This window comes from Myotis daubentonii, chromosome 5 (assembly GCF_963259705.1).
Source record: "Myotis daubentonii chromosome 5, mMyoDau2.1, whole genome shotgun sequence".
In the NCBI taxonomy this organism is placed as follows: Eukaryota; Metazoa; Chordata; class Mammalia; order Chiroptera; family Vespertilionidae; genus Myotis; species Myotis daubentonii.
The window spans coordinates 20,973,148-21,113,040 of NC_081844.1; the positions used below are offsets into that span (position 1 = coordinate 20,973,148).

General features: G+C 51.0%; 7 protein-coding genes and 1 long non-coding RNA gene across 13 annotated transcripts; 2 read left to right on the top strand and 6 right to left on the bottom strand.

Annotated features, from left to right (window-relative positions):
- Positions 1-906: 906 nt before the first annotated feature.
- Positions 907-33,026, bottom strand: AP1M1 (adaptor related protein complex 1 subunit mu 1). Its single transcript, XM_059696357.1, has 12 exons — positions 32,868-33,026; positions 24,306-24,462; positions 23,648-23,715; positions 21,729-21,859; positions 20,921-21,068; positions 13,235-13,361; positions 12,226-12,368; positions 11,704-11,775; positions 10,890-11,048; positions 2,459-2,584; positions 1,814-1,889; positions 907-1,681 (listed from the first exon to the last, which is right to left on the bottom strand). Exons 1-12 carry the CDS (start codon positions 32,907-32,909, stop codon positions 1,659-1,661), a joined length of 1,272 nt encoding a protein of 423 aa, XP_059552340.1. The 5' UTR covers positions 32,910-33,026; the 3' UTR covers positions 907-1,658.
- Positions 33,027-35,635: 2,609 nt separating this feature from the next.
- FAM32A (family with sequence similarity 32 member A) lies at positions 35,636-41,313 on the bottom strand. 2 transcript variants are annotated; one of them, XM_059696358.1, is made up of 4 exons: positions 41,160-41,313; positions 40,886-41,027; positions 37,042-37,095; positions 35,636-36,754 (listed from the first exon to the last, which is right to left on the bottom strand). In XM_059696358.1, exons 1-4 carry the CDS (start codon positions 41,231-41,233, stop codon positions 36,686-36,688), a joined length of 339 nt encoding a protein of 112 aa, XP_059552341.1. In that variant the 5' UTR covers positions 41,234-41,313; the 3' UTR covers positions 35,636-36,685. The 2 variants fall into 2 exon arrangements, with proteins under 2 accessions (XP_059552341.1, XP_059552342.1); XM_059696359.1 differs by lacking the exon at positions 37,042-37,095.
- A 2,454-nt stretch (positions 41,314-43,767) lies between these two features.
- Positions 43,768-49,817, top strand: CIB3 (calcium and integrin binding family member 3). Its single transcript, XM_059696360.1, has 6 exons — positions 43,768-43,884; positions 44,096-44,130; positions 46,239-46,350; positions 47,318-47,465; positions 48,349-48,544; positions 49,705-49,817. The coding sequence occupies exons 1-6, from the start codon at positions 43,834-43,836 to the stop codon at positions 49,724-49,726; spliced, it is 564 nt and encodes a 187-aa protein (XP_059552343.1). The 5' UTR covers positions 43,768-43,833; the 3' UTR covers positions 49,727-49,817.
- Positions 49,818-50,148: 331 nt separating this feature from the next.
- Positions 50,149-61,978, bottom strand: HSH2D (hematopoietic SH2 domain containing). The gene is made up of 6 exons (XM_059696361.1): positions 61,861-61,978; positions 58,414-58,563; positions 55,972-56,061; positions 54,836-55,001; positions 53,874-54,008; positions 50,149-52,196 (listed from the first exon to the last, which is right to left on the bottom strand). The coding sequence occupies exons 2-6, from the start codon at positions 58,536-58,538 to the stop codon at positions 51,633-51,635; spliced, it is 1,080 nt and encodes a 359-aa protein (XP_059552344.1). The 5' UTR covers positions 58,539-58,563; positions 61,861-61,978; the 3' UTR covers positions 50,149-51,632.
- A 3,833-nt stretch (positions 61,979-65,811) lies between these two features.
- Positions 65,812-85,276, bottom strand: RAB8A (RAB8A, member RAS oncogene family). Its single transcript, XM_059696362.1, has 8 exons — positions 85,083-85,276; positions 80,464-80,524; positions 78,654-78,714; positions 75,335-75,412; positions 73,826-73,915; positions 73,181-73,246; positions 71,454-71,504; positions 65,812-67,184 (listed from the first exon to the last, which is right to left on the bottom strand). Exons 1-8 carry the CDS (start codon positions 85,204-85,206, stop codon positions 67,092-67,094), a joined length of 624 nt encoding a protein of 207 aa, XP_059552345.1. The 5' UTR covers positions 85,207-85,276; the 3' UTR covers positions 65,812-67,091.
- A 3,566-nt stretch (positions 85,277-88,842) lies between these two features.
- On the bottom strand, positions 88,843-110,083 carry TPM4 (tropomyosin 4). 4 transcript variants are annotated; one of them, XM_059696392.1, is made up of 10 exons: positions 109,900-110,083; positions 104,429-104,554; positions 100,074-100,207; positions 97,694-97,811; positions 97,051-97,121; positions 96,076-96,151; positions 94,088-94,150; positions 93,936-94,005; positions 92,799-92,938; positions 88,843-90,114 (listed from the first exon to the last, which is right to left on the bottom strand). In XM_059696392.1, exons 1-9 carry the CDS (start codon positions 110,011-110,013, stop codon positions 92,856-92,858), a joined length of 855 nt encoding a protein of 284 aa, XP_059552375.1. In that variant the 5' UTR covers positions 110,014-110,083; the 3' UTR covers positions 88,843-90,114; positions 92,799-92,855. The 4 variants fall into 4 exon arrangements, with proteins under 4 accessions (XP_059552375.1, XP_059552374.1, XP_059552377.1 ...); XM_059696391.1 differs by lacking the exon at positions 92,799-92,938 and having other exon boundaries at positions 109,900-110,080; XM_059696394.1 differs by lacking the exons at positions 104,429-104,554; positions 109,900-110,083 and adding an exon at positions 103,924-104,304.
- Positions 110,084-113,459: 3,376 nt separating this feature from the next.
- On the top strand, positions 113,460-121,061 carry LOC132234102 (uncharacterized). Of its 2 annotated transcripts, XR_009452872.1 has the most exons (4): positions 113,460-113,533; positions 113,876-113,962; positions 116,406-116,578; positions 118,852-121,061. It is a non-coding gene; the product is annotated as an uncharacterized LOC132234102 (long non-coding RNA). The 2 variants fall into 2 exon arrangements; XR_009452871.1 differs by lacking the exon at positions 116,406-116,578.
- A 13,772-nt stretch (positions 121,062-134,833) lies between these two features.
- LOC132234491 (olfactory receptor 2Z1-like) lies at positions 134,834-135,796 on the bottom strand. The gene has a single exon (XM_059695444.1). It carries the CDS (start codon positions 135,794-135,796, stop codon positions 134,834-134,836), a length of 963 nt encoding a protein of 320 aa, XP_059551427.1.
- Between the last annotated feature and the right edge of the window lie 4,097 nt (positions 135,797-139,893).

Here is a 139,893-nt window from a genome sequence, read left to right on the forward strand (position 1 = left end):
TGTGGGCCACTCTGTCCCTCTGGGGGGCTAGAGGCTGGGGCTTGGCCTCCAGGAATGGCAGTGAGAATGGAAAATGGAATCAGACCAGGCCCTCTGGCTTGCTGTGGATGTGGGTATGGGCAGTGAAGGGCAGGCACCATGGTGCTCAGAGTGCTGTGGCCTGAGCCCTGGGCCGGAGCAGTGTTCTTTACTCCAAGTGGGTGGGATGCTACGTTTGCACTCGGGCCGATGTCCAGGAGACCTGCAAGGGGAGCTGGGTGGTATGGCAGGAGAAAGCACAGCCCTTGAAATCGGTGGGGGTGGGGGGGAGGCCATCAGTGTTAGAGCAGCAGTGAGCATGAGGGCAGGGGCCTGCGGTGGGAGGACGAGGCACTTGCTGCCCATGCACCTGCCACGGTTCCCTCTGTGGACCAGGCAGCCACAATCCTCTCTATGAACGGGCATTAGTTCTCAAACTCCAGTGCAAATACAAATCACCTGCAGTCTGTTCCTGTCTCCTGGGCCCTCTCCCAGATGCTACCTGGGCAGCTCAGGGTGGACCCATGAATCTGCATGTCTAGTGAGCTCCCAGGGGACACTGATGCTGCTGGGATAAGACGACACTGAGAAAGGGCATCAGGCCGAGGAGAGATGGGGGCAAGCTGTTGGCAGTCTGAGGGTTGGGGGTCATCACCACCACCTTGGATGAGAGGAAAGGATTTGCCTGTGTGCCCTCAGGTGGTCCAGGGCAATGGCTCTGCTGCCCACTGACCGCCCAGTCCCTCCTTCACTGGGGGCGGGGCGGAGGCGCCGGGAGCTGGTGACACACGCAAGGCCACACACAGGTTGACATGAACCCTGCACCTGCCCCTGAAGACCCGGGCGGCATCTGCACCACAGTGCATTTGAGGGAAGGCAGACACAGGGTTAATTAATGAAATTTAATCTAATTATGACACAAACACAGACGGGAGGGGTGACCAAGCACAGACATGATGACCTGTGCCCTGAGTCAGGGCCCTCACTGCACCACCTCCAGGTGGGACAAACACTGATGTGGCTGAGTGACGCCCTGTGTGGCACAGCTGGCCCTGGAGAGGCACCTCATCGAAGCCTGTGGGTCCAGGCCAGGAGCCCCAAGGGCCCAAAGTGCTGGGGTTCTGGCCCCAGTGGAGGATGCGCACTGAGGAAGGAGGCCGGGGAGGCTCCTGTCCCCACTAAGTGCTGCCTGAGTGCTTCAGGACGAGGAGCAGGAGCAGACAGCCAGAGTTACGTAAACAGCAACGAGGAAGAAGACAAAACCCCAGAGACACTCATCAAACACGGGCCAACAGAACGGCAAGAAGGCAGAACCGTGCCGCCAGGAGCCGGCGAGTTCCTCGTGTTCTCAGTGCCGGGACTCAGCCCCGAGGCTGCGCGTGGCCTCTGGGCGAAGACTGCTTCCCTCCCCAGGAAGGGCTCGGCAAAGAGACAGGACATCCGGAAGACGAGCCTCTTCTGGGAGAAGGGGCTTTGGAGACAAGTGTGGAGCCGGCAGAGCAGGTATGTCCGGAGAAGGAGGGGTCTCCCGGCAGAGCCGGGATGGTGGCCGGCGTCGGAGTGTCCTCCTTCCAGCGGGCTTGGCAGGCCTTCCAGCGCTTCCCCAGGAGCCCCTGCACCAGGGCTGGGGGAATGACCCCTCACTGGGTCCGGAGCTGGTAATCTAGGAGACGGGAGGGAGGTGTCCATGAGTGCCACCCTAGGGGCAGCCACCCTGGAGGCAGCTGCTCGGCCACTAGGGACCCTCTCAGCCGGCACCCCCACTCCCCGCCCCCCCACAGTGGGCTGCACATACCTCCATTCTGAGTGATATAACGGACCCACGGCAAGGCCTGGTAACCGCTCTTCTCAATGATCTTCAGGTAGCGCACCTGGGGCACAGGGAGGGCCCTGAGCGTGTCGTGCCGCCCTCTGCTGGTGACCCCTTAACCATCCCCCCCGGGCTGGGCGGGGGAGGTTGTGATGAGTGAGTGAACAGAGGTGAGAGGAGAGGTGAAGGGCACTGGTCTGTCTGCAACGCACTGAGGTTGTGCTTCTAGCAGACGCGGCAAAGAGCCCGGATGTGTGTGCACAAGAGAGGTTCTAGAGCTTCCTGGAGAGGGTCCAGGGTTCTCCTCCCCTCAAAGGTTTCCCATGGAGGTGCCCAGGAAGATGGGCCCCACGGGGACAAGTCTGGACACTAGAGGCTCAAACTCCAGCTCTGGGGACCAAATGCACCCCTGGACTTGGAGCAGAGCACAGGGCAGGGCCGAGGAGACAAGTACAGGCCTCTTTCTGTGGGGGCCGGGCTGCCCGTGGAGGAGCAGAGCTGTGGCAACCTGATGGGGACCCTTTCTAAGCTGCTGTGATGCTGTGTGCCACTTGCAGTCCTCTGGGCCTGAGTGGACTCTGGGTCTCTGTTGTCCCCGTCTGCTCTGGGCCTGGCAGCCCTGGCACGTACCTGGATGCCCGAGGTAGTGAAGTAGGGGATCTCGAACTTGACGCTGATCGGGGGCTTGCCCTCCTTGTCCTCAGCCTCCACACTGGGCAGGCCAAAGTGGGCCCGCATCAGGTACTCCTTGCCGCCCTGGGAAAGCAGACGGGTGGGGATGGTGAGGCTGAGGCCCCGCCTAGGTGGAGCACACAGGCTGCTGGCCTGGCCACCGGGCCCTCCCAGTGTGGCCAGCGGACACCTGACACCCCAGCTCCTCGAACACATGTACACTTGTCCTCCAGGACTGCCCCCAGCCCCACTGGGAAGACTGGAGGCCATGGTGGGCACGATGGTTGAATTCTAAGGATCAGGATGAAGTTTCACGGGCTCCCAGGGAGAGAAGACTAATTGCTTCACGGCAGATGAGACCAACGGGCGTGGGAAGGAGGAAGAGAGGAGAGTGCAGGCGCAGGCTACCGGGGACGAGAGTCCAGTGAACAGCCCCTGCCCAGGGTCAGGGGGATGCGTGGAGGAGGGGACTGTCAAAGGGAGGAACGCAGACAGGGAGGTGACAAACGTTAAGAGGCCGCGGCGGGGGCTGCCTGAGGAGCTGCTCCCCAAGGGTGGCGGCTCCGGCCTCAGGCTGAGCAGTGACACCAGGGGCAGGGCTCGGAGCAGGGCCAGGCATGACTGGACCTGAGTCCTGGCGAGAGGAGCAAGGGGTCTCGGTGAGAGGAGTATGGGCTGTCGAAGCTCCCCGTGCGTGTCAACCAGAGCAGTGGGGAGCAGGGAGGAGCACAGGTCTTGTCACATGTGGGTCACCACCTTGGGTCCCCAGGGCTCTGGCAGCAGGAGCGGCTGCCGACCAGGGCGGCTTCTGCCCCAGAGGAGGGGCTGCCCTTCCACCTCAGACAGAGCCAGGGCTCCCAGCGCCTGGCTCACGCCTCCCTCCCCGGGATGGAGTGGTCGCTCTCCAGTCATGGCCGTTAGGGCCAGCTGGAGAGCAGCGACTGTGCTCTGCCTGACTCGGTGTCGTGTGCTGATGACTCTGGGACACCGAGGGGAGAATAATGTGGGCTTGGCAACAGAGCAGCAGAAAATAAATAATAAAATCTGCTCCATCAGCCTGTGTGTGAAACAATAACCAGAGCAAAAATCTGAGACGTTCGGGGCAAGAATTTCAGGCCACAGTCCTGGAAGCTGCAGTCCTGTGAGCCACAGGGAAGACATAATACTGATGGGTGTCTACGAGCCAAGCGACAGGACGGCTCCTGCGAAGCAGATGCTGCAGGAAATGTGAGGGGAAGCAGAGCTTCCAGTGATGCTGTCACAGCACAATGCAGACCTCATGGGCGCCGAGGTCAAACTCTCCACCCCAACGACAGGCCTTACCTGCTTCTCAAGTGCACATGGGGTGGGCTATTTATAAATTCTGACCTTAACTGGCCCACAACAAACACTTCAATAAATTCTAAAAGTATAAACAGTACGAATAACATTCTCTGACCTCAATGTACCAAATGGAAATGGAGGAAATGGGAAACAAAAGGCCCTTCTAGCAGGCAATTAAAAACCAACCAACTGCCCTAGCTGGTTTGGCTCAGTGGATAGAGCATTGGACTGCAGACTGAAGGGTCCCAGGTTCGATTCCCGTCAAGGGCATGTACCTTGGTTGTGGGCACATCCCCAGTAGGGGGCGTGCAGGAGGCTGCTGATCGATATTTCTCTCTCATCGATGTTTCTCTCTATCCCTCTCCCTTCCTCTCTGTAACAAATCAATAAAATATATATATATATATATACATATATATATGTATATGTATATATATATGTGTATATATATATATATATATATATATTTAAAAAAAAAACACAAAACAAAAAAACCAACCAACCAAACAAGTAAACAAAAAACCACAACCCAACTCTACTTGATCACAGAATTTCTGGATAATGATGATATTAAATAAAAGAAGTCAGTTATACAGCTAAAGAGGAACAACTGTGTCTCAAATACTTATGTCAATGCAAATTTAAAAACAAAATAATCAAATTAAAATACCTAACTCAGAAAATTAGAATTAGAACAAAAAAGACTAAGGAATTAAAATGAAAGACTTATAAAATGGGAAAATACTAAAACAAATTGAAAAGCAAATCCGAAAAAAATAAACCACTAGGTAACCTTATCAAGGGAAAAGACGACACAAATATACAAAAATAAGAAATGTAACTGTCATAAGAGAAGAGGGGGGGGAGAACCACGTTCTATAACTTTGTGTAGACAAATCTGAAAAGCTGGTTAATTTTGTAGAAAAATATAATTTACCCGAACAGACTCCAACAGAAACTCTAAATGGCTCAAATTCCATTCCAAGAGATAAAGTAGCAGACACCCAGACAGGCACACAGCTAAACCCTACCAACGGTCTCAAGACCAATCTCCAGGCTAAACAGATTTGCAGCATAGAGAAGGGAGATGAAAAATGTATAAAATGAGTATAACTTTGACACCTGATAGAGACTATACCAAAAACAAAAGTCAATCTCAGGTATGAATACCAATGCAAAAATCCTAAATACAATGTTAACCAACAGAATTCAATGGCATATTAAAAAGAAAAGATACTACGCTCAGGTGGAGCTTATCAGGATGCACAAATACTATATCATTCCAGATCCACCCATGAACAGATCTGCACTGAAATGGACACTCACGAGGCAGCTGCTAAATGCGATGCCCACTTGTGCTAAAACCACAGCAACTCAGCCTGGGCTGAGTCTGCAGTCCCAGCTGCATTGAACTTGGAGGAGAAGCCCTGGTGGCTCCATAGAGGGCAAGAGGCCATTCTCTCCACCACCACTTAAGGGCCCCGGAGACAGAAGCAATGAGATGCCAGAAGCCATCGGATGGAAAAGAATAGGAGAGAAGAGAGAAAAACTACATCTAGGTGCGAAAGACCTGAAAGGAGATCTGAAAACCCATGAGAATCAAAAGAAAAGCTATCGCGCCCTGGCTGTTTGGTCTCAGTAGATAGAGCGTCAACCTGCGGACTGAAGGGTCCCGGGTTCAATTCCAGCCAAGGGCACATGGGCCCCATCCCCAGTAGTGGGTGTGCAGGAGGCAGCCAATCAAGGATTCTCTCTCATCATTTATGTTTCTCTCTCTCTCTCCCCCTCTCTCTGAAATTAATAAAAATATTTATTTTTTTAAAAAAAAAGCTACCACAAGTCAAAATCCAGTAAGGTCCCAGGACATAAAATTGCCATGCAAATATTAGTGACCTATTAAAGACAGAATGGAAGAGAAGACCCCATTTACCAAAACATTGGCTTCAAAATCATCTTAATGAGCCCTGGCTGGTGTGGCTCAGTTGGTTGAGCAATGGTCATCTTATGCGCCAAAAGGTCACAGGTTCAATTCCCAGTCAGAGTGTATGCAAGCAGCAGCCAATCAATGTCTCCCTCCCTCCCTTCCTCCCTCTCTCTCTCTAAAAAAACAAAAATCAATAAAAACATATTTTAAAAAATCATCTTAATAAGAAATGAGTGAGAGAGAACCAAGATGGCGGCATAGGTAAACACCGGAGATTGCTGCCTCGCACAACCACTTCAAAAATACAACTAAAAGATGGAACGGACATCACCCAGAACCACAGGAAGGCTGACTGAGGGGAAATTCTTCAACTAGAAGGAAAGAGAACAGCATACCGAGACTCAGAGAGGGCGCAGTGCGGAAAATACAAAGGTGCGGAGGTGCGCGCGGAGTGGGCTGGCAGCTGAGGGCGCGGTTGTCTCAGACTCTGAGCTCCAGTTCTGGGCGAGTCTCTAGGGACCCAGACTCAAACGGGAGAAGCAGGACTGTCTGGCATCGGTCGGAACTCGAGGGCAGCTTTCTCTCCGAGGTTTGCAGCGGTTGCTGGGACTCTGAGAGGCAGAGCCTCTGGGGACGGGACTGAGAGCAGCCATAACTGCTCGCTCTGCCCGCCGTGTTGATCCCCTGGGACACACCCCGCCCAAGCCCTGCACAGAAGCATTTGCCAGATAGCCTCAGGCAAAGGCTAGATTAGCACCTCCCCAGAGGACAGAAGTTTTCCCACTGCAGACACAGCTGATTCTCACAGCCAGTTGGCCTGGAGGTCAAATCCCCCCCAGTAATACCGACAATAATCAAGGCTTAACTACAACAAGACTGTGCACATAGACCACTGGGGGGTGCACCAAGAAAGCATAAAAAAAATGCGGAGACAAAGAAACAGGACAAAATTGTCAATGGAGGATATAGAGTTCAGAACCACACTTTTAAGGTCTCTCAAGAACTGTCTAGAAGCCGCCGATAAACTTAATGAGATCTACAAGAAATCTAATGAGACCCTCAATGTTGTGATAAAGAACCAACTAGAAATTAAGCATACACTGACTGAAATAAAGAATATTATACAGACTCCCAACAGCAGACCAGAGGAGCGCAAGAATCAAGTCAAAGATTTGAAATGTGAAGAAGCAAAAAACACCCAACCGGAAAAGCAAAATGAAAAAAGAATCCGAAAATACGAAGATAGTGTAAGGAGCCTCTGGGACAGCTTCAAGCGTACCAACATCAGAATTATAGGGTTGCCAGAAGATGAGAGAGACCAAGATATTGAAAACCTATTTGAAGTAATAATGACAGAAAACTTCCCCCACCTGGTGAAAGAAATAGACTTACAAGTCCAGGAAGAGCAGAGAACCCCAAACAAAAGGAATCCAAAGAGGACCACACCAAGACACATCATCATTAAAATGCCAAGAGCAAAAGACAAAGAGAGAATCTTAAAAGCAGCAAGAGAAAGAAACTCAGTTACCTACAAGGGAATACCCATACGACTGTCAGCTGATTTCTCAACAGAAACTTTGCAGGCCAGAAGGGAGTGGCAAGAAATATTCAAAGTGATGAATGCCAAGAACCTACAACCAAGATTACTTTATCCAGGAAAGCTATCATTCAGAATTGAAGGTCAGATAAAGAGCTTCACAGATAAGGAAAAGCTAAAGGAGTTCATCACCACCAAACCAGTATTATATGAAATGCTGAAAGGTATCCTTTAAGAAGAGGAAGAAGAAGAGAAAGGTAAAGATACAAATTATGAACAACAAATATGCATCTATCAACAAGTGAATCTAAGAATCAAGTGAATAAATAATCTGATGAACAGAATGAACTGGTGATTATAATAGAATCAGGGACATAGAAAGGGAGTGGACTATTCTTGGGGGGGAAAGGGGTGTGGGAGATGCGGGAAGAGACTGGACAGAAATCGTGCACCTATGGATGAGGACAGTGGGTGGGGAGGGAGGGCGGAGGGTGGGGTGTGAACTGGAATGAGGGGAGTTATGGGGGGAAAAAAGAGAGGAACAAATGTAATAATCTGAACAATAAAGATTTAAAAAAAAAAACAAGAAAAAAAAGAAATGAGCAAAACTGTCGGTGAGCCCCGGAGACTCGGAGGGCGTGGAGTGTCCTATGGCTTTTTCCTGGCTCCAGACACAGATCTAGTCACTGAGAAAACTCGTGGAGTTGTTCACAATTCATCTGTGTACCTTTCTGCAAGTTATACTTCGATAAAAGCGCTTTCTGACAACGAGGAGGTACACAAGGCAAATGCTAAAGCATTACTAAAAGACACAAAGGTGCCCGGGGGGCAAAGCTCCTGGAAAGGACAACACAGCCTCATAAAGGTGTTAATTACCCCCTTAACTTAGAAATTTAGTACAAACAGATTCCAAAATCTAAAAGGAAATGAAACCAGTAAGAGTTGCGGGGAAACAGACAATCAATAGGCGTGGGGGGGGGGGTGTGGTGGGTGTGGGGCTGGCCCCCCCAGATGTGAACACAGAATACAGCCCCAAGTTAAAATGTGGCCTCCGTGCAGGAGGGTGTTCAGAAGGAGACCTAATGCTGCCTGAAAATCTGACTTGTGATCAACATGGTGTTTCGAACCACTGCGAAATGGACTTGTAGTAAATGCTGGACAGCCATTTGGAAAAGATAACTGTCCCTCCTCCACTGACCAGACCTTGCCCGGAAAGATGCCACTGGACAGGCTCCAGAAGCAAATGAGTGGACTCCTCCTTTCATCCCGTGTAAGCGAGAAATGGCACAGAGGAGCACGTCTGCTCTCAGGTGGGCACATGTCTGAAAGCTCCACGGCAACTCTGCTGATGGCGCTTGGGAGTGGGTGCTGATGGGATGTGAACAGCACACAGGGAAGTGGAAATGGCCCAACAAAATCTTAGACCTATGTCCCCTTTGAGCCAGCAATTTCATTTCTGGCACCAACGCTGAAGCTAAACCAACAAATAAACAAAATGACATAAGCCCAAGGTCAAGCCTCAGAGCAGTCTCCCTAAAGCTAAAGGCTGAAACAGCTAAATGCCCTTCAGTGGGGAGGGGAAGGTGTCTGAATAAAGACAGAATAAATGCCACACAGTGGAATACTATGCAGCTAAAAAAAAAAAAGAACAAGGAGGATCTGCTTCTATAACCATTTCTCCTAAATGGTTAGGGGGAAGTAGGTAAGAGAGGAGGAGGAATAGGAATATACCCATTTATATCTGTTCCTTTGTACCAAAAGACACTTCAGAAGGTTAAATGCTTTTCCATAATGGGAAGAGAGATTTAGGGGAAAGGCATGAAAATGAGAATTCTGCACCTTTCTTCTCTCCCTTTTCATTTAAAAAAAAATAGTTTTGACTTTTTAACCACATGAAGATTTTCACATTTCAAAAACTGAATTTAAAAAGCAAACCCTCATCTGATTGGTGTGGTTCAATGGTTGAGCCAGGAACCAATAGGTTGCCGGTTTGATTCCTGGTCAGGGCACATGTCCAGGTTTCAGGCTCAAATCCCAGTGGGAAGCGTATAGGAGGCAGCTGATCATGATGATCCTCTCTCATCTATGTTTCTCTCCCTCTCTAACTTTCTCCCTTCCTCTTTCTCTAAAAATCATTAAAAAGATATTTAAAAAAAATAAAAATAAAAAAGCCAACCCTGAATCAAACTGTATATTGAATTGGTGATATGGAGAAATATAAGACAGGGGAAGGGTACATACACATGTGCTAGTATATATTTAAGATTGTTTTTTGCAGTTCTTTTCGTCCCTGGGGCACGCCACTTGAAGTAATCCATCTCTGTGTGGTTTTTTCAACTTGATACACTGGTAAGTTCATTTGGCTTTTGATTTTTAGGAATCACCTTTTATTTTTTTCCATCTTTCATTTAATTTTGTTTTATACTAATGAAAAACACTTTAATGGTTTCAACGTCAAGTGAAAATTTCAAAGATTAGATTAAAACAAACCACAGCCTACCAAACAAGGTACAGTCCACGATGATTGGCATCTAGCCCTTAGCCATGTCCTCTGCCTCCCCTAGAGCGAACCATGCGATTTATCTTCTGATTTATTCTCCCATTGTGTTTTTTAACATAAATGCTAAACAGTGGAAACAGTCGACCATCTAGGATGGTACGACTCCCTCCATGGAATATTCTATTGCTGACAAACTGACCGCCAAGAAGACAGTCAATGACCTGGACATGCTTCCGATACAAGGCTGAGAGAACCAAGGACAAAGAACACCAGATTGTCTCTGCTCTACAACGTCCAACAAAAACACACAGCAAGATAAGAATGAAACACACCAAAAACCTAACAGCAATTGCATTATGGTGGCAGGATTACAGTCTTTTTTCTCCTTTCCCTCTATTTTCTGTAAGGTAATTATATCATACATTTGAGGAAAACTGCGAACATAAAAAAACTCAAGGCACTAGCATTGACTGCATGCCCAACTTCTTTAACTCAGCTGGGACTGTCCTCAAGCCCCACCGAGGTTCAGACAGAGAACGTGGGAAAGCAGTGACTGGCAGGAGCACACACCCGCCTACCAGGCTCTCCAGGCGCTATCCCCGCAAACCCAGACTCTAGCGCTCAAAATCCTGAACACAAGCCAGGCAGCAGCGCCAGCAGGCAGAGCTGGCACAGGGCACAAAGTGCTGCCTGTTCCTGGAGCTGGATTTCCCAGACCCGTGCTGCTCTGGCCTCAAGGCAGTGCTGACCTGGTCCCACCACAGTGTCAGAGGGAGGGAGGGAGGGAAGGGTAGGGGAGGGGAGGAGGGAGGGGGGAGGGGGCATTTTACTGATGCTGGAGAGGAAGGTGGTGAGGGGCCCACAGGCTGAGCCAGCCTCTGCTTTCCCGGAGGCTCCAGTTTTCCCTCCTTGCCCGGCCAGCTCTTCAGCTCTCCCCTCCCTCCTGACCCTCCCAGAAGCTCCAGGTGGGGATCCTACCCTGTGGCCTGTCTCAAGGTTTGGGGGTATCCCACAGCTGCCGGGCCACAGCACTAGGCGGGGCACAGGGAGCACGTGGAATGTGGGTGAAGTCTGGAGGGGGCACCCCGCTGAGAACAGTGCTTACTGGGAAGGACTTGATGGACCACACGATCTCGCTGTTTTCAGGGACCCACTTGACGCTCCCCACCGTTGTCTTGAACTTGGGCGAGTCGGCATCATTGGGCACAGGGATGTGGATCTCCACGTTGTTGGCTGTTGACCGCCGCTTGAACTGGCTCTTGGCCTAAAGAGGAGGCCCACATGGTCAAGGCTGTAAAAGGTGAAAGGGAGACAGCCCAGCCCCCACGCACCTGGATCCCACAGGGCCATGTGCCCCTTGGCCTGGTCTGTGGGGCCCTCCACCAAGCTGACCCCCGCCCATTCTTAGGCACTACTCACACCCTCTCTTACCCCAAGAGTCCCCCTATGCTTGATTTTGAAAGTTCAGTTTCTGCCTTCCTGTTCCATTGGCCGTCCGGGCTCCCCATCCCCCCTCCCTGGCCCAGCCCTGGCCTCCTGGGACCAGGTCTGTGTCCGCACAGCTGGCCGGGGCTGGGCAGATTCACTGAGAAGCAGGAGTGCTCCGTCTGGCAGGCAGCAGCCTTCCTGGTTGCCTGACATGTGGCCACTGACATGATGGCCATGCCCAGCACCTGGGCAGTGTGTCTCCTCTCTGTGCCCCCGGCCCACTCCCGAACCTGAGCTCACAGGGAGGCAGCAAGGATGACAGCCACAGGCCTCATTCCCCAGGATGGGAGTCGCTGAGCCCCATGGCGGCCCCGCCTTGTGTCAGAACTTTGTGCCAAGGGCCCTGGACAGGCCAGAGACACAGAAGCACCCTCACCAGGAAGGACTGTCCCAGCCGCCAGGCTGACTCTGTCCACAGGACCAACACCCACCTTGATCATGTACTCGATGCGGCTGTGGGAATGCTTCTCAATCACTGACTCAATCCATATCAAGGGCTTGACCTGTCGGGAGAGTGGCTGTTTCATAGCCCGTTTCACAGAGGGGAGGCGGGGCCCAGGGCAAGGGATCGCCCACCCGGGTGTGAGCTCGACACACACCGCTGGGCTCAAGGAGGAGTCCCAGCCGCACGGGGCAAGCCCAGAACACAGAGAGCCCGGTCGCAGGGAGATGCCGAGGCCTCTGCGACAACGCAGGGACCATCACTGCTGGGCTCCCAGGAGGAGCAGTGATGCCAAAGCAGCCTGGCCCCTCCCACAGTTGGGTCTTCAAACACAGGGTCCCCGTGCCCGCACTGAGCGTCACCTCATGGACAGGAGACTCATCCTGGACAGGGACTGTCCCAACCACAGGAAGGAGACAGGACCCGCCCCCAACCCACCCCACCATGGAGCCCCCGCGCTGCTGCCCAGTGCTGAGAGCCGGCTCCGGGGAGAGGAGCCTGGCACACTCACGTGGGTGTTGAGACGGTAGGACATGAGCTCGAACTCGCCGTCGGGCGGGATGAAGGAGATGGTGCGGTCATTCTCGAAGCGGGAGAGCCGCACGCACTGGTGGAACTTCACGTCCTCCAGCTCCACCGACTTGCTTTTGCCGCCTGAGGGGAGGGGGGCGTAAGGACCCGAGGCCTCCGGGCCACTCTCAGCAACGCTCCCGCCGCCTGGGGCCCACCCCTGGGAGAGCAGAGCTGCCCCAAATCTGTGAGAGCATCTTGGGCCACGAAGACCAAAGGGACCTGGTTCTGAGACAACCCTCTCCACCCCACCCCCATCCTCCTCACCCACATGGAGGCCCCCCTTCATGTCCAGACATGGACTCATGCTGAGGGCAGGGCTGGTTGGCCTGGTTCACACCAATCACCAGGTAGGGTGGCGGCTTGGGACGTTTGTTGAATGACGAACAAACCCAGCTGCTGTGTTTGTGGTGATGGCTTGGGGCTTCTGAGGGCTCTGGCCCCACTGACCCATGGGTTCTGGAGTCCTGCCTTGGTTTCCCACCCCACAGAGACCTGTGTGGGTCAAATCCAGCCCCGGAGAGGAGCTGCCCTGATGGGCGAATGCCTGAGAGGCCCCAACTACTGCTGCTGTGGATGTAACTGACCAGGCGGGACACTGCTCCCGCTGCTGGGCCTGTGGCAGGCCGGGAGGTGGGTGATCCAGTTTGCAAACACAAAGCCCCAACAATCTGGACCCCCGAGGCTGCTCTGGCCCTGCCCCACCCCAGGAGTTCTACTTCTAGGCCAGGTCCCTCCTATTAATTTATTAAGAATTAATTGTAGGCTATCATTTCTAGGTATTTATTCATTAATTTTCATAGCTGTCTTGTAAACGATGTGAAAATATTTCCAGGTGCTTGGGATCAATGTGTTCCCTCACCCGGTGACCTTCCCTCAGCTCTAACTGAGCCCAGGACCCAGCTCCGGGTGAGCCTGCGCTGTGCACAGCCCGGGGCCCTGGTACTCACGGCCCGTGTTGTCGAAGAGGACCTTGTCGTTGAGGCCCAGGCGCAGCTCGGGCATGCCTGAGAGGAAGACCCGCATCTTGATGGAACCCACGATCTCGCTGCGCAGGACATTGCCGTTGGCACTGACCTGTGGGAACGGGTGGGTGTGAGGGGAGGTCCCAGCTCGCCAGCTGCTGTCCCCCCCCCCCCCCCCCATGCTGCAGGACTCTCCGGCCACCTCCACTCTCGATGCCCTTCTCACTGTCTCCTGAGCTGGGGGAGCCTCATCCGTCCCATCCAGCCTTCGTGTCAGGGTCAGTGAGGCAGACGCTTGTGGGCCTTACCCTCGAGGCCTTGGGCCACATGAGCTCCTCCCTCACGGACAAGCCTGGTGGCCTGGGCCTGGCACACCGTCTCAGGCTCTCCCCTGCACCATGCCCTCTCAGGAGCCCCGACGCCCCAGGGAGGCCACCAGGCTCACATCCCTGAGGGCTCGTTAGAGGAGGAGCATCCTAAGCCTTGAACCCTCCCTGCTCCCCCAGGCTGCCCCGAAGTCTGATAACCATGGATCCAAAATAACAGAGGGAATCGGTGTTCACACGGACAGAAAAGTGACCCTGCAGCAGGCCCCCTCTTGCACCCCTCAACAGTCTGTGGGGCTGGGCTATGGCATGAGCAACCCTATAACTCATGTGCCAACAGGGAGGTATCTGAGAGTGCGACGAGGCTACCGGAGCTACCCTCCTTCATCTATCTATTATCTATCTATCTATCTATCTATCTATCATCTATCTGTCTATCTATCTATTAATCATCTATCCATTTATCTATCTAGAGTGGAGGGAGGGAGGGGGAGAGAGAGAAACATCGATTTGAGAGAGACACAGCAATTGGTTGCCTCCCACATCGAATGGTTGCCTCCCGCACACACCCAGACCAGAGCCAGGGATTGAACCTACAACCCAGGTACATGCCCTTGACTGGGAATTGAACCTGCGACCCTTTGGTGTGCGGGGTGATGCTCTAACCACTGAGCAACCAAGCAGGGCTGGAGCTACTCTCCTTGAGTCCGTTTTAGAGAAAAGGACACTGAGAAAAACCGGGCGGGAGTCATGTACCAAAGGAACAGAGCAGCTGGCAGGTGCTGGGGCCACAGCCCTGACCACCACCCCAGTGTCCCTCTGCACAAGGCCACGTGCACACCAACAGCGAGTCTGGGGCCACCGGGGCCACTCCTCAGAGGCGCCGGCCACACTCACATGGCGGAGGCCCGAGCTGCCTATCTGCAGAGAAGCAGGAAATTCTGTCCGGTCTTTAACGAGGGTCCCAACAGCACCACATGCCCACCTGAAAGCCTTTGCCTCTGACGGGAGCAGAGACTTGAGGTGCCGAGTGGCTGCCGACCCTGAGAAAGGCACCAAACAGGACAGAAGGCCCGAGAGTTTCTCGCTCCATCACCCCCATCACTCGCTACACTCTGGCCACACCGCCTCTCCTGTCCTCGCCCCAGCAGGCAGCTCCCTGACCTCACAGGGCACAGCAGCTGCCGCTTCCCCTGCCTCTCACCAGCCTGTCTGCCTGTCTCATCCCCTCTCTAGGGAGGGGCTATGCCAAGCTGCTCGCTGCAGGGTCAGCAGGGAGACTGCGCCTGAGGACAGGAGGCACTCAGAAAGCGCGGTAGATGTGGGTCCTCTCTTTCCAGGCTGGCTGGGTGCTACTCCCACCTGCCTCAATCCATGGCCCTCCGTGCTGCCCATGACTGTGACTGCCCTAGGTCCCCTTCTCTGGGGGCTGTTTCCTCCTTGGGGAGTTGAGACTGCATGGCCTTCTGTAACTAAACACAGGAAGTCATGAATGCTGGGAAGGAGGGCCAGGAAGTGGAGACAAAAAGTCACAAAGCCAGAGGCTAATCTTGGCCCTCTGGGCAGCAATCACGACAAATTGCCCTTTCCAGCTGAGGTGTGACAGGTGGCCCAAAGCCAGCGCCTTCTCCAGGTGGGCACAGAGATGTTTGCTGAGGGATCAGCTGCTAAGTACTCCACTCCACCCAGATTTCCGGAATCTGGAGGCCAATATTGACTCGGCTGCCAGCTCTGCAAACACACTTAGGAATAAGGCATTCTCACGTGCCTAGGTGTCCATACCTGCCTCCGTGCATGGGGAGGAGCAGGGTTCTTTAGGCAAAGCCCCCCAAACATACCCCCGAAGCCTCTGAACTCTCCAGGTTTTCCCACGCAGATGGTTATAAAGTGCTCTAGGGATTTGCTTTTCCTTCCAAGAACCAGATGGACCATGTTTTGGTTTCAACAAAATGTCAGACCAAGGTCTTCAGGCAGGAGGAAACATAGTTATTAGCAAGGCTACCATCTTGCCCCTTGGCTTAAAAAGAAAGAAGGCAGCCTGGCTGGTGTGGCTCAGTGGTTGAGCATTGACCTATGAACCAGGAGGTCATGGTTGGATTCTTGGTCAGGGCACATGCCCAGGCTGTGGCTCAATCCCCAGTACGAGGCAGCAGCTCAATTATTCTCTCTCATCACTGATGTTTTTCTCTCTTTCCCTCTCCCTTCCTCTCTGAAATCAATAAAAAAAAATTTTTAAAAAAGAGAGAGAAGGAAGGCAAGTACAGTCATATTAAGTCCACTAGGAGCACCTCTTTGGGAAGTTCTCTCAAGAATGCCACGTCTGGGAACTCAACCTCCAGAAATGACGCCCAGGTAAGGGAGATGTCCAACATGCATGCCTGAGGATGCCCGAGCACGCTCATGTCTCCACCATCTGTCATAATCAGAATGGGCAAACCCGAGTAAGCCACTGGCCCAGCCATCATGGACCACCCAAACAGTAGAGACGGGACAATTCCCAATGAGGAGACAGGCAGCGTGCAGGTGAGGTGGGGTTGGCTTGCATTCTTTCTCTGCCACCAAATTCAACTATAAAACCTGGGTATGAGGCACTGGCAACGATGCGGGAAGACTGAAAAGTTCAGCAGGAGGTCCCAGGAGGAATCAAGGAGCAGTGCACCCTCCCCCGTGTGAAAGTGCGAGGAACCTGGAAGCAGAAGTGAGCATCACCCGGTTGCAGACTGAGCTCTCAGAAACCTCTAGCTTTGCCTCCAAGGGAATTTCCTGCCACTCAGGGGGAGTACAGAAATCCCTCATTTCCCCCACTTCACTGCTCTCTCATGTCCCAGGCCCCAGGCAATGCAATGTAGCGGCTATTCCAAGAGGTGGTGCAAGCCCAGGATTCAGGCTCAAGTGCAGACAAGTGTGACAGTTTGGGGATCGAGAGCCCCAGAACCAAAAAGGGAAGCCCCAGGCTGCTAGAAAGTACCAGGCAGATAGCAGAGAGTGAGGAGTTCAGGAAAGCAACCCCATGGAGTTGTTCATGTCTCTAGAAATGGGCATGCATGTCAAAGACTTTGAGAACCAAAGTGCCCTGACTGACCACTGGGCAATGCATTCTTGGGAGAGACTCAAATTGCAAATGGCATGTAGGCTTTGAAAACAGAACTGACATTCATGCCCCACAGAGTTGGGGTTGAAACCATGGCCTACAATGAACCAGGTCAACTGTTGGCTAACACAAAAATATCAATATTTTCCATATAATTTAAACAAGAACTAGAAATATACTATATAATAAAAGGCTAATATGCAAATTGACCAAACATCAGAACGACCAGTCGCTATGACGTGCACTGACCACCAGGTGGTCAGTGCGCTCCCACAGGGGAAGTGCCACTCAGCCAGAAGCTGGGCTCACAGCTGGCGAGCACAGTGGCAGTGGCGGGAGCCACTCCCACCTCCATGGCACTGCTAAGGATATCCAACTGCGAGAGGTTGCAGGCTGGGCTGAGGGACCCCCCTCCTCTCCCCTCAAGTGCACAAATTTCGTGCACCGGGCCTCTAGTTATAATATAATGTCCAAAAATTTCAGAATATAATCTAAAATTATTCAGCATACAAAAAAACCATGAAAATTTCAGCTCAAATGGAAAATATAACCAACAGATGCCAACACTGGTACAGATATTGTGATTATCTGACACTTTAAACAGCTATTGCAAACACTCTTGCAATAAATGTTAAAACAGACAATCTCAGCAAAGAAACATGATAGGAAGAAGAACCAAATGGAAATTTTACAACTAAGAAATACAATAACTGAAACTAAAAACTTGTTGGATAGGCTCAATAGCAGAATGGTGATAACATAGTAAAGGGTCGGTGAACTTGAAGACAGATCAATGGAAATTATCCGATCTAAACTAACAGAAAAAATGATGGAATAAAATGAACAGAACCTCGGGGAACCATGGAACAATAACAGAAGGTCTAATATTCATGTCAGAATGTGAAATGGTGAGAACAAAGTGAGAAGATAGATCATATTCTGGGCCATTAAATCAAACCTTAACTTTAAGGACTTGATATTATACAAAGTATATTGTCAAACAATGATAAAATTAAAAATCAATGACAAGATAAAAGAAAAATCTGCAAACATTTAGAAATTAACCAAAACGTTTTTGTTAAATAATCTAAGTCAAATTTGAAAATATTTTGAAAATTTGAATCTGAAAATCCCCAATTGTAGAATTCAGCTAAAGCAGTGCTTAGTGAGTAATATATAGCATTAAATGTTTATATTAGAAAAGGAAGGTTTCAAATCAATATCTTCAGTTTCTACCTTAAGAAACTGGAAAAGAAAGAGCAAAATCAACCCAAATCATGGAGAAAGAAATACTACAGATAATAGCAGAAATCAATGAAATTGAAAACAAAAATAATACAGAAAACAATCAATGTTGATTCTTTGTAAACATTAATAAAATATATGAAACTTTCACAAGACTGACAAAGAAAAAAGATAACATAAATTACCAATATCAGGAACAAAAGAAGGGATAGAGTAGAGACCCTGCAGACTTAAAAAGATAATAAGGGAATACTACTATAAACAACCCTATGCATATAAACTCAATGACTTAGATGAAATGGACCAACTTAAAAGAACTGAACTTTGTAATTAAAAATATGCTAAAAGAAGAAATCTGCAGGCTCAGTTTCAATGGTGAATTCTACCAAATAAAAGCAAAACTATACAATTTATAATAGCTTCAAAACACTGAAATACCTAAATAACAAAGCATGTACATGGTAAAAACTACAAAATGCTGATGAAAGAAATCAAAGATGTCCTAAATACACAAGAGTGGCGGTAGGCAAAGTAGGTTTACAGTTGTAAGTATAGCAAATAATACAATAATTAATAATACAAGAATAAACTCTGTTTCACAGACTCACAACTGTAAGCCTACTTTTGCCCCACCTTGTATACAGAGAAACAATACTATTTCATGGATTGTGAGACTTAATATGCTAAATATACCAATCCTTGCCTGGACAGTGTGGCTCAGTGGTTGAACATCAACCCATGAACCAGTTCAATTCTGGTGAGGGGCACATGCCTGAGTTGTGGGCTCAAACTCCAGTAGGGGGCGTGCAAGAGGCAGCTAATTAATGTTTCTCTCTCATCAATGTTTCCATCTCTCTATCCCTCTCCCTTCCTCTCTAAAAATATCAAAAACATAGTTTTTTAAAAAAGATATCAGCCCTAGCCGGTTTGGCTCAGTAGATAGAGCGTCAGCCTGCGGACTGAAGGGTCCTGGGTTGCATGCTCGATCCCCAGTATGGGGCATGTAGGAGGCAGCCAATCAATGATTCTCTCTCATCATTGATGTTTTTCTCTCTCCCTCTCCCTTCCTCTCTGAAATCAATATATATGTATATATTTAGTTAAAAAGATATCAATTCTTCCCCAAACTAAATAGTTATTTAACACCATACCAATCAAAATCCCAGAATTTTTTGTAGGTACAGACAAGTTGATCCTAGAATTCTATACAAAGGAACTGAATAGTTAAAAACAATTAAAAAAAAGAAAACAGGGATGTTGGAAAATCACATTATCTAATTTTCAAACCTATTATAAAGTTACAGTTATCAAGACAGTGTGGTATTGGCAAAGGAATAGATAAATATACAGACCAAAGGAACAGAATAGATAGTCCAGAAATAGTCTTGCATTAATATGACCAATTGCTTTTTGACAAAAATGCAAAAGTAATTCAATAGAGAAAGGATAGTCTTTTCAAAAATTATTAGAACAACAAAAAACTATGCTATATGCAAAAAGAATCAATATAAACCTCATAACTTATGTGAAATTTAACTCAAAATTGATCACAGATTTAAATGTAAAAGTATAAAGAAGAAAATTTAGAATCAATTTTTAAAACTCAAAAAAGTTCAATTTTTTGAACTTTCTAAAAATTAAAAACTTTTGCTCTGTGAAAGATACTGCCAAGAGAGTGAAAAGACAGGTGACAGACTTGGAGAAAATATTTGTAAATCACATATTGACAAAAGAATCATATCCAGAATATATAAAGAACTTTCAAAACTCAATAATCAGAAAACAAACAACCCAGTTTAAAAATGCTCAAAAGACACGAAGAGACACTTCTCCAAAGATGCTATACGGATGACAAAGAAGCAATAAAAAGATGTTCAACATCATTAACCATTCGGGAAATGCAAGTTAAAGCCATGAAGAGATACCACTACATACATAGTAGGACGACAAAAACAAAATACTAATCAAGGATGTGAAGCAACTAGAACTCTGTTGTGCTACTGGTAGGGATGCAAAATGGTGTGGCTACTTCTGGAAAACAGTTTGGCAGTTTCTTATAAAATTAAACTTATTAAAATGCACTTACCATATGACCCAGCAACCCCACTCCTTGGTATTTGCCCTAGAGAAACGAAAACTGCCCACATCTAAACCAGTACACGAAATGTTTATAGCAACGCTTTTCACAAGTGCCAAACACTGGGAACAGCACAATGTCCTTCAGTGGGTGAATGGATAAACATACTGTGGTTCAGAATATAAAATAAATAAACATAAGAAGAAACAAACTTTTGATAAACACAGCAACATGGATGACTCTCAAGGCAATATGGTGAGTGAACGAAGGCAGACTCAATAGGTCACATACTGTAGGATTCCATTCATAGGACAATCTCAGAAAGACAAAACTACAGGGATGGAGACCGGACCAGTGGTTGCCAGGGGTTGGAGACAGGGAGGAGGGTGCAACTACCAAGGGGCAGCAAGGGGGAGGTTTTGGAGGTGATGGAACTGTTTGGTATCCTGATAATGAGAGTACGTACACAAACATGCACACATTCTAGAATTCATAGGTCAATTTTACCTAATGGTATTTTAAAAATAAAGTTAAAGAAAAAAACAAAGATTACAAAACAGTAAAACAAAAACAACACCCCTCCCACCAAAATAAAACAAGTTGCAGCAAAACCACACCTTATGCTGTTTTATAGACAAACAACATATGTTTACATAGTGAGGCGGGCTTTCTGATTATGGAGCCCTTCACTTTCTAATTGTATATATTCTTCTTTTTAAAAACAATGTCAATGTCTTGATTCTAAGTAAAAACAAAAGCTCATGAAGATAAAACAAGCTCACGTTGCAATGAGTAGCCCCAACTGAATCCTGCTGACCTATCACACAGAACCTAAATGTTTCTCAGGGTTTCACTGATTTTAAAAGTCTAGTTGCTTTTACAACCATCATGGAGAAGACAACATTTTAAAAAAATAAAGGAAAGAAGCCTACCAAGAGGTTGACAGATTCGATGACGTCCAAGAACACCTCGTTCTTCCGGTACTTGATGCCCTCAGACCGCCAGGACACAGCGTTGGTGACAGTGGCTGGGGGCCGCGGGGCCCCCGTTTCCAGCTTGTGGCCTTCCTGAGTGATGTACCTGTGAGACCACGCTCAGAGTTAAGGCAGGCAAGCACCGATATTCTTGAAAACAGCCCCTCACTGTAACAGGCTCCAGAAAAGGCAGGCTCTGGTTTCGTCTGTGGCTGTTTAATTCAACAATATCGTAAATTTCAAAAAGCCCAAAAAACTCATTACAATGAGCATTGAATGTTCATTTGGGGGGTCCAAGGAGACAGCGGTAGTGAGGAAAAGCACCACTGGTCTGCAGAGGGGGATTAAGCCCCTGGTAAAGTAACCTGGTGACCCCATTCCCACTTGGGGAGCAACAGGTACGGGACATGGGCAGGTTACATTGCTCCCTGGTACAATGGGAGACAGTGCCTCTGACTGTGAATCGAGTGGATGCTAAGTGCTTACACAGGGCACAGTTCACAAGAAGCGCTTAATCCACAGTGGCCATTATTTGAAGAGCAGGATTCCAGAAAAGAAGATATTTTATCACAGCCTCCTTTGTGACAGCAACAAACAAAGGCAGGTGACTGACACCCTAACAACCAAGCATTTAGTGCACCTTTGTGGGTGGAAAATAAAGACCTAGTAACAGGAAAATGCTCATACCATGCAGGGCTGCTGCATGGGAAAGGATCCCAAATTGCCCACTGCTGTGACCCGCCAGACCCCCACTCTGCCTACTCACTCCTGTAGAATCTTGCTGTCTGTGGTCTGGGGGTAGCCAAAGTCCATGAGCTCATCCAGCAGCTCGTAGATGATGACAAAGTTGTCGCGGATGCTCTCCTCCTCCAGCTCCTTGAAGTACTCTGAAAACACCTGTGATGTTGGCAGTGGGGGCAGCCGATGGGTGAGGGAAGGACAAGGAAGGGAGAAAGGCCTGCACAAATCCATTTGCCTTTCACGCCCTGAGGCCCAGAGACAACAACCCACAAGCTGCACCTGCCCATTTTCTAGGCTTGGCAACATACTACAGACTAGACCTTTGACTCAGGGAATGTGGGCAGCAATGTGGCTACCTGAGAGGCAGGAACCACACTAGGGGTTGCAGGTGTCCTCTGAAGCCTGGTCAGAAGCCCCATATCCGCATCCCTGCGGCCCCTTCCCAGCTTCCCTTTAGTCCTCACTGTAACTGTCTCCTTGGCCTCTGAGTCAGAGGCGACTCAAGTGAGAGGCAAGAGCCACTGGGGACAGAACAAGCGATGCTTCTGGACTCTTCCGGCCTCCCTGAGTTCCCAGTCTGTATAGCTGTGCAGGCAGAAACATCGTCCCCGTTTCAGCAGGAAGTTGTAAGGTTCAAGGAAGGAATGTTTCATTAGCACTGACACCAAAGCAGAGAGAACTGCTAGACCCTCCATGGAGAACTTCCTCTTTCCCACTTCCCCACGCCCAGGCCTTGCTTGCGACAGCACCACCACCACCCCCTAATGAAGGCCCACTCCTTGCTCTCCCCTCCCAGACTGCGTGCCCTCAATGTCAGACCGGCCCCTGCTCCTGAAGGTTTAGCACAAGTGGCTCCGGAGCTAGCTGCATATGGTACCACTGGAGGTATACACGCTTTCCTGGGCCCACCCCAGGTCTCCTGGGTCCCATTCTCCACTCCAAACCCCAGCTTCGGCCAGGCCCCTCCACTTCTCTTCTACAAGCTGCAGTGACCTCACTGGGCTCCCTGCTGCCCTCACATTCCTCTACTCAGCAGCCAGAGATCGATCATCTTAACTTAGATCAGCCTGAGCAGTCTTCGCTTAAAGCCCTCCCACCATCTCCCATCACACTTGGAATGAAATCTAAACTCACCAGGCCTGTATGCCTCTCCACACCCCCACTGTGATTCAGCCCTAACAACTTTGCTGACCTCAGCCCCAGACTTTGTCCCTCACTCCCTATGTCCTGGGCACACTGGCCTGCCTGATGCTCCCTGACCACATCACATGCACTCCTGCCCCGGGGCATTTGCATGTGCCACGCTCTCTGCCTCCCTAGCTCGCTGTCAGCCTGGGCCTGGCGTGTCAGCTCTCTCCATGGCGGGCCTCAGTGGGCCTCTACTGTGAGAGCCCCCTAGGACAGTGGTCGGCAAACTCATTAGTCAACAGAGCCAAATATCAACAGCACAACGATTGAAATTCCTTTTGAGAGCCAAATTTTTTAAACTGAAACTATATAGGTAGCTATTAACTTAATTAGGGTACTACTAAGGCTTAGGAAGAGCCACACTCAAGAGGTCAAAGAGCCGCATGTGGCTCGCGAGCCGCAGTTTGCCGACCACGGCCCTAGGAGATTCCGAGCAGAGCTTGGCTCTGCCCTTCTCCCAATTACCTCAATTCTCCAACCCCTAACTCTCAGCTGGCTAGCCTCTACCCTTCCACAGCCAGCTGGGGGGCATACCTGTTCCTCCCAGGGCCAGGGGGCACCCCTGCCCTGAGCCCCACCTTCTCCTGTTCACTTTCCCCACCGGGGGGTGGGTAGGGGAGGGGGGACAACTAAGGCGACGAATCCCATACAGGGGGCAGCTGGAGCTCCCCTGTAGCTCTGGAATGGCTGGTATGGGGAGGCACACAACCGACCAGGTGGCCCACAGCCCTCTGGGGCCCCTGGGGCTCGACTCACCTGCACCACCTTATAGAGGAAAGAGAACACCAGGGACACGCACGCATTCTTCTTGGAAGTGGCGACCACTGCATGGCAGCTGTAGTTAAGGAGCACTCACAAGCCTAAGCCGTCACCTCGCAGATCCTGGGGCCTGGAGCCTCCCCCAACCCTACCCTCGCTGCTCACTTCTCATCACATTTAAGGTGATGTCCTGTGAGACCCCGACGTATGCACCCTGCTGACTCCTCGGGTCTCTCCCACCACATCCCTTCCCCACGGTCCAGCCACCCGCGCCTGGAATGAGCCCCGCTTTCCCTTGCAGAGCCTTCGTTCAGGCGTAGCGCTCCTTGGGCCTGACCACTCCTCTGGCTGGCAGATGCCTTGCCTGCCTGCAGGTCTCCTCCAGAATGTCACCTCCTCAGGGAAGTCTTCCTGGATCCCCAGATCGGGTGCGGTCCCATCACACCCCCTCTTCTTCTAACACCCATCACCCTTGTCATTGGGTGCTCTCTGCTCATCACCCCAGGCAGCAGGGAGCTGCAGGAAGGCTGTGCCTGGGCACTCTGGGCCGGGCCAGGGCAGGTGCTGGCAGCGCTCAGTTGTATGCGTGAGCACACATGTGCACACTTACATGCCCACAAAGGAGTCCCCCAGGGGCTCTCCTGCAGAGGGATACAATACAGGTTGTTGTGCTTGATCCACATGAAGCGGACACCCCCGTGGGCCAGGATGGGCGACAGCATCCCCTCCTCCTCCTTCTCCATCAGGATGGGCATGAAGTGCTCCACTTCCGACATGTCCACATCACCGCGATAGTTCCGGCAGATGAGCACCTGGGCAGGGGCGGAGGGAGGGAAGACACTCAATTCGAGTGCCTGGGGCAGGGGTGAGAAATGCCAGCTTCCCTCCCTCAGGGGCCCCCAATCAAAGAGCATAGACTGGAGGCCATGTGATTGCCACACCCCAGGGAATTCCTCAAGGAGAGTGTTTCCCAAGTGAACTACAGGGACCAGCAGGGTTTTTCCAGGGGAGGGTGGGAGGCGATGTGGGGCAAGGGCCCAGGACTGAATTGCTTGGGAGACACCAGGTTCAACAACGTTCCATAGACTCTCACTGCAGACCTTCTCAGAGCCTTTCCGGTGCTAATTCACCCCGCTCTTCTGCCTGGGTCAGGGTACCTGTTTGGGGGACACTGCTGAGTGCTCACACCTGCTGGAACCCAAGCACCCTTCCCACCCCACCCCGCAGCCTGAAGAGGAGAAGCCCTTCTCCTGGCATCTCTCTCTTTCATACCCTGTGGTTTTGGTTATGTCCTCATCCACCACCGATGGGAACAGAGAGTAGGACAACCATTTCAGTAACGCTTGGCAGGTTCTCACAAAGCTAAACCAGCTTGTGACCCAGCTATTCCTCTCTTAGGTTTTTACACAAGAGAAATTAAGCCATACTGTCCATGTGAAGAATCAGAAGTGAATGTTCATGCAACTTTACTTTAAACGGACCCAGGCTGGAGATAATGTCCATGTCCTTCAACATGTGAATAGAGACACAAACCATATCCATCCACTCCATGGGCCACTCCTCAGCCAAAAGGAGTGACAACGACACATGCAACAGCATGGAGGAATCTCAGGATGACTGGGCCGTGTGAGAGAGACCAGCAAATGGGAAATATTTACACGAAAGGAAAACCAGTAGGTAAACACCTATACGCACTGCCTCCCACAGCCACATCAAAATTACAACCAAATTCAGAAAAACCATCATTCAGAACTGCCTGAAATCTGGGTGACTGGAAACCCTACAACCAAAACTGAGGCTGGTAGGAGGGGCGGAGGTGCGAAACATGCTAGTCCTACACCCACGTGTGGGGTGTTTTTAATCGGGAGGGATATCTCCAAGGCCTCCTGTGAGAAGCAGGGGGCCCCAGCTGCACACCAGAGCCCCAGCCCAGGGCTCCACAGCTGGGAAGAGAAGGCCCCGTAACTTTGGGATGTAAAAACCAGCAAGGATTGTGTCTGAATGACACAGAGGCCTATACATGAATTTACACGGTCTCGCTTCCTCTGAGCTCCAGCACAGGACATCTTTGGGGGGATTCCAGAGACACACGGGAGGAACTGGACTGTCTGGCATGGGGGCAGGAACTCGGGGGTGGCTTTCTCCCAGACAGGAGTGCTCGCAGGGGTCATTGTTCCTGTGCTGGGACCTCCCCCAGTACAGAGCTGACTGGCAGCCATATCTGAGTTTCCATCAGCATAGCCTACTCTGTTCGTCTGCCCTGGTGATTCCGAGACCCCACCCCATCCAATTGGCAGGCCGAACACAAGCTTTCCTAAAATGTTTTCCTAAATATTTTTAACTAGCAGTAGCTGGAGTCAGTGTGCCCCAAATCTATCAATAAAAGGCCCAAGACCCAGCACTAGCACCAGCCTGCCTTGCTTCACAGCTGGGCTTTCCCTGAGCACTTCCTAGCCCAATACAAGTAGAAGCCATCTTCAGATCTCTCTATAGCTCCTGCCGGGTGACCCCAGCAGAGTCAGTGCTCCCAGTGGACAGCTTCAGACCACAGCAGATTACAACTCTACACATCCACAAGTGACACACCCAAGGGGCAGACTCAGTGCGCACCAAAGCCCCACTGAAGCAAGTCCTGCTCCATAGGGGTGTCTCCTTCACAGCAGCTCTTTCATTGTAGGCACAGCTTGTCTTCACAGCCAATTAACCTGGAGGTCAATTCCTCCTAGTGCAGTGGTTCTCAACCTTGGCTGCACATTAGAATCGCCTGGGAATCTTTTTAAAATCCTGATTTCTGGGCCTCGTCCTCCAGAAATTCTGTTTCTTTGTTATGGGGTGGGGCCACAACATTAATAACAAAGAAACAGAATTTCTGGAGAATGAGGCCCAGAAATCAGGATTTTAAAAAGATTCCTAGGTGATTCTAATGTGCAGCCAAGGTTGAGAACCACTGTCCTAGTGACTCCAACAGCAGTCAAGGCTCAAAAACAACAAGACTGTACACAACAAGACTGTACACACAGCCCACACAGGGGTGCACCTAGAGTGCCCAGCTCAGGTGACTGCAAAGACTGAGTCACTGGGTCCTACAGGACACCTAAGATACAAGGCCACTCTACCAATTCCAGGAGACATAACAGCTCTACTAGTACATAGAAACAAACACAGGGAAGCAGCCAAAACACAGAGACAAAGAAACTGTTAAAAATGAAAGAAATGGAAGCATGCAAACTACTGGATACAGATTTCAAAACAATGGTTATAAGGTTACTCAAGGATTTTAATGAGAGCTTCAAGGGACTTAATGAGAACTTCAAGGGAATTAATGAGCGCTTCAAGGGACTAGTGAGACTGTCAAGGATCTTAGTGAAAATTTCAAAGACATGAAAAAGGACCAGTAAGAAATTAAGCATACAATAACTGAAATAAAAAAGAATTTACAGAGATTCAACAGTAGAATGGAGGATGCCAAGAATCAAATGAGCGATTTGAAATATGAGGAAACAAAAACACCCAATCGGGTGATCAAAAAGAAAGAAGAAATTAAGCATACACTAACTAAAATAAAGAAGAATTTATAGGAATTCAACCACAGAGTAGAGAATTCCGAAAAGCAAATCAATGATTTGGAATATGAGGAAGCAAAAAACACCCAACCTGAAGAGCAAAAAGAAAAAAGAATCCAAAAATATGAAGATAGTATAAGGAGCCTCTGAGACAACTTCAAAAGTACTGACATTCACATTATGGGGATGCCAGAAGGAGAAGGGAGAGAGCAAGATATTAAAAACCTATTTGAAAAAATAATGACAGAAAACTTCCCCTACCTGGTGGAAGAAATGGACTTAAAGTCCAGGAAGCACAGAGAGTCCCAAACAGGCCCACACCAAGACACATCATAATTAAAATGCCAAGAGCAAAAGACAAAGAGAGAATCTTAAAAGCAGCAAGAGAAAAGCAGTCAGTTACCTACAAGGGAGTACCCATACGACTGTCAGCTGATTTCTCAACAGAAACTTTGCAGGCCAGAAGGGAATGGCAAGAAATATTCAAAGTGATGAATAGCAAGGACCTACAACCAAGATTACTCTACCCAGCAAAGCTATCATTTAGAATTGAAGGTCAGATAAAGAGCTCCACAGATAAGAAAAAGCTAAAGGAGTTCATCGCCACCAAACCAGTATTACATGAAATGTTGAAGGGTAGTCTTTAAGAAGAGAAAGAGAAGAAGGAGGAGGGGAAGGAGGAAGAGACATAGGTAAAAAAGATGAACAATAAAATGGCAATAAATACATATATATCAACAATTGAATCTAAAAATCAAATTAAACGAAGAAGAAATCTAATGAATAAAATAAACTGATGAATAAAATAGAGGCATGGAAACATGGAATAGACTGATGAATCTCAGAGGGAAGGAGGATGGGGGTGGGGGGTGGGAAGAGATTAACCAAAGATATTATATGCATATTATGTATTACTTATGGACACAGACAATAGGGTGGTGAAGGCCTGGGGCGGGAACCGAGTGGAGGGGGACAATGAGGGGAAAAAAGGGGGACATCTATAGTACTCTCAATAATAAAGATTTTTTTAAATAAAAATATAAAATATTTACATGTACAAAAAAAAAGGAAACCAGCAAATGGATGGCATATCCTGCACGATTCCACTTTTATAAAATCCTGGGAAACAGGCTGGACAAAAGGGGTAAGAGGAATCTTTGGGGGTGACAGAATGTGTGTTTATGGCTTCCTGGGTATATACAATGCCTGACTCTTCAACTTCTGGGCTTTAAATAAGCCAGTTTGTTACATGTAAGTTACACCTCCCTGAAGGAATAAAAAGGTTTGAGGCTTTGCCAGCCTGAGCAAGGCTCTATTTGGAGATGCCACCTAGAGCTGCTGCTGCTCTCATGGGCTCACGAGGACAGCCAACTGCAAAACTCAGAAATGCGCTGAGATCATCACTGAGCTGACCAACCTGCGAACTGCCTACCTCCGAACCTGTAGCTGCATAAAATACATCATTGTCTTTATCCTTTCAAGCCAGAGGGGTGAGGGAAAAGGAGAGAAAAACCCTTCCTTTCCTAGTTTCTCTTTCCTGGCCTGTGGGCAAGGGACCCTGTGCCCTCAGGCCTCTTAGGGACCCAGCAACCAGTGGGTGAGATTGTGGGCACCTGGACCAGCTAAGGCAGCCGTGGGCAAACTACGGCCCGCGGGCCGGATCCGGCTGTTTGAAATGAATAAAACTAAAAAAAAAAAAAAAAAAGACTGTACCCTTTTATGTAATGATGTTTACTTTGAATTTATATTAGTTCACACAAACACTCCATCCATGCTTTTGTTCCAGCCCTCCGGTCCAGTTTAAGAACCCATTGTGGCCCTGGAGTCAAAAAGTTTGCCCACCCCTGAGCTAAGGGACTCCAGGGTACTCCCTCAGATACTCCTAGCCAAGAGTATATACTGCCTCATACACTGCCCCAGCCTTGAGGGAGAACTGTTATTTTTAGAGATCAATGTGCCATGACCTTTTTTGGATTAGATGCAGTCTATGCAGGAGAGGTGGGGCTACCTGCCTGAGGTCACAGGACAAGCAAAGCTGAGTCAGGATTCCTGCCCCCTTTCTCACTCCCTGCAGGGCCACTTCTGCTTGCTAAGCACATTGTTTTCTGAGCTTCCCAAGGCCACTTTCCTCCCCAGACATCCAAACTTTGGGATCTAGCATGGAGCCCTGGGCCCCCAGAGTGCTCAGAGAGAGGAGGAGGCAATTTATTTGCTCACTCTCACCAGAGATGAACAGAGGTCTGCTCGTTCAACTCAACAAGCACATACCATGTGTCCCTCTATGGTGACACTGTGCTGGGCCTAGGGACACACACATGACCAAGACGAACAGTCCCTACACTGGGATACTTGCTCGGGGGAACTGAGGGCATTCCTGAGGACCTGACGTTCAAACTGAGGTCTGAGGGGACAGGCAGGATACAAGCAGAGGGACCAGTGTGGCAGAGGCCACAGGTATAGGGGACACAGCCCATGGGGGTCCTGGGAGCACTGGTTAGGTGAAGTAAGGATAACCTCTAAGCTGGGTCCCAGATAAGAGGACAAAGGGAGGAGGCGGACAACATTGAGGTGACAATCTCTTACCCCCTGATGTTGCTCTTAACCCATAATTCCTTCCCCACAGAGAGCGAGAAGGGTCTTCTTTTTTTGGAGGGGGGGGGGCGATTTTTATGAGTTTATTTGAGCCAAACTGATGACATGCCTGAAAGCAAGATCTCAAATGCTCCATGGGCCTTCTTAAACAGAAGTCAGACGAGGTCTCTCCCCTGCTGAAACTTCGATATTCCCTAGCCACCCCTCACACAGAATTAGTTGCAAGTCTGTCTCCATGACCATCTGGCTCTTTACAGCCTCTCCAACCCCTCTACGTCCACACTCCCCTGGCTCACCCCACTCTAGCATCCTGGCCCCCTTGCTGGTCTCTGAGCAACCCACATCTCCTCCTGCCTCAGGGCCTTTGCACATGCAGTTCCCTCTGCCCAGAATGCCCTGGCCTGGCTCTTCTCATTTCTCAAGCCTCAGCCCAGATGGCACCTTCTCCAAGAAACCTATCCTGTTTGCTCTGGTTGAAAAATCCCATCCCATCCCCCTTTACCCCCAGCCTGAGTTTACCTTCTCTGCCCACATCACAGCTGCATTTATTTGTATCCTCATTTATTGCCTGTCACTTCTACCAAAGTCCAACACTCCCAGAGAACAGCGACCACTTCCAACTCGTTCATGGCTGTGTCCCTCCATCCAGAACAGAGCCGGGCCCATGTAGCTGCTCAGTACATGTCTGTGCAGTGAATGTGGGGGTGAGAAAAAGGAGGCCAGGATAATGCCCAGGTCTCGATGTGGACAGTCCCATGGATAGCAGTGTCACTCACTGAGATGGAGAGAGAGCAGGTCATTTTGGGAAATGTCGAGTTTGCACTTGCTGTGGGACCTCCATGGTGTCCCGCAGGCCAGTGGGTCTCCAGATAAGTGCTCTGGAGTACAGTACAAATTTGAGAGTCATTGGCACATTGACATGAACCAAAGCCAGCCCAAGAGGACAGTCAGAGAGGCACATCGAGGCTCAAGCCTGAGGGCCGAATCCAAGGGGAGGGCAGGAAAGGAGGGGCCGGCAGCCAGTGAGAGAAACAGGAGGAAACAGAGAGTACAGTGACCTGGAGGCCAGCGGAAGCCTGCTGAGGAGTGAGTGGCAGTGGTGTCAGAAGCTGCAGAGGAGCAAGAAAGATAAGGGCAGAGAAGTGTTGCGGAGGCTGTCTATTAGCTAAGTATGGCCATGCTGGAGGGGGGGGGGGGGATTTTTATGAGTTTATTTGAGCCAAACTGATGATCAGAGGCTCTGGCTGGCAGGCAGATGTGTGGTTGTGAACTTCTTGATGTGCCATGACTTTATTTTGGATTGCATGCAGTCTATGCAGGAGGCAAACTTTCAAAACATGCAGTCTGTGGTAAGTGGAATAATATTTGACAGGATGGCTGCTAAGGATGGGAGGGAAGCCCATGGCTGCCTCAAGAGCTTCCACAAGGCAGGACTGACCCTGCCCTTATGGCTAACTGGCTCTGACCGTCTGGATCCGTGTGTTTCCCCTGCCAGACCGCAGGCCCATGTTGCCTAGTATGGACTGTGGGCCCAGAGTGGTGAAGGCACTTGCCCAAGATCACATCACCGAGCAGCAGTTTTGACCTCAGCCCTAACCCCACAGTCACGGTGAGATGGTCAGCACAGGGCCTGGTGCATGTTAGGTACTGCTGACATGTTTGCTGAAGGAACAAGTGAGCGGCGACAGGCAGCCTAGCCTGGGGGACCTCTGGGGACATGGGGCCAAGGTGGAAGCAAGAACATATGCTACCGGGACTTAGAAACCCACCAACGCCCAGCCAGCCTTGGCGTGCCCGTGTCTCCCCTTGCCTCTAAGACGGCTGGGGAAGGAAGTCCCACACTGGGAATCACTGGCTGTCGACTCTGGGTAGCACCCAAGGCAGGCAACCCACCCAAGGAGCTCTGGGGAAGTGCTGGGGTGAGGAGCGGGTCAGGAAGCGGCAGCCACTTCAACTTCACTTCCCCCTGCTTCTGAGCTAACTCCTGCCGCCCCACCTAGGCTGGACACCCACACCCACAGTTCTCTCACTATCGATGTGGGGCTTAAAGTTTAATGTTGCTGGACCTGTTCTTGTTGCTCCCAGATGCAAGAGGCCAGGTGCTTGCTTTCTCCATCCAGCAGGATGGACTAGGGGGAAGGGAACAGACCACTTCTGAAAGGATTCGAGAGCCCCCCTTTAAGCAGCTTTTTCAGGACACCCCCCCCCCAAAAGGCACCTGGGTCCTAGCTATGTCCAGCTCCTCCAGGTTTCAGCCGGATTCCTCATCCCCTCCAGGAAGCCCTCCCTCGCCCCAGCCCGGGTTGAGCCTCCCTATCACCTCCTCACTGCGGCACTACTGCAATTTCCATTTACTTGTGCTTTTTGAGATCAGTGTCCCTCTCCCCCAGACTGTGAGCTCCAGAAGGGCAGCACCTGATTCGGATGGTGCTCACTCAAGGCAGCCCAAGGCTTAGCGCCCTGCCCGACACCTAGGAGGTGCTCCTCCAATCGTCCGCTGAATGAACAGACGGCTCCGGGTTCAACTCCTACACCCGCCACTTCCTGTGACCAGTGTGACCGCGGTGGGTTTGTGCAACATCTCCGTGCCTCCGTTTCTCCCTTCTGTGGAAGGGCTCCCCCACCACCCACTTCACCTCACCCTTGTAACTTCATGTCGCAACGAACGTTAAAAAATTCCTACAGCGCCTAGCACAGAGAAACGGCCGGATAAACAGAAGCTGCCGCAAAGCCGAGAGGGCGGGACTGGCCCGAGGGCACCCCGGTCGCGACACGCCTCCCAACCTCCGGCCCCGGGTCGCGCAGCTGTTGGGCTCTAGGCCTGGCTCGGAAGCCGCCGGCGGCTCACCCTCCCCGCGGCCCGCACCGAGGCCTGGGCCCCCGCCCACAGGGGAAGCAGCGTCGGGCAGGTGGGTTACTTAGCAACAGGGTGAGACCTATTGGTTTCTTTGCTTAGGGCCAGGGTGGGTCCCACTGGCCCATTACCCATAACAGGGTGGGTCCCCAGGGGCGAGGAACTCGCCGGTTGCTTGGCAACAGGGAGGGTGGGGAGCCCTCCGTACCTTGCCCTTCAAGTCCAACACGTAGACGGCACTGGCGGACATGGCGGTTGCGGGAAGCCTCGGCAGTGGCCGAGGGCGGCGGCGAGGGCAAGAACTGCCGGGCGTTGAGTAGAGCCGGGCACACCCTGCGACGGTTCGACTCCACTTCCGGTCCAGGGAGTCGCGCGCGGACCGTTATGTCCGGTAGGGGGCGGAGCTGCCAAGAACGCACAGGCGCAAGGCGCAGAATGTGCAGGCGCAGTACGCCCCGAGGAGACCTTATTTCACGCTCCCACCTAAAGCGTCCCGGAAGTAACATCTAGATTGGCGGGGCCGGGCGGAGCCAACTGATGCGGGCACAGCTGCTGTGGAAGACTTGGCCACGGGAATCTCCACCCTGTGGGCTGTTAGGTGAGAGGTCCCCCTGATGGATCCACCTGGGGCCCAGCCCTATGGAACCCCTATTCTGGTGGGGGAGCCTAGGAAACAAATATGCCGTCACCAATTGTGATACGCCTTAATGGGGAGGTGGTGGTTCCTTGGAAAGAGGGCAAACAAACCCCGAATAGCTATCAAGCCTAACCAACAGTCACTACCTGACACCTGTTAGTGTCAGCATTCGTCAGTGAACAAGCATGTCTCTTTATTGCCCGGAATGACCTGAAAACCACGCCCCATTGCACCTGGGCGAACAGCACGTTTTTATTTCCGTAGTTAGTGGCCACTGATGGGTAATGCAAATTGTGACCCCTGATTAGTCAATTGAATTGTATCTCATTTGCTTTTATGAACATTTGGGCTGTGGAAAAATGCCTGCATTCTGTGCCAACGGACCATCATAATGCCTTGGCGATCCCAATCCTGCAGTATCAGAACCATTTACTTGCACTGCCTGCCTCTCGTTTTTTTAATCCCCACCTGAGGATATGTTTTTACTGATTTTTTAGAGAGGAAGGGAGAGAGGCACATTGATGTGAGAAACATTGATCAGTTACCCCCCCCCCCCCTAGGTGCCCTGACCTAGGGATCCAACCTGCAACCTAGGTATGTGCCCTAGCTGGGACTCAAACCCACCTTTTGGTCACGGGTCAACAATCCAACCAACTGAACACCCAATCAGGGTGCCTACCTCTCACTTTTGATTGCTCCTCCCATCTCCATCTGGGTCTTGAAAGATGGCTTTTGCAATAGTGTATATTCTCTGCTAAGGATAGAGATGTAAATGCAGGAAAATCCAGAGAACATTGGAATATTAGAGCACTGCTAAGTAAATCCTGGTCAGGAAGCATTATTGCAGAAAGCAGCCCATCCTATATAATAAAAGGCTAATATGCAAATCGGCCAAACCGCTGAATGACTGGCCACTCTAACAGGCACTGACCACCAGGGGGCAGATGCTCAACACAGGATTTGCCCCCTGGTGGTCAGTGGGCCAGAAGCTGGGCTCATGGCTGGCGAGTGCAGCAGCGGTTGGGGGAGCCTCTCCCACCTCTGCAGCAGCGCTAAGGATGCCCACGGGGAGCAGGCCTAAGCCATTAGTTGGACATCCCCCAAGGGCTCCCAGACTGGGAGGGCACAGGCTGGGCTGAGGGACCCCCTCTCTCCCACCCCACCACCCCCAGTGCACAAATTTTGTTCACCGGGCCTCTAGTTTTCTTATAAGAAACATTCTTCACATAAATTTCTTGTAACCTTTTCCTCCTTATGTGGAGGAATTTGATTCATCTTAATTTCATCTTTGGCATTTATATTTAAATATATAAGCCAGATTTCACCTTTGCAACATCTCTGAAAAAAATAAAAAAATATTGTGGACCCTAGCAGGTTTGGCTCAGTGGATAGAGTGTTAGCCTGCAGACTGAAAGGTCCTAGGTTTGATTCTGGTCAAGGGCACATGCCCGGGTTGTGGGCTCAATCCCCAGTAGGGGATGTGCAGGAGGCAGCCAATCAATTATTCTCATCATTGATGTTTCTATCTTTCTCTCTCCCCCTCTCCCTTCCTCTGAAATCACTAAAAATACATTTTAAAAAAATATTGTGGCAAATCAGGGTTTTTCAAAATTTGCTGTATGTTAGGGTCACTTGGGGACTCTGGAAAATCTGACAGATCTCCATCCCAGGAAGTATCAGTGGTTTTTAATGTTTAACCTTCAGCAGAATTTGAGAGCCACTGTTAAAAACTGTAAGTGATGGCCACAAATAAACCATGTCTCCTGGTGTTCAGGCCTTTGAGTAGTTCCCTCCCAAATTGGGTGACATGACTTTTGTTGTCCAATGAAATAGCCTACATGGAGAGAAACCTCGAGGACAAGATGCCACCTTGGACTTTCTGGCTCTAGGCCAAGTCAACACAGTTATACAAGGGAACTAAACTATACAACATGGAGCAGAAGAACCACCCAGCTGAGCTCAACCTATCAACAAATCCGGAGAAATCCTTAAAACCTTAAGCCACTCATTTTTGGAGCAGTTTGTTAGGCAGGGAGAATTGGAATGTTTATCTTCCACATTCTGACTTTTCACAGCACAACATGCTCAGACTCCAACCACTGGCTCGTGGATAAAAAAATATCTGCAAGTGCCTTTCCAACAGGTAACATGGGAGCCCAATGGAGCCAGTGGTAATGACCATCACTTCTCTTTGGTGGGTTGTGAGCCACAGGTGAGAACACATCATCTAATTTTATCCAAATTGAGGGCAATTATTTTGGCAGCACACATCCTGTGTGTGCAATAAATCCAAGACAGAGTTTGTAGTGATAAACAACTTGTAATTAAAACACTCAGGCTTATATTTAATAACTGGTTTTGCTTTATTCTGCAGTTCATATATGACAGCCCCAAACCCAACACTTAGATTTTTTTCTTCTGAATTTGTTGTTTTTTCAGATGTATGTCAATAGAGACCATATTCTTCCAGTAGCATATGCAGTCCGATCCTCAAGTGGGGGGGACATCAGGCCCTCAAAGACACTGGCTCTGCAGCACTGGAACCTGGGTCCTCCCCTGGGACTGCACCCATGTCTGTCTGTGTGGGTCACTGCCCTGGTCCCATTACCCTGAGGCGTCCTTAGGCTGGGAATGCCAAACAAGTTGCATGAATGTGCCAACTCTGAACAACCACTGTGCCTGGAGCTCAGCGGTGAAGGTAGTGAGGCAGCAGGCAGTGTCTGGGTTCCATTACAAAGAGCGGGGTGCTTGACTGGCAATGTCTACCATGGCAACACCCACCTGACATGTCTGGAATAGGGATATTGGGGGAACAGGCTGCATGCCAGCCACTAGCTCAGCTCAGAAAGGGGCAAGGCGTTCATTCCATCCTTGCCTTGGGCGGTTATTCTCCCTGGCCAGCTGGGCTGAGGCAGTCTGAAGGCCACAGGCGAATGGCCTCCCCAGGCCCTGGATGGAACCACATAAGCCCCAGCTAGAGGGAACGTGGAAGGCACATGCAGGGCCCCGTGAGGGTCTGCACTTGCAGCTCCTTCTCCTCTGGGGGCAGTTTCCTCCAGGCAGAGACAGCTGGTGGACTGTCAACATGAGTTAGATGCAACTTGGGTGTAAAAACACTTCCACTTAACCTCTGAATAAACTCTCAATAATTTCCAGTCCGAACTAAAAAGCTTCATCTTCAATGTGCTATTGAGAAACTAAAATAGAGTAAAAGCATAGTCTTACTTTAATCAAGTTCCAGAATGAGGGCACACTGCTTTGAAAAGCACTGTCTCAGCAGAAGACGCAGGGTGTGTGTAGAGTATTTCTAGAAAATACCACAGGCACCACACATAACCCCAACCTGGCCTGCTGTTCCCCTCGGTGCACCCATACTCTGGGTGGGGAGGCTACTTGGTCCAGCTGACTTTGGGAATGTCATAGTGCTCTGTGAGTGTATCCAGGTGTCTGTTGAAGTCCTGGGGAAGCGGAGGAAAAAGCCCATGTCATCACAGCACCCAGCAGGGTTACTAGGGACACATGCCACCATCCACCCCCACTTTATCCTGTCTCCCCTCAGTGAGCCCCCTGCTCTTAAAGCCAGCCTGCCAGGCCTTACAGCTGCCGGAACCCTGGCCTCTCCCTTCAATGACCCCAGGAAGGTTGGGTAAACCCGCCCCCCACTGACTCCTCTGCCTGGCTCCAAGCCTCTGGGCCCCGTTGGGACCTACAGGACTCAGCCTCCCCCAGTGGACACATGACTTACCTCCACTCTTTGCTTGTGGGTTTTGGAGGCTTTCTTCAGGATCCTTTCCATTTGCTGAAGAGGAGAGAATGCAGGTGAGACATAGCACAGGCTAGCACAGGGTGGAAGATTGGAGCCCCAGCTGGCCTGGCTCTCACACCTACAACAGCTGGTCTCAGGTCCCTCAAATCCACTCAGGCTGGTCTGACAGGGACCCCTGGCTACAACACATCCCACTAGAAACTCAGGTCATGAGTGGCAGGAAATGTACTAGCACGACTACTCCTGGGAGCTGTACAAGTGCTTCCTTGGGCAATTGGCAGAATTCCCATTTTTTCAGAAAAAAAGTCCCAGATGGGGTTTGAGGAAGGATGAGAAATGAGCAAAGGGCCTGACACATAGTAGGCCTGACTGACAGTATCCATCTAATGTTCACAGTGCCAGGAGGGCTACAAGATACAGATCACCTTCATGAGTGATTCTAGCTTATGTATCCAGCACAACCATGGCCTGGCTCAGCATTCATTCCCAACACCCAATGGTACCTGGTAAGAGTGTGGGATGCAGAGCCAGAGAGAGCTGGGGCTGCACCTGACACTACACTTACTGGCTAGGTGACCGTGGCCAACTCACATTGGTGGCCCACCCCTCCTCATGCATCCAGAAACTGCTGCCTGGTATTCCTGGTCTTGTGCAGTTGTCTGACTACACTGACTCTGGACTGGCCCGATGACTCAGTTTATTTAACAGAACGTAGAGTCAGGACCAGCCAGAAGCCATAAGAAGACCCAACATCTTTTACTTTGTGCCCTTGGGAACCAGCAATCCCACAGGAAGTCTGATGACCTCACTGGAAAGAAAGGACCTGGCAGGTGAAATGACATGTGGGGAGAGAGGCCATGGAAGGAGCACTGAGGCACTGGACATGTGATGGGAAAGCCCCAGCCGCCATCTGACTGCACCAAACTCTAAGCAAGGTCAGCAGAACCACCTAGACGAGCCCAGTCGATCCACAGACCCAGGAGATAATACTGTCAGCTGCCACCTGGCTGTTGCTCCCTGTCCCTCCTGTTTTCATTTGCTGCGTCATCTCCCTCTGCCTTGTCAGCTCCCAAGTGAACGACTCTCCCTTTGAATTGTCTGCCCTGTCCATCCCTGCCTCTCTTCCTACTGCTGTGAGCCCACGTGAGACCCATGTGTCCTCAAAAGAAGCCGAACTGACTTGAGCAGCTGTCACCAATGCCAGGCCCTTGGCAGGGCTCTGCCTTCTCTCTCCCAACTCCGGACACCAAGTTCACAGGGTGCCTTGGGAGCTGTCACCATCTCCATTTCACAGAGAAAATAAGGACCAGAGTGTACAGTGGGTGATGGGCCTGAAGATATCAAGCCCTGACCCCTTCCAATAGGCAGTGGCTCACCCCAAGGGCCTGCACCCAGGAGCGGTCCAGCCTTCTTGCTCCCTGTGCCCAAACACCTTCCACCAAACACAAGGGAATCTGCACTGCCCAACTGTGCCTAGCTTTGCCCACACCTCCTTTCTCTCTCATCCACCTCACCTCTCTCTCTCCTGGGTCAAACAAAACTGACAACAGTACTTCTGGGTTTAAATGCCAACAACAGGCCCATTTTTCTGTTCCCCTTAACAGTAAATCTCCCAAGAGCCATTTCTATTCCCCATCTACACCTCTGCCTTTCCCCACCTTCTCTTGGATCCACTCTAATCCGCCTTTCTTTTTAAACTTATTTTCCATTATAGTTGACAATATTTAATCGGTCTTTCTTCCCTCTCATTCTAAATGCCAACTAAGGGCTCTCAGTGCTCACCCCACAAGACCTCTTGGCAGCATAAGACACAGCTGATCACTTCCTCCTCGTCGAAACACTTTCTCCGCTCAGCTCTCAAATACACTCTCCTGCTATTCCTCCTTCCCATGTTCCTTTGCAATTTCTTCCCTGCCACCCTCTAATCACCAGAGGCCAGACCTTACACCTCTTCTCAGACACTGTCTCTCTTCAATTTCCAACATCTATCTGGGGCCCACCTCTTGCCCAAACTGCAGATTCAGATGTCAAACTGTCCACAATAATTCTCCACTTGGATTTCTAACAGTCGCCTCAAATTTGACTTTTCTAAAACCAAGGTCTTAATACCTTTCTTTAGAAACCTATTTTACCTGCAATCCTTCCTATTTCAGTAACCAGGACCTTCATTTACCTTGCTTCTCCTGAAAAAATCTTGGTCATCCTTGATTCTCCTTTCCTAGCCCACAGCCAATCCATCAGTTGATCCTGTTCTTCATTCAAAATCTACCCCAAACCCGATACCTTCCACTGTTACTGCCTGACCTTGCAGGTTACATTAGCCTCTCCCTACCCCACCCCTGCTCTAGGAGTAACATCCCAGCCCTGCCTCTGACTATAACCTTAGGCAGGGACTTAAGTGCATTCACTTGTTAAAATTCTCACCACAAACCAATGAGGTAGGGACTTCAACTCCACTTTACAGATGAAGAAACTGAGGTGTGGGGGATTAGCCCAACTGTCCAGTGTTACACCACCAACAAATGGTAGAGACAGAGTAGAACCCAGGTATGTCTTGCCAAAGCCAGTGCATCTCTTTTTTTTTAATGACTGAATTAGGCCTAGGAGCAAAGAGTAAACTTTTCCCTAATGTCACTGGACCAATCACCCAGACCACGGTTAGTTTCTCAGCCTGGGCACTACTGACATTTTGGGCCAGATCAGTCTTTCCTGTCTCAAGCACTGCAGGATGTCGGCAGCATCCCTGGCTTCCACCCCACTAGATGCCAGGAGCACCCAGCCTGAATTATGACGAACAAAAATGTCTCCAATTGACTTCCTGGGATGTAAGTCGGGAGGGGGGGGGGGGTGCCAAATGGCCCTCAGTTGCGAACCACTGACCTAGACCTATTTTTCCCCTCCCCGCAGCATAAGGGCCAAGCTTATCTATTTAAGGCTGATCCCTCCTATCCCCTGTTGCACACGTTTATTAAGTGTTTAGTATTAAAACAGTGGTTCTCAACCTTCCTAATGCCGCGACCCTTTAATACAGTTCCTCATGTTGTGGTGACCCCCAACCATAACATTATTTTCGCTGCTACTTCATAACTGTAATGTTGCTACTGTTATGAATCGTAATGTAAACATCTGATATGCAGGATGTATTTTCATTGTTACAAATTGAACATAATTAAAGCATAGTGATTAATCACAAAAACAGTATGTAATTATATATGTGTTTGCCGATGGTCTTAGGCGACTCCTGTGAAAGGGTCGTTCGACCCCCAAAGGGGTCTCGACCCACAGGTTGAGAACCGCTGTATTAAAATAAACAACAGACATTTGAATCTGCCAACAATGTTGTCATGGAAACAGACTGTGGTGACTTACAGCTGGGAGCATGACCATTTAATATCAACAGCTAACACCAATGAGCACTGACTTTATACCAGACCTAATGACAAATGCAATATACTTGCATCTCAAAGGTCCCATCCTTCTTAAGAAAGGGGGTCTATCCTGATTCCTACAGATTAGAAAAACGAGGCACGGGGAGAAGACGAGTTACTAGCTCAGTGTCACGGGACGAATGAGAGACGGCACTGGGATTCAAACTCGGGTCTCCGGCTCCTTTCCACGCCACCTGCAGCTCTACCTTCTGCCTGCACTCGGCCCGAGGGGCTTCCCAGGCAGTGGGCTCTTCCCCCCGGAATCAAGGTCCTCCCTGGCCGCTCGCCATCCCTCAAGAGTCCGGGTTTCGAGTCTCCCGGCCCGTCCTAGGCATCGGCTCCGGGAGACGCGTGCCCACGGAGCGGGGCATCTCCGGCCTGCCCACCCGCCTCACCCGCTTTTCCTGCATCTTCTCGAAGGCCGCCTGGGCCGGGGTCCGCTTGTCCAGGCCGCGCCGCTTCTCCTCCTCGTTCTTCTTGCTCGTTCCCATGGCTTCCAGGAGTTTCGCCTTGTCTTTGTCTTTCTTTTTCTTCTTCCTGAAAGGGGAGACAGGGGGTGTTGGGGGGGCGGGGATATGGGGTGAGATCGGATCAGCGAGCAAGAGGCCGGGGTGTCGGAAAGTGGCTTAAAGGCAGAAGACGGGGTTCCCGCCGGCTCTTGGGACTCACCGCTTGGTCACGCCGAGCTCTGCGACGCCTTTCAGCTTCAAGGGCCCCTTTTGGACCTGCTCGTAGGCCGCCATGGCGCCCGCCCGCAGTTCGGTAGTAAACTGCCACACTTCCTGTTTAGGAACATTATATCCGGCCGAAATCCCGCCTCACTTCGCCCTCATTGGCCGAGCTAGGCGCTGCTCATGCGCCTTTGGCACACTTCTGGGTCTGTGGGCGGGGCGGAGAGGCCGGCTCTACGCCTCCTTCGACACACTTCCGGCTGTGGCACACACTTCCGGCTTTGGCACACACTTCCGGCTGTGGCACACACTCTGGTTTCTCTGCTCTTGCTCCCCCCTCCTCCCCTTGAAGCCAATTTGACAAATTCCATTTCTTAAAACCCCTCGTCTTTTTGAGTGTCTTGCGTACATTTGGATGTCGTTTTCTTTTGTTGCCGTATTTTGAGGGTTCAATGGGTAATGTGAATCTTAGTTTGTACTACTGTTGCCCAAATTGTTGAGGATGGGGATGGGGGGACGGGGAGGATGAGGGGGGCTGGGGGCGGGGGGAGCATTCCCTAATACACTAGTAGACGACTTGGGACCGGCTCGGTGCTTGCATTTCCCAGTTCCACCTGCAGGAGGCAGCAAGCGACTGCCCCATTCTCCAGCTGGGGCTCACCCTTGGGCATTCCAGAACTGGACGGGTGCCCAAAGGGAAGGACTCGGGCTGCCAGCCTGTGCCAGTTCCCACTTGGGACCGTCCGTGGCAGAACCAGCTCCTCAGAGAGGGACAGGAAAGACTCCACCGGGGAAATGAGTTCTCCCCCAGCCAGCCCACCAGCTGTGGAGCTGGCCTCTGGCGCCCCCAAGGCTTTTGTACCCGAGAGCAAGTGTCTTCAGTGTCTCTGACCTTCCCTTTCCGCATAAAAGGGGGATGATTATGACAACAGCTAACACTTCATATGAATCATCTCACTTACTTCCACAGTCACCTTCGTACATAAACCAGGCTATTTCGCAGGTAGGGAAACGGAGGCACAACTGTAATCCAACCTACGCTGAGTGTTCCGTCCTTGCTGTTGTCACCACACCATGAAACCACCCATTGGAAGTGGGTGTAAAAACCTTTCAGACAGTATTTCTCAACCTTTTTTCTCATTATCATCCCCTTAGAAAAAACCAACTTTAATTTAATGAGAGAAATTAAATACTGATGAGTAAGATTTTGTCAGGGAAGGTGAAGCTCTGGAGGGCCGCACACCATTGCAATATCTTTGGGGGGGGGGCGCAAAAAGTCTTGTTCCCACCCCAAACCACCTCAATTTGGGGTTAATATTGCCCCCATTGATAACTTATAGTCTTTTTTTTTTTAATCCTCACCCAAGGAGTAGGATATTTTTTCCATTGATTTTTAGAGAGAGTGGAAGGAAGGGGGGAGGGAAAAAGAAAGAAGAGAGAGAGAGTGAAAAAGAGAGAGAGAAACATTGACCTGAGAGAGACACATCACTTGGTTGCCTCCCGACCGGGACCAGGGATTGAACTTGTAATCGAGGCATGTGCCCTTGACTGGGAATCGAGCCCGCTATACTCTAACCACTGAGAAACCCGGCCAGGGCAATAACTTATATTTTAAGCGGAGAGGACATATCGGTGTTTCCCATTTGGGGCTGTTACAGGTTTCTGTGTGAACATACATTTTCCTTTATCTGGGCCTGTCCAAGAGTGCACGTGCTGGATCACATGATAGTTGCATGTTTGCTTGTTTTTGTTTTGTTTTTATTGATTTTTCCACAGGCCGACGCTGAGCCAAACCGGTTAGGGCTAGTTGCATGTTATTTTATTTTACTTTTTGTGGTAAGAACACTTAACATGAGCTCTATCCTCTTAAGAAATTTTTTAATACGTTTTTTTAATTGCGTTTTAGAGAGAGAAGAATGGAGAGGGAGAAGGGAGAGATAGAAACATCAATGAGAGAGAAACATCAATCAGCTGCCTCCTGCATGCCACCTACTGGGGAACAAGCCTGAAACCCAGGCATGTGCCCTGACTGGAACCCCACCAGCGACCTCTTGGTACATGGGACAATGCTCCACCACTGAGCCACACCGGCCAGGCTTAAGAAATTTTTAAGTGTATAGTACATTAATGTTGACTATTGGTGCAATATTGTGCAGCAGATCTTGGAGTTTGTTCATCTTGTTCGGCTGTTTTGGTTGCAATAATGACCACTAGTATCTTCAGAATTCTATGTGGTACGTATTAAAGTAATTTCCGCCTTATAAAATAAGGCTCAGAGAGGTCAGGTGACTGGCCTGAGGCCGCACAGCTAGTGGTTGGAGAACTGGTATTTGGGTTGGGGTATGCTTGCCACCTCCCCACCGCGCTGCCTGTCTCTGGAAGGTTTCCCCTGCTCGCAGGCTCACCCGGTGGTGGCAGATGTGGTCTGAGGTTCTGTGACCTCCCACAGCCCTTCTTCTTGCCCTGGTGACCATGGACATACTCAGGCTGTTGTCCAAAGAGCTTGGCTGTAACTTGAGTCTCCCCCAGGCTGGGGGTGATGGGGCGGGTGGGCGGGTGACAGCCAGGGCAGGGCGATTTTTCTCAGACACTGGTGTGTGGCAGCCTGGCAACTGGGTGGCATTGAGGAGACTGGGGGTTTCTGGAGCCTGTTCCTGGCAGTGGCCTTCACCATGGGCAACAAGCAAACAGTCTTCACCCATGAGCAGTTGGAAGAATATCAGGTAGGAGTGATGAGCGGGGCCCTCACTGGGTTCGTCAGCGTTGGATTCCTGGCCTGAGGGATGGGGACAGCATCCCTTGGTCCTGGGTGTGCAGTCACAGGGGTTCCTGTGTGTGGCATCAGCAGAAATGAGAATGGGGGGAGGGGGGTGGGGGGAGGAGGAAGGAGGCCCCCGGGTAGGGTCTGGGCCAAGCCACCATCTCTCTCCACAGGACTGCACCTTCTTCACAAGGAAGGAAATCATGAGGTCAGTCTGGGGATGAAGGGAGGAAGACCTGGACACAACTTCCTATACGTTGTCATTGCCGGAGGAAGTTTGCAATTTGACTCAACGCTTCACCACGGAGTGATAATGAATGTTCAGTAGATGGAGGCAGAGATAGGGAGGCTGAGAAGTCACATCTCGTCTTATTGTCACGCCTCTAGGCTGACAAGCTTAGGCTTTCCCCCAAGGGTGGCAGGGAGCCATGGGGAGGGTGTGGGCAGGGGAGAGACAGATCAGCATGTTAGAAGGCCCCCCTGAGGCCAATGGGAAGAGGCTGGGACTGGAGGCTGGGAGCCCAGAGGCAGAGTCCACAGCCAGCTCTGGGCTTTGGGGTTGGCCTCAAGGTGAGGGTGCGGGAGGCACCCTGAGGCCGCTGCAAGTCCCCAGCGGCGTGAGCGCGACAGGCATAGCTGGGCATCCCACATCACCGCCTGGCCCCTGGTGCCATCGTCCGGAGGCCCCGACCCAGGGCTTGGAGCTGTGAAACCCAAGCTTCCCAGGGTTTGGCTGCAGAGTGATCGAGGCCAAGGGTCCAATTATGTGGGCACAGGGCATCCATTATTGATGGGCACACCTTTCATGAGTGAGCCCCATTGTCTGGGCGAGGACAGTTCGCAGGGTCACCCTGGCCATCGTTATCGAATTACTGATGGGAAACTGAGGCTGGAACAGGGGCGGCTGGCCCTGGCTTGGCAGATGGGCCAAGTGCCCAGGAGTTTGAGGGCTGACATGTTGTCTGTCCCAAGCTTCTCATTTGTCAGACAGACTAAGTGAAGCTCAGAGGATTAGAGCAGCGGTTCTCAACCTGTGGGTCGCGACCCCTTTGGCGGTGGAACGACCCTTTCACAGGGGTCGCCTAAGACCATCCTGCATATCAGATATTTGCATGACGATTCATAACAGTAGCAACATTACAGTTATGAAGTAGCAACAAAAATAATTTTATGGTTGGGCCACAACATGAGGAACTGTATTTAAAGGGCCAGAAGGTTGAGGACCACTGGATTAGAGGGACTTGCTCAAGTCCATACAGAAACCCAAACTCAGGTTGTTCCCTGAGGGGACCCAAATAAGGAACTGGGTGGTCATGACTGAATTCCAGACACTCCCTCCTTGAGTTCCTAGTGGTCATTTGACCCAGGGACTCCTGTCCCCTTCCGAGACAGTCCCTAGAAGCGTGGGGACCTCTAGTCATCAAGGAGGGTCTCTACAAGGCTGCTGCTCAGCATGCTCCTCCAGTGAAGGTATGGCATCACCAGGTGAGGTCATCAGCGTGGAGAGCTCCCCCCCGACTAGGCAGTGTCTATGTCATTTGGTGTTTTCCAAAGTGCGTTTCAGTCACCCTCTCAAAAACCTGAATTTTAGCCTTTGTCTTCGCTAGGCCCCCTTGAGGGAACCCTGCTTCTCATTATGGAGGGAGAAAAGCAAAGTGTGAGGATGGGGATCTTAGAGGCATGACCTTGCCAATAATGTGATGGTGTCCAGAGAGTCATAGGTTGGCTCAGAGTCTCTAAATGCTTGTTGTGCAATGACCTTAAGCACTTGCCCTTCTGCCCACCCAGTCTACGTGGTGAGCTCCTATTCCTGCTTCAAAGCCCAGCACCAATGCCTCCTCCTTCAGGCAGTCCTTCCTCCTCCCTGGCTTGCTTTCTCCATTCAGGTCTCCCTGAGCTCTAGGGCCCTCTTTCTTTTGTGTGTGTGGGAGGAGAGGGTTAAATAATTCTTTATTGTTGAAAGTATTACGTATGTCTCCTATTTTCCCCCCATTGACCACCTCCAGCCCATCCCCGCCCCCGCCCCCAGGCGCTCACTGTCCCATTGTCTGTGGCCATGGGCCTTGTATATATGTATACAAGGTTCCTGGTTGATTACTTCCCACCCACCCACCTTCCCCCAACCCTCTTTCTACCTTGGCTGTGACCCTGGGGAGATAAAGGTGCCTGTATGCCTGAAGGCCAGGTTGATGGCTCCTAGGAACCCAGCATCTTGCAGCATGGAGTGAGCAGCTGCAAGTGAGAGAGGAGGGAGGGTCAAGTCCTCTTCCTCCCATCGCCTCCCAACCCTTCCCGGTGTTTCCATCCCTACACCAGGCTCTTCTATCGCTACCAGGACCTGGCCCCCCAGCTTGTCCCCCTCGACTACACCAGCTGCCCTGACGTGAAGGTGCCGTACGAGCTCATCGGCACCATGCCTGAGCTGAAGGTATGCTTAGGCAACTGGGCGGGCAGGGGAAAACGGTAACGATGTCCTTTGCTGCATTCCTATGAGGTGAGTGCTGCAATTATTCCCATTTTATGGATGAGAAAACCAAAGTTCAGACAATTTAAGACACTTGTTCATGGCCACACAGCCAGGACGTGACATAGATGGGATTCAAACCCTGGGTTGTTGGGAGGATGAGATAGGATAATGCAGGTAAAGGGCTTAGTACAAGGCCTGTTGGGTGGCAAGGACTCAGGGAACATTAGGTCTGTTCATGGTAGGAACCGCTACCTGCAAGTTCGTCTCAGCTGGATATTCAACACTCAGTTTGTGTCTCTAAAAGGGACTTGTGGAGTGAGGGACTGTGCAGAGAGGTTCTTGTATCATCAGGGACAAAAACCTCATTCAAGAGGGACAGAATGGATTCGATCACATGAGCAAAAAATCCGTCCGTACAGCTGGGACCAGGGTCTCTGAGGATGGGCTCAGGAACCCTCTTCCACCTCTCAGCTCCCCCAGGGAGAGGCTTCAGTCTCAATCAGCCCTTCCTCTTGCAGTAGTGAAGGGAACGCCTAGTGCCCAGATTTCCTCCTGTCGGCTCTGCAACCAGCAGAAAGCAGGCCCTTTCATCCCAATTTTTCAAAAAACATCCCAGGGCAGCTTCTGGTTGGCCAGTCTAAGTCACATGCCTATCCCAGAGTCAATCACAGCTACCAGGTGAATGGAAATCCCTGATGGTCCTTACCAGGGTCATGTGGCTGCCTCTGTAGATGGAAGTAGGGACAGCACCATCCAGACCCCAGGGGCAGAGAGTGGAAGTGCCTGAAGTTCTTTCCAGGGACCATGAGAGGGAGGGAGTCTTGGTGCGGGCGCAATTGGAGGTTCCCAAGAAGGTGGGTGCCGAGAGGGAGACCACCTGGAGCCTGAGAGCCTAATCAGTGATGGCTTCCCCGCTTCCTGTTCCCAGGACAACCCGTTCCGCCTGAGGATTGCCCAGGTTTTCTCCGAGGATGGGGACGGCCACATGACCTTGAACAACTTCCTGGACATGTTTTCTGTGATGAGTGAAATGGCTCCCCGTGACCTCAAGGCCTACTATGCTTTCAAAATCTATGGTGTGTGCAGGGCCGGCGGTAAGGGCTGTGCGGTGGGGAGTGGAAACAGGACCAACCCCAGGGCCAGAGGCTGCCCTGCTGTCACAGTGTCTCCCCAAGGGCTTCAAAGCCCAACTTGGTCCTGTCTCCCACCCACCCCGTACCTCCCGACCTCACCTCCTTGCTCACTCAATTCCAGCCACACCGGCCTCGCTCTTTCTCCAACACACCAAGCTCTTTCTGCCTCCAGGCCTTTGCCTCTGCCCTCTCCTCTGCCCAGGACACCTTTCTCCTGGCTCCTTCTGATCTTGAAGTCTCCAACCCCCATTTTATTTCTCCCCTAGCATGGGATAATGCTGCTTCATTTCTTGTTCATGGATCTGCTCACTTCTTGTTGACTCTCTCTCTGAGGAGACCCAGGGCAGAAACAAGAGACAGTAACAATCTCTCTGTTTAGTTCACCATCTGTTTCCTGGGCCTGGCACATAGTAGGCATTACATAAATACTTGTTGAGTGAGTGAATGAATGAAAAACAGTTATCATGGTGCCTGGTACCTAAGTGCTCAATAAATACTTGAATGGACGAATGAATGAATGAATGAATGAATAAAAAATTACCACAGTGCCTGCCACAAAATAGGTGCTTGTTAAGTACTTGTTGAGTGATGAATGAAAAAGGTATCATATTACCTGGCACATCATACATGCTCAACAAGTACTTGTTGAATGTACGAATGAATGAAGTTGTCCCTGCCCGATTCAAAGCGAGACCCAGTGTATCTCTGAGGGCCTGGCCTCAGTTTCCCCCTCTGTAATATGGAGACAAGATATGCCCCTGCTGGCCTAGCCTGCCTGCCACCCGCTGTCTGCCTACCCCGCGCCTCCATCCATTCTACCGTGCAGACTTCAACAACGATGACTACATCTGTATGTGGGACCTGGAGCAGACGGTGACCAAGCTGACGCGGGGCGAGCTGAGCGCCGAGGAGGTGAGCCTGGTGTGCGAGAAGGTGCTGGACGAGGCCGATGGGGACCACGATGGGCGGCTGTCCCTGGAGGACTTCCAAAACATGATCCTGCGGGCGCCCGACTTCCTCAGGTGACCCTCTTGCCACCCCACACAGTCCATTTCCACGTGTGAGAGAGGATCGTACGGAACTAGTTCATAGACTCCCTTGGTGAAAGTTCCTTCCTTCATTCATTTGTGAGCTTGGGGAACTTTCCCAACCTCCCTGGGCTCAGCCCCTGCACCTTTAAGCCCGGGATAATTAGGAGCCCCAGGCCTCCTCCTGTGGGGGGGTCACAGCTCTTTGGGTGAGTGGAACATGGATGGATTTCAGCCCTACTTGCCTGAACACCTTGCAGTGAACAGTCTGCACAACTGTATCTGGCAGCCCTGGGGAAAATCAGAGCCCCCACTGGAGGGTGGATCGCAAGGGTTGCATGAGTTAGTACAGGAGGTGGCCCACCACCTGTTTTTTGTATCTCCAATGAGCTAAGAATCATTTTTAAATTGCATTTTTAAATGGTTGCGGTGGGGGGGGGGGGAGGGAGACAAAGACCAATAATACTCCATGACACACGAAAGTGACATGAAATTGACATTTCCAGGTCATTCAATGGTTTTGCTGGCACACAGCCATGCCCTTTTGTGTACAGATTGTCTATGGCTGCTTTCAAGTTATAAGGCAGAGTTTAGTCATGGACATTTCAACTATCTAGCCCTTTCCAGAAAAAAAGTTGGCTGGCCCCCGAGTTAGTCCATGAAATTTAAAGCAGTGCCTGGCACACAGTAGGTGCGCAATAACTGTGCTGTGGTTGCTGGTGTGGCTGTTCTTACTGGTGGTGTCTTGACATGCACCGAGGGCCTCCTTTCTCTGCCCTGGATAAGCAAGGCTGGTCCCCTGGCAGATGGAGACACGAATAAGGACACCTTCTGTGTGTCCCGCTCTCAGCCCTCAGTGCAGCCCTACGAAGGGGAGGCAGCTATCATCCCCACTTCACAGGGGAGTAAACTGAGGCCCAGACAGGGGCAGCCACTCACTCAGAGTCCTACAGTCCGAGTGTGAACTGATTCAGAGATCTGCTCCCAACCCCAGGGGGAAGGGGTCAGGAGAGCCTAGGGCTTCAGGAGGAGGAGGCCCATCTTCCCATGTGGCTACTGGCCGGCCTGGGGGCTCCCAGCGGGAGTGTTGGGGGGAAGATGCAGGAGGGCGGCCCTCTGCCCGATGACACTGATCCTTGCCTCTCTGCACACAGCACCTTCCACATCCGCATCTGAGGACCACGGAGGAGGAGCCGGGCCAGAGGAGGCCAGGGTGGCCCTCATCCCACTGTAGAATCTGGGCTCTGCGAATAAACACATCACTGAGTCACACCTTCCTTAAACCTGGTGGATGGGAGGGAGGAGACCTGGGAGCTCACCTCTGCTCTTCCTGTATGACCCTGGGTGTGGCTGCCCCCTCTCTGGGCTACCAACTCCCTGACTGAAAAAGGAAGAGTCTGACTTCTAGATCTTTCCCCCACTGTGAAGGCTGGGGGTGCGTGGCTGTGCGTTGGTGAGCAGAGACGAGGTGAGCAGATGAGGCATGCGTCCAGACCCAGGGCCCCCCAAACCCTAGGCCCCTTTTTCCTCAACCCCTGAATTCTTCCAAGGGCCTGGAGGTTTAGCTCCTTGTTTGTTTGTTTGTTTGTTTATTATTTATTTATTTATTTCACATATTTTTTATTGATTTCAGAGAGAGAGAGAGAGAGAGAGAGAGAGAGAGCCATCAATGATGAGAGAGAATCATTGATTGGCTGTCTCCTGCACACCCCACATTGAGGATTGAGCAGACAACCCGGGCATGTGTCCTGACTAGGAATTGAACCATGACCCCTGGGTTCACAGATCGATGCTCAACCACTGAGCCACGCTGGCAGGGCAACTCCTTGCTTATTTATTCAAGCTGCCAGGGGAGGCCTCTGCAAGGGTGCCAGGAGGGCCACTCACTGAGACGGGCACAGTACTCTCAAGTTTATGAACCACCCGCCCCTCTGCCATCTCATTGGATCCCAGCAGGGCTGGCCGAGAACCAGCCACTTCATTCAGAGGGAACAGAATGGCTTGCCCAAGACCACACCTCAAGTCATCGACAGAGGAGGGCTTGACCCCTGGCCCAGCTCACTCCACATCCCAGACCTCTACACTCTGTGGATTTGGGGAGCCCCACACCCACTCTACCAGCGGCCACCCCAGGGGCCCCATCTGTGGCCCCAGTCAGTCCAAACAGTGGTCATTCTGAGTGGGCCAACCGAGAGCAGCCCCAGGGACCTTCCAGACTCCCCAACTGTGTAGCATTTCTAGGGAGCCCACTCCCACCCTAAACTCCTCCTGTGCACCAAAAGCACCCACTATGCACCAAAGCCCTAGGATTTACATACATCCTACTGCTTCGTCCTGAACAAGAGGACAGTCCTACTCTTCTCCCCATTTTCCAGATGAGGAAATAGGCCCAGAGAGATCTAGTGACTCGCCAAAGGCCACACAGCCGTGCCACCCAGGATTCCCCCTGCGGAGTCCACCTCAACCACAGTCCCGGGCTGCCTCTCCCTTTTTAAAGCAAAGGACACATTTGCTTCTCCTAAAGCTGCCGGTGTGCACCAAGCCCTCCACAAGTCTCATCTCTTTCATTTGTATGAGAACGGGGGGGCGGGGGGGAGCAGGGGGGCGGGGGGAGGCGTGTCCAGAAGGGAGAACTGAGCCTGGGTGCGGGGGTTGTGGGCAAAAGGACTCCAAATGACATGACTTCCAACCCTGGCACTCACACCAGTAGACTGTGACCAGTAGACTTTGACCATGCCTCTCCTCCTCTCGGAACCTGGCTCTTCTTTGAAATGTGCAGGAGGTGCCTACCTGATGGGCCTGCTCAGAGGCAGGAGTAAAAGGAAAGATTGGACACGGAGAGTCTCAGTGTGGGACTGGCACACAGTAGGTGGCCCAGATCCTTGCTGTAACTTATTAACTGATTCTTCTTCTTCTTCTTCTTCTTCACATAACCAGGCCACCCTGGCAATTGCAGAGCCAGACCTAAGTAGAGTCTCTATTACATTTCTCAGTCCCAGAGGGCTGGTGGGTGGAAGGCAAGGGGTCCAGGTGTGAGCAGCCCCTGGCACCCAGGGTCCCAGAGCCAGGGCGGACCTCTTCGCTAGCAGTACCCAGGGGCAAAGGGTGGCGGAGGGCGGTACTCCTCGGGGACACAGTCCTCCTGGGGTTCTGCCAAGCCCTTGGGCTCTGATTTGGACACCTGTGAGGACAGGGCCCTCGCTATTGCTTGGTGCCAACCCCTGGTCTTCGGGGTCACCTCGCTCCAGCTGACTGACCTCGCGGCCTTCTTGGAGGAGTCCTCTCTGCCTTTCCGAGCCTGAGGCTGTGAGGGGCTTGAGGGTGCCGTGGCCACAAAGGGCTCCGTGTAGATGTTCTCGGGGACCGCATCATCCGCTCCTGTCGCTCGGCCGTGAGTCACCTCTGATCGCTCGGGGTCCCGGAGTGATGACAAGCTCACGGTTGCCAGGTGGGATTTCAGCTGCTGATGGACCTTCTTGCCCGTCTGCGGGAGGGTCTTGAGGTTCCTCCAGAGTTTCTGGCAGGCCTCCTCCAGCGGGGCTTTCGGGGGGCAGGAGGAAGCAGCTGCCTCCGCGGGCGCTCTGTCCACCGCTGCAGACGGCGTCCTCTCCTTCTGCCAGTGGAGCGCGTCTGGCTTTGCAGAGGCCTGAAACCGAGGGCCGGTGAGACCTGGGCCAGCACCCCTCCTCCCCCCAGCACTCCGACTCTGCCCTGGGAACTGGGACCTGGGCTCCACCCAGACGCCCCAGGGCTGAGAAACATCCCCATGTGAACCCCCAAACCAAATCTCCGGCCCCACCCTTTCCATTTTTGTCACCGGCTTCACTCCCTCCCCAGGGGTCGGCAAACCTTTTCTGTGAAGGGCCCGGGAGCAAACAGCTTCCACTTTGCAGGCCCTTCAGTCTGTCCCACCGCTCAGCTCTGCTGTTGTCCAGCGCGTGGGCCCGGGTTCCAATAAAACGTTATGGACACGGAAACCTGAGTTTCCTCTGATTTTCACGAGCTGTGAACTATTAACTATCTCAACCATTCAAGCACCTAACTGTCCTCCCATCGCAGCTTCTGAGGGCCGGGGCCTCGAAGGCCACACATGAGCAGGCAGGTGGCCCTCAGGCGGGAGTGTGCTGACCCCTGGGCTCCCCCGTTCAGGCCAAGTGCCTGGCACGTGTGGCAGAGGCTGTTGATGGCCCACCCATATCCTCTTTTTACTTTTATTTTTTACATTTTTTATTGATTTCAGAGGGGAAGAGAGAGAGACAGAAACATCAATGATGAGAGAGAATCATTGATCACCTGCCTCCTGTACGCCCACACTGGGGATCAAACCTGCAACCTAGGCATGTGCCCCTGACTGGGAATCGAACCGTGACCTCCTGGTTCATGGGTCGATGCTCAACCACTGAGCCACGCCAGCCGGGCCATATCCTTTTTGTTTGTTTGTTTTGTTTTTGTTAATGCTCACCTGAGGATATTTTTCATTGATTTTTTTTAGAGAGAGTGGAAGGAAGAGGGAGAAACAGAGAGAGAGAGAGAACCATTGATGTGAGAGAGGCACATCGAGTGGTTGCCTTCCGTACCAGCGCCGGGGATGGAGCCTGCAACCAAGGCACGTGCCCTTGATTGGAATGGAACCTGGGACCCTTCAGTCCGTAGGCCGATGTCCTATCCACTGAGCCAAACTGGCCAGGCCCACTCATATCCTCTTTGCTCCCAGCTCCACTCCCAAATGCCAACGGCAGGGACTCTGCCTGGGGCCTTCTCTGGCCACCAGTGCCCACTGCGTCCACATGGCAGACCAGAAGTGCCAGAGAAGCAAATCTCCCAGGAATAGTATTTGACCAATGACTGAGGGAATTTGGAGGCTAAATACCCCGGCTCCCTCGCCCCTAAGTGATGATAACGGAGCGGGTAGGCAGACAGAAAACATGAAAACCTGTAAGTAAACAAGACTTCAAATTTCGAGAAGTGCTCTGTTGCAAATAAATAGGGTGATATGATGGAGAAGGTGGTTGGGGGAGGACTTTTGGTCTGGAAATGGGAGGGAGACACTTGAAGAACTGATGGGAGAAGCCAGGCCTGGGAAATGTGGGGCAGAGCATACGGCCAAGCAACCCTGAGGTTGCCTGAAGCTGGGCTGGTGACGGGCAGGAGGAGGAACTGGGATTGCAGTCAGGATTCTAACCTTGGTGCCTTGGGAAACCACTGGAAGGTTTTAAGCTCGGGGCTGCAGGCTCTTACCTCCATTCTAAAAGCCTATGGCAGCTGTTGGCCACCTCTGCGCCTGCCCCTGCCCGGATGGAGGTGCCAGCTTTCTGTCACATACCTCCTTGGGGGCAGCCACTGGATGGAAAGAAGGTTCCTGATGATCACTGGGACCAGGGGCGGGGCTGGCAGCTTCCTCAGCCAGTGCGTTGTAACAAAGGAAGAGATCCTCGTAATCCACGTTTGCTGGATCCTTCTGTGGACAGAGGGGACCTGCAGCTCAGCCTCAAGGAGGGGGACAGGGACGGGGCTGGGGTCCCCAGACCCTGGGAGTTGGAGCTCAGGAGCTGCTCTGACCCACAAACCTGTAATAAAGCAAGCTCCACGGAGCGCATTGCGGGCCTAGGGCAGCCGTGGGCAAACTACGGCCCGCGGGCCGGATCCGGCCCTTTTGAAATGAATAAAACTAAAAAAAAAAAAAAGACCGTACCCTTTTATGTAATGATGTTTACTTTGAATTTATATTAGTTCACACAAACACTCCACCCATGCTTTTGTTCCGGCCCTCCGGTCCAGTTTAGGAACCCATTGTGGCCCTCGAGTCAAAAAGTTTGCCCACCCCTGGCCTAGGGCCTAGGCCCTGCCCATAAGCCGTTATAAGGAGGTCTGCCCTGCCCACAGCAGCTTCTGAGGGCACAGGCCCGTCCACCGGGGCTTATGCTAGTCCTATAGATCAGCTAGGGCAGCGGTCAGCAAACTGTGGCTCGCGAGCCACATGCGGCTCTTTGGCCCCTTGAGTGTGGCCACGAAGTTTCAACCGCACTGTACGTGCGCGCCCGCACGTGGTATTTTGTGGAAGAGCCACACTCAAGGGGCCGCAGTTTGCCGACCACGGAGCTAGGGTTACACCTCGCACGTGAAACCTTGTAGAACATCAGCCTGAGGGGAAGTGAGGACCAGGAGGAGTGGGGCCGTGGGGGGCCAGACTCGGAATCACAAGAGGCTGAAGGAGACTGGGGGGAGCTGGAGGGCTCATTAGCCCCTGGAAAGACAACTACTGCCCACCCAGGTCCCAACCCTCACCTGCGGACAGGGCAGCTTCAGCAGCTCCCCATGTGGCCTCATCGGCCGCTGCTGGTGGAAGGTGACCAGGGCGTCCAGCGAGGCGTGGGCCTTCTCCTCCCCGGGGATTAGCACGCTGCCATCGTCCAGGAGCTTCACCATAAAGTGGCGGCAGCAGTTTGGGGCTCTGCGGAGACACTGCCAGGGTTGGGACATCCTGCTCCCCCATTTCACCGCCGCCCCCGCCCCCCCCCCCCCAATCCCGCAAGTCCTTGAACTGGCAGCATCAGGCCTGCAGCCCGACCTCACAGGTTCCTATGTAAGCTTCTCTACTCATTAGCCATGTGACATTTGGTAGGTGCCTAACAGCACGGTGCCTCAGTTTCCCCTTCTATAACATGGGGCTACGAAGACTGACCTCAGGAGTTCTTGTGAAGATGAAACATAGAAATGATCATGAAAATCTGGTCAGGCTTTCGCTGGAGGCTGTGTGCCTGGCACTCTGCTCCATTCGTGAATGGGTGCATTTACGAATGGCCTACTATGTGCTTTTAATCCTCACGTCAAGACAATTAATTTTAGCATCCTCTGTTAGAGATGAGGGCTTTGAGGGAGGGACAGAAAGGTTGGGTAATTTGTTCAAGGCCACAGTGTGTAAGTAGCAGAACCGAGTCTTGTACTGTTTGACTCAGATCCTAAGGTTTTTCCACTGTGGGTAATTCTGTAATGGAACTGTTGGGTTTTTTTTCATTCCTTTGGCCTGGAATTCTTTCAAAAAGTAGTTCGTTCTGCTGAATCCTCTGACTGGGATGTCGGGTCAGGTTTTGAGGCCTCAAGTAGCTGGACTGCCCTGAGTGTCCAACACATTCTCCTTAGTGGAGTCAGAGTGTTGCCAAGCAGACAGCAGAAGGGAGGTGGACGGTTAGGGAAAGGGCAGTAGCCACTCTCAGGCCTCTAGCAGCTCCTGTTCTCAGACACGCAGTCTTAGTGACCACAGACCCAAGTCTGCTGGATCCAGCCAGACCTGCAGCTGCTCACTCTTCAGCCAGATCAGTCCAGAATGTCCTACCAGTTGCTCTTGAAACCTGTGATATGAAGCCCCCCTTGCCCCCTCCAAGGAAGCCCGGAGCCCCCCTGTCCCCAAGCCCAGACCTTACTTGTAGGAGAGAGTGTAGCCCACGTGACTGTGACTGACTCTGATGAGAAAGGATCCCAGTGGCTGCGACTCCAGCAAATTCTCTGCGTCCCTGGAAAGGCACACACAGGTGAGAGATGGCTGAGGTCTCGCCGCCCAGTGTCCTGCCCAGACCCTTGGTGTAGCAGTCCTTCCAGGACTGAACAACAACCGAAAACAAGATTGTTTTCTTGGTTGTTTCAGACTTTGGAATATTCAGGTGTCCCCCCAGAGGTGGCGAAGGCCTCTGATGACCTTGGCCCCAGGGCCCACAGCCCCTGCCTGCCTTCCGATGCCTGGAATCCGCTCAGGAAGGCACCTTTGGGTGGATCTGAGGACGGCAGGTAACAAAGCAAGAGCTGTTTCCAGATGCATTTGAGCTCAAAACCCAACTCTGCTGTTCATTCACGGTGCGACCCCCGGTGAGGTCAGTCCCTTTCTGACCTGAGCTTCCTCAAGGGGACAGAAAACCCTCACTCCCAGGGCGGACGTGAGGACAGACGAAATGCGAGCAGCATGACAACTTCCGCATGGTGCGAGCTTTCGAAATGTCCATGATTAGTACACTTGACCCTTGAACTGACCTGCCAGGTCCAAGCAGATTTTTTCCAACAAATGCACAAACTGGCCCTCTGTATAGAATTTTTGGTCCGAGGTTGGGAATCCATGGACGTGGGGGGCCGACTGTATGCCTGGACCTACACCATTTTATAGAGGGGACTGGAGCACCCGCAGATTTTGCTGTCCGTTGGGGGGCGTTCTGGAACCAATCCCCAGGGATACTGGGGAATGACTGTAGTTAAGGTTTCGAGGAGTCAAAAGTTATATAAAGGACTTAGAGCCGGCATCCCCAAACTGTATTACTATCATTATTGCTATTTCCTGGTGGCACAGAGAGTGGCCTTCTATGGGGAGCCTTTGGAACCCTGTTGTCCAGTCCAGGGGCCATTGCCCACATGTGGCTACTGAGAGCTTAAAATGTGGCTGGTCTTGCCCAGCTGGTTGCTCAGTGGTTAGAGCATCGGCCCATGGACCGAGGGGCTCAATCCCTGGCCCCGCTGTGCGTCACGACACATCGATGTTTCTCTTTCTCTGTTTCTCCCCCTCCCTTCCACTCTCTCTAAAATCAATGGAAAAAATATCCTTGGGTGAGGATTAACAACAACAAAAAAATGTGGCTGGTTTGAATCAAGATGTGCTTTTAGCATACAATACACACCAGATTTTAAAGACTCAGTACACAGCATAGGAAATATAGTCAAAAATATTGTAATAACTACATATGATGTCAGGTGGTTACTAGACTTATTGGGGCGATCACTTCGTAAGTTATATAAATGTGTAATCACTATGTTGTACACCTGAAACTAATATAATATGGTATGTTAATTGCAACTTAAACCTTTTTTAATTATAAAAAATAAAGGCATGCCCTAACCAATTTGGGTCAGTGGATAGAGCATCGGCTTGCGGACTCAAAGGTCCCAGGTTCGATTCTGGCCAAGGGCATGTACCTTGATTGCGGGGACATACCCAGCGGGGAGTGTGCAGGAGGCAGCTGATCAATGTTTCTCTCTCATCGATGTTTCTAACTCTCTATCCCTCTCCCTCCCTGTAAAAAAAAAAGTCAGTAAAATATATTTTAAAAAAATAAAAAATAAATAAAGGCAGTACAAATAGAGGAGTATGTATTCTGTCTCATCAGTGATTTATATGGTATTAATTACTTGTTAAAATGATAATATCATGGATATACTGTGTGATTAAAGATGTGATTAAAATTGTTTCTCTTTGCTTCTTTTAATACAGCTACTAGAATTTTTAAAATTGCTATGTATGGCTCATATTGCATCTTACTGGCATACCCCAGAACTCAGAAACCATGTCGAGTTCTGTCTCTCTTGGCTTTTGCAATGCTCCCTCAATTTCCTAAATGTCAAGGGTGGCAATTCACGTTCTTTTCGCCATTTATTTAGAGCCGGGCCCTGGGGTGACTTAGTAGGTGAGTTTGTTCATCTCCTCAGAGCTCAGCCTAATGTAGAAAGCACATGTTAGCCATATACCCGATAGACTGAGAGGAGCTGTTGGGGGCACTGTGTTAGGAAGGATTCTGAGGCTGCGTCCTGCCATCATTGATTGGTGATTCCTGGCCTAGTGAGGGGTTTGGGGGGGGGGGGGAGGAGGGGGTTCTGTCTTGGGGCCACTTGTATAGAGAAAGCCAAGGTCCAGAGAGGGAAAATAACTTGCCCAAGGGCACACAGCAAGTCCCGAGGAGACAAGATTCAAGCCCGAAACTCCAAAGCCCCTTTCCTCCTCTTAACAAACGTAGGTGAGCTGAGCACAGAGTTGCACAGTGAAACCCTGCCCGGGTGGGGGCAGACAAAGAGGGTGAAAGGCAGGGTGGGAAGTGTGGGCGTGTCCTCACTGTCTGGAGATGGCACCATGGAACCACGAAGGCACTCCTCCTCGGACCAGCTGGCCCAGCTGTGTTTGCACGAACCAGTACAGTCGTGGGGGCAGCGGCGGGGGCAGCTTTCTGGCCTCTGTCATGGCTTCCTGAGGGGGACGGTGGCACCTGGGGGCAGGAAGGAGGAGAGAGAGTCAGGCCTGCTCCACTTCCCATCTTTATCTGATTCTTGCAGCTCATGGTGCCGCCCTCCTCTTTGGAGAAGTCCTCCGCGCTGGACAGAGCAACCGGTTTGAAACTGGCTTGTGTTTCTTGAGCACCTACTATGTGCTGGCACTTTATGTATGTTCACTTATCGATTTTCTTCCAAAAATCCTCCGAGGATAATAAGAATAAAAGGAAAGCCCTGGCCAGTGTTGCTCAGTGGATAGAGCGTAGGCACAGAGTGTCTGGAGTTGGATTCCCCGTCAAGGGCACCACCTGGGTTGCAGGTTCTATCCCGGCCCTGGTCAGGACGCATGCAGGAGGCAACCAATCCATGTGTCTCTCTCACACTGATGTATCTCTCTCTCTCTCTCTCTCCCTCCCTCCCTAAACAAAAAAGAATAAAATGAAATAATAAGAATAAAAGGAGGTCAGAATAAAAAAAATGAAATAATGAGAACAAAAGGGAATAATAAGAATATTATTATTTCATTATTGCAAGTGTTGGAAAATCCTCTTTATAGATACATGTATTTAAATTTTAGAACTGAATTTATTTAAATACTAAGTAACTACCAGTGTCCCTGGCGGGAGGTGCAGATGTCCACATAACGAGTGAATAAAAGAAATAGCGGTCACTCAGTGGGTGCCATAAAGCGTTGCCAGGGTTGCGTTAAACACCACAGAGATGTGCCCCACACAGTTGCTTCTGCCACCAGTGCCCCCAGGCGTGGTGGCCATGAATGGCACAGCTATAATGTGTCAGGTGCATGCTTAATTCACACCCATTCTCAATAATTTTAAGCTCAGGTACCACTGGACTTTGTGAGCTAATGACACAGAGCTGGAAAACAGAGAAAAAAACCAGCACCAATTTGCAAAACAGTCTGAAGTTCGTGTAAAGCCAGCAAAAGGGCTGTGCCCTGCTGGGTGAACCCTCACACTCACCCCAAAGTGGCCCTCCCCCACAAATCTAATTTTTCAACCCTGTAGAACAGCGGTTCTCAACCTGTGGGTCGCCCCCCTTTGGGGGTCGAACGACCCTTTCACAGGGGTCGCCTAAGACCGTCGGAAAACAGATATATAATTACATATTGTTTTTGTGATTAATCACTATGCATTAATTATGTTCAATTTGTAACAATGAAAATACATCCTGCATATCAGATATTTCCATGACGATTCATAACAGTAGCAAAATCACAGTTATGAAGTAGCAACGAAAATATTCTTATGGTTGGGTCACCACAATACGAGGAACTGTATTGAAGGGTCCCGGCATTGGGAAAGTTGAGAACCACTGCTCTAGAAGGTCATTGTTACCAGGCGGTTTCCACGGAGAGGGGCCCTGTTGACCAACCCGGTCAATATTGACTTCCTCCTGCCAGAAGACCCATGACAAACACACCCTTCAGGAAGTGACCCAAAGGAATCCTGGGACAAGTGGAATTGAATCTATTAAGCAATGTGTAATAAGGTAGGGTGACAAAGTGGCTAAGAGCCTGCGATCGGAGCCTGGGTTCAAACCCTCGCTCCCCCACTTAGCTGCTGTGTGATCTTGGGCAAGTCCACGTAACCTCTCTGTGCCTGTATTTCCAACTGCGACTTGGGGATAATGATATTTACCTAGTGCTGTGTAAGCCCTGACAGTGCGTGTGGGTTTTTCTTTCTTTTTTGTAACGCGAGTGCCTGACTGAAGCTTTGATTGCGGAGGCATCCATTTCAGCGATGGCAATCTCCAGTAAACATTGCCGGCCACGCGGCTGAAGAGCCAAGCTGCCTTCCCCCGCTGCGGCTGCTTTGTTTTAGAGCAGCGGTTCTCAACCTGTGGGTCGCGACCCCTTTGGGGGGTCGAACGACCCTTTCACGGGGGTCGCCTGAGACCATCGGCAAACACATTTATAATTACATAGTGTTCTTGTGATTAATCACTCTGCTTTAATTATGTTCAATTTGTAGCAATGAAATTGGGGGGTCACCACCACATGAGGAACTGTATTAAAGGGCCGGGGCATTAGGAAGGTTGAGAACCACTGTTTTAGAGGTCTCGGTTGATTTCAATAATTGACCCTTTGGGCTACTTGCCTGTGTGCACGCTTGCTCTACCTCTGACTTCCCTGAGTGGTCCCAGGTGTGCTGTATAATTTCCAGGTCCTTAAGTAATACATAAGCCTTTTATTTTTTGTTTAAAGTTTCCTGATGACTGTGGCTTCAAGGGATCTTGAAATCATAATAAGAGCCATAAGGGCTGATCCAGTTACAACATTGGTATTGATTGGTAGAGACCAGCACAAAACACCTGTATTTATAATAAAAGTCCATGGGTCCAGGAGTGACCTATTACGGGGTAACAGAGACCTCCTACTTACCCCTCAAGACCCAGCAAAAATATCCCCTCCTCCATGCAGCTCTCCTGCCTCTTCCCCTGGACAAAACCCTGGCACCCTTCTATGTCCCCCACCTTTCCCACAATTCTTGCCTCTGGCCTAGCCTTGCCTCGTGGAGCTGGAGTGTCTGTGTCTGGTCTGTCTCCCCCATATTAGGGGTGCCCAGGGTCTAGGCCCGGGCTAGATCCTTTTGGATTTTTCTGGGTCCCCAGCATCAGCACAGTGGAGGGCCCAGGATGTGTGCTGATGAATAGATGGGTTAGTGATGAGTGAGGCCAGACTACGTTTCAAATTCCTGGCCCTGGAGCCTCCCCGCCTCCTCATCCCCTAACAGCATCTCTGCTCTACTCCAAAGTGATCACATTCTCTCTCTTTTTAAAAAATATATTTTTATTGATTCAGAGAGGAAGGGAGAGGGAGGGAGAGATAGAAACAGCAATGATGGGAGAGAATCACTGACTGGCTGCCTCCTACACGCCCCCTACTGAGGCTCGAGCCCCAACCCAGGCCTGTGCTCTTGACTGGAATCGAACCCAGGACCCTTCCGTCCGCAGGCCAACGCTCTATCCACTGACCCAAACCAACTAGGGCCGATCAAGTGCTCTTTCCCCTCCACACTGTTGCTATTCTTAGCCAGAACTGCTCTTTCCCCACCTCCAGCTCCATTTTCCAATGGTCACCTCCTGGTGCCTCCAACAGATTGCTCATGCTTCTCTGGTCCTGCCAGCCCCGTCACCCCCTCTGGCCCAGCCTGGACCCCGTGCTCTGTCTTCTAGGACTGGGTTGGGGCTGAGACTCTCAGGGGCCCAGCCTCATCCAGGACCTCAGAGGTGGGCCTGTGGCTGACTGAGGAGTCCCCACCCAGGGAACATACCTGGGAGACCCCTGGGCGGCCGAGGCCGAGGCCCTCGCTCTGGCTGTGCCCGTGCTGCCTGGAGGTGCCTGAGTTTCAGTTCAGGGTCCACACGTCAGCAGGGCGGGGCCCCAGGCGGTTCCTGTTTCCTTAAGCAGGTGAGCCTGGGGCGGGACCATGACAGCCCCTCTGTCCACACTCCAACGAAGCTGCTGAGCTGCAGGTGGAGGGGCACCCTTGCTCCACTCAGATCTGGACAAGCCTTTTCTGAGCATCTGATGTGTGCCAGATCCTGAGGGGACAGAGAGGAGACCCCAGGACAGGCACAAGCCCCACCCTCCCAGTGTCTACAATCTAGAGAGCAATGAAGAGAGTAAGAAACTGTCAATGTTGTTTCAAAGCGAACAGCAGGCCAGGAAGCAGGAACTGAGGTTGCAAGAACCCCCAGAAGGGGCCTGACTGATCTGGAGGAAGGGGCACCGGGGGGCAGGTAGGAGCCAACTTGATTGGGGGGGTGGGGTGCAGAAAGAATGCATTAGGTAGAGGGAGCCGCACAAAGAGCCTGAGGCAGGATGAAGCCTGGGTAGTCTGAGTCTCACTGTGCACACAGGGCCACATTTTGACTTTTGTAAAAAAACAAAACAAAACAAAAAACAAACAAAAAACTAAACTAAAAAAACCCCAGCCCTGAATGATGTGGCTAAATGGTTAGAGTGTCGGCCCATGTACCAAAGGGTCATAGGTTCACTTCCTCATTAAAAGCACGTGCCTGGGCCCTGGCTGGTTTGGCTCAGTGGATAGAGTGTCGGCCTGCGGACTGAAGGGTCCTGGGTTCGATTCCGGTCAAGGGCATGTACCTTGGTTGCAGGCACATCCCCAGTGGGGGTTGTGCAGGAGCCGCTGATGGATGTTTCTCTCTTATCGATGTTTCTGACTCTCTATCCCCTCTCCCTTCCTCTCTGTAAAAAATCAATAATATATATATATATAAAGCACGTGCCTGGGTTGCAGGTTCATTCCAGCCTGTTCCCCCGCCCCCGCAACCCCTTAGGGCACCTATGGGAGGCAACCAATTGATGTGTCTCTGTCACATCAATGTTTCTTTCTCTCTCTCTCTCTCTCCCTCTCCCTCTCCCCTCTCCCTTCCACTATCTCTAAAAATCAATGGAAAAATATCCTTGAGCTCAGCTGGAATTGCTCAGTGGTTGAGTGTCGACCTATGAACCAGGAGGTCATGGTTTGATTCCTGGTCAGGGCACATGTCCGGATTGCAGGCTTGATCCCCAGTGTGGGGCGTGCAGGAGGCAGCCAATCAATGATTCTCTCTCATCATTGTTGTTTCTATCTCTCTCTCCTTTTCCCTTCCTCTCTAAAATCAATAAAAATGTATTTAAAAAAAAATCCTTGGGTGAGGATTAACAACAACAAAAAACCCCAAACCATTTGAAATTATATTTTATTACAGCATTGGCATCATTATTAAATATTCATTATTATTGTATTAATTTTTTACTGATTTAAAAAAACTAAAACTACACACATAGTGGGCCCTGAGTATGAGAACCTGTTCTTAACGAATCAGCCAGCCCCAGATATATGCTGGCTGCACCCCCTTTCCTGTCCTGGGACACGGGCTAAACCACTTCCTGCTTTCAGGCAGAAATGGCCCAGATCCTCATGGCTGAGCTGGAGGGACGGGGGACAGGGTCCCCGGGGGCCTATCGCCCTGGCCCAGCTGGTTTAGATAGCCTCATTGCAGGCTCAAGCTGGGAGCCCTGACCACTCCCTGCTCTGTGGGGGAGGGGGTTGCCCGCAGTCTGCGGTTTAACAGCCCCAAGCAGCAAACACCAGGAACCCATTTCTCACTCACCCACTGTGTGGCCTTGGGTGAGTTGCTCAACCTCTCTGGTCTGCTTCTTCATCTGTGAAGTCACATGACCCTAGCGCTCCTCAGATAGAAGAGACAACCTTCAGGTAGGCAGCAGGGGGCTCAGTTGACAGTAATGATACCAGGACTCTTCCCTGTGACTTAATCTGCTGCCTTTGTGTGTGGCTGGGGGAGATGCAGGCTTAGGCTCCAGACCTCCCAGGCTGGGCAACTCACTCCACCACTCTGATTCTTCATGCCCTCCACAGCCCAGTGAGCCGGCTCCTAGCCTCAGTGATGAGGGGAGGGGATCAGAAGTGCCCGGTGCCCCTTGTTAGAAAGCCTGGCCATTGGGGTATCATTTGCATGGCGTTCAGTCTACAGGAACGTGGGGCCTTATCAGTCCACCTCCAGCCCGGCCCCCTGAGGCCCCATCAGAGGACTGCAGCCTGAGTCCCCCAGCCTGCTTGGTGGATGTGGTCTCCCACAAACCAACATCCTCCCCTGAGAATCCCCCCCCCCCACCCACCCAGCCCTCAGTGACCACTGGAAACTGAATGGACAAGTGGTCCCCAGAGGGCCTTCTGGAAGGGGGCCAGCAGGGAGGTCGGGGCTGGGACTCCGAAGCCCCTTCCCCTCAACCCCAGGTCTGGACTTCCCACCGGCAGCCCCAGCTGGTGATTGGGATTGCTGTGGCTCGTGTGGGGTGGGTGGCCCTCCGGGGAAGTGACCATCATGCCACTTTGCCACGGATGTCAGGGGTAGGCAAGTCAGGCTCGCGGAGCTTCCATGGTGGGGGTTGGGGGGACAAGTTGGCCATGAGAGGTGAATTCCCATGATGATGAGGCAGGAGGAGGGAGGCTGTCCTGGATGGGCAGGACCTGCACAGTGGGCTGTGCAGATGTCAGAGGACTGCCAGGCCAAGGGTGCAGTGGGTGCGAAGGCACCAGGGCAGTGGCGAACACGGGGTGAAGCAGGAGTAAGGCACCCGGGCTGGGGTGAGGTGAGCCGGGGAGGAGGGCAGAGGAACGGGAAGAGGTGGGCAGGGCCACGGCATGCAGGAGCTGGTGGTCCATGGTGCACTGTGAGTTATACAGGGCCTGGAGCTCAGACTGGTGTCTGGGCTGGATGCACACAGTAGGAGTCACTGGCCCGTCCAAAGGCTGGCCGTTGGCTGGCATTCAGGAACTTGGCGGGTCAAGTTCCCTGTGCTGAAATAAAGCCTTCCCGGCACGAAGAGCGGCTCACAACCATGCCTAAACGTTTGCACCATGTGGTTTATGCTGAACGCCGCTTGCTCTCCAGGCTGCTGCGGTGCTGGAACACGCCTCGCAGTGGAGGTGCCTCCAGGACCAGCCCCAGTAGAACCCTGGGTGCTGAGTCTCCAAGGAGCGCCCTGGCAGCTAACACTTCACAGCTGTCACAGCTCGGCGGTGGCAACGCGCGAGCCCACACCGGGAGGACGCCTGGAAGCTTGTGCCTGGTTTCCTCTGGCCACGGCTCCACGCGCCTCTTCCTGAGCCCATTTTCCTGTGCCCTTTGGCTGTAATACATTAGCTATACGCTGAGTCCCAGGGAACCAGTGACCTGGGTGGTCTTGGGGACCCCAACAGAGAAGAAACCCACTGGGGCCAGTCTAAAGAGGCAAATGGTGGCCATGTGCCAGAAGCCAGGGGAAGCAGGACTGCAGGGGTGGGGGAGGAGGATGCTCCCAGGTGAGAAAGGGGTCCCAGAGCTGAGTGTGCAACTTGGCAGATGGATGCCAACAGAGACCAGACGCGAGGACCTGGTGACATTAGGGGCTAATGTTGACAAGCAGGTTCAGCATGGGACGTGGAAACCCACGTGGGGCAGAGAACAGGGTCTCCTGTTTTTCTATGGGGTGGGGGTAGGAAGCTTTATTTTCCACGTCAGCCTTTGGATAATGGTGTCGTCTCAGAGCCTGGGGAACACACCACCTCTACTTTGATCCTGTCCAGACCCGAGGCCCCTGCTGGCCTGGGCTGTGTTTTAAATAACAGGTCTCTGCGAACCTACCAGCCAACGCCTGGCCGCATCTGTCTACCCACAGAGAACTGTGGATATAAAGTCTGAGAACTTTAAAATGAGCTTTAACTTGTTTCCCTTAAGTGTGTTTATTGATGTAAACAGCATGTTAAGAGATTCCAGGAACAGACTATGGCTGGTACATTGGTTTTAATTCAAAAAAGACATTTCGACGCCAGTGGCTTGGGTAGACAGCAGCTTGGGGTGAAGTGTAAGAAAAAGAAATATAAAGGCTCCCTCGTGACACCCCTCGGACCTGGTGACCTGGTCTCAAATGCACCCTCTATGGGAAGGCAGAGCTGTCAAAACAGAACCAATGACAGCAGTTAAAAACCATCCCCGAAAGCTCTGTGGCCAGTCTGTTGCCTGGGACGCTGCATGCTCTCGGCCACATCCAATCACAGATGCATGCGTGTCCCTGGTCACCTGGGTCTGCCGCTGGAAATCAAAGATGGAATCACTTGATGGCACTACAGATCTGGAAAAATAAAAATCTCAGCTGGAAAGAACATCCGATTCAGAGACTGTGGGAGTGGGGGCTGTCTGGGGGCCGAGAGGCCAACGCCTTAATTGCGGGTGATCAGTGTGTGGTTGCATTTTTGGGGTCACCCGTAGGATGCATGGTGTCCCCTCGGTGATCAGACAGGGACTGCCGAGGCCCACTGACCATGCCCGAGGCCTGACTGGATTACAGGCCAAAACCTGGCTGTGGACAGGCGAGGCCCCTCCCCCCTCCTTCCTTCCGAACGCTTACACAGGATTTCCTTAATTTGTGCTTCCCTTTGGTTTGAGAGTCAAAAAGAAGAGGGAGGGGAGAAAAAGAAACATAACGGTTTTTGTCACTTGTCCAAAACTGAGAGAAAAGGTGACCGTGGGAGTCAGACGTGTCGGCGATGCCTCCTGGGCCTGATGGGTCACCGCCCTGCGGGGGGAAGCTCAGCACTCCTGGAACCATCGCTGGCTTTGGGAGCCTTGCTTCTGCGCGAGGAGACGCAGACTGGCTTCGCAGTGGAATTTTCGTGGCCCCAGAGATGGAGGCCCACCATATTGGTCAAGGTTGCTGGTCATGTCATGTCCATCTTTCTCTCCAGATACACGATGCATGGGCCAGTTCGGTGGACATCACAGGGAAAATAGCAAATTCTTAACTTATTCCATCTCCAAAGTTGAAAAAGATCAGAGTTACTAAAATAAACAATTTCTCAATTGTGTTCTGGTGGCCCTGGGCCCGGTGGCCGTGGCAGGGGCATTGGAGGGGGGGCCCCAGCTGAGTGAGGGGCTCACTCAGGACAGGCACAGTCAGCTCGGCTGAACAAGGCTCAGAGTAAGGCGGCGTTCCTCACAGAAGAACACATCGAAAAAAGCTGGTCTTTTTCTGCTGGTCCGGTGTGATTTTGACTCCCTGGTTGCTCCCTTGGGGGCTGTTGCCTTCCTGAAGTCACAAGAAGTTTTCTGAGGTTATGACTGGGCATAAGCACTATGTCTCTTAACCAGCCAGCCACCTAACCAAGGAACCATCTAATCACCCAACTGCAAGTCAACCCATCCCCTCCCATCCACCATCATCCATCCATCCATCCATCGATCCATCGATCCATCCATCCATCCATCCATCCATCCATCCCCTTCCATTCAACCATCCAACTGCAAGTCTATCCATCACCCATCTACCCAATCATCCATCACCTTCAACGATTAATGGATTCATCCCCTTCCAACCAATCATACATCCATCTGTCCACCCTCTTTCCTCCTTCCCCTTCAAACTAACCATCCACCTGTCTATTCTCTTCCTTCTTTCCACTCATTCCCTTCTTATAAATCATACATCTGTCCATTCCCTTCCTTCCTTCCTTCCATCCATCCATCCATCCATCCATCCAATTATCGCTTCCAACTGACAATTCATCTTACACAAACCCAGAGATAATTTTTCTATTACCCACCAACCCTTCCAACCATCATTCATTCTTTCTATTTATTCATTCACCCCTTCCCCTTCATCCCCTCAATACCTTTCCATTTATTCTCCCATCTCACTCTTTTCCCTACTTCCTTCTCTCCATTCATCCACCCTTCCCTCCTTCTTTCTACCCCGACTAGTGAGGCAGTCAAGGGGCAGCCAAATGTCCCTTGGAATTTGGGCGTTAGGGGTGCTGAATTCAAGGTCCCGATTCCACTCACACCTGGATGGTCTCCATGTCTCTGTGCTAAGGCTCTGACTTACCACTTCTCCCCTGGTCCACCTTCCATTCTGCTGTGGGTGGTCTAAAGCAGAAACCTTAACCTTGCCCACTCAAGCCTTACTGAACACACCAGTCCCCACACTGCTTTCAGAGGACTGCCCCTCTGTCAAACTGTCACCCAGCATCCAGAGCCTCTGCCAGCTCTGGGAATGTAAATCTTATTTTCTCCCAGGTCACCATGTTTGGAAAGGGTCAGTCCCCTTTTCTTTGACAAATTCTTTCTCATCTTTCAGCTCTTAGGTAAAAAAAGACCCTGAATTTACTTAACAATAACTCTCGAATGCCTATGCTGTGTCAGGAGCTTTTGTGGGTACTGGGCATGCAGTGGTGAAGAAGAACCCCCTGCCTTGGGAAGCTCACACTGGGGCGGGAATTATGTGGTAACAAAAAAGCAGTGATTTCCCACCACGGTGAGGAATGAGAGCAAAGGCAGGGCAAGAGGTGGAGGTGTGCTTTGATGGTGAGACCTCATAAACTAAGGCAGTCCGGGTGTGTGGTCAGCCAAGTAACGGCCCCCAATGATGTCTGCACCCTGATCCCTGGAACATATGCGTATGGCACCTGCTGTGGCAAGAGGGACTTTGCAGATGTGACTAAGGCGAGATGGGGAGAGCATGCTGGATCACCGGGTGAGCCCTATCTAATCCTGTGAATCCTCAAAGGCAGAGAAACCTTCTCAGCTGGGGTCCAAGAAAGAGAGGTGATGGCAGCAGGGCCCAAGCTGGCGGAAGTGGTTCTAAGGCTGGGGATGCAGTGCCCTCTAAAAGCTGACAGGCACGAAAATGGATTCTCCCCTGGAGCCTCCAGAAATGAATTCGGCCCCGCTGACACTGTGCTCTGAGCCTGGTGAGACGCATTTCAGAATCCTGACCTCCAGGACATTAAGATAATGAATGTGTGCGGTGCAAGCTGGAAAGTGTGTTACGAGAACTTGTTAGGGCAGCCCTAGGAAACTGATGGGGCGGAGAGAGGCACCTCAGGTGGAAGGGAAGGAAACCCGAATAAACACGGGTGCTTCAAGAACAAGAAAAGGCCAGCATGGCTGGAGCACAGGGGGTGACACAGAAACAGTAGGTGACAAGGTGAAGCAGGTGGCAGCAGCCAGTGCATGACGCCCAGGTGGCCTGGCACGGTGTGTGGAGTCTGCTGTCAGTGCAGTGGGAAGCACTGGGTTGTGCTGAGAGGGAAAATGCCAGAGGTCTGGGCGTGGGGTGGGCACCAGCAGAGCCCGCCCTTCTGTGACACTTTCTTTTTTTTTTTTTTAAATATATTTTATTGATTTTTTACAGAGAGGAAGGGAGAGAGGTAGAGAGCTAGAAACATCGATGAGAGAGAAACATCAATCAGCTGCCTCCTGCACATCTCCTACTGGGGATGTGCCCGCAACCCAGGTACATGCCCTTGACCGGAATCGAACCTGGGACCTTTCAGTCCGCAGGCTGACGCTCTATCCACTGAGCCAAACCGGTTTCGGCAGACACTTTCAAGAGAGAAGAAAGGGTGGGCAGAGCTGGCTGTCAGTGATGAGAAAGATAAACATGAACTGTACTGGTAAGATAAGCAAGTCCTGGGGAATCTAATGAAGAGCCTGTCATCAGAGTCAACAATAGTATAAACTTCAAAGTTGCTAGGAGTCTAGGCCTTAAATGTTCTCAAGACAAAAAAGGAAGAATTATGTGACTGTGATAGGAGTCAGCTAACGCTACCATGGTAATCATATTGCAACATATTAATGTATCATGCTAACACTGTACACCTCAAACTTACACAATGTTGTATATCAGATATATTTCAATTTAAAAAAAGACACATATAAAATAGTATGGGGCTGCAATGCTAAATACAAACAGAAAGATGGTAGGAAATGGGTGATTTGCAATTCTGTTAAAAAAAGAAAGAAAGAGAGAAATCGCAAGGATTATGGCTGTGTACCAGTGCTTCGTGATCTGAGCCTTAATAAACACGGCACATTCTGGAGGCAATCAACAGGCCAGTATCAAAAACACGGGCCAAGTGTCACTGTGATGCTCAACGTAACTGCAGTGGGCAAAACTGAGTCAGAAGGATCGTTAAGAATCAAAAATTTACCATTACACTCAAGAGAAAAGCAAGTCTGTTGTAAGGAAATTTCTGTAAGAAAAGTACACTGTGCCTGGCTGGCATGGCTCAGTGGTTGAGTGTCGACCTATGAACCAGGTTTGATTCCCGGTCAGGGCACATGTCTGGGTTATGGGCTTGATCCCCAGTGTGGGGTGTGCAGGAGGCAGACAATCAATGATTCTCTCTCATCATTGATGTTTCTCTCTCTCTTCCTCTCTGAAATCAATAAATATATATATGTATAAAAGAATAGAAAAATAAAAGTACACTGGTTTACATAGACTGTTTCCCATTTTGGCCAAAGAGCTGCTATTAAATCCATCTTGTGCCTCACGATTTAATTCATGGTATCTTAGAATTATAAAAATACATTTTTTAAAAATATATTTTATTGAATTTTACAGAGAGGAAGGGAGAGGAATAGAGAGTTAGAAACATCCATGAGAGAGAAACATCGATCAGCTGCCTCCTGTACACCCCCTACTGGGGATGTGCATGCAACCAAGGTACATGCCCTTGACTGGAATCGAACCCGGGACCCTTCAGTCCGCAGGTCAACGCTCTATCTACTGAGCCAAACCGGTCAAGGCAATACATTTGTTTTTAAATGAGGTGTGACCTACTTGAATGGCATTTTGTGCTCTGTGTGCACTCTGTGTAATGAGACCTAATGAGCCACAGGTAGAGTGCTGGAGAGTGTCACTGGCTGGAAGAGTGGCCACTGAATGAGGCTCCCAGGCAACACTCACAACAGCATTTAGGCGCTGAACATGCCCGAAGTACAGCCGAGATTTCAGACTCGACCAAGAAAGTATAATTATGCTGAGTATTAAGGACCATGAAATGCTTGTGTGGCGAGCAAAAAAGCCAGAAATAAATGAAAGGGTGGATAAGAGGGATTCAAGTAGGACCTCCTGGAGGCCTCAGAGCCCTGGACCTACTACTAAAGGTCATAGAGCCATCACAACCTGCACAACTTGGGGCTGGCGGGGGAAAACGCTATCAACCTGCCGGACACGCCGGGACGGGTGCTGCTGGGGCTGTCCTCTGCAGCGTGGGCTGGGAGGGGCCGTGTGTCCCTTGCTGGCCAGTGCACTCAGCAGGCAGGGCCTTGTCTGCCTGGACACAGCCTGGAGCTGAGCAGCTCTGAGCCACAGAGAAAGAACAAAGCAGATGAGCATGTCTGGGAGCCGATGCCCAACCCCAACTGCTGCCTCTTCCCCCTTCCTAGCCATCCTGACTGGGTCTGGCTGGGCCCTGACGCAGGATCTGTCTGTCTGAGTCACACCACTGAGGTGGAAAACGGCAGGCTCCAATAGAGAACCATTCAGGGATGAGGAAGGACACACACTCACCAATTTTTTGTCCATTTTTGCTTTGATGTCTCTGGCGAGAGTGAAAAATGCCTGTGAAATAAGCACGTTGTTAGTACCCCAGCAGCAGGAAGCAGATGGGGGCTTGCTGGTTCCTGGGTGCCACTATGGAATGGGGGTGGTGGGACAGCGAGGGGGGGGTCTCACCTGTCCAGCCCCATCTCCTACCCCCACCCGCCAAGACCAGCACTTCCCCTGAGCCAATGACCCTGGGAGGTGAATCAGCCTCGACTGGTCAGGGAGAAAACAGGTTCAACAGGACGAAGTCCCCTGTCCCAAGGCATCTAGAGGTTAACTGGCCAATCGGGAAGGATCCAGGAGAACCCATCCGTGACTCCTGTGCTCTGCCTTCCTGCTTTGCCCCCCCCCCTTTTTTTTTTTAATATATTTTATTGATTTTTCACAGAGAGGAAGGGAGAGAGAGATAGAGAGTTAGAAACATCGATGAGAGAGAAACATCGATCAGCTGCCTCCTGCACATCTCCCACTGGGGATGTGCCCACAACCCAGGTACATGCCCTTGACCAGAATCGAACCTGGGACCTTTCAGTCCGCAGGCCGACGCTCTATCCACTGAGCCAAACCGGTTTCGGCTTGCTTTGCCCCTTTCCTAGTGGTCAGGGCAGGGCAGAGAGGAAGACAAGCAGCTCTTTGGCCGAACAAGCCTCATTTGGGTCCTTGCCCGGAAGGGCGGGGATGGGGTAAAGGGTTGTCTTCCAGGGATGGCTTGACCACAGGCTGCTGCCTCTGTTGCAGTCTCCTAGCCCTTCCCTCCCTTCCCGCGCCTGCTCTTTCGAAGAACACTTATAAACCACACGCTACCCCCGGGCCTCACAGAGACTTGGCCTCAGCACTTGCACCTAAGGGGCTACTTGTTTGGTGGGAGGAGTGGAGTCTCAGCAAACACCTATGTGATGTGGACAGTTCTGTCATGGAGGGGGGAGGGGGGTGCTGGGGACCCAAAGTGGTAGGCCTAAGGGTCTAGCGATGGTGGGGACTTCTTTGGGGAAGGGCCAGTTGGGCCAGGCCCTGATGGAAAAGGGGGTGTGAGGGAAGGGACCGTAAGCAAAGGCTTGGAGGTGGCCTGGGATGAAAACCGGCTGGTGAGGCCTGATCTTTGGGCAGCACACACAGCTGGGGCGGGCCTTCTAAGCCAGGTGTAGGGGGTTGAAGTTGGGAGTGACATGGATGGTCTGTTCTGGGAAGGTCACTGGGGTGGTGGGGTGAAGAGGAAGGTAGGTCAACTGCAAGGCTGGCGTCGCCTGTGGAGAGGAGAGGGTGGCCTGGGCCAAAGCTAGGCCAAGGCTCCCTACTTCGTTCGTCTGGGCTTGTGGCCAGGACGTCTATGTAGGTGGCGTGGCCCAGAGCATCTACCCAGGGACCCTCAGCTTCCCCATCTTTGAAACCCTCCCCATTTCCCAAGGCTCCCTAAGAGCCAGTGAGAAAATATCCTAGATGCCCAGCTGGGGCCTGCACCTGCTAACGTCTGAATATGGGGTGGGGAAGGGGCAGGGAGACAGCGGGTAATACACGGGGCCAGCTGGGCAGCTCAAGGAGCCTGGAAATGGCCCTGCCCAGGAAGCGCCTCTCGGACAGATGGCCAACAGGACAGCCCATAGCCTGTGACCAGACCCTGTGGCAGAGCCTCCTCAGAGGGTATAGACCAACCCTCAGCCTCAAGGGGCTAGCACTGTGGGCCTGGGACTCACGTTCTCCACATTGATGTTGGCCTTTGCACTGGTCTCCATGAACTTGATTCCATAGTCCAGGGCCAGCTGTGAGGGAGGGAGACATATATGCACACACGTCAGCAGCCAGGTGCACCTGACCCCCAGGAAGCACCCTAAATTGGGAACAGTGGTGAGGAGGCCCCAGATGAGCTGGGTACTGTGGACTTGCTCCCTGGGGTCACCAGTGAACAGCGGGTGGTGACTATTCACGGCAGGACCATGGTCCATTCTCTGCTCACGGTGGCCTCGACGGGTTCCCATGAGACACGATGCAGGAACGTGCACAGCACAGCCTAGGAGCCTGCACTGCTCGCAGTCTTTAGCCTGAAGCCTGGCTGGGCATGTTTTTCCCACTCTCTCTCCCCTTGGCATGTACCCCACAAGGGCGATCGACTCCTCCCCTTTTGCTCAGCAAAGTCCTGTATCCTGAGACCCCTAGTCTCGGACAAGCTGAGATGGTAGGTCATCTTATGCTCATGAAGATTCTGAGGGGTTTAGTAAGCAATCAAGGAGCGCTGGGGGGCATGAAAGGGCTGGCCTCCATGCAGAGAACCCTAAAACCCTGAGGTCCCTCTGCCCTGAGGTGCCTGACAATACTAGGCCCAAGCTGGCCACCATGCCCACCTTCTCTCCCCGTTCCTTGGAGACTTGTCTCTTGTCGTTCACATCACACTTGTTTCCAAGTATCATCTTTTCAACATCTGCAGAGGCATGCTGGGGGAGAGGACAGACAGAGGAGGTGAAAGGGGCAGTTAGACGGGCTCACAGGCCAACTTGTGGCCTGACCCCTGAAATCAGAGTGGTAGGGCCAGGATTGCTAGAACACCCTTGTGCATATGACAAGCTGAAGTTCAGAGAGGTTGAATAACTTGTCCCATGTCACACAGCCAATGCCAGGGCCAAGTCTAGGGTTCTGGCTGCTTCTCTGACCAAGTGCATGCTTTCTACCTGCTGAGGATGGCTTCTCTATGGGCTGCAATAACCAGGCTCCTGAGTGTGTCCCTAGGAATCCAGTGGGGTCTATGGGAGGTAACCCGGCTCCCCGCCCTGGCTCCTCTGCCGGGGGGCGGTGGGGGGGGGGGGGCGCAGCTGCTATCCTGAGAGCTTCTAGCCTGCTCCAGCTTACTCTCTCTGGGCTCCGGAAATGGGTCATGCCTGGGGTGGTGGCACCTGGCATTTCCTTAACTCTGTCCCACCCGCCCCTCCTCCGTGCAGTGGCCCTGCTTCCTGAAGACCCGAGGCACTGGATAGGACCTTCTTGCTGCAGCTCAGACCTGATCTCACCAAAATGCCCTGCATGGTTCCCCGCCTAACTTCCTGCCAACTGGAAGGCCCTCTCGCTTGCTGGCCAGAAACGCAGCTTCCACAAAGACCACCGTGAGCGTGGGCAGTTCCTCCTCCTCAGCCAGGCACAGCCCACTGACAGCAAATGCAGAGTTGCTGGGGGCGCGGGGGAGGGGGGGAGGCCCAGTGCAACTGCTTATAACCGTCGCATCAGCAGTGAGTGACCTTCTGCGGTGGCAGCCCAGGAGGGGAAAGTCCTCTGGCCACACCTCACCCCGAACGCCCCACCTAGTGAGTCATCAAAAGCTGCACGCGCCTCTGTCCAGGAAGGCTCTGGGGTGAGATAAGCTCTTCGGGGAGCAGAAAGGTGACGACACTGGCTTTGGAATGGGGAGCTGGGGCTGGCCACCTTCCCCTCCCTTCATGGTTCAAGGTCTCTCTTCGAGCCAGCTGTGGTCTGTGTGCTGTCGACCTGAACACGGGGAGCTCACACCAACTCGCACCCCACTCTGCTGTGACTCAAAGTCACCTGATACAGCTTCTCACCACACCCTCCAAAGACAAAGGTCAGGCCAATTCTAGAAAGCACCAAATGCTCACGGTGGCTGAGAGTACGGGTATCACTGCTTCTCATCACCAAAACCAACAGCCCAGAGGAGTCGCTCTGTGACCAGGCTAGGGCAGCGTGGTCTCTAGGGTTCACTGCCTGGGTCCCAGGCCCTGCGTGGGCGACACCGCTAGCTATGGGGCTCTGGACAGGCTCCTGGGGTGGCTCTGTGCCTAGTGATCTCACTGTAAACCAGGGGGCTCCAGGGTGAGAACAAGGTGGAAGTTTCCCTTAAGCCTTACCTCCTCAATGTTCCGAATCCAGTTCCGGATGTTGTCAAAGGACTTCTCGTTGGTGATGTCGTAGACCAGCATGATGCCCTGAGCAGGGGGAGACAGAGACGTTCCAGAAAAGCTGTGAGCTGAGGGAGACCCAGCGAGGCAGGGCAGAAGGGACCCTGACATGACACCTCTCCCTACAACTCCCTCCTCTCCATCACTGGGGTTCTTCCTCTGCTGGGCTCCAGCAACAGCCTATCCCTGGTCGCCCAGGCTCTAGTCCTGCCCCCTCAGCCACCAAGGTGACCCTTCACCCTAGACCAGATCCCACCGTACCCATGCTCACAAACAGCCTTGCTGGCTCCTCACAACAGGATAAGAACAGCCCATGTGCCCGGCAGCCCCTGAGATCCTGCTGGCCTCCCAACTTCTCATCCTGCAGCTCCCCACCCTCCACAGGTTCCACAGCCCTGTACTTCCCCCATGCCAGCCTTCACTGCGCTTGGCTTCCTCCAAATCCTCACTCATGCCCCTGCCCTGGCCCAAGTCACCTCCTGGGTTCAGCCAATGCCGCCTCCTCTGGGCGCTTCCTACGTGCCAGACACTGCAGTGGGTCTCCCTAAAGCCTCACAGGCCTGGGTCAAGTGGTCCCACTACCCTCCCTCCGCTGCAGATGGAAACCTGAGGTTGTGGGATAACAGGGCTAGGTCCCTGGCCCTGGCCCCACGAGACAGTAAAAGACACAAGTGGGTTCTGAACCCTGGGCAGCCTGATCCTGACATCGCTGTGCCTTCCAGCGACTCCACCAGAGTCGGGGCTGGCTTCCAGCACAGGCCGGGCAGCACTGAGGCCTGGTGGTTCCATAACCAATGTGTGAGTGCCTGGTACAGTCCATAGGTCCCCAAAGAGCCACAGAGTGACCTCGCCTCCACCTGAGCCCATGATTTCACCATCATGTGAAAGGCAAATATCCCTGTTAGAGGGAAAACTAAAGCACAGAGGGAAGTGCTTTGGTTTTAAGGTTTAAGCCCAGGTGGGGCTAACCCTGAAGGAGCTGTGAACCGGCTCCTGTGAGGACCTCTCTGGGCCCTCCTCAGCACCAAGCAACACTCAGGCCACCCTTGGTTGCTCCAGACCTTGAGGGGTGTCCACAGCAAACCAGCCTGCAGCGCATGGCAATCCCCCTGTGCAGCCCAGCAGCTGGGCTCAAGCTGTCCTGCTCAGGTCCAGTTTGCTCCATTCCCTCACACTACCTGCTCCCAGGGCCCAGCCCTGCATCCACAGCCTCCGGTGTGGCCAAGACCTTGTCTCTGAGGCGGCCCGAGTTTGCAGAGTAAGAAAACGATCCACATGCACTGGGTAGAAAACCTCGGGGGCGAGGGTCACCATGGAGACAGGGCAAGAAAGCCACAACACTTCCAAATCCCCACCGTGACCTTAAGGATACCCACGGCCAGGGTCATGGCCGCTCAAAATACCATCTGGGTCCATTCTGGGGTCTCCTGAGGCACTGAACAGACTGCTGACAGGAGGCCTCAGATTTTAGAGGACGTGATGTCTGCCTCCCCCCAAGGCCAGCATGAGTAGAAGATGCTGGTGGGCAGACTGAGTCGAGCATAGTAGGGGTCTCTGCTCAGAAGCTGCACTCCTGCCATCAGGGGCAGTGAGGACTTCTCACCACTTTATCCAGGGACTGGCCCCTCTAATGGCCTAGGATCCTCACTGCCATCAAAACAGGGGTATTCCAGGTCCTCCCCAAAACTCCCCTTGGGGCTCCTAGCGATCATTTTCCTGGCCCCCATCTGGGCACAGCTCCCCATAGCTGTTTGCAGGCTCATAAGCGGACACCAGACATCCAATGTTCCCATTTTCGAGACCCCATGGTCTAGTACCTCATGGACAGAGAGGATGATGGGCAGCAATGGTGGCAATGTTCCTTGCACTGTCCTGTGAGGTTTCTGCTTGGCCACATTCGGCTCTGGGGCACCTGAAATGTGGCCAGTGGGACGGTGGAGCTGGATTCCTATTTAACCGATTTAAATTCCGAGAGCCACAGGTGGCCAGTGGCTTCTGCATGGTTAGTGCAGGTCTAAGAGGACCATAAGCCATCATCTTGGAGCTGGACAGTGCCTTCCAGATGGCTCAGTCCAGCCTGGCCAGGGTGGGCTGAGGGTGTGGGAGCTGAAGAGCCTGCTAGAACCAGCCCAGCCATGTACTGTCTGCATAAACTTAAGTCAGGCGTGCAAGGGTGCCCAGCCTCAGCGTCCTCATCTGTGTAACGGGGATAGCGTGGCACCCACACTCAGGGGAGACAGGGAATTATGGCCACGACCTGGAAGGAAGGGACTACTTGAGACCACACAGCAGAAGGTCTCCCAGGGACCAGAGGGCCCCGCCCCACCAGAACACAGCAAGGTGAGGGGAAAATTAGTAAATTAATTTTAATGAGGAGAGCTAAGGTTGCAATCTTTGTGATTGAGTTTCTATTATGTTTCAAACGTTGGGTGGGACACGCTAAATACTTAATGTCTCCATTCATTTTTGCAGTCCGCCTCATTTCCTGAGCTCCCACCACATACTCAGCACAGTCCCAGGCACAGGGCATATGGCAATGACCATGAAAAGGCAGGGTGTGGTAGGATCTTGAAATGGAGAGATGGCCACGTATCCTCCCTGTTTGGGACATAGTCCTATTCTCTGTTCCGCTTTTCAAGTAAGGAGATGGAACTCAGAGGGTGACCCAGGGTGCTGAGCCAGGTCCTGGGGGTCTGTGTCTGCTCCTGCTGACCCCTGAGCGCCCCATGTGTACATACTTCACACATGCATGCCCTGCTCAGAGCCCTCTTAGGTCTCCCCCCGCATCTAGTGCAAGCCTGGCCCGGAGAAGGCGCTCAGCAGAAATATTTGAGGGATGAGCCAGTCTTCTGATCACGTCACCCTGCCTCAGCCGCAGCCAAGAGCCCAGAACAAGTCAGCTCCTGGACCATCTTCAAGTTTCCAGTAGCAAATTCCATAGAGACCAGCACGGGCCGAGCGAACGCTCCTAGGTGTTGGGACATGCCCCCTCCGATTTCACTGACTTCACCTGGAAGAACCGGCTTCCTGTGTCTTCCTTCGTTCCCAGAGAATTAGGTTTCCTTAAAGCCTGCATTGTCTCTGAAGCCAGAAGGGAAGTACGGATATGGGGGAGGGGCACACAGCCTTTTCCTAAAACTAACCCAGGACCAAGGATCCCCGAGGAGCCAGATCATGGGGCCCCTCGGAAACAGCCAGGTTTTGGTATCCAAGCAGTGACTTTCCCTTTTACTTAAACAAGCAAACACACAAACACACCAATCCGTACCATTGCGCCCCTATAGTAAGCTGTTGTGATCGTCCGAAACCGTTCCTGGCCAGCTGTGTCCCTAAAGACGAGAAGGAGAAGGGATATCAGCGACACTGTCACAGTGAGAACGAGGGGCATTTAACGGGGATGGGTGCCTGGCTTTCTCACGGGTTAACTCTGGTTCACTGTCCTGCAGTGGGCAGTGCCCCTCCTGCCCCCGATTCTTACAGAGAAGGAACTCTGCCTCAGACAGGTTAGGAACCTGCTGATGTGTCCCAGCTGGGGACACAACACGGCCACCTCTGCTTCCTGGGAATCCACCCTGGAGTTCCTGTCCCAGAAGAGCCATGGTTGGATGTTGTTATTTGTGCAAATCTGGGACCACAAGTGTGGAAGGGGCTGGTCATGTGGGAGGGGTGACCTCAGTGGGGACTCAGGAGGCACTTTCATACCGTCTCGGTGGAGGCCAGGGAGACAGTCCTTCCTCACCGACAGGCCTGTGCCCAGCCCAGCTCCTGGCATTAACAGATCAGTGCAGAACCAGGGCCATGTCTTTTGTCTCTGGACCCAGGGTTCCTCCTACAACTCTGTACCCCCTCAACCCCCAATCTCAGGAGGGATCCGCATGCCTAGTCATGTGGGGCTAAGCTCACTTTCTGATGCCAATAGGGGTGACATCTGTGATTAGTCATTTTATTCTCAACCATGGCCTAGTCTGGAAGTTTTACGAAGTCACTAAGCTCACTGGGATTGCTAAGAGCAGAAGCAAGAAGACAAGAGGAAAGGAAAGTGAAACTCTGCTTGCTGATACAGTGTCACTTTGGACTTGGGCACCAAGGCTGCTGGGGAACACAAGCTGGCAGTGGAGGAACTTGTGTGGCTTACAAAGTGACAACTTACAAGGTGGCCAGAGCTGACAGACCAGGAGCTCTGTAGGGTGGGCAAGGCTTTAGGCCTCATCCCTCTGGTTCTGAAATCAGATTCAGAGGTGAATACCACTGAGGTTGAGAGGGACTATGAAGCAAGCTGGGGTGATGCTCATGCACTGAGATTTGAGGACAGGAGGGATCACGCTGTGGGGGGAGGGGTCGCCTTATAGCCTATCTCATGGCACTCCCTCCCACCCAAAGGCGCTCTCATGGACCGAAGGGATGGTGCCACCCTACAAAAAATTACTTTTCTTTATTTTGGTCAGGGCTCGTGCTTCCCCCCAAGTGATGTGGCTGCAAGGCAGGGCTCTCCTACATCTAAGCATCTGAGCTCAGCCCGAGCTCCCAGAGCCGTGGGCTGCAGACCAGCATCAGCGCCAGGGACTCACACTTCTCTAATTTTATGTGGCATATAAGCCAGCCCCAGGTGAGGCCTGGCCTCAGCTTATTTTTGGTTCTGGGGTTTCAGATCTGCCTGTTAGGAAATGAGGCCTGGGTTGCCCTGGGAAAGAAAAGAGGAAGCGACGTAGGCCTGGCTCGGTGAGCTGACAGGCTCAGAAGGAAATGCCGGCCAGGGTATTTTGTCCTCCTGGCAGCTTCTGCCACTGCCAGGCACAGAGGGCTCTCTCCAAGCTCAATGAGAGCAGGCCACCCTGAAGCCCAGACCCAGGCTGTGCCACATGGAAACAGCGAGCTAATGGGGGCTTGTAGCTGTGTCCCCAGAAGGTGCTGACATAGACTTTGGCCCCAGCAGCCAGCACAGGACAGTTCATGAAGCTTCTGAAGAAAGTATCTAGGCTGGGCACAAAGAGACGTAGGCCGTGGTCACAGTAGTGGGAGAGGACACCAGGAGCTTCTGCTCGAAGTGTTCTCTGGGTGAAGAAGGTAATGACTCTTACCATATCTGTAGTTTAATTCTCTTGCCATCGAGCTCTATGGTCCTAATTTTAAAGTCAATTCCTGAAAGAAAAGAAAAGGGAAAAAAAAAGGCACATCACTGTCAGCCCATTTCCCAAGCTGCATCTGAGGTGGGCACCTCCCACCTGTGCAGGTAACAGCTGCCATGGCTAGTGCTGGGCACACAGGATCTTGGGACCCTCACAACTGCCTGGCAGCTGGCAAAGATGGTAGGCAAACCTAGGCAACTCAGGTGCCAACGCTTTGTTCTCTTCCCTCGGCCATCAGGCAGCCTTAAGGAGTGGGCCCAGCAGAGCCCTTTGCAGGCCAGAGACCCACACTTCCCACCACCCCGCCCCTGGGACTCCGAGCACCCAGGGCAAGAGGCCCCAACATGCCCCTGATACAGGCAGGCTCGAGCTTCTGCACATACTGTTCCTTCTCTGTGGTGGTCCCCACCCTGCCCACCTATCAGCTTGGCAAACTTCTCTCTCCTTTAAAAGCCATTTTAAGGTCACCTCCCAAGAAGCCTTCCTGACCCTGCCCTCCTCTCTCCCATCTGCCTCTCCCCCCAGGACCAGGGTGGCTTCTCAACCCCTTGGCTGCTCTCCAGGCTCCCACCATTGCTCCCTCAGTCCCTTCCCTAGCTTCTAAAAACACAAACTCAACATATCACAAGGCTAACCTCTGCTCCAAACCTTCCGGTGGGTTTACCAAGAGATAAATGGATAAACAAAATGTGCTCTATGCATATAATAGAATATTACTCAGCCATGAAAAGGAACAAAGCAATGACACGCGCTACAACATAGATAAACCTTGAAAACACCATGCTGAGTGGAAGAAGTCAGACACAAAAGGCCACACAGTGTATGATCCCATTTATATAAACTAGAGACCCGGTGCACGAAATTTGTGCAGGGGGCGGGGGTGTGTGTCCCTCAGCCTGGCCTGCACCCTCACGCAATCCGAGACATCTCTCTCACAATCCGGGACCGCTGGCTCCTAACTGCTTGCCTGCCTGTCTGCCTGATCGCCCCAACCACTCTGCCTGCCTGCCTGATCGCCCCTAACTGCCTCTGCCTCGGCCCCCGCTGCCTGGCTTCGTCCAGAAGGATGTCCGGAATGATGTCTGGAATGACGTCTGGAAGGTCGTTCGGCTGTCCAGTCTTATTAGCATATTACGCTTTTATTATTATAGATGTTTAGAACAGGCAATTCCATAGAGACAGAAAGGAGATTAGCAGATGCCAGGGGCTGTGAGAGGCATGCGGAGATGGGGTCCCATTGATAGAGGGTAGGGTGGTACTGTGACCAAGGGGTTTGGAGTCTCTTTTTGGCATAATAGAAGTGTTTTAGAGTTGATGGAGATGGTTCCACAACTCTGTGAAAGCCACTAAACTGTACACTTTCAATGGATGAGGTGTATGGTTTGCAAATTATATCTCAATAAAACTGTTACAAAAACTCAAAACACCTTCCCACACGACCTCGGCCCCAGAATAAAGTAAAACCCGCGCACCTCTCAGCACCCACAGCGCAGGCGCTCCTCTCCAGCCGCCTTGGCCACTGCCCACAGGGCTGTGTCCTAACCACCCTCAGCACACTCTAGCTAGCCTCAGGCTTTCACTCTTGCTCTTCCCTCCCTTGGAAAGGTCTTTCCTTCCACGGTCAGCTGGCTTCCTCCCTTCCCTTCACTCAGGTTCCTGCTCAAGTCACCTCCTCCGGGGAGCCTTCCTGACCTTCCTATTCTCTCTCCCCCACCTGCTTTTTCTTTTTTCCCTGACATTGTCTATCTGGTTATTTGCTCCATGAACATTAGCAGCAAAACCTGCCGACTAGAATGGCCTGTGTGAGGGGAACAGCCCAACCTAGCCTCTGCCTCTGTGAGTTTGTTCTTAATCTCTGCCTGGGAAGCCTTGAGGCTCAGGCCTGACTTGAACCCTGAGGACAATGCTAATTCCCTCCCTGCCCCCTCAGGACCTGTCCTGGGGACCACACAGAATATAAGCCTGCACTTAAATTGTGCCCGCTAGACTATAAGCTCCAAGAGAGCAGAGACTGAAAAGTTTTATGGCTGCATATCCAGTGACAGTGTGGCAGGGGCTGAACTGCCCGGTCCTGCGCACACACCCTGACTACAGACCATGTTCTAGTGCTGCTCCCTCAGATTCATTCGAGTCGTCTCTCCAGCCCCCACACGGAGGTGGGTGCCTGGCATGCAGCAGGCGTCAGGGAAAGATGACTGAATGAAAGAATGAAGAGCAGTGGCATCTATGTGATACTCCACGGTGTACACAGCACTTGCCCCGATGTCATCTGTCTCCGTGAATACATGAATGGATAGGGTCTGGAGGAGGTGGTGGGGCTGAGCCAGGCTAGGGAGAACCAATTCTGGTAGCCACAGGGCCAAGTTCACACCACAATCGATGGAGTTTATGAGAACAGGCTTTGGCAAAACATAATCTGCAGAAAATGAACAGCCACTTAATCTCTGATCTATAAAGAAAACCCAGAGGTACACACACTGCCAACAGAGAATCCCCTTTATGCATTAAGTTGCATTTCAGGACTAAGCATCCCCGTGACATCCCTTCCTAACACCCCACCCCCATCGCAGACACACGGGACCTATGAAATCAAGAAGCACCATTCAATCCGCAGAGCACCACATGGCTGTCCTATTCTTCTCCTGGGTTTTATTCACACACCAAATTTAATTAGGAAGTGTAAACTTTACAAGGCCTAAGAATTATGAGGCTGTAACTTCAAGGTCAGAATTAACTTGAACTTTCCTAGAAGGCACAGACCTGCAGGAAGGCGACACGTGCCATGAGGGAAAAACAGTGGGAGGGAAAGAGATCTGGTTGTAGTGTCTCCTCTACTCTCCTAGGCGACCTTGCCCAAATCATGGTCTCTTCTGCAAGTGGAGGCCTGTCTCCTCAGAGCCCTAAGTGCCAGCCTGGATTTTCTGGTTCAAGAATCAGAAATCAAATAAAAAACACACCCCTAAACTGATCTCACTAGCGCTTGGGCTGAACAGGAGGTGTCTGATACTGGGGAACTGAGGTCTGAGTTGAGAGCGACCCACAGCTTGCCAGGTGTTAACATCACTTCCCGATTGATGGGGGCACAAGGGTTATACCAAAGTTGGACCTTGGAGTGGGAGAGGGGAAGGAATCAGAAACACTTGTGCCCCGGGGAAGAATGCTGTCCACCAGGCTATGGGGACAATCTCCTCTTCGCGGTCCAGTTCTGATCCTCCACCACCCAGGGCACGAAGCAAGGCTGAGAGCATCCCGCCGACACAGGGCTCAGACAGGTGAGGTGATTGTTCCCGAATGAACAACAGCTGGAAATCAGGCACGAAGATTTCCTCCCCTTTGCACCTGGCACCTCGTTTTGCAAAGTGCAGCTCCTGGAGCAGGGCACTCAGCAGCGCATTGTGGGGTTCAAGCGATAACCTGATTGGGTTGAAGTCACCCAGGTGCAAGGCAGAGCCGGTTTTCTCCGTTCAGAAACAATTCCTGGGCTTGGCAACCGTCCCTCCCCGTCCCCACTGCAGAGCAAGGCTGCACAGACCAGTGCTACTCCCAGGTCACAGCTTGTCACGCGGGCAATAGCTGCTTTATGGTGTGGGGAGAAGTCCGCTCCACGTTTGTGGCTGTCAGAACCGAAGAGCAACAAGTCAATTCCGTTCAGCCACAGTGTGGGCTGGCCTTGCAGGAAACGCTATTCTGCAAAGTGACAACCGGTGTCCTGGGCCCCGCGATAGGGAAGTCAGACTGCCTGTGGCAGCAGCTGATTTTGGTTTCTCACTGAAGCTTTTATCTGGCATCTCTTTGGGGATGACAGGTCCCAGAGAAGGCAGCTGTCACTTGCCATTGCTGTGACCCGTAAGTGGGAGAGAAGGCAGGGCAGAGAAAGGCTCTGAGCTCCCACTCTACAGGGGTAAGAGCAGAAGCGATCTGGGTTAGAGTTCTGGCTCCAAGGTGGATCAGCTGTGCCTGTCTTGTGCTCTCACTCTCTGGGATGCCTGAGACTTGAGTTTTGGGGTCAGACACACATGGATTCAAATGCCATCTCTGCCACCTGCAGACTCTGACCTTGGGCGAGTCCCACACCGCCCTGCGCCTCAAATCCCTCATCTGTGAGATGGGCTCATAACAGACCTACCACAGAGGATTGCAGGATGTGATAATGAACATGCAGCGCCTGGCACACAGTAAATTCTTAATAAGGTTAGATGTCACGGGCCTTTCCCTTATGCCTCAATTTCGCTTCTGCAAGACGGGAACCCCGAAGAACAGCTTCCAAGACCGCTGTGCGGACCGAACGAGATGACGGGCGCCGAGACCCTAGCCCAGGACATATATTCCCCGAGAAGCAGGCTGAGGGTTGGGGACTCAGTCTTCGCATCTGCAAAATGGGCACCTGGTCCCCTTCGTGGCCCAGGAACCCCCGGACGGCGGCAGAGGCGACTGCTCTTCTCCCCTCCGAACCCCTCGACCCTCTCAGATCCCTGTGTCCGTCCGGCCCCGCCGCTCCCTCAGCCCGAGCCTCCCAGGGGCGCGCCCAACCCAGGCCTCCGGCGACCCCGGCCGCTCCCCTGCCCCACTACCTATGGTGGAGATGAAAGTGGAGTTGAAGGCGTCCTCGGAGAAGCGGAACAGGACACAGGTCTTCCCCACCCCCGAGTCCCCGATCAGCAGAAGCTTGAACAGGTAATCGTAGGTCTTCGCCATATTACACTCTCTCCCCGACGGGAAGTGCGGCAAGCGCCTCGCCACTGGCCGCTGTTCCCGTCCATCAATGCCCAGTTCGCCTCCCATTGGCTCCCAGCCTTTGGCGCGTCACCGCAGTCTACGCCCGCCCCTGCGCCCCGCCCGTCGCGGGGAGAACTGGGGAAGGGGCGAGCGGGGCGCGGAGCCGGAAGCGGCCCAAGAACGCCTCTCATTGGCCGGCGCTCAAGACAGGGCGGGTTGCGATTGGTCAGCGGTGAGGAGTCTAGGGGCTTCAAAAGAAGACCAGGACAAGGGGCGTGGTCTCTCGTGTCCCGGCTTTCTTTCCCGGACTCTATGGAGGCCCCGCCTTGCCCCCGAGGAAGGCGGGGAGCGCGCTGGGATCAGCGCCAACGGCTCCTCGCCCCCGCAGCCCGGGGAGGGGAGCTTGCGCACGCGCGCCAGGGAAACCGTTAGGTGCCAGCAGAGGGCGCACGCGCATAGGGTCTCTGGCTCCCGCCTTCTCGGCCCGCGCAGGCTCAGTAGGCGCCGGGAAGAGCGCGGGAAGGCGCGGTGCCTTCGGTGGTGTCGGCTGGAGGCCTCCGCTCGGGCAGGGCAGTACGCAGGCCAGGGGAATCCGAAGAGGAAAGGAGAGTAGGGGGGCTGGTCACAGTGGAAATGAGCCAATCCCCCTTATTTCCACCCCGTCCCCCCGCCCCCAGGTAGACTCCGGGACCTAGGCGCTGGTCAGGGGACCGACTTAAAGCTACCCAGGCCTTCACCAGCTGAGCTCGCGGGCACAATTCAGGATGGCCCTCGGACCTAATTAGAGGTTGTCCAGGGCATTCTCTGCCTTCAGTGTTACCCTGTGTTAGAGTCACCGAAGGAGGGACGCACGAGGCCGAAAGGAGTGAAGAATTATACATTTACTAGAGGCCCGGTGCAGAGGTGGGGTCCGGCAGGCCCTGCCCCCTGGTCGAACTCCCAGTTGAGGGGGCGACTTGCCCATTCGCCTTTTATTTTATAGGATAGGCTGAGGTCACCTGGATGCCCAGACGGGCTGAGCCCCAAATGGCACCGGCACCCAAAGACGGGGAGTCGGCGGTTCCCAGAGGACTCTGGGCGGAGAGGTCCCTGTGCAGGTGCGGATTCGGAAGCTCCGGAGGGCAGAGAATGGTCTCAGCAAGTGGAGTGTCCGCTGTGACGCGGCCTGAGTGTCGGTTGGGGGGTGGGGGGGCGGGTATCGATCCGATTCTTTGATGAGACCCAACACCCTGGAGCTTCCCTGCCCTCAGTCAGCCCTCTGGAGAGCGAGAAGCACAGTCAGACTTTGGGAACGCTGGTTTGTGCCGGCCCGTGTTTGTGGAAACAGTGACTAAAGGAAACCATGTAAGACGTTCCATCCCACTGCAGCCCGCTGAGGTAGGTACGCTGTGTGACCTCGTTTTGTTTTGTTTTGTTTTGTTTTGTCTTGCAATCCTCACCCGAGGGTATTTTTCCCGCTGATTTTTAGAGAGAGCGGGAGGGGGGGAGGAGGTGAGAGAGAAAGAGCCGCGTGAGGGGGACACACACCCTTGGTGGCGAAAGCCCCCACCAAGCCGGGGCTCACACCTGGGGCACCGAGCCAAACAGCCGGGCCGATTCGCCCCATTTTATGGCGAGGAAACGGGCCAGAGGGGCTGAGTGACTTGCCCGGGCCCCAGAGTGGGAAGCTGGGCGATGAATGCAGACCCCAAAGCTGCCGAGGCCCAAGTCCCGATCACTAGGGTTTCCTGCGTCTCAAAGGCGGGCCACAGCCCGAGTGCGGCCTCGCCGCGTGGAGTCGCTCTGGGGCATCGGAGTGGGGTCCCGGCCATGGCCTCGGGCTCGCCTCCCTGCACCTCAGCCCATTCCGCTCGTCTTGTTCAGGAAAAGCGCCAGCCAGAGTCACAGGCCACTTTGCAGGTTTCAGTCCCCGTGGTAGCTGATGCGACTGACCACCTTCCTCCGGCAATTCCTTTTCTGGGCACTTTTTCCATTTCATTTGCCTGTTTCTTCACCCGCCACCTACAACTCCCCTTCTCTGGGTGCTGCTTGTCAGATTCCCTTGCCTTTTTTGGGGGGGGGGGGGGGAATCTCCACTTGTCCCCGAGGTGTCCATGTGCCTCATGGTTCCCTTCCTGTCTGTTTGCACTTCCTAGGTGGTCCCCCGCCCCGTGGCTTCTAGTATCTCTCCACACTGGTGATTCTCACTTCTTAGAGAACCTAGTGCCCAGCGATCACTCTGTGTCCAAGGGCTTTCTCAGCATCTGCCTTTGGATTTGTCCAAGATCCTTCAGATTCAGCATGGCCACAACCGACCTCATCATCTACTCACATTAGCTTGTCCTGAATTGCCTTCTATCTGAAACCTAAGTTGTCTGTGAGACGTTTTGTCGTCCCTTGCATTCTGGTCCTCAGGGACATTCTCAGTAGCTCTTGAATCTTGCTCTTCTGTTTCCATCGCCCCTCAGATCATCACCTCTCCCAATGGTCTCCCTGCCATTCTCTAATCCAGACTCCATCCCGCAGTGTGCTCATTCATTCTAAGACACCCAATGTCCACCCATGGTCTACGGGCAGGATAAAGTCCTTACAACCGGTCCTGACCTCACCTTGTGTTCCACTCACACTTCATGGGACTGGATTCCCCAAGAGCTGAGACAGTTCAGTTTAATAAATATTGAACACTTGTGTTAAGTGTTCAGGCACAGGACTAAACAGTATCCTGAGATTAGATTATATCCCGGGGGGCGGGGGTGCGGGGCAAGGGTGGGAAGGACGGAGAAGGAACTTCAGTCTAGTAATGGTAGACATTTAGAGGGGATATTATTTTATTGACATTCTCTTCTGCCATCTAAATGAGCTCAGTGTCAGCTAAATGTTGAATAGCAGGAAATGTTTTCAATTGTACTTGGTAACAAAACATTGTTTGCATGCTGCATCAGTGTTTTAATGCCTTTCATTTCTCTTTTTGATTCCCTAGCTCCCTTTTCCAAGATGTGATCTTGAGGCAAATACCAAAACAATTCAGGTAGTTAAACTGCAGTCAGCTAAATCTTAAGATGACTTCCTTCAGATCACTTCTTCCTTCCAATTCCATGGCAAGTACTACCCTGGATTAATTGAAACATCTTTCTAACTGGTCTTCCTGCCTCTAGTGTATCCCCATTTTAATCCTTTCTGAAAATGAATGCTAAGTGGAGTGTTCTAATGTCAGTGGCTCTCCACTTCTGACCAAGTTATGTTCAGGCTCTCATCAAGGTGGACCAGCCTACCTTCCAGCTTTCCTATATTTTTCCTTTATGCGATGTACAGGAAACCTTTCCAGGCAGGCCTGTGCTTTCCTAACTAATGCAACAGGGACCATCTTTCCTACTCCTATTCATCTATTAATATCCTACTCATTCTTCACAGTCCGGCTCATGATTGGGAATAACAAAGGACAGGAGCTTTAGCGTAACCGAGGCAAAGCGCTCTCACTGTAATGAAGAGATCATAATCCTTATATCATGAAGTCATGGTATGAAGCTAATAAATAAAATTTGCTCAATTCATGGCACAATTATCTATCCATCCCATTTAACATTCATTGAACCAAAATGCCTGATATGTCCCCACACGTTCTAAAATTCACACAAATTATAGTTTATGTAAAAATTTATTTGACCAAAATGTAGAAAAAGTGATACTATTACATATGATACAGTTGCAAGAATCTAAATGAAAAGTGTGGGTTTTATTCAATTGCACAATTTGCTAGTGTATCTCCTGGGTAGTGTGATGCATAATAAATAGGAGTGAGGGGCAGAGGAGTCCAAAAAGCTAGAATCAGGGTGATTTTTAGGCAGAACTGTAAACTTGAGTTACTCCCCTCACTGCTGGGGAATATGGAATGTTTCAGCTGAGATGTTAACCAAGAAAGCAAAAATATAACAAAGCCAAAATGTGCAGCCCTGTCTACAAAATACTGCATATCCAGTTGAATCAGGAGTTTCCTGGTCTTTTATTAACTTGGTCCTGACAAAGGAATTAAAGCCCTAAATAAGTAAATCTTCAATTTACCATTCCCTAAGTACAGAGGAGATAAGTTAGGCCGATCACATTATCTCTTCTGCCTAATACTTAATAGAAAAATGCTCTTGCTCAATTATTGAAGGCTAGCAGTCTTTTTGGTATGGCTTCCTGAACAGAACTGAATTCATTCCTGCTGAGTGGATGGCCTCAAATAAGAGTAAATGTTATAACTATTTCCCAAGCATTCTCACACTGTTTGCTCAAAGGATGTTCTGCACAGTAGAGTGTGGAAAAGAGCCAGAACGACTAATCTATCTATGGTTTATGACTTCCCGCAATAGCCTCTCCCCAAACCTTTTTATGCTCTGGATGGAAAATCCCCACCCATTTTAATGTGATGGTCCCTGGACTCCTATAGTGTGTCCAACAGTGGCCCAGTGGTTCTACTCTTCAACCTTTTAAATTGGCCAGTGACTAGATATTAGAGTCTGTGTTTTGGAAGTGTGGGGTTGTTTAATCTCCCAGAAACCATATGCCCTCAGTCTTAAGAGACTAATGTTCAATAGGAAACACCCTGACTAGCTTAGGAATAAATGCAATTTAAGGATAAAAATAGAGCTAAAAAAATCTGGTGCCATTTGGGGAAGAGGGGAAGGAATTAGATTTAACTGATGCTCAAAGCTTCTCTGATACAAAATATTTGGTCACATACTCATAATTTGCGTAGATGCAGTAACAAAAGAAACTTCTTACAAGAGAAGAGAAAGAAACGGAGGTCTGGAGCTTCTGTTGGAACAAGACTCTTCTGATGTGGTTATATACAGTTAAGTTCATTTAGTGTCTGATCCAGTGTCTGATGTAAGCCCACGTTCTCTTCTTTGGCCTGAGCAAGTTTTTCTGGTGAGGATTAAGAGTGGAAGAAAAATAAATTAATAAGCATCTTTTTAAAGAGGGGTGGGGGTGGGGGAGAAGGTTTCCTAAAATCCATACTGTCAGAGTATACGTCATAGCAGAGAAAGCATTTTGCATTTTAATTATAATGGAACACCATGGAATAATAGAAATCAAGTACCAAATTTGGGAGTCAGATCAGATTGCAGGATAAAATACAGTGTTCAGCTGAATTTGAATTTCAGGTACACAAACTTTTTAGTATAAGTATATGCCAAATGTTGCATGAGATATACATATACCAAAAAATTATTCATTGCCTATCTGAAATTCAAATTTAATTGGGCATTCTGTACTTTAATCTGCTACATCTGGCAATCCTAAAGTCGGAACTCCTGGATTTAAGTCCCTGCTGTGCCAATGAAGTAAGCCATTTAACCTTTCTAGGTCTGTTTCCCCATCTGTCATATGGCGATAACAATACTACCGTGTGGTATGGGGGTTATTATGAGAAAGAATGAAAGATGCTTCAGAACTTATGAAGTGCTACACAAACATAAGATTTTAATTCCAGATATGGGTGACTTAATACATCTCCCCCCTAAATACAGTTAATTAATCCTGTAACCCATCTTTCTTTTGGAGCTTCTGGGAATGGCTGTTGAAATTCCACCCGTAATTGTGTTATTGCTTCTGTGTGTCCATAGCAATGTAGTCAAACCCAAGCAAACGCAACATGATTGAAATTTAAGCTAAACTACGGGTATGTTATTAAGTGATTGAGCTGATGACACAATTTTTTTTTTTTTTTTAAGAAAGTAAGATGCCATTTAGAGCTATGCATGACAGAACACGAGGGAGAACTGGTTTGCCGTGAGTGATGGCTGATAAGGGACTAGGCCAAGACTCATTAAAATACTGAAGGGAAGTAAAATGTCTCCTAAAAGGTGATAGGATCAGGTTGGAAATTTTCAGGAAGGAAAAAAGTGCACAAGATGGCAGCCTTTCAAATACAACTGTGAAACTTTTCATTTGACCAGGCACTTAAAAAACCTAGCCACTCTGATCTCAGAGGATTCCATCAGAACAGTGACCCAGGCCCATCCAGTCTAGAAGGATACATGTAATTGAGTGCCTACTGTGTGAGCTAATTTCTCCATTATCTCATTTAATCCTCACAATAACTAAGATAGCACCTTTATTTTGCAGAAAAGCTAAATAGCTTGTTCAAGGTCACACAGCTAATGTGGTAGAGCTAGAATCAAAACCCCGACATCCCAACTATAAATCCTGATCTCACTTCACCTTGCCACTAGATTCCTGGCATCTACTTTGTTATTGGGGCTGAGATAAAATAACTTTCCCTGAAAGTGTTAATTGCCCTTGAGAATCATGAGAGTCCCGTAGACAGGTAGTAGTAGATCACCATAGAACCAATCCAGAGTAACTGGAGAGGCAGAGCTGCAGCTGTTTCAAAGGGTGGAGGCTACAAATGTCTGGAAAAATCCCAGGAACAAATACACAGAGAGAACAAACAGAATACATCCACCTCCACACAGTCTGTAACTTTTCCAGGGGTGGATGTATGACGACATGTGAGGGGTGTGGTTTATACAGAAGTTCCTGGTGGATGGCAGAAGCAGGGAGATGCTGGGGGTAGAAGGGTGTGGGTTGTTTAGGGGAGATGTATTTTGAAGCAATGACTATAAAGAAAAATCAGGACAGAGGTTCCCACTTGAATCAAAACAGGATGAGGAATAACAGGTCGTAGGGACCCCACATTAATGCTAACTGGAGATTTTCATGCCATTGTCAGGTTCGAGGGGAAGTCTGGAAGATGTGGCTTGGACATCAACATGTCAGAGTTACTGAGACAATCTGAGGTGGTGGTGGTGGAGTGCAGGGGAGGGCTGAATGGACTTGCAGAAGTTCCTTTCTAGTTAAGTATGAGGGGAGGTAGATTTTAGCATCTCAGGCAACTTTGTTTGAAACTCAGAAAAGGATCACCTCGCTTCCTTTCTTTGGCATTCCAGCAGCTTCCACTCTCTCCCTGCTAATGGGATGCTCTTTAATTCTTTGTAGGGTAGTTTTCTACAGGCAAGGTATAGGGATGAAGTTCATGGGTGAACTTCTTCCCAGGACTGGGAGCTGGATAGCTATTCCACGAACAGTGAAAACATAGGGAACCCCAGGCACTGTTCTCAGAGTATAAAGAGAAACAAATGCAAAAAGGCATAGAGACGAAAACGCCTTTGCCACTGTTTGAGTCCGTAGAGCAAACCCCATTCAAGCGTAGCCTCTTTTTAGACACAATCCTGCTGGTTTCTGCAAATTCTGCTGACTCTATGAAAGTGGATGAATCTCCACTCAAAACAATTTCTGTTTAAGGAAAAACAGTTACTGGTAGATACAGAGTGTGAGAGCTCGTGCCAAATTGGCTTTTGTTTTCATGTCATCAGAAAATAATCGCATGGGCATAATTTTCTTTCTGAAATGAGCTCTTCATTTGAACCACCCACATCAAGGGTACCACAGCTACTACGGCTCAAGAGCGGCAAGTAGAAAAAAATGAAAATAAGAGGGCATGAAGATGAGGACCCCCTGTCTTTATTTCGGTCACACAGTCACAGTCACAGCAGATGGTGGCTTGAAGGGTCAAACCAGGAGGCAGGAAATGGGAACACAGGTACCAGAGTGAGAAGCAGACTTCAGTTTTGCTAGGACAGAGGACAGCACCCTGCTGCCTCTCAGAGAGAGGTCATGTCGTTGAGAGCATGGTCCAGCTCCTCGCTGATAGCCTTGTACTTGAGCTTCTGAGCATATAGCTCATCTAGAGGGTGGATGTCCCCAGAGAGAGAGTTCAGAAGAAGAGGTACAGGGGACAGAATGCGAGGGTCGAGATGGCGAGCCACAGATGAGCAATGAAAGGGAGAAAAAAAGTGAGAAAACAAAGCGTGAACTAGGAGGAAGTTGTGTCTTACAGAAACAAGAAAACAAAAGATGGACAGAGTGATTCCTAAGCATTCTGACGTTCTGGGGGTTAGTCATAACCTTTAAAGAGTGGTGACTACAAGTGCACAGGTCACTAGTCTCCTGCCCTGGGTTGTTTCTGACTGTCAATGATGTCACCTGGTTAAAGGTCACACTTTGGAAGGAGGGCAATTCTCCTTATATGGAAGCCTCACTTCCCAAACCAAACTCGGGACACATGGTCTGAGGAATAAGTTTTGTACCTTTTCTAGGTGAAAGAGGCAGCTTGGGGGATCCTGTCTGAACCCCAAGATCTGGAATTCCAGAATTATTTCATGAAGAACACAGGACAGAATTTTTTAAAAAGTTGGAACTCTACAAGAAATTCTGGAATCTGTGGGGGCACCAGGCTTGCAGACTGGAGTCTTTATTTAGTCCCTACGTTCTCTGTATTTCCGTTGTCTCATATAGTGATAAGCTCAGCTCTCTGGGAGAGAGAGCTTCTGTAAAAAATGCAAGGCATCTGAAAAATGCAAGGCATCTCTCAGAAATGAGGAAATGGAAAAAAATTCTAAAGACATTTTAAAAAAATCAGCCATATTTGGGTCTTTGTACTCACACGTGGAGGTAATTAACCAAAGATATTTTATTTCTCAAAAAATGGCAACCCGAGTCTGAATTTGATTTGCACTATCTGATTCCAATGCTCCAGACTTCCAGATGTGACATCACTTTGCACTTACTATCCAAAACTGAACATAGCCCAACTTAGTCCCTGCACAGATTTCCCCCAACTTTCCATGGATGTGTCAAGTAGGGAGAGACAGAGCAAACAAAATTAGATGGTAATTTCATACCTTCCAGGTCATCAATAGATTTTTCCAGTTTTGCAACTGTTCTCTCTGCAAATTCAGCACGGGTCTCGGCCTAAAGGAAAAGACGAGCGTTATTATGATTGCTTCAAGACCAGCGCCAGGAGAAACTTGACCAGTTGGGTGTGATCACTCACCTCTTTCAGTTTGTCAGACAGAAGTTTAATTTCTTCTTCATATTTATCCTCCTTTTCAGAATACTGTGGGAGAAACCAAAATACTGCTTTTAAAAAAAGGAAAGAAAAAGGCATACTGGTTCCCTGCTCCTTGGAAAAAGTGTGCTAGAACATGCCTAAGAAGTAAAGTAGAGTCAGGCACCTTTCCAGGCAGAAGAAATGTGTGCAAAACTCAGAGAATCTGTGGGAGACCCCTCTGGGATGGTACTAAGCTGATAACTTGAGCTAAAATTGTGATGAGGTGGGACCAATGATTGAATGGAAATGCATGCTATTCAAGGCCCTTCACATCTATATTTCTAACCCCATTTCCCACCAATTTCCTCAAGGTGCTATCAACTTCCTCAAGAAATTTTGTGTACTTTCTGGTCTCCCAGCTCTGTCTATGATGGGGACCCAGGGACAGAATGTTCCTTTCCTAATTACCACCTGTTAGAAATCATGTGTCTTTCAAGGCTCAATTCAGATGAATATCTATATATATAAAAGCCCAGCGACTGAATGGCAGAATGACCAGAATGACTGGTCAACCAGTCGCTATGATGTGCACTGACCACCAGGGGGCAGACACTCCACGCAGGAGCTGCCCCCTGGTGGTCAGTGCACTCTCACAGGGAGAGGGCCACTCAGCTGACTGCTTGGCTGACCAGGATGAGCGGCTGCTCCCACAGCAGGCAGATCCCTGCAGGCCACGCCCCACACTAGTGCACGAATCCGTGCACAGGGCCACTAGTTAGTTGATATTTACCAACAGCTTGCAATGTTGCTAGATAGCCTCAGTCCCATTTTACAGATGAGTAAAGAGGTCATTTGTCTAGGGTCACATGGCTATCAAATGACCAAGCCATGAGACTGGAATCTGACCCTGGAATTTAAGCTCCTAGCCATCATTATGTTCTGCAGCCTTTTTTAAGGTCACCTTCTCAGGACACCTTTCCCAACTTTCCAAGGTGCCTCTGTTGAAATTCCAAAGCACATTGTTATCTTGTTAGTCTCTTCCACTCGACTCTGAGCTCTCACAGAAGCAAAGGCCACATTGTCATGTACGCCTGGATTGTATGTATTCTCCAAATATTGGTATCAAATATATGCCAAGCACAAGGCTAGGACTAATGATATAGCTCTAAACAAGTCAGCTATGGGACCCAATTCTTAAAGTTTACAATCTAGAAAGGAAGGCATATAATTGAGTAATTATGATGGATGAGATCAATCATCATGATAGGAAAAGATGTAGGTGGGACTATGAAGCCAAGAGACGCCTAACCTAAATGAGCAATCAGGGCAGGCTTCTCAGAAGAAGTGCTGCTTAAGCAAAGGCCTGAAGGATGAATAGGTTATCAAGCAGAGAAAAAAGGAAAGGTTGCTTCCAACAGCAGGTTTAAAGAACTGGCAGTGATGAGAGAACATGGAATTTTTGTGAAACTGAAGTTCAGTGCTCCTGGAGGATAGTAGGAGGAAGGTGAGGAAGCAATGAGGATGGGGAGTTCAGCAGGGTAAGCCAAGGAAGACTACACGTTACTCCTAATGTGATTCTATCCTGTAGTGACCACTCTGGTTACTGTCTCAGCCTAAAAAGCCCTATCCCACTTCTGATATCTGCTGCTCAATCTTCAGTAAGGTATTTCTGGAAGAACCAAGGGATCCAAGTGAGAGTGGGGCTCTGTATTTATAGGATTATGCTCAGATCTCTCCAGGAAACGCCTGACCAGGCATTAATCTCACCTTCCATGTCTACCCTCATAAGAATTGGAGACAAAAGATGGTGCTAAGACCCCATGAAAGAGGGAAATCCAGACACCTTTCTGTGGGGAAAAAACCCCAGCAGCGGGGCACTAAAGCTGCTGTTAGCCAATACAGATCCCTGTTGCCCTGGCATGCTCCTGTGTACCTCTGGGGAAGGAAAGAAAAAAGTCCAGCCAATCACCCTCTAACTAAAGCCAACCAACCTTTTCAGAGGCAGCCTCCAGCGATTTCAGGTTGTTAGTGACATTCTTGAGTTCTTCTTCCAGGTCACCACATTTTCTGCACAAAGACAAAGGATTTTTATGTCTTATCTTCCCTTACCGCAGGCAATTCCCCCTAACAGCAATCCTCCAAAGGAGGAATCCACACTGCCTGGAGCCCCCCACAAGGAATGCGGGGAAAAGGTTAATGGCCTTTTCTGAGCTGGAGCACTGTGTACTTAGCAAAACCCTATCATGCCAGGCAAAGGCGCGGCAGGCAGGCTGTGGAGTATTGGAAGGTTTATAGAGTGCTCCTGGGCTCCTGCCAAGGCTGAGGCAACAGGGACTTGTGGAATCTGTGATTGATGAGGCTGACTCCGGAAGGTGTAAGAATGAGATGGAGAGCAGGAGGCTGGGAGACAGCAGTCTACACCGGACACTACAGGAAGCAAGCCCAGAATGGATTTGCAAAACCAGACCCCTTTAAGACTGTGAGATGCTCTGTGGAGCTGGAAGGCCCAGGGAAGAGGAATTTTTATATTTTGGAGCTTTCTGGATTCTGGTCAAGCTTCTTACCCCCTCCCCCGCCTGTCAGGGTTAATGTGTCATGGCCAAATAATGACTTCAGAAGCAAAGTATTTAAACACTGGGTGGGAGGAGGGGAGTGCTGCCTTCTGTAGGTCAGCTTTCTGTAAAGAAGGCACGCCTACTGAGATAGTCTCTCTGGAAGAATGAGACTTCTCTGCTACCAGCTGTCTCACTCCTACTTCCTAATACCTTTATGGTTAGAGTCAAGACGTGAACAGCAAGGACAAACAGTTGCCACCTCTCTGTCAGCCACAGAAGCAAAGAGGAGCTACAGAGCAATGAGTCCAGATGCCCATCCACTTGACCAGAGGCCCTGGTTGGTGTAAACCAACTCCCTCCAGCTCTGACCCAAAAGAGCTGGGCCCCACTCAGTTCTGCTCTGCCACTCACAGTTCAGACACCTCGGCACGCTCCTCTGCTCTCTCCAGCTCGCCCTCTAGGATGACCAACTTACGAGCTACCTGCAGAGACAGAAAGGATCATCGGAGACTGAGGTGCCGCCCCCCCCGCGGCCCCCTCCCCCCCCAACAGCCACATCTAATAGGATGCCCTCCCAGTGCAGACAGTGAGGCCACACCCAGACTATGCCAGGGGCTTACTGCTGCTTCTTTAACTCAGTCTGGAGAACATCCACATTCTCTCCCTTAGGTCCCAAGAGTAAGGCAGACAGGAGGGGAAGGAAGAGCTGAGACCATGGATGCAGGCAGGAAGGGGACTGAAGACCCATGACCAGGGACCACGATTCCCAATTTTAGCCAAACTGTATTGAAATACCCAGCTGCGGGACAAAAAGTGATCTGGTCAGCTGATTTCCCCACCAAGTCAGACAAGTGTCACAGAATTCCCCAGAACCTTTTGGCATTGTGGAAGATACAGTTCCCAGCCAAGTGGTGTCTCTGGAAAAACAGATGTGGATACAGATGGACAGCTGACCTAACAGAGGACTTCCTTTGGGCAGCCCCAGGATCTCCCTATCACACATCCATTTCCTCCCTATTTCCTGCTGCCGCCGCCATCTGCCAGCCCCACTCACCTCCTCGTATTTGCGGTCAGCCTCCTCTGCAATGTGCTTGGCCTCTTTGAGCTGCAACTCCTGGATCTCCATCTTCTCCTCATCTTTCATGGCCCGGTTTTCTATCACCTTCATTCCTCTGCAAGGACAACCTTGTCATTACCAACACAGACACAGTACCACCTCACCACACACCTCCACGGACTTGCTCATCTAAGCACTTGTCAGACATCTGCCAAGAACCAGACTCCAAAGAGGAAATTGTAGAGCTGCTCACATGTACTTTTCACCCTTACTGAACGCTGGGTACTGCTCTAAATGCCTTAAACTTCAAAACCACCCCATGAACTGGTAGGTACATTGTCCCCATTTCACAGAAGAAGAAACCAAGGCACAGAGAGGCGAAGTGACTAGTAAGTGCAGAGCTGGGACTCAAACCTGGTGGTCTGACTCTGGAGTCTGTGTTCCCATTCTAAGTAACCTCTGACTAGTAACAGCATGTATTTGTACTCTGTTACTACAATGTGATTAGAGATCTGGGCCAGCTTGGCTAAGGAGAGATGAATTCTGTTGCAGTGGGGGAGGTGTCACAGAAGACGTTCCAGAAGAGAGTCCACGAGTGAACAAGGGAGGGAAAGTTATTCTTCAGTGAGGGAACCGCACAAGAAAGCCCCAGAGAAATGTCAACACAGCAGGAGGTCAGGGTGACTAGACTGTAAGGTGGGTGGCACTTGACAGTTTCAAAAATAAGTGAGTGGAAACTAGAATGGTGAATGGATTGTGGTGGGAAGCCCAGGTAAGAGTGGGGTACCAGCAAGGTGAGGGGCGAGGAGAGCCTGAAGTGGATACCCCCTGGGGACAGCTGGAAGTCTCCATGATTCAATTGGCTGACCATGAAATGAACTCACTCTGGCCTGTACTGCTTGGAGTGATCCAGGTAAGATCAGCAGCTCCAAAAAGGCTGACCCAGGATAACATAGCAATGTGTGCAGTGCCCACTCAGAGCAAAGGAGCACACACTTCTGCTGTCTAATAAATACTTCCATTTGGGCTGTCACTACCATTCTCAGCTGACTGTCACAACACGCTGCACAGCTGTACAAGGCCTCAAGATCAGCAGGTGAGCAAGCTTAGAAAACCCTCTGTATTCCTGGAGAGATCAAAGTGGCCAGCCCTAGGCCATGTAAGAAGTGGCAGCAGGACTTGAACCTAGATTCTTCAGCTTCTGAGTGTAAAATTCCTTTTACCAAAAGACATCAGTCACCAACAACAGTGTCACCAAAAACTTCTGGTGATACAAGTGAGAAGCAATCCCAGGCTTTCCGGGTTTGCCCTGAGGACATCTTCAAAATTGAGATACCCAGCCAGGCTGGTCTGACAGTGTCCACAGACAACAGCTAACCCAGGCCCCAGGCTCAGCCATGAGCACCTTGTGACAGGATCCTTCATATTTCCCATAGCATCCCCTCCCTCCCCCACTCTAAATGGCTAAAGCAGAGCCTGCCTGGGGGTCTGGGGTCTACACCCTCATTTTGGCCGTTCCACTGCACGGGAAGAAATTTCCTGCCTGGGCAACTCCCAGAGTCCATCTCCAAGTTCCCCAGCCCGCCCCCCACCCCTCCCCCAAATTGATTTTTAATCTCCAGTTTATGGTCACAACAGCATATTCAGGAATGAGTCCTTAGGAGGAATTCATCCTGGAAAACCACGGTGGATGGGTCAAGTGAGAATTCTGGTGGGATCGTGGTAGACATGCAATGACCACCAGCCTGGCCCACACCGTCGCCACCCAAGGAACCCATTTACACCACAGAGACAGGTACTCTGTGAATCCCACAGTCTGGAATTGTGCCAGAAAACTGTCTCCAGAAGACAGAGCACCCTGCTGGACGCCCAATGGAGTGCTCATGCCTCAGAGGTGAGGAGCACTGTCAGCTCAAGTTTGTGCATGTCCCTGACGTGTTTAGCTATCTAGTAGCCAAAGCCTGACCAACAGCATTGTTAACAATCACATACACATGGCCTGTTCCAAGTTTTTACCTGCCTCCTCCTCACTTGACCCCAGAAATTGATGTCTTGAGAACATGGATGAGTTGCACAATGGCTTTCAGACTCTGCAAACTTATCAGCATTACAGTCATACTTGCAGTTATAGCTGCCCCCCCCCCTTTTTTTTACCTCCCTCTGCCTGATGGGAGTTTTTCTCCATCACCACCACCAAGACAAACAGCTCTATACACAGTGTGAGGGTTTTCAAGACGCTGTCGTGCATTGTACATATGTGCGCATGCTCACATCATGTGGTTACACTCTCACCCCAGGTCTGTGAGGTCAGCCATCCATTCAGATCTCCATTTCCCAGAAGCCGTCACCAGTGCCACTGGGTTCAAAGCATCCTTACCTCTCGCTCTCATCGGCAGCCTTTTCTGCTTCCTCTAGCTTCTGCAGGGCCGTGGCCAGTCGTTCCTGAGCCCTGTCTAACTCCTCCTCAACAAGCTGGATGCGTCGATTGAGAGCTGCCACATCTCCTTCAGCCTGGGAGGTCAGGGGTGCAGCCGGGTTAGGAGGCAACAGGCCAGCGGTGGGAAGCCCCCACTCACACACTAGCTTTCCCTCAGCTAACATGATTCCCCTACCAGAGCCCGTCCAGGAATCCAGGCAGTAAGGAATCCACCCTTTTCTGGAGAATGTGATTAATTTTCTGTGATCTTCCCTGAAAACATGAGGGAACACACGCCACTCAATGATGAGGGGGTGTGTCCCGGTACAGGATGGGTGGTCAAGTCAACACAGAAGAGAAGTAAGTACACCATATGCTGTGAGAGCACAGTGCTGGCCTCTCCGTGCCTGGGATTCCTAGAAAACAAGGCCACCGGGGACCTGGCTCACCCAGTCACCTCGATGGCAAGATAAATGCAAGAACATGGAGCCCTCAGTAAAATCCTGGCCGTACGCTGGCGGGGGGGGGGCGGCGGGGGGGGGGGGAGGCAACCAAGATGGAACACCATCCTTAACTAAGTCTGGCCGAGAGATGACTGGATAACATATAGAAGAAATCTTGGTTACAAACATGGAAGAGGTGTCTGAAGAGTGTCACTGGCTTTTCAAGGTGTTTTTCCCCACAAGGAAGATAACGTGGTGGAGTGTGCATAAAAGCAAGAACTCCGGGATCAAAAGGTGTTGGCTCGCTTTGCCAGTTTGTAGCCATGTGCATTAGGCTGGTTGCTTCACGGCTCTGAGCCTCCCTATCCTATCCCTTCCCTGTCTTGCTTCCTCACAGCTGCGAGGACTGTCATTGAAGGGCAAGGCGTCGTACGGCCAGGATTTCATCTCATTTAATCCTCGAGTATCCCACCCATTTTACAGATGGAAAAACAGAGAGGCCCAGCTAGGTGACATAGTTCTGGTTAATGTCACAGAATTGGGAAGGAATGGCCTCTTGGGCACCAGTCCAGGGTTTTTCCCTTGCTCCCTGAACCTTGAAGTCCTTGGGGGGGGGGGGGGGGGGGCAATCAAGGCCAGCCATGCTCAGGAAGGGATATTGAGAATGTGTGACAACAGGGCTGAACCAAGGGGAGACGTGAAGGCCTCTGAATTGGGGTAGGCTGTAAAAATGAGTGGGAAACCACCCCCCTGCTCCTCTCCTTTAAACAGCAAAAATATGGAGTCATAGAACGAGGCCTGAGTTGCTCCAAAACAGAGAACCAGGCATCTTTCCTCAGCTCCAGAGTTCTAGCAGCAAATGGCGGGGAAACTCCCACAAGTGTTTCTGATGGCAGCCTCTTCTGAAACACCAGTTTGGAGAATCTATTAAAAACCCCTAATGAATTTAAGAAATGTCACCCACTCCTTCCAATGAGTGCTTTTTATCCTTTTTAAATTAGGTGAATCTTAACTCCTTCAGCAACTGGGGCAGAAGTTGAATTCCCCCCAGTTTTTTAGTACAGTCATAAAATTGTGCAACCAACACCACTACTTCCAGAATATTTTTGGCACCCCAACAAGAAATCCCATACCAATTAGCAGTTAGGAATTGATGTTTAAGCTCATATAGAGTGCTTGATTTAGAAGCTGTCTTTTTAAAAAAAAAAAAAAAAAAAAGTGAGCGGCTCCTTATGTTGGGGATTCTGAATCCTGACATCTAGGCTTTGGGCACATTTTCAACTATCTGGACTCGAAAGACTTCTGCGATGCACTCATCTCTATGGACACAGACATATATATGTATTTTTGAAAAACTGCTAGTCACTGCTAGTCATTTGGGGCTCCACCCCTTCCTGCAATCAAAGCTTCTACACTCTACAAAGGATTTCCCTTATAAGGTAAAAGAGGCTTGCTAGATACATGTGGCCAAGGAACAGGAAGATGTCGGTTAATCACACAAAAATCTAAATGAAACCAGCTGTTGGAGGCAGCCCCAGAAGTCTGCCACACGCCGGCTCTTGGCTTACTCTACAGGCGACTGAGAAAGTTTTTCCCCCCTCTGGGCCCCATTCCTCTGCCCAAGAACCTTCTTCAGGCTTTCCCCCTCCTGACTGAGAGAAGCATGCTTTGAAAGGCTAACTTTTTAAGATGTCTGCAACTTTCCAAAAACATCTCTCCTCCCAAATGGATATCCCACTCCTGTCTTGGCTCGAGGCTGAGGGCCATTTTTAAGCAGAAGTAATTGTCCTCCAGCGAGAAGACTTGGGATGAGATCAGAGGGAGGATTACGCTGGTTCCGTGTGCGAAAGAGGCCAAACCAGCTACTGTTGGAGGCTTACAGGATTAAAGGCTGCGACTCGGGCCAACCCTGAAGCAGTCTGGGGCACAACACCCATGGCAATGCCACCTGGCCGAGCGCCTTCTCCACTTCTGGGGTCCCCACTCTTGAGTCCCAACATTCCAGCTTTCAGGGCCCCTTGGCTTTCACCCCCCCAAATTTTGAGTCTTTAAGACTTTATATAACCAGGTGTCCTGTCCCAGAAAATTCAGAATTTTCTGCTCAACCTCCATTTTGAAGCTCCACTGCTATGCTCCCACAACAGAACTGAGACCCCTGGAATGCAAATCAGTTTTGTGTGTCTGTTCCCCTTACCTGCATTAGACTGTGAGCTCTTCTGGGGATAGAGGGAGGGGAGAGACAAAAACAAAAGAGGAATCCAGCACCTACTATGTGCCAGATGCACCCAGGGAGGTTTTACTCCTGGGACCTCCCACCTACCCTAGAGAGTCGCCATTATCATCACCCCTACTTTACAGATGGGGAGACACCCCTAGGGGTTAAGTATCTGGTAGTAGGAGATGGAATTAGAATCCAGATCTCTCACCAACCCCAGGGTTGCCACCATCTGCACCATCCCGCGGGACAGAGGATGGGAGAGAGGGCGGCATCCCCCTCATTCAGCCCCATTATCTGCCGCCTCTGGCCCCGCGACACGCAAGAGACCGATCGCCGTGCTAACACTCCAAGGGTCCCCTGGAGAAGGAGCCCTGGTCACCGCAGGGACCAGCTGGGAAGCGAAAGGCCGTCGGCTCCAGGCTGACCGCCCCTTGCGGGGAACAGACACGTCGCCGCCGCGCCTCCGGGAGCAGCTGGGAAAGTTCAGCGGAGCCGGGAAGCCTCAGAAGAGGCGAGAGTGCGACGCAACCTCCCCCACCCCAGTCCGAGCCGGCCAGTCCAACCCCAGACAATGGGAGCTCTTTCCACTCTCACTTCCCGCTCCTAGGTGCAGCCACGGAGCGGGAAGGCTGCGCCTAGGAGGTGCGTGAACCCAAGGCTGCTCCTTGCCTCATCCCCCCCTCGCCCCCCAACCTCCGGGTCCCGGCACCAGCCCGAGCTCTGTGGCTGCTGGGTGCCCCTACCCCACTCTGGGGTCGCATTAGCCTTCGGCCCCATCCCCCCATTTCCCGCTCGGCCGGCCCCTCCCAACTCGGCTTCGGCGCTCCCTGCCCAGTCCCAGGCCGGGGAAAGCGGAAGGCTGCGGAGGAAGGGGGTCTCAGCAACCAACCCCAGGCGGGGCGGGGGTGGGAGTGGGAGTCGTTTGCGGGTCCCCGGTCGGGAGCTGAAGGGCCCTAGGACGCGAAGGCGGGCTAATGGGGCGGGGGAGGGGGGTGGACAGCAGCTGCGGCGGCGGCGGGCGGGAACGCGGGAAGGGAGAGGCGCCGGGAGAAGGGAAGAAAGGAGGGCGCGCGGGGCGAGCCGGGGAGCGCGGGACCCCGGAGTACGCCTTGCTGGGGGAAGGGGGGCGCGGGCCGGGGGCAGCTCTCACTTTCTCGCGCCGCTCACGCTCGCCGTCCAGCTCCCGCTGCAGGCCCTGCGCGCGGTCCTCCGCCTCGTCCGCCTGCTGCTGCAGCGCCTGGATCTTGCGTTTCACCGCCTCCAGGGAGTTGAGGCCGGCCATGGCAAGGAGGCGCGGGGGCGCACGCAGCGGGCGCTCGACTTGGCTAGAATCGGCTTCGGTGAAGCTGCAGCGGCCGCGCCCCAGCCCCCGAGCCTTTGCCTGCGCCGGTGCCGCCCCCGCTCCTCCCTGCCCCAGGCCCGGCCGCCGTCGGGGCGATGAGGTCACCCGGCCCGGCCGCCGACGTCAGCACCGCTGGGGGAGGGCCTGACGTCGGCACCGCTGGCCGCAGCTGCTGGAAAGTGCCCCTTTTCGGGACTTATTTGGAGAAAGCGCAGGGAGGCGCCGCCTTCCCTTCCTCCTCCTCCTCCTGCTCCTCTTCCTCCCTCTCTGCCCCCGGCTCCTGCCCAGCCCCGCCGCATTCCTGCGAACGTACGTCCGAGGCCTTCTTCTCGGTCAGCTCCAGCTTCTCCTGCGCGTCCTTCAGGTTCTCCGAGTACTTGTCCAGCTCGTCCTCGGTCCCCTTCAGCTTCTTCTGGAGATGCGTCAGCTCCTCCTCCACCTGCGGACAGAGTGGGGAACGCGTCGGTCGGGGGCCACGTCCCCGGGGCGCGGGAGCTCCCCCCACATTCACAAAAGTCCTCTATCCGGGCCTGTTTCCGCCTCTGTAAACGGGATAGCAACGCCGTGCACCACTCCATAAACGACACCGTGAATTTCATTTTCACATCCTTTCCTTGTCCTGGGACCCGCTGTGCTTATCTGTTGTAGGGTTCCCCAATACTCTTGGGGAATCGAGTACAGCTTTGGAGAAACTTGAGTCCTGACACAGTTCCCCAGAAATACACATTCAGTTTTGCATCCCAGTTTCAGGGGTGCAACCTCCCCGTGATCTGGGTTAAAGTGAAAGAAGTCTCGCCCTAGCCGGTTTGGCTCAGTGGATAGAGCATCATCCAGCAGACCGAAGGGTCCCAGGTTCGATTCCGATGAAGGGCACATGCCCAGGTTGCGGGCTCGATCCCGGGTAGGGGGCGTGCAGGAGACAGCCAATCAATGGTTCCCTCTCACCACTGATGTTTCTATCTCTCCCTCTCCCTTCCTCTCCGAAAGCAATAAAAAAAAATATATTTAAAAAAAGGGAGGGAGTCTCATGGACCATCCCTACTTCCAGCTGACCTCCCTCTAGTTCTGCACCACAACCTCAAGCCAGAGAACCTTTCTAAGTGTATGTTTGCTCTCCCCCTGCCTAGAACCTGTCATGGCTCCCCATTGCCCAAGAGAGTGGTTTTCACACTGTCTCACAAAAACGAAAGGTTTAAGGGCTCAGACGGCCCCCATTCCTGGACTTTGGGGGCTTGGCTAGAAGAGAGTTACCCTTCAAAAACCACTTTCTTCTGAGGCTCAGATTAAATCTTTTAAATTCTTGCACACGTGGCTTTAATCTTAATAAAAACGTTCCCTACATTTCCCAAATTTTGAGTCATCTTTGTTTATCCTTTGTTTAGTCTTGGCCCCCTCCCTACACCGGCTTTGAGAAGCTCAGGTCTGTGTCAGACAAACCACACACCCTTCACCTCCCCATTTCTATTGCCCCCAGCCCATCGGTGAGGGGCAGCTCAGGAAAACCCCAGGTTGCACCTCCCCTTGCCCCTAATTCTGGGCTGAGGTGGTTAGTTCAAGTCATGCTTGGACCAGACTTGTGACTTGGGTAGTTTGACTCCCGATCCTGTCCATGCTCCCAGCAGCCCTCTTGGGCTCCCTTCATCCTCCTGCCTCCTCTTCACTTCCTCTTCACTAGAGTAACTTTCCCCAGGTCACACAGCAGAGGAACCGCATCCCTTCTGATCGGTCCTCACACCAGGCCTGCTTTCCTGCATCCCTCTCCGACTTCCTTCTCTTCCTTCCGGAAGAGGGTATGTTACAAGCTGCTGTTCCTGCAGCTCTTAGTAGATCAAGCTGGGAGTCTGCTCTGGGTTACATGTTCACTGGTGAGATGTGCAAAGTATGGGAATGTGTGTGTGTGCGCGTGCGCACATAAATTCTTAAAAGGGCCCCTGTTCCAAGGTGATATCACCTAGCCTCCCATCCCGGAACCCCTGAGTGTCCCATGCTGAGGTGGAAATGGTGCAGGGGTGCAGCAGTTCTCAACCTGTGGGTCGCGACCCCTTTGGCGGTCGAACGACCCTTTCCCAGGGGTCGCCTAAGACCATCCTGCATATCAGATATTTACATGACGAGTCATAACAGTAGCAACATGACAGTTAGGAAGTAGCAACGAAAATAATTTTATGGTTGGGTCACAACATGAGGAACTGTATTTAAAGGGCCAGAAGGTTGAGAACCACTGGAGAGGATCGGAGGACGGGGAGGGTGGCAGCAGCTCAGGCCTAAATCAGGATCTATGGGCCTTGACCTTGACCTCCAGGTAAGGAGCTCAGAAGCCTGACTCCAAGCCCCAGCTGTATCCCTTTTTTAACCTCAGTTTCTTCTGCAAAACGGAAGCCTTGACATGGTGGTCTCCGGTGCCCATCCAGCTACAGAGATGATTGGGTTTTGATGACCTTTTCTGGCAAAATGTGTACAACGGGTGGGGACTGGGATAACGTGGGCAGAGGGCTATGAAGCAATTAGAATGTGCCAGGCCCGTTACTGAAGGCCCATGTTATAGAAGGGTAAACTGAGGCCCCGAATGAAGGGACTTGCCCCAGGCCATACAGATAGGGGATTTGAACCTTGGAGTCAGACGGACTCCAAGTTGGTTCGCTTGACCGCTAGGTTATGCGTTGCCCACTGTCCAGCACCCCCCTCTCCCACTGACCTTCCATACCCAGCGCCAAAGCCCACTCTGCTGGGTGGTGTGCCTTGCTGTGCTGGACGGAGCCCTTGTCACCCCCTTGGACCCTCCAGTCCCTGTCCCTCCCTGGTCTAGCCCTACCCTGGAGGCAGGGAACCTTCCTCTATGTGGCTCCATCTCCCCCAGCCTGGGGCTCCTTGGAAGTCAGGCCTGGGGCTAAGGTCACTCTGGGCCCCAGCATCACCCAGCACGGGCTGGGCACTCACCACCGACCCCTGGAAGAAGTTCTCCGAATGAATCAATGACACAACCCCAGCCCCTTTAATGGTTGGAGTTGGTGTGAAAAATAAGACCGACACTTATCAGTTCCTTTCTTTCCCTCTGAATTCCACACATGAAGCATGTGCAGGCGTGTGGCACTTTGCTGGTGGGCGGAGCCTTGCCCTGGCTCTGGGGGGTCTTGGATAAGTCACTTCCTCCTGTTTCCCTGCCTGTAAATCAGCTTGGAGGCTCATGGACTACACACCTTAGTCCCCATAATGGGGCTTCGGACAGGGCTGAGGCAGGATGTGGGGTCAAAGGCCAGTTGTGGCGGATGTCACTGCCCTGGGAGAGAAGTGGGCAGGAAGCAGGCGGGCAGGACCTCTTGGTCCCATTCCCACACTCAGCAGGCGGGGTGGGGGTGGGGGTGGGGGTGGGGTTAGAGGGGCCTGGAATCTGGACTTCGCTGCAGGGTCCTCAGGGCTTCCTCTGAAGCATGCGGCACTCTGGGTAAGTTGAGTCCCTTGTCGGCCCCCTGCCTCTGTTCCCAGGCAAGACTGCCCATTGGCCCCAAGGGACTCTGGCTTTTGCTTTGGGCCTCTCGGGTCTTGGGTTTCATGCCGGGCCATCGGGGGCATCATTTGCCCCCATTTCTCAGATGAAAACACTGAGGGCTCAGAGGGGGTCAGCAACGTGCCCTGAGTCACAAAGCTAGATGATCCGGTCTGGATTTGAGCACCGTCCACCCGAGTGGGAGGCTTTGTGGGGGTGGGGGTGGGGGTTGGGGGAACAGAATGAAAATCTAGCTGGAGGCCAGAGAACCTGTCCCTGCCCCCTTAGCCACACAGCTGCCTGGAGACTTTGAGGCGCCTTCCCTTTTGAACTTGTGTCTGCCTTGGTGGAGTATACTATATCAGTCACTCACACCTTAGTGAAAATTAGAGCCATCAAGTTGCTTTTCTCTGCTAAGCTCCTCATGGTGAGGGCTGCATGATCTATGGAAGCAGGCAGCTCAGGGCCAGCACAGGATGGGTGGCTGTGTTTGTCAAGGAGGGGCCCAGGGCAGGGAGGGCTGAGGTGGAGCTGCCCTATACAGATGTGTCACAGTCCCAGGAAGTAGGGAGGGGCAGGAAACAACCTTCCATTTATTGAGCGCCTACTCTGTGCCCGGAGCAGTGACAGGGAATCTACCTGCATAGTCACCTCTAATCCTCTCATGGCTACGAGGGAGGTACCACGGTCGCTTCCCCGGTTCACACTTGAGGCCACTAAGGCACAGACAGAGGAAAGCCATTTGCTCCAGGTGCTCAGTGACCAAGCTTCCGACAGGGCCAGTCTGGGCTCAGAGCTTATGCTTTGACCTGCCAAGCTGGCCTGGCGCCCGGGTTGGGCAGGGCAGGCACGGGGTGTCACTGTCCTGGGCAGTTCTTGGGGCTTATTTGAGACCCCGATGCTCCTGAGGACTTGGCCATTGACTCCGGGGATGTGGCTGAGCCCGGGGGGGGGGGGGGGGCAGGGGGGGCAGGGCCCTATGGAAGGGGCAGGACCTCCTCCCCTCCCCTCCTCTCACTGGCTGCTCTGGCCACCGAGGCCCCGACAACTGGTTTCTGCTCTGGACGGCCTGGCCCGGCCCAGCCCGGCCTCTGCCACTGCTCCCCTGGTAGCTCCCTGATATGACCTTATTGCCGGAGCCTCCTGGGACTCTTGTCCCCGAGCCCTGCCTTGCCCTGCCAGGTTCACAGCAGGGGCAGCAGGGGCACCCAGACAAGCAGAGCCTCATGGAGAGTCTCACATCTCCACTCCCCCCCCCCCCCCAGATGGGGAATTGACCTCTGGGGACTTGGGTTCCTGCCCGGCCATCGGGAGGCACCCTTGGCCTCACCAGCCGCCCCTGCAGCCAGGCACGAACCCCACCACACACCACACTTGGCCACCCACCCAGGGTGGTCACCAAAGTGGACCACAGGCCCACAGTCACAGGGCACAGGTCACCCCTCCCCACAGCTTTGCATTGCCCCCCCTCACCTCAACGGGCGCGCGCGCATGCACACACACACACACACACACACACACACACACACACGCCCCGGCAAGCACACACACAGGCCAGCCCCAATAGAGTCACCTCAACACACACTCGCTCTGACACTCGCACGTTCCATTAGCCAGGCCACCTTTTGCACAAGCGCACGCGCAGCCAGCCTCTCCCCCATACACACAGCCCCACGCTGATACCACCATTCACACACATCCACGCTCTTTCACACCCACTTCCAACAGCCACACACTCATACCTCTCTCCACACCCTCATTTTCACAGCCACCCTCATCCCTCCACACTCTCTCCAGTGGAAACACACACACACACACACACACACACACACACACACACCATGTATACACACAGAAATGCTCAAACACACACAAATACACTTTCACACAGCGTCCCCCTGTATCTCTGTCTCTCTCCCTCTATTTCTTCAGGTTCCTCTCTCCCTCTCTCTCCACCCTATCCAGTACACGTACACCCACCTGACACACTCACCCCGACACACCTACGCTCACTCTTACGTTTGCACACACACATCCAGTACAAACAGACGCCCCTGCTTACTTGCTTGGCCCCGGCTGGTCCTGTTGGGTGGGTCCTGTCACCTCTCTCTCTCAGGCCAGGGACCCCCCTCCCGGGAAGACAATGATCCCCTCACTCTTCCTTGGCTCAAGCATCACCCCCTGTCCCCTTCCTAACCTCCAGGCACCAAGGTTTCTGAGAGCCCCACCCTCAGCCCAGAGCTTCGCCGGCTCAGAGAGGGCACGGGGCCGCCTGGTGCGGCCCAGCGGCCAGGCCCCACCTGCTTGCACTTCTCCTCCGCAGCTTTCTTATCGGACTCGGCCTGCTCGGCGCGGTCGATGGCGTTCTCCTTGTCCAGTTTCAGCATCTGCATCTTCTTCTTGATGGCCTCCATGGCTGGGCGGAGAGGGGCACAGGTGGTGGGTCTGTGGCGGGATCGGTGGCTGGGCTCAGTGAACAGCAGGGTGGAGTGGAGGCCCTTATAGCCTCCCAGGGTGTGCCGCCCTGCTGGGGCGAGTCTTGGAGGAGGCCCAAGCCCAGGCTGGCCGGGCCAGCCGCCACTCGCTCGCTCAGGAGAACTTGGCCAGCTCACCAGGCACCCGCAGCCCGTACCTTATTTGGGCCTAGGATTTTCTCAAAGGAAAAAAAAAAAAAAGGCCGAACCCATTTCCATTTTTAACCTGGTGACACTGGTCCCACATGAACCTGGGGCCACAGTGCTGGCCCAGGGCGATCCCCTGTGGCCTGCTGGTTGGCCTCGATTTCCACATCTGTGGTTGGGAGGGCCGAGGAGGACTGGTGGGTGGGTACAGAGTGGGCCGGGGAGGCTCCTGTCCTCCCTCCTCCTCCCCTCCTGGTACTGCCTCCAGGAACTGGGGTCAGGCCCCCATCCCATCGCCTGCTACCACCCCAGGGGGTCCTCCCACCTCTTCCTGGAGGGTCTTCGTCTCATCGTCTTCTCCCTCTGTCTCTGTTTGTTTCTCGTCATTTCTCTGTCTCTGTCCCTCTTTTGGTCTGTGTCTCTCTCCATCTCTCTGTCTGTCTCTCTGTATCACTCATTTTGTCACTCTGTCTGTCTCCATTTCCCTCCCTCTGTCTCCCTATCTCCGATTCTCTCTGTAACTCGTTGTCTCTCTCCCTCTATTTCTTCAGGCTCCTCTCTCTGTCCCCCTCTCTCTGTCTGTCTCCTTTGCCTCTCTCTCCCTCTGTCATCTCCCCTGGCCCCATGGATCTGGCTCACTAGGGTGAGCTTGACCTGGGCTGTCCTTCTCTCAGAAGCTTGGAGGCCCCGGCACGCCCTGGCCAGACCCCGATGCCCTTCCTGCCCAACTCTGCAGTCCCCCCAGGAACAGGAGGCCTAGCCCCTCAGCCTCTCACTCAAGACTCCTGCCCACCCCCACTCACCCCTACCTACACCCATCTCTCCCAGCTCAGGGCTCAGAGCTCCCAGGCAGGGCTGCCATTCCCTCCTCCCGGGCCTCTGCACCAGTGGCCCCCGCTGCCCACTGTGCTTCCCTCTCTCCTCCATCAACCGGGGCAGGACTCGCTGCCTTTGTTTCATTCTATTTAAATATATTCGTTATTGATTTCAGAGAGGAAGGGAGAGAGAGAGAGAGAGAAACCTCAATGATGAGAGGAAATCATTGATTGGCTGCCTCCTGCACACCCCCCACTGGGGATTGAGCCTGTAACCCAGGCATGTGCCCTGACCGGGAATCGAACCGTGACCTCCTAGTTCATAGGTCAATGCTCAAGCACCGGCTGGGCGGATTTGCTGCCTTTAGAAAGAATTGTTTGCTCGTTCATTCACTTGACAAACAGAGTGCCCCTCGCAGGCTGAGGCCTCGCGCACATGCTCAGACTGTGGGAGCTGTTGCTCTACGGTTATTATTCCATCATCACGTTCAGACTGAGCTGCTTTGCGGCAGGCCTGGGCCTTGGTCTTGTCTGTGGGCCCCTGAGTGCCTGGGGCCCAGATGAGCCTCGTTAATGAAAATGAACAACCCCCTCTCTACACTCACACACTCTCTCACACACAGTTCTTAAACCAGGAAACTTCTATTCATCCTTCAAAACCCAGACCAGATGGCTCTTCCTCCAGGAAGCCTTCCTGAATAGAGCCCTGAACCAACACTCCCATGTGGTATGGAGGCTTCTGGGTTTCCTGCCCAAGGCCACAGAGGGAGTGGGGTAACAAGAGAGACTGGGCAGCAGTCTGTACCACTGGGGAGTCGGGGGGGTGGGGGAGGCCAAGATCCAGAGTTCTTGGCTCCCCTGTGCCCCATCCTGGCTCCTTCACTGCCCCTTAAGCTATTAGTCCTTCTCTTTGTCATGGTTAGAACTCCCCCACTCAAAGGCATTGGGGCCATAATAACAGCAAACAGAACATTCTGGAACCTCTCATGCTCTGAGGACATTGGTTTATCCCTCCCCCCGGCCCTCTGTTCCCCCCTTTTCCTGGCAGCGCAGAGTACAGAGTGCGGGAGTGCGACGTAGACCATGGAATCCCGTTCACTGGTGCCCACGGTGTGCAGAACACGGCTCTGAGCACTCAGCTGGCAGCGTCTCACTTCAGCCTCCCTGAGCCCTGAGCAGGGGGCTGCTTTTATTCTCATAGAGGAGGAAGCTGAGGTCCAGGGTGGCACCCCAGGGTCCCCCAGCTTGCGAGTGGCAGAGCTGGACCCCGACCTAGCTGACCCTAGAACAAAGCTGGAGAGGGGTCCTAACCCACACTCCCCCACCCCCCTGATTCCCTGTCTTAAGCTGAGTCATTGGAAGTCAGCTCCCCCCCCCACTCCCCCCCCCCCCCCCCCGCTGGCCCTGGGAGACCCTGAGACTGGCCTCACCGCAGGTGGGTGGCTAATTCCAGGTCTGACACCACCAGCTTGAAAAGGGATCTCTCCCCCAGGAGGCTCCTGCTCGCTCCATGGCCTTGTAGGGCAGACCCCGGTTCCTGCCCTGGCCTCTTGCTCTGGGAGCTCCCAGAGGTGGAATCTGATACAGAGACACAGACCTAGGCCTGCCTTAGAGCCCAGCGGTGCCATCCCTCCCGCCCTGCAGCCTTGGGACTGGAGTTATGTCCTCTCCATGTACCTGCCTCATGGACACCCCAGGAGCCCTGGCCAGACCTGAAGGGTCATCTGGGGTTCCTGGCCCCTGGGGGCCCTGGCCCAGCTGTCCAGGCTGTGTGGCCTGGGGCGCCCGGCAGTGGAGGCTGCCATTTATAGCTTGGGAGGAGTAAGCTCCACTCCTGCCTGGTGACTCTCTCCAACTGGGGGCTTCTGAGGACCCGAGTGGGGGCAGAGCTCCCCGTTACCACCTGGCCCCCAGAGCTAGGAGACTTGGGGTCATTTATTGAACATCTACTACATGCCAGGCACTGAAGACACAAGGGTGGACATAACTCAGGCCAGTGGGGAGACACGCCCAATGCCTGCAAAGAATTATGACCTTCACAGGGATAGGGCGAAGTGCTGTCTGAGCTTGGGCTCCCCCAGAAGGCCACCCCCAGACAAGAATTCCGGGGCAAGTCATTTATCTGGGAGGTAGCCCAAGGAGACACGGATGAGGGCGTGGACCGTGAGACAGGGAAGGGAAGGCGCCAGTAACTGCAGTGATGAAACGAGCTGTTACCAGGCTGGACCACTGGGCGCAGTGCCGCCGGGACCTCTGGGAGGCAGCAGAGAGCACCCTCGTCCGGGTCGGCAGAGCCGAAGGGCGCGGGAGCGGGCTATTTATCCACCAATCCCCATCCTCGTTCCTTAAAGGCTGCTCCCCGGTTGGGTGGCCCGGAAGGGGAGGCTGCTGATTCGCTAGCACTTCTGGCCAGCCTTTGCTTGGGCCACGCCAGCTCCGGCAGCTGGGGAAAGACCAGCACTCCCAAACAGGCAGCTGCTGGAAGAAGGAATCCCGGGGTAGGAGTGGGGTGCGGTGGGGTGCGGTGGGGAGAGTGGGAGAGTGTCCAATAAAAATGTTAATGGAGCCTGGCCGGTGTGGCTCAGCGGTTAGAGCCTCGGCCCGCGCACTGAAGGGCCATGGGTTTGATTCCTGATCAAGGGCGTGTACCTGGGTTGCAGGTTTGATCCCAGATCAGGGTGGGGTGTGTGCAGGAGGCAACCAATAGATGTGTCTCTCTCTCTGTCTTCTCTCTTCTTTCTCTCTCCCCCCTTCCCTTTCACTCTCTAGAAATCAATGGGAAAAGTATGCTTGGGTGAAGATTAATGACAACAACAAAATGTTAATGGAATATCTAACAGGGAGACCTGATGAGCCGTGGGTGGAAGTCAGGGAAGTCTTCCCTGAGGAGGTGGCAATTGAGGCGGGCTCTGGAGGAGGACTGAGAGGTGAGATGGGGGCGGTGGAGATGGTGTTGCCTATTCGAAGCCCACAGGTGGGAGGGCTGGGTGTACCTTGGATGAGAAGACAGAGGACAGTACGGGGGTGCCCTCCCCCATGTCTCTCCTGGAGCTTGAGGCATGCAGAGAGACGATGGGGCCAGGGTAAATGCACTGAGTACTGGAAGAAAAGAGCAAAGATGGTCTCAGCTTGCACCTACGGAGTCTTGCTCATTGAATAATAATATGATAATCAAAATGGCACTGGCTAAGGATGGGTCAGAGTGTGTGCTGGACAGGTCACTTGGGGCGAGTGTGGGTGGGGAGTGTGGGGGGCTCACTCTCCCTTCACCCAGACCTTGTGCAGTAAGCACTTGGGGTCCCCAGCTGGCACGTGGCAAAGGCAGGGTTTGAACCTGAATCTGTTTGATTCCTTGGAACCGGCAACCACCCAGCTCCGGCGCTGCAGCCCCGCGTATTGAGTCAGTGTGGGGAGCAGGGAGCAGAGAGCCCGGTGCTCTCCCCGGGTTCTCTGAGGCAGATTCCAAGGGAGCTGCGTGGGCTACACAGCTTGCCCACAAATGTGGGAGAGCAGGCATGACCACACGCTTCGCAGCGTCGTCATGATAATTAATAATAATTATAGTTAACACTGACATGGCCCTCCATCTGCCAGTGCTGTTCCAAGTGCCTTGCATATATAAGCCCATATATTAATTTTCACAATAACCCTATGGTTACTGGGGCTATTGTTCTTTTTTTAAAAAAATATATTTTTAATTGATTTCAGAGAGGAAGGGAGAGGGAGAGAGAGAGATAGGAACATCAATGATGAGAGAGAATCATTGATCAGCTGCCTCCTGCATGCCCTTGACCGGAATCGAACCCGGGACCCTTCAGTCCGCAGGGTGACAACACTCTATCCACTGAGCAAAATCGGCTAGGTCCTAGCCGCTAGGACAGTGATGACGAACCTATGACACACGTGTCAGAGGTGATACGCGAACTCATTTTTTTGGTTGATTTTTCTTTGTTAAATGGCATTTAAATATATAAAATAAATATCAAAAATATGTGTTTGTTTTACTATGGTTGCAAATATCAAAAAATTTCTATATGTGACACGGCCCCAGAGTTAAGTGAGGGTTTTTCAAAATGCTGACACGCCGAGCTCAGAAGGCTCGCCGTCGCTGCCCTGGGACATATTGTTCTCATTTTACAGGAGAGACTGAAGCAGAGCAGTCAGGTAACTTGCTCAAGGTCACACAAGTTAAAAGTGGCAGAACCAGGACTCGAACCCAGGCTGTCTGACTCCACAGTCTACACACTGCACCACTATGCTGTACCCTGAACCGCCTCATATGCTTGACTTCCAGCCCAAATCACCCTCACAGGTGACTGCACGGCCCATTGAATGCCAGTGCCACGGCTCTTGGGAGACACTTCTTCCTGAGTTTCTGGTATTTTCATAGAACTCACAAGCAGGGGCGTGGGCAGCTTTTTGTCCTGCTATTTTTTCAAGGATGTTTGGATAGCAAACAGCCTCGGAAGGCAGAGGGTTTCTTCCTGTGGGGCAGAGGGCAGGTTTGTTTGCTGTCCATATAATAAAGATGAATGCCTCTGAGATAAAGGAAGAGTGGGTTTGCTTGCAGTCTACGTGAAAAGACTGGGGTTTCTGCCAGGCTGGTGTGGCTCAGTGGTTGAGCATCGACCCATGAACCAGGAAGTCACAGTTCAATTCCTGGTCAGGGCACACGCCCAGGTTGCAGGCTTGATCCCCAGTAGGGGGCGTGGAGGAGGCAGCTGATCAATGATTCTCTCTCATCATTGATGTTTCTATCTCTCCTTCTCCCTTTCTCTCTAAAATCAATCTATATACATAAAAGGCTAATATGCAAAGTGTCACCTTGGGAGTTTGACCAGGAGAACGGGAATTCGATCGCTACGACGTGCGCTGACCACCAGGGGGCGGCGTGGAACATGGCGGGCAACCAGTGGCGGCAGGGTGCTGCGGGAGCAAAGGGATGAGGAGGCAGGAAGGAGGGGAACCTGATTGGTTTTGATCGCTGGCCAGGCCTAGGGACCCTACCCGTGCACAAATTTCGTGCACCCGGCCTCTAGTAAAAATATATTTAACAAAAGAAAAGATTGGGGATTCTAAGCTTGGAGTTCCTCAGCTGTGATGCAAACCCAGTGCCCATCCAATGCCAATCTGGGTTCACCTGCATTGTCCCCATGGGATTGGGAGGAGCTGGCAAACCCCAGGCTCATGCTGCCGGCCCTGCTGTGAGGGGCTGTGTCTTTTGTCTCTGACCCTGGTGGGCTGCATTTTCTGCCAGCATCCGTGAAACCGTGACAGATTAAATTAACAGCTTGAAAGTAGGGAAACTTCCAGACCCCTTATAGTTCTTGATACCCATTTGCTCTCTCTGTGACGCCACCTGTCACCCAGGTGTCTCTCTTGGGATTCTGGATTCAGCCTGTTTAGGTTCCGCCTCGGCTGCTGCCTTTCTGACCTGGTGCAGATTTGGGTCGTGAAGAGATACACAGCAGCCCGAGGAACACTTCATGGTCGGAAGGAAGCGCTCTGGAAACCAGACACCAGGATTCAAGCCCCACTTCGGGGTAAGGTTCAGGTTAAGCTCTTATAACAAAAAGCACCTAAAATTCAAAGGCTCAAAAGTCATTCTGAGCTCAGTATTTGTTCAGCAATACACTTCCTTTGTGAAGCTTAATGGGCTTCCGGCCTAGGTGCTTCTAGTTGGTTTCATCGCTAGGAACCACAGCCAATGCTCTTTTCTAGCCAGAGTTCTTGTGTCTATTTCATTTGCAGCATTTGCTTCCTTAAACTACCTACCTCTTTGCCACTCGCAGTGAATGGGCATCTGAAACAATAGCCTCAGGCAAGAGGCAGTATTTCTATTTATACTCTTTTGGGGAATAGGAAGCTGTGGGCTCCTTCGGTCTTGTGATGTTTCTGACTCTGAAACGTGGCCAATTCTTGTCTAAGATCATCGCATTCTTGCCATTCTTTGCTACGAATGGCAAGGAGCAGCCAACTCACAGTGACATTCTAAGCTCTTTCCAATCACTTTTAGAAACACAGGCTCCACAGACATCTGACCTACCTCTCAGGTTATCACAGGTGATGGTGTTACCAAATGTTGTTCTTTGGCATAACAGCGGCCGCCGGCCTTCCAGCCTGCAACATACGTGTCCTGACCACCAGACCACCAGCAGATTCTTCATTTTTGTGATGACTCCACTTTCTGTGCTAGGATTCATAGCTTACTTGCTGTAAGAAGCCCTAGTTTTCTAGGGCTTCTGCAACGAACTACCACAAACCGCTTGGCTTAAATAATGAACATTATTCTCTCACAGTTCTGGGGACCAGAAGTCTGACATCAAGGTGTGGGCTCGTTGGTTCTTTCTGAGACTGCTGGTTCCTACTGAGGCAAGGATTTTGTTTCCTGCTATCCCCTCAACCCTTAAAAGAGTGTCTACACTCTAATGGATGCTCACTAAGTAGCTGCTGGGAGGATGAAGTAGTAAAGAAATGAACCAAGACGATATGAAGGAAATATCTAAGGTTGGGCCCAGACCGGGAAATCCAGGACAGACAGACACTCCGTGTGGACACTCAGGTGGGCAGCCCAATGCCGTGGTCACTAAATAAAAACCGGCTTCCTGCTGCCGAGGCCCCCAAGGTGCCCTTCGTGCTGCTGGTGCGTAGGCTGCAGGTGAGGGGTTCAGCAGGGGCGTGACCACAGCGTACGTCACTGCAGCGCCGTGTCCTTGTGGGCCGTGTGGGAGAACATGGGGCTGAAATAAACCCAATGAGCACCCCATAGAGCAGCGGCACCACAGAGAGATGAGAGCCACCAGTGGAGAAAGCCCTCTGCTTGCCTCTCGTGGACGGGACCCTCAGGATGGCAGCAAAGATGAATGTGTAGGAGACCTATATGCCCACCAAGGGGATAGTGATGATGATGGGCAGGGCACCCACGGTGTACACCATTACATTATGGGGAAAGGTGTCGGAGCAGACCGGCTTCAGAAAAGGGCTAGGTTGCAGAAGAAGTGGGGGGGGGGGGAGGGGGAAGAGGGACCCGATTGTGGGTGCAGAATGAGAGGTGGGTTAGCAATACCATGTGGGTCAGGACATTTCCGAAGGCTGCGGTCCAGGATGCCACCCCCAGGAGCCACAGAGCTGTGGTGGTACGGATGTGGCGTAGTGCAGCGGGTGGCAGATGGCCGCATAGGGGCTGTAGGCCGCGGCAGTCAGCGGGAAGCTGTCAACGCCAGCAAACCAGATGAAGGACATGTGGGTCAGGCAGCCAGGGGAAGGGATCCCTTGTGTCCTGACACGTGGTTGGCCAGCATATAGGGGATGATGGTGGAAGTGAAGCATGTCCACAACGGCCAGGTAGGCCAGGAAGAAGTACCTGGGCGTGGGGAGCCGGCGTCAGTGGTGATGGCCAGGACGATGAGTAGGTTCCCCAGCCCCGTAACAAGGTACAGGCTCAGGGACAGTATAAGCAGCAGCTGCCGTGGCTTGGGGTCTTCTGAGAAGGAACTCAGGGACCCAGGTGAGGCTTGCCCTTCCACCTGGATCTCTGGAGCAATCAGAGAGGAAATGAGGAGCTGTCCGTGGTCCTGGCCAAGGCCAGCCCCTCCTTGCATCCTGGACTTCATCCTGTCATTAGTTCAGACACTCATCAATTCTCCCCCCTTCCCCCTGCAACAGGACCCCACACCCATCTGCTGCATTATTTCCATCAGTGAGCTCACCACTCTGCTCACAGCCTGCCTGCAGGATGTCACCGACAGCTTGGTGCATGGCTCCCAGGTGCACGGACCATGTCTCACCTCCACTACCTGTCTCTCTATGTCCACAGGAACTGGCTAAGCTCAAACGTGGGGTAACAAGGAAGTGCTGAGTGCTGACACCCCCAGGAGTGACCTTTGGACAGCGAGGGACCGGGCGTCCTGGGTGAACTCCTGGCTTCATCACTCCTGAGTGAGGCAGTTCTGGGGTGTGTGCTACAATCTCTCAGAGACCCTTAGAAGGATCACCCCTCGACTGACCAGAGCAGGAACCTGCTCATTCACACCTTCCTTTCCCAAATGCTCATTGGGTCTCGGGAGAACCCAAACTAAGACACAGGATTCCAGAATTTCTTCCATCGGTGAAAGAATCCCTTCTTCATACCAAATACCCCTCTAGCCACTCCCCCTTGCTTTGCTCCATTGGACCCCAACACCCCTCAAAACATTGCCTGCCCTTGCTCCCTCTCCCTCTCTCTCTCAACTCAATGAAAAATATCCTCGGGTGAGGATTAAAACAGCAGCAGCAGCAACAACAACATTGCCCGTCCTTGCCTGTCAAGAGCAATCATGACCTCCTATTGTTCATCCAAGGCTATGATACAGACAGTATGCACCGGCACAATTGTTTCATTGCTAAAATCCCAGGGTTTTGGCACTGTCTAGAAAATACCCTTGTATTCCTTCCAAAGAGTAGTAGAACTCATGTAAACAACATTTCGAGCTAATTGTTGAACGTTGCCATGAATTTTGATGCACTGGTGACATCTGAGAAACATTTGCAAAACTTTGCCAGTTTGACTGCTGTCCCTGCGAGCAGCGTGGTTGTCCGTGTATGAACTGCTCTGGCTTACAGGAGACGCACCCGTTCATCCTCACCCTCACATTTCCAGGTTGGTTCTAGTTTCAAACAGCTAAGATTTACTTCGGTTGTTATTCTTGGTGCCTTGTGATTTTCGTGTAAGTAGCAAATGTGCAATGTCCTCATAATTATAAAATGAAAAGCATAGGATAAACCATTGAGAGAAAGCTTCCAGAATGGAAAGGCAGCGAAGCTTGAGCAAGCTTTTCAATGTTCCCACTAAGTATCAGGAAGAACATCCTGCTGTACCTGGGGGCGGAGAGAGAAGAAATGATGTTTATAGTGAGTTGCAGCCCTGGAACCTCCAAAACTTGCAGAAGCCAGAGGGGCCTGGAGCAGTTTTGCTACTGTGTAAGACTCTCTGTAAAACATAACAATTACTTTATATTTTGGGCATAAAAAACAAATTTTAAAAACCAAAAATATGGGTAGTTTATGGTAACAGGATATAAACATTGGATGCAGCCCTAACCGGTTTGGCTAAAGGATAGAGCATCGGCCTGCAGACTGAAGGGTCCCAGGTTCGATTCCGGTCAAGGGCATGTACCTTGGTTGCGGGCACATACTCAGTAGGGGGCGTGCAGGAGGCAGCTGATCGATGTTTCTCTCTCATTGATGTTTCTAACTCTCTATCCCTCTCCCTTCCTCTCTGTGAAAAATCAATAAAATATATTTAAAAAAAATAAATATTGGATGCAAATGCTGTTCAAAAGCTGTTCATTAGAGTGGGAAAGGCTGATGCTTAAATATTTCATCTGAACGGCAACCATGTTTTGTTTACTTTAGCTCCAATACGGAAAATTTGTAATAGTCAATAAGGAAAAGGGAAAAGGACATTGTTATTCAGTATCACACCAAAAAGCATTTGAGTAATAAAAAAGTTCCAGAAAAAAATTTGTTTTATGTCAATAATATTTGTAAAGCAGATGGAAAGCATTTAGAAAGTAATATAAGACTTTTAAAACACTACAATGTATGGCTAAAAGTAATTGAGACTTTTCAGATATGAAACCATAGAACTTCAAAAAGCGTAATATTGATATGGGCGTGACATTGCCATTCAGACTCACAGATCTGCTCGATGCAAAACTGAAAAGACTACGCCGTTCTGCGGAAAACTACCTAAGTCAGCAAAATTTCTAACGTGATCCATGAAGCTTCCAACACCGTCACTAAAATTGTTTCTGTAATTTATTTTAAAAGTGAAATTCAAGACTTTGACGGTAGTTTAAGGTTTGCTGTTAATCATACGAGGCTGTGATCTGTTTCAGAACAACATCTGAAATAAAATCTGAAAAAAAACAAAAAAACAAAAAATGAATTATATTCATTGAATCTAAACCATGATCAAATGATGCTTGTGATGTCCTGGTGGTGGTTTAGAAATGTCATTTCAATGAAAAATATTTGCATAAAGACTTTCTTGGACATTGTACAGATATCACTTAATTCTAAGTTTCAGGCAAAATTTGCAAAGCATTCTGATGTTTTAATTTGGTATTATTAAGTCTCTTTGTTAGGGTACCTTCACCTGATTAAAAAATATATAATTTAAATTAAACATCTTAAACATCTTTCTCAAAACATTATATGCGCCCCTATGCATTCAATGAACAGGATATCGAAGGGATATCTTTACCCCCTTGTTTATTGCAGCATTATCCACAATAGCCAAGACATAGGAACAACCGAGGCGACCATCAGGGGATGAATGGATCAAGAAAATGTGGCTTAGCCAGGACGGGTGGTAAATGTTTCCCTCCACGTCCCGCGTGGTTCAGGGTTCAGGATCTGGAAGAGGAGCTGCACACAAATGAAAGAGACAAGACAAGAGATGATTTGGGAATATTGGGGGGCCAGGCGGGTAAGTCCAACTCAAGGGGAAGGACTTCCCCTGGTGGTCAGGCCGCGCCAACCTTTTATTGGCTTGGGACACACCCATAGCCCTTAGGCAGGCAATTTCCAGTAACAGGCAGACTAGCCCATCAGCAAGGATTTACATAATAATAAATGGGGACGTTGCTTCAGCTACCATTGTCTGGACTCACAGTGGGTGCACAGCCCTGACCTTTGCCAGGGCTTCAAGGGTCACCAGCCTTCTGGGTTCTATGTCTACACCTCTCTGCCAGTGAAGATAATAGGCGGTTTCCCACAAGGACGGTGTGGCTCAGTGGTTGAGCATTGACCTATATGAACCAGGAGGTCATGGTTTGATTCTTGGTCAGGGCACATGCCTGGGGTTTCGGACTCCGTCCCCAGTAGGGGGTGTGCAGGAAGCAACCGATCAATGATTCTCTCTTATCATTGAGGTTTCTATCTGTCTCTCCCTCTCCCTTCCTCTTTGAAAAAAACCCACATATTTTTAAGAAGAAAAAATACTACACACACACACACACACACACACACACACACACACACACACACACCATGGAATATCATCAGCCATGGAAAAGAAGAAAATCCTGCTATTCATAACAACATGGATGGGCCTTGAGGGCCTTATGTTAAGAGAGATAAGTCAGACAGAGAAGACAAGCACTGCATGGTATCATGTATACGTGGAATATTTTTTTAAAAGTAAAAAAAAAAAAAAAAATCAGAATCTCGCGAAGTCTAGTCCCTGCTGATCTCCTCGGTCTCCACACTCACATGACTGCCCCCAGCCACACAGGTCTCTTGGTCCAAGACCGGGGCTGCCCCCGGGCCTTTGCACCTGATGGCTCATCTGCCTCTAGTGCTCTTCCCTCGGGACTTCTCTTCAACTTTCAAGACCCACCTCAACATTTTCCTTCTCCTGTAGCTCGGCCACAGCGGCCACTCGATTCTCTGTCCTCGTATGACTGTGCTCTGTGGCGGGAGCGGAGCCTTCTCCCTGGTCCCGCTGCCTGCTGCCCTGTTGCTCTCCTCCCTGCCCGGGAAGACTGCACACCCTGTCTCAAGCCCTTGTTGGTTCGTTGACCACTTATAGAGCCTCCTCAGTGATGCATTGGCCCAGCTGAGGACAGGCAATCCGCCACAGCGACAGAGACAGGGCCCCTCTCTGGACCCAGACACTCCCCCGCAGAGCACTTGTCTTGACGCGCGTGGTGAGGCACGCTCCAGGACGTTCCGAAAGAGCAGTATCACACTAGGCGCGCACCCGTCCAATGTGATCCTCCACTCTGTCGGCGTCTCTAGAAATGGAGGACATGAGGAACTGCTCACATCAAACCGGGTGAATCTTACAAGCATTGTGCTGGGCAGAGGAAAAACCGTCACTGAAGGAGGTACACAGAATAGTGCCGCTTATGTACACTTCAAACGCGTGCAACACGATTTTGTGTATTGTTCGCGGAGACATCCCATGTGGAAAGGTGAAAAACATGCATGAGAGTGATAAACACTTGATGTAGGGTGCTGATTATCTCAGAGGGAGGAAAGGGAGAGAGAGAAAAAGAGGGAGAGGGAAGGGGGAGAGAGGAGGAGGGAGGACGGGAGAGAGAGAGAGAGAGACAAGAAAACGAGAGTAGGGAGATGTGCATGGATGTTCTACTCTTTGTTAATCCTCACCCGAGGATATTTTCCCCATTGATTTTTTAGAGAGAGGGGAAGAGACACACAGAGAGAAACATTGACGTGAGAGGGACATATTGGTAGGTTGTCTCCTGTACTCATCCCAACTGGGGCCGGGGATAGAGCCTGCAACTGAGGTACATGCCCCTGACCAGAACTGAACCTGCGACTCTTCAGTCCAGAGGCCGATGCTCTAACAACTGAGCCAAACTGACTGGGTGGATGTTTTACATTTTACACTGGGTGAATACAAGATGTATTCCAGCTTAATGATGATCTGTGCACAACACACACACACACACACACACACACACACACACATCATGGTCCCCATCCATCTTCAAGGGACTCACTAGGAGAGAACCAGATGGATGGGCAGGTAAGTCATGGATTCCACACCCATTCTCTGGTCAGCGTCACTGTGTCCCTGGAGCTCTCAGCCCGAAGGTCCGGACATACCTCTTGGGGGTCCCACCACGTCCCACCTTTGCTGGGATTGCCCAGCCCCCCCAGGCCCCGTGTCCAACCCAGTTCAGCGCTGACCTCAGTCCTGTCCTTCATCCGTACGCGAACAGCGCTGGCGCTGCTGACCACCCCGCCACCAGGCCCTCGCCCCACTCACTGCACCCCGGCCTCTATCTCCTCTCCGACCCCTCCTCTCCTTCCCAGCACCTGGCTCCCATCTTGGTGCTCTTAGACTTCCTGCCTGTCCTTTCCCTGGTCTCTGGGCCCCCGCTCGCTCTTCCAGCTCAGCCTTCACAGTGGCCACCACCCCGGTGACATGACCTGCCTCTCCTGTGCTGGCTCCCCACCCCCGCTGCTCACAGCGAACGTTTCTTCCTTGCTTCTGTGCACGGGCCCCCGCGACAGGGAGGTTGACATGCTTCATTACTAACTGTCGAAGGTAGGCATCTTACTTCCACTTATAGGGTGAAGAGGCGAGAACAATCAATCTCACAATCTCTCTTGTTCTGAAGCTCTTACAACTCTTTGATGAAAGACCCAGATCTAGAGCCTCTTAGCAGGGCTTACACACACAGGGCATTTCCCACTTTATTTTGTTTTCATTATAAAGACCAGTGAACCGAGGCCCAGAGAGGCAAACCACTTCCCTGCAGTCACACAGCAAGCTTGCTGGTGTCTTTCCCTGCCTCCCTCTGTCCCCAGTCCCCTGTGGGAGGTGTCCCTTCTGGCTGTGGAGATGTATGGCAGGATGTGAGCCAGCTCTTGCTGCGAGAACGTCCTGGGCCCTGGAGGAGGTCTGGGGCCCGTGCAGGAGGGAGCACATGGACCTGGCAGAGCCCAGTTGACCTTCCATCCTTGCAACTCAGGTTCAGTCCCTTGTGTCTTGTTAGGGGATCTGCTACTTGTCCACTCCACACTCTCTCCTGCTGGGCCTGCATCTTTGGGGAGGAGGTGACTGTAGCTTGTTCTGGGCGCTTCACTCTACTCCTGAGCCCGAGGTACTGGGGGGTCCAGGTCTCTTTGGGGAGACCCCCATGTGGGGACTGGGCCCAGTGGAATTCCCCCAGCTCTGCTGGTCCAGCCAACCACTGGGATATGTCCATGGCTCCTCACTGCTGGAGCAATGGCCCCCTAACGTTCATTTTTTAAAACTGAGGTGAGATTCATACGCCATCAATGAATCATTTTAAAGTAAGCAATTTAGTGGCATTTAGCACATTTAAATGATGTGCAACCATCACCTCTATCTAGTCCCAGAACATTTCATCACCCCAAAATAAAACTGTCCCCATTATCAGTCACTCCCCATTTCCCTCTTCCCCCGCCTCTGGCAGCTGCCAGTCTGCGTTTTGTGTCTGTGGATTTGCCTGTTCTGGACATTTCATGCCAATGGAGTCATTCACAGTGTGTAACCTTTTGTGTCTGACTTCTTTCGCTCAAGGTAGGGTTGTCAAGACTCATCCACATTGTAGCCTGTGTCAGAGCTTCATTCCTTTCCATGGTGAATATTAATTTTGTTTATTCAGTCACTCTTTGATGGACTTGGGTTGTTCCCACCATTGGGTGGCCATGAATAGTGCTGCTATGAACATGTTTCTGCTCTGGATAGGTTTCTGTTTGAGTCTCTGTTTTTAGTTCTTTGGGGTCTATCTCTCGGAGCAGAATCGCTGGGTCATGTAGCAACCCTATGTTTAGCTTTCTGAGGAACCGCTAAGCCGTTTCCCACAGTGGCTGCACCGTTTTATATTCCCACCCGCAGGGCACAAGGGTTTCCATTTCTCCACATCCTCATCAACACTTGTTATTGCTTATCTTTTCCTACTATAGCCACCCAAGTGGGTGTGACGAGGCATCTCACCGTGTGTGTCTTTCACATTGTAAAATTGTGTTTTTACCCTCTTAACCATTTCTAAGTGGGCAGGTCAGTGGCATTTCATACACTCATATTGCCGGGCAGCCTCACCACCACCCATCCCCAGAACACCTCTCATGCTGTAGAGCTGGAGCTCTGTCCCCATTAAACGTGAATTCCCGGTACCCCTCCCCCCGCCCTGGCAGCCTCCATTTCACTTGCTGTCTTTGTGATTTTGACTACTCTCCATACCTGATATAAGTGGAATCACACAGTGTTTGTCCTCCCTGACTGGCTTATTTCACTCAGGATAATGTCCGCAAGCTTCGTCCATGTGGTAGCATGTGCCAGAATTTCCTTCCTTTTTAAGGCTGAATAATATTTCATCGTACATATACATCACATGTTGCTTACCCATTCATAACACTTGGGTTGCTTCCATGGTTTAGCTATTGTAAATAATGCTGTTAGGAACAAATATCTCTTGGAGACCCAGCTTTCAATACTTTTGGGGGTCTACCTAGAAATGAAAGGTCATTCTATTTTTTTAAAATCCTCACCCAACGACATGTTTTTATTGATTTTAGAGAGAGAGGAAGGAAGAGCGAGCGAGAGAGAGAGAGAGAGAGAGAGAGAAAGAGAGAGAGAGAGATTAATGTTAGAGAGAAACATCAATCGATTGCCTCCTGTACGCACAGGCCAGGGATCGAACCATAACCTACATATGTGCCCAGGCCGGGAATCAAACCCACAACCTTCTTGGAGTATGGGATGATGCTCCAACCAACTGAGCAGCTTGGCTGGGGCTGCTATAGGCTCATTTTGGATGAGGGGTTGAGAAAAAAGTGGATAATATAATCAGTAAATCTACTTGTCTTGGCACATGGAAACTGCGTTACACACATCAAAATAGGCTGGAAGCTAAAGAGTCAACCTAGTAAAATAGAAAATGTTAGTAAAGTTCATGTTCTTTTTATTTTTTAAAACCTGCTTAGTGTTGAAATAATTTTAGAGCCACAAAGAAGCTGCAAACACAGTACGGAGAAGTCCCATGTGTCCTTCACTCAGCCTCCCCCAATAAAAACATCTTACAATCACATAATGACACATAAGAGATATAATTATGTATTATATAACATATCCATATATAATTATGTATTTTATATTTATGTATAAAGATCATATATAATTATACATTTATAGTATAATTATCAAAACCAGCACAGTGACTTTGGTACAACACTGTTAACTGAAGACCTTTTTTGGAGTTCACCAACTTTTCCATGGACTCAATTGCTTTGAAATGCTCTATGAAATTGTGTTTCTTGTGTAGTTCACGTAGCCGACACCACAGTCGGAAAACAGAACTGTTTCGTCACCCAAAGACACTCCCTTCTGCCGCCCCTTTGTAGTCACCCCCCTTCCCTAACCCGTGGTGACCTTAATCTGGTCAACACAACCCCCATGATTTTGTCATCTTGAGAATGTCCATAAATCATATTCTATGGTATACTACCTTTTGAGATTGGCTTCTTAAACTCAGAACAAGACTCTGGAGAACCACTCAGGTTGTCTGTGTTCATTCCTTTTCACTGCTCAGTATTATTCCATTGTGTGGGTGGACCACTGTTTCTTTAGACATGTTGTAGTGGAAGGAATTTAAGTTGCTTCTAGGTTTTGGCTGGGAACATGTTTCCATTTCTCCAGGGTAAATACCCAGGAGTGAGATTGCTGGTTTATACGAAGTGTAAGTTTAACTTATAAGAAACTGTCACGTCGTTTTCCTGCATGGCCACACCATTTTGCAGCCCCACCACTAACGTGTGAGAGTCCTGTTCGCGCTGCACCCTTGACAGCACTTGGTATTGTCCGTGTTTGGTTTTAGTCATTCTAACAGGTGTATCATGATATCGCATCACGGCTTTCATTTGCAGTTCCCTAATGGCTAATGATGTCGAACATCTTTTCATCTACTTTTTCATCACCGGTATATAGTTTTTGGCGAGGTGTTCAAATATTCAAGTCTTTTGTCCATTCTCTAATTATTATTACTTGAAAAGTTTTTGGAAGATGAAAATGAACTTGAACGTAAGTTCTTCAGTTTTCTCCCTACACAAAGTGCCACTATATGGCATGATTCCATATGATTCTATATGTGCGTTTGTGTGTGCGTGTGCGGTGCATGTGTAAGCACCCTTCTCACTGCAGTCTGTGAATGGCGCCCTCCTGAGGTTAGTGCAGTGCACAGCCTGCTCCATGTTTCCTAGCAACCAGTCTGGTTCTCACTGGAACAATTTGCCTGCCCTCCCTGCCCTACTTCCACAACAGCCGCTGCTGCTGTTCTCTTGCCGTGGGATGTAGTCCAACCTCACCTGCTTGGCATCAGGGTTATTTACAACATGGCTTCAGCTGACCTTGCCAGTCCCCTGTGTAGTAGTTCCCACATTCTCTCTGTCCTAAAACTACGCTTTCTCAAGCCTCGGGACCTTCGTGTATGCAGTCCCTCCGCTAGGAGTGCTCCCAGCCCTCCAGACCAGCGGTTCTCAACCTGTGGGTCGAGACCCTTTGGCGGTCGAACAACCCTTTCACAGGGGTCACCTAAGACCATCCCGCATATCAGATATTTACATTATGATTCATAACAGTAGCAACATTACAGTTATGAAGTAGCAACGAAAATAATTTTATGGTTGTGTCACAACATGAGGAGCTGTATTTAAAGGGCCTGAAGGTTGAGAACCACTGTTCCAGACTAATGATTCCTCATACCCTGTTCTCCAGGTCAAGTGCTAGACTCTTCTTTCCTCAGAGACATTTCCCCTCTTCTGCTCACCAGCCCTGGGACCCACGTTTTGGCCCATCCCTAAGCATTTGGGCTGGGTGTGTCTGTGTCCAGCTCTGTGCTCCCACCACGAATAGAACTTCTAAGGGCCGAGCCTTGAATGGAGCTTTCTCTACTTTCCCAATACTGCTCAGCCTGGGGCTGGTCACAGAGGGTGGCAGGAGGACAGGCATTGTTGTTGAAACAATAAGCGTGAGTTTCAAAGAGGACCGTGTGAGCCGGTACTCACATTTTTGTAATGGCAGCATATGAATTTTTAATTAGGTGGAAAGACTATAAGAACAGGTCCACATGCTCATTTATCTGTTTGGTCATTCATTCATTCATTCATTCATTCATTCAATTTTTATTGAATGACTACTATGTGCCAAGCCCTGGTCCAGGTGAAGAAAGCATTTGCCCCTCACCCAGCTCACAGTTGAGTGGAGAAGAAAGACAGAAATCCAGATTTGCACAAATCATAAATTTGTGGTTATAATGTGACATGGGCTATGAAGCATGTGATGCTAAGAGAGAGGGAAATAGAGGCCCAACTTGTGGTCAGAGAAAAGCTGAAGAGGTGACTCTGGGATGAGACATGGAAAATGAATGGGAGTTTAGTTGGCCAAAGTGGGAAGGGACATGATTCAGGCCAAAGAAACAGTGTTTGCGAAGGCAGGAGGCTAGGTGGGGCATCCCTGGGCACCTGCACTCTTGGGCATCCTGCTCTGCCTCATAGCAAACATACTAAAAATCACCCACATTTTAAATATATATTTTATTGATTTTTTACAGAGAGGAAGGGAGAGGGATAGAGAGTTAGAAACATCGATCAGCTGCCTCCTGCACACTCCTGGGGATGTGCCCGCAACCAAGGTACATGCCCTTGACCGGAATCGAACCTGGGACTCTTCCGTCCACAGGCTGATGCTCTCTATCCACTGAGCCAAACCAGTCAGGGCAAAAAAAAAAAAAAAATCATCCACATTTTACCTATTCCTTCCTTTGCATAAAAAACATCGAAAGAATGGTTATACCCTTTCTTTTGAAATTATTTAGGTGCCATGAAAAACTCATTTACTCACTGTGCATTTACAGGATTATTGCAAATGGAGAACACCTAGTCCACAGCTAACTTTTCAACGTAATGACGTTTCGGGTAAATGTGAAAGCCAACAGTTGACATCGTGTTGGCTGAAGAAGAGATTTCATGGAAACGTTTGATTTGGACTTATCAGCCTTGTTTTTATATTTTCAAACATCAGACTGTGGTTTTAAATTTTGTCGGACAGTTTCAGAGACTATTTACTGGAAAACCTGCTGGTGTGGTGATTTACCAGCGCCTCACAGCGTCCTAACGGGGAAACTCACCCTGTGAGGATGCGATCACACGCAACTCGGGGCAGCAGAAAAATCAACGTAAGGATGGCCTCCCAACTCCTCCTCTTCTCTCCTAGTTGTCCCATCTCCCTGAAACTCAAATTCCAATGAGAAGGAAGTGTCCTCCCTCAACACAGCATCCCTTTCCCACACTTCTCTGACTTTGCACCTAAAGTTCCCTCTCCATTCTTTTATTTGTTTTGCCATTACTCCTATTCTTTAGAGGAAGACTTTGAGGCACAGAGAGGTCAAATTGCTCAGATATTTTTTTTTGTTCCAAAGCCCACTCTATTAATCATTACAATCCTGGAGCCAGCATAGCTTACATATATGAAGACTTTCTGGTCCCATGTATACAAAACGAAGACTAGTCAGGGCTCCGAGAGGCAAAGTCACCTGTCCAAGGTCACACACAGGTTTGGTTGACTCCAGAACGCCGGCTCTTTCTTTCTGCTTCCACCTGTTACCTCTCCCCCGCTTATCTGGCTGGCACACTAAGTCTAGGGTGGCCCATATAATTCTGTTTTCTGGTTCTGGAGGTATCTGTTGAATGGTGAGCTGGTGGCATGGAGAATGGAGTCTGGGTCTTGGAGTGATAGGAAGGTAGGCCTGCAGTCCCTCAGAAATGAGCTTTAGTGCTCATATCCCAATCCCTGTGCCCTGGGTGAGCCCTGAGTGCCTTGTTAGAGACCCAGATGCCAAGTAAGTGTGTGCCCTCGATGGAACCACTGCCAGATGTGGCCTCGTGAGGAAAGCAAGCAACACCCATCCGTTCTTTCTTTTTCCTTTTCCTCCATTTCTGCTGTCCCCGGGGTGGTGAGAGACCCTGATCTCTGAGGCACTTATCCGGGGGAGAACTTCCCCCAAGAGCCCTAGAAATAGCAGAAATCCCCGCGGGGGAGTAGCCTCCTGGAGAAATGTGGAACCAACCTACTTGATTTTGAAACGCTGGCGCCCCCTAGTGGTTGCTTTGGAGTACACAGCACGGAAGAGTCAGAGATTAGCGTAATGGGATCGAGGAATAAATTAATCTACAGATTTATATTTATTTCTTCTTGATGAATTTAGCTTTTTATCATTATGAAATGTTCTTCTTTATCTCTAATAATTACCCTTACTTTCGAGTGTGCTTTGTGTGGTGTTAATACACAGTAGACCCCTTTATCCGCTGTTTCCTTTTCTGTGGTTTTAGGTATCTTTGGTTAACCACGGTCAGAACAATAGTAAATGGAAAATTCCAGAAATAAACAACTCATGAATTTAAAATTATGCACCATTCAGAGTAGCTTGGGTGATGAAATCTCGCACCGTCTGGCTCCACCCCTCTCAGGACGTGAATCATCCCTCTGTCCAGTGTATCTACACTGTATACACTACACCCTTTTTAAGATGATTATTTCATGATTTGCTTTTCATGCTTTTACAAAAAGTTCACAGTCAAGGAAACTTGAATGTCCATGAAGCCTATAAAAAGATGTGTGCCCTCACTAGAGATCAGGGATATATTAAAAGTACTACAATGAAGAAATATAATTTTCTTCCAGGACACTGGCAAAAATGTGAACTTTTATCATTCAAAATGTTGATGGTACATTTGGGGAAGCGAACACTCTCATCCATGGGTGGCGATTTTTGCTGTGACTCTCTATGTATATAAAAGCCTAGGCACCTGTTACGGCTGAACGACCGGAATGACCAGTCAACTCGTCGCTATGACACACATTGACCACCAGGAAGCAGATGCTCAACTCAGGAGCTGCACCCTGGTGGTCAGTGCGTTCCCACAGCCAACCTCCCGAGGTCCCTCCCCCTGGCTGGTCCTTCCCCCCCGCCAGCAGGCCCTGATCCGCCCCAATCAGGGCTGGCCAACCTCCCTTGGTCCCTCCCCCCATCCCTTCCCCTGGCTGGCAGGCCCTGATCGGCCCAACCCCGATTGGCCTGGCCCTGATCAGGATTGGGTGAGACGGCCGCGATCAGCTCTGATCACCGGCTAGGCCTAGGGACCCCACCTGTGCATAAATTTGTGCACTGGGCCTCTTGTATATTAAAATAAAATAAAAATGTGTGCACTTTGTGATGAAGCAGTTCATCGTTTAGAGATTTCAACTGTGCATGAGAAAGAAGAAGAAGAAGAGAGGGAGTTGAGAGACCCAGTATTTCTGACAAGGTCAGTGATGCCGATGAAGGACGAGGAAGAGCCACAACCAGGCTCTTCATTTCCCCCACTGAACATGGCGTAAAGCCTTCACTCTTCCTGCAATGTCCATGAAATGTCTAAGAAGTAAAACCAATCAGCCCTTACTCTTGTCCACGTTCCCTTCACTGCATCCAACACAATGGAATATTTCTAAAAAGTATTTTAAATTTGGGGAGGAATATACACATCTCCAGTTTATTTTTTAATTTAAAGTCTATTTCTTATAACTTCAGGGAAGTTATGCTGGACTTGGCAAAAACAGGGGGAGAAACCCACAGGAAGGGCGATGGAGGTCCTTCTGGCTTAATCTTGCTGGTTTGGAAAACTGGATAAAACATCCCCTCCCCACCCCACTCACTTGCTCAATCCTTAGAGCAGCAAGACCATGATGAGGGCTTCCAGTTTTCCCTTGACCATCACCTATCCATCTATGGCCTCAGAGTGACCCGCCCAACTGGAGGCACGAGAATTCTCGCCACAATGATGTATCGCCTTGCCTTGATTCATGTTACTTCCTGTAAGTCTTCAAGAGTCACAGCTGGAAGCATTGTGAAACATGGACTTGAATCCCAGCTCCCCAATTTCCTAACTGAGGGATCTTGGACATGTTTCCTAAACTCCCAATGTCTCAGTTTCTCTGTTTGTAAATCAGACAATAATAGTATGTACTCACAGTGTTGTTGGAGTATATGCTATGATAGCAGAAAACCCTGGTGGCTTTACAAGTAAAAGCTCATTTATCACCCACATAAATTCTAATATAGGCCATCCCTGATATAGTACAGTATTGTAATGATTTTATACTGTAGTAAAGTTACAATATTCTTTTAAAAATTTTAAATACATTTTTATTGATTTCAGAGAAGAAGGGAGAGAGAGAGAGAGAGAAATAGAAACATCAATGATGAGAGAGAATCATCGATTGGCTGCCTCCTGCACACCCCCTCCTGGGGATGGAGCCTGCAACCCAGGCAAGTGTCCTGACCAGGATTCAAACTGGGAACTCCTAGATCATAGGTCGATGCTCAACCACTGAGCCACGCCAGCTGGGCAATATTTTTAAAAATTTTAATCACATTTATTGGGGTGACATTGGTTAATAAAATTATATAGCTTTCAAGTGTATAATTCTATAATACATCATCTGGAGATTGTATTGTGTGTTCATTGCCCAAAGTCAAGTCTCCTCCCAACATCATTTATCCTGCCTTTACCCTGTTATACCTCCCCCACCCCTTTCCCTCTGGTAATCACCATACTGTTGTCTGTGTCTAGGAGATGGGTGGGGTTTTTTTTGTGGCTTAATTCCTTCACCTTTTCCACCCATCCCCCAACCTCACTCCCCTTCGACAGCTGTCAGTTGTTCTCTGTATCTATGAATCTGCTTCTATTTCATTTGCTTGCTTATTTTGTTCATTAGAGTCCACATTAAGGGGAATCATGTGGTATTTGTCTTAAGTTATGATATTACACTGTAGGACAGTATACTACAGGTAGCATTCCTGATGCCTATATTGTCTGGTACCAGCCCACTTTGAAAATAAGGCTTGAGCTTGCGTGTGGGCTTGGTGGCACAGTTCAAATGTTTAAAAGGCCCCACTCAACAACTCCGTTCTTCAACACACACATACCACCCCACTCATAATTGGCACCTGCCATTCAAAATGTTTAGGCCCTGGCTGGTTTGTCTCAGTGGCTAGAGCATTGGCCTGCAGACTGAAGGATCTTGGGTTTGATTTTGGTCAAGGGCATGTACCTAGGTTGCAGGCTCCATCTCCAGTTGGGGTGCATGCAGGAGGCAACCAATCGATGTGTCTCACTCGAATCAATGTTTTCCTCTCTCTGTCTCTCCCCTTCCCTTCCTCTTTCTCTAAAACTCAAGGAGAAATATCCTCAGGTGAGGATTAACAAAAACAAAACGCTGAGGATGACATGCCAACTCAGCCTTTGTATGCATAGAAATGGCTCTTAACCCAATGATACATTAGATAAACATCTCTGCAAAGAGATGGCCAGGAATATACCATTCCCTGGAAATCCTTAATTGAGTAATCTTAATTCTCGTTCCCCTTGGTGGAATAAGAAGTTTAAAAATGGCAACATCCAATCTTACATTGCCCTGACGTTCATTCAAGAGTGAGCTTCACCATCTTACATCTCTGCTCTATAGTAACTGAGACAGCAAAAGTAACGTATGCTTGCCCTGGCCGGTGTGGATCAGTTAGTTGGGCATCGTCCTATGCACCGAAGGTTGATGGTTTTATGTCCAGTCAGGACACATGCCCTGGTCGCAGACTCGATCTCCAGTAGCAGATGTGCAGGAGGCAACCGATCGATGTTCCACTCTCACATCGATGTTTCTCTCTCTTTCTTCCTCTGTCTCTAAAAACCAATAAAAATACTTTTAGAAGAAGTAACATGTGCTTGGGTTTCCCAACCAGGGTCCTCGTGGGGACAGTCTTCCAGTTCTGTAAAACCTAAACATGACTCAGACAAAGACACTGCTAAGAACCAACACAGGCAGGCCTGTCCCAGCATCCCTGTCAGAGCACCAGCACCCGAATCCCCGTTCTTGCTTGGCTTTTAAGGGTTGGATCTTACACCCTTCACTCACTGTGCAGAAAAGCATAAGAATGGGTGTAAGGCAGGACGCTAATAGGTGGCCAAAATATCCCCGAGCTGGGGTCCATATCTGATGCTGGGCTGTCATTCTTATAGTAAATAGCTCCTTCTGTTTAAAACTAAATAACCCAACTCCTCCTCTTGTCTAAGTGACTGAGATCATTATGTTTGTTTTCTACAAATCCACAAGACAAAAAAGGGAGTCTGGGAGGAGGAAGGGAGCTGGCCACAGGAAGCCTTGCACCACATGGACTGCAAATGAAAAGAAGATCTTAGATGTAAGGGAGGGTCCCTTGGACAATTCAGCACCCACCACGAGGTCTTCTGTTTGATCTGAAACCAGTTCTGCCAAGGGCCTTGACCAAAGCCACTCGAACTTCCTGGTTCCTCAGGCTGTAGATGAGGGGGTTGAGTGTGGGGGTGACGAGGCTGTAGAAGAGAGAGACCACGTTGTCCTGCTGTGGGCTGTGGTACGTTCCTGGCACCATGTACATAAACACAGCTGCCCCGTAAAAAAGCCCCACCACTATGATGTGCGAGGAACAGGTGGTGAAGGCCTTGTGTCTGGCCTCAGCTGAGCGCATGCGGAGAACAGCCCCCAACACGTGGCTATAAGAGGTGGCAATGAGGGACAGGGGCAGCAGCAAGATCAGCACCCCCGAGATGGACAGCACCAACTCATACACAGAGGTGTCCGCGCAAGAGAGCTTCAGCAGAGCGGGCAGCTCACAGAAGAAGTGGTCCACAGCGCGTGAGGCACAGTAAGGGAAATGCAGGGTGATGGAGGTCTGGATGGAGGCCACCAGCACACCTGACGACCAGGAGGTGCCCACCATGAGCAGGCAGACCTGACGTCTCATGAGCATAGGATAATGCAGGGGGTGGCACACGGCAACATAGCGGTCATAAGACATAAGGGATAGCAGAACACCCTCAGAGACACCCAGCAGCATTAGGAAGAACATCTGAGCTGCACAACCTCCAAAGGAGATGGAACCTTCTCCCTGGCGGAAGTCAGCTGCCATCTTGGGGATGGTGACCAGTGGAAAGCCAACATCCAACAGGGAGAGTTGGTTGAGCAGAAAGTACATGGGTGTGTGGAGCCTGGAGTTGGTGTGGATCAGGAAGATGAGGACGGCATTGCCCAGAAGGCCGATGGTGAACATGATGGCCACAAGGGAGAACAGGACCAGATGCGGCTCTGAGTGGCTGAAGAGCCCCAGGAGAGTGAAGTCCGAGGTCACTGATTGATTCGATTCCCCCATCCCCTGGGAGGAATCACTCATTTGCAGAAAGAACTGGTTATTTGGCAAGAAGTCTCAGTGGGGGTAGTTCCACCTTCCAAACCAGCTGTAATTGTTTGATAGTGGCTGCTGGAGTCTCTTGAGAAGGATGGTGAGTACATGCAGTGTCAGTAAGAAAAGAAAATACTACTGTTGATTAATTATGTCTGATATAATCAGGAGATTGAGAATAGTAAAATGATTCCCTGCCCTTGCCGTTTCTTTGAAAAAGTCTTGCCTTCGCCCTCCAGGCAAGTTCTGTTCACTAATCCTTGTAGTTAAACTGTCTGTTCTCAAGCGAGAGAATACAAATCAGCCCCACTGGAATACACTCCATTCCAGATACCCCGGGGACAGAGCAGAGGTAGGATTCTGTAGAATATGAAGTAGAGAGATCTTGTCCAAATGACAGGGGGTGATGAGGATGGATTGAAAACGAAGTCCAAACTATAAGGAAATTCTCATTTCCAAAATCATTGGGAGGGCCAATGTCTGGAAGGACTCATCGGTGAGATGACGTTTAGAATATGCACCTAAATTCAGGCATCTGCACTGTAAAGGGACATATGAGTGACAGAGGTTGGCACCAAATGGTCTGGAGTGGTGAGTGAAAAGTTGTCCGGAATATCAGACATCATTTTGAGGCTAAATTTCGTAGGGTAGGAGTGGAGAATATTGGGCTCCGTGTCTTAAGGACCCAACAAAAATCTGCTGAATGAATGCAGTAAACAAGGAAGATGAAGGATCAGGGGGGGCCTGCCCCCACCCCTTTGTCCTTAACTTCGATGTCACTTTGCAGGGAAATGCAGGTCATCCTGGAATATTGTTCAGACCCATCACCTCCAACACTGAGAACTTCTGGGCCAAAGTGGCCTCTGTTGCCATCATCAATGGGAAAGAACAGAGATGTGTATAGAGAAGTATAGTGGAGCCAGCATTTTAAAACCAGGAGGGTTCAACCTTGCATAGATCCTTGCAGAGGTCTGCTTTACCAGATGTCCAAAGGCGGTGAGCTGCTTAGAGACCAAGAAGGGTCAGTATTGGGTGGGTGTCTACTCAAGACCCTCTGGTGCCCAAATCATTGATTATACTCACCTTAGATAGCTTTCATCTTTTCTGATTTGATTCCTTCTAATCATGAAACCTCGGTCAAGGTTTTTTCCCTTGCCTAACTGCTGACTGTCCCCTTCTCTCCAACTCTCCCTCTGTTTTGCCCATGTCAACGCCACACTAAAGCTGGCACTTAAGCCCTTCTCAAATTACTGCCTATTCTAATTTTCCATCACACAAAGGCCCTTTATTATCATGTCCCCAACTATTTGTTCATTTATTCATTCATTGAAAATTAATTCGGCTCCTCCTAAGTGCCAATCACAGAAGGAGTCATAAACTACACAGTGGTGAAAAAGATGGACAAGTCCCTGCTCTCATGAGAGACATAAGAGACAAAGAAACAAGTAATCCATGTACTTTTAAATAAAAATAAATATAAAAATATAAGCAGAGTGATCCTTGAGTAACTTACTAGAGAAAACACCTTTGGACAATGTGGTTGAGAGCAACTGCTCTGGACAGGAGAGAGCTGCCCTCAAATCTAACTGTTGTAAGAAGGAGAGGGAAGACCCAACTATCTGTTTCTACCTGTGTGTAGAAACCAGACAGGCCTATTAGGGACCTGACTAACAGGAAATGCCCCTAAATTGAATGGAGGGCTTCATGAGGTAGTATCTGTCTTATTCAAAACGTGATGAATGAATTGGAGATACAAAGACCTCTTAGTACTGCCCTCAGAGAACTTAGAGTCTGACAGGAGGCACAAGCAGGTAAGCAAATCACATTAGGACAGTATGAAAAAGAATGCAACAAAGACATATATATTGTGCTGGAGGTTCCCAGGGGCCTATGCCCAACTCTGCTTGTAGGGTGTCTGAAAATGCTTTGCAGAAGGGCAGACCTTTGCACTGATTTTTGAAAGTTGGGCAGGGTTATTTTCTAAGGAGATAGAGAAAGGTAGATAATTTCAAGGAGAAGGAATGAGGTGTGGGTGGGTTGCGTGTCATATAATTAAGAGAATACACTGTGGGCTTAGAACAAGATTTGAATACCACCTCAGCTTCCTCATGCCTTTGTGACCTTGTGACCTTGGGCAAGTTATTTTCTAGTAACCTTTCTGGAACTCAGTTTCCCCATCTGTGTATGGGGAGAAATGAGACCTTTGTAGGAATAGCCATTAGTACTAAATGAGACAATGAAAGCTCTGGCTGGTAGCTCAGTCGGTTAGAATATTGTCCCAATACACCAAGGTTGCAGGTTTGACCCCTGGTCAGGGCACATGCAAGAAGCAACAAATGAATGCATAAGTAAGTGGAACAACAAATTGACATTTCTCTCTCTCTCTTCCTTCCTCTATCTAAAACCAATCAATCAATAAAAATTTTTTTAAATGACACAGTGAATTAAAGAGCTTAGCACATGGTAATTTCTTGACTTAAGTTCACAACTATTATTCATATTGTAGAGGAAATAGAAACATTAAAAAAGATCAATCGGCTGGGTGACTTCTGAAACCCCTTCATATGGTAGGACAGTGTATGCCTGATGCTTAGCTCAGTGTCTGGAATATAATAAGACCGTTCAATGCACATTATATTTTTTGTTGACGTTATTCAACATTATAACCCTTGCCCAGTTGCCTGGCAAAAATTTATCAATTCCAGGTCATTCTCAGTAATGTTCTTCTGAAAGGACAAGCCCCCGGTTATTTGTTTAACTCAGTGGGCTTCAACTGGACGTGATTTTGTCTTCTCCCTGACCCAGGAGACATTTTGGGTCGTCACAGTTGGAGGTGTTACTGGCGCTTAGTGAGCAGAGGCCAGGGATGCTGCCGAACAACCTACAATGTAGAAGACGGTCCCCACCACAAAGAGTTATCGAGTCCCAAATTTCAATAGTGCCAAGGTTGAGAAACCTTTTAACTGAAACCCAACACGGTTCTCTGACCTTAACTGGAACCTCTGGGAGGTCTCGAGTCCATTGACGTGGTCGTTCAGCTTCATGTCTCATATGTGCCTAGAGATTAATCTGTGAGGTTGACTTTCCAGGGACATTTAAAAGGAAATATAAATAAAACTAGTGTCAACCTAAATCCCTGGACAATTGCATTGTCTCCATGTCTATGTGTAGAGAAGGGTTTGTTCTTTAATCAGATCCTTTGAGGCCAATTCATAGCCAAACAGTCCCACTGGACTTTATCAAAGGATTTTCAATTGGACACTGTGCTTGGTTCTTTTTACCCATATCTCCACCCCACCCCCACTTAAAGGAAAGAAAGGGAGCTGGTTTCTATTAAGCATTTACTACGTACCGGGCACCATGCTAAGATCAAAGAATGGCTGGTGGGTTTCAATAGACAGGTTTCTCAAACTTGGCACTATTGACACTTTGGGTGGGATAATTTGAAGTTTTCTACAGGCTTTTATTCACTTGATTCTTGCCAGTAGATGTTATTATCTGTCTGTATGAAAGATGGAACAGAGATTCAAAGAAGTGTAGCAACTCACTATACCGGATTAATGAATAATGTTGTCCCCAATTTCAGATCCACTCGGTACCTGTGACTGTGACCTTATTTGGAAAGAGGATCTCTGCCGATGTACTTAGATAAGGATCTTGAACTGAAATAATTCTGGATTTAGGGTGTTCCCTAAATTCAATGACTAATGTCCTTATGAGAAGAAGAGGGGATACACATAGAAACAGAAGATTCATGTGAAGACGGGGTAGAGATTGAAGTCACCCAGCTACAAGCCAGGGACACAAGGATGGCAAGAGCCACCAGACTCTAGGAGAGAGGCACTGGACAGACTCTCCCTCAGGGCCTCCAGGAGAAATTGACTTCATTAACACCTTGATTTTGAACGTCTGGCCTTCAGAACAGCGCGAGAATAGGCTTCTATCTTTCTATTCCAGTTTGTGGCACTTGGTTACAGCGGCCACAGGAAACTCATACATTCACCCAAGATCACCCAGCAAACAAGTGGTAGGATCCATTTTTAAACAAATGCTCGTATAACTTCAGA

Excerpts from the sequence above, each read along its gene's own strand:
- AP1M1 (XM_059696357.1), bottom strand. The coding sequence starts at position 32,909 with ATGTCCGCCAGTGCCGTCTACGTGTTGGACTTGAAGGGCAAG. Across the intron at positions 13,362-20,920 it reads TCGAATCTGTCAACCTCTTG|GTCAGTGCCAACGGCAATGT; the intron begins GTAGGCTTCTTT and ends CCGTTCCCACAG. Across the intron at positions 1,682-1,813 it reads TTATATCACTCAGAATGGAG|ATTACCAGCTCCGGACCCAG; the intron begins GTATGTGCAGCC and ends CCCGTCTCCTAG.
- FAM32A (XM_059696358.1), bottom strand. The coding sequence starts at position 41,233 with ATGGCGGCCTACGAGCAGGTCCAAAAGGGGCCCTTGAAGCTGAAAGGC. Across the intron at positions 41,028-41,159 it reads GAGCTCGGCGTGACCAAGCG|GAAGAAGAAAAAGAAAGACA; the intron begins GTGAGTCCCAAG and ends CTCCCCTTTCAG. Across the intron at positions 37,096-40,885 it reads AGAAGATGCAGGAAAAGCGG|CAAATGGAAAGGATCCTGAA; the intron begins GTGAGGCGGGTG and ends TCTCCTCTTCAG.
- CIB3 (XM_059696360.1), top strand. The coding sequence starts at position 43,834 with ATGGGCAACAAGCAAACAGTCTTCACCCATGAGCAGTTGGAAGAATAT. Across the intron at positions 46,351-47,317 it reads GCACCATGCCTGAGCTGAAG|GACAACCCGTTCCGCCTGAG; the intron begins GTATGCTTAGGC and ends TCCTGTTCCCAG. Across the intron at positions 48,545-49,704 it reads CGGGCGCCCGACTTCCTCAG|CACCTTCCACATCCGCATCT; the intron begins GTGACCCTCTTG and ends CTCTGCACACAG.
- HSH2D (XM_059696361.1), bottom strand. The coding sequence starts at position 58,538 with ATGACAGAGGCCAGAAAGCTGCCCCCGCCGCTGCCCCCACGACTGTAC. Across the intron at positions 56,062-58,413 it reads CATGGTGCCATCTCCAGACA|GGACGCAGAGAATTTGCTGG; the intron begins GTGAGGACACGC and ends GTGCCTTTCCAG. Across the intron at positions 55,002-55,971 it reads GGCTACACTCTCTCCTACAA|AGCCCCAAACTGCTGCCGCC; the intron begins GTAAGGTCTGGG and ends GTGTCTCCGCAG.
- RAB8A (XM_059696362.1), bottom strand. The coding sequence starts at position 85,206 with ATGGCGAAGACCTACGATTACCTGTTCAAGCTTCTGCTGATCGGGGAC. Across the intron at positions 71,505-73,180 it reads CCAACATCAATGTGGAGAAC|GCATTTTTCACTCTCGCCAG; the intron begins GTGAGTCCCAGG and ends CTTATTTCACAG. Across the intron at positions 67,185-71,453 it reads CAAAAATGGACAAAAAATTG|GAAGGCAACAGCCCCCAAGG; the intron begins GTGAGTGTGTGT and ends TTGTGACTTCAG.
- TPM4 (XM_059696392.1), bottom strand. The coding sequence starts at position 110,013 with ATGGAGGCCATCAAGAAGAAGATGCAGATGCTGAAACTGGACAAGGAG. Across the intron at positions 104,555-109,899 it reads CGGAGGAGAAGTGCAAGCAG|GTGGAGGAGGAGCTGACGCA; the intron begins GTGGGGCCTGGC and ends CTCTGTCCGCAG. Across the intron at positions 97,812-100,073 it reads GCTGCCGATGAGAGCGAGAG|AGGAATGAAGGTGATAGAAA; the intron begins GTAAGGATGCTT and ends TTGTCCTTGCAG.
- LOC132234491 (XM_059695444.1), bottom strand. The coding sequence starts at position 135,796 with ATGGGGGAATCGAATCAATCAGTGACCTCGGACTTCACTCTCCTGGGG.